The sequence below is a fragment of the Capra hircus genome, chromosome 9 (assembly GCF_001704415.2).
Source record: "Capra hircus breed San Clemente chromosome 9, ASM170441v1, whole genome shotgun sequence".
NCBI lineage: Eukaryota > Metazoa > Chordata > Mammalia > Artiodactyla > Bovidae > Capra > Capra hircus.
In genome coordinates this window covers 57,526,556-57,670,734 of record NC_030816.1, presented here as the reverse complement: position 1 = coordinate 57,670,734, position 144,179 = coordinate 57,526,556, and the positions used below count along the sequence as shown (strand labels likewise).

Below are 144,179 nucleotides of genomic sequence, written 5' to 3'. Positions count from 1 at the left end.
GCAGGAAGGGTTTGACCACTGTATTAGTCATTAAATATTATGGAAATGTTTTAGTTTTGCACAGTGATTAGTGGTAGAGGACTATCTGGTGCCATTCCAACACAGTGCAGCTTGTTTTTAGTAGGCATGGGATCAGCCCTAAAAAATACAGATGTGGACACAGATGGAGCTTGATCTCAGACAGCAAACCATAGAGACAGCCTCTGGAGTCAGGCCCCCTGAGCACACTGGGTGCCCAGCAGTTGTGTTTGTGTTGTCCACTGAGAGCACTGCACCTTGAAGAGGCTGAAATGGGGTCTTCTTCGGTGTCATTACTGCTTTTGTTAAAAAAACAGTAAATTCAAGAGGGAGGGGATTCTGTGTTTACCTATGGCTGATTCACGTTGGATGTTGGTGGAAACCAGCACAATTCTGTAAAGCAATTACATGCTTCAATTAAAAAAATTAAAATTTAAAAAAGTAAAATCTTACACACAAAAAAATTTGAGTACTGATTTAGACAGATTTACAATGAAAAAAGACTTTTATTTTGAAGGCTTCTCGTTCTGCACTTTGTTCTGGTTAGGAAAATGGACTTGTTTACCAATAGAGAAACAGAACTGCTTATTTTTTTTTCCCGCCAGCTCTAACAGAAGAGAAGAAAAATCCAAGGCTTTCTCCTTGACATAGTTGACTCTTTCCATCTGTCAGCGTTTCACCACTTCGCTGGGTTGCGTGTCACCGCAGTATCACCGTCTCCTCTGTATAGTGTCCTTTGCAGTGCAGAGAAGCCAGAAGGTCCGTTTTTCTAGAACCAGAACCCCCTTTGTTTTCTGGTTCTAAGAATGGTCCAGTGAGAGGCATTTCCAGGCAACTGAGGAGGCAGAGAAGGGCAAGTTCACCCTCCCTCAGACACCATCCAGGCAGAAGTGTGTGCAGGCTCTGGACATGGGTGTCACAGCAGCTTTGAGATTTCTCAAGGTCATCTGTTCTGGCGCTGTCAACAGCCAAGACAGTCACTGACAGCTCCTTGAGACTCAGCTGGCATCAGTAGTGCAGGCTGGGGTGATAGGAGTCTCCGGAAGGCTTCCAGATTGACAGGGTCCCAGGGGTGAGCTCCTGAGACCCGACCGGGGCGGAGCCGCAGACACACCTTCCCTATGCTCCCTTCTGATATTTCTAATTCACCACACTGAAACCGTTTGGGCTTACATCATCATGTGATGGTTCTAACTGAACCAAGGTATAGAGGTGGAAATAGCTTAATTCAGCATGAAGGGAAAACAGGTTTTCTACATGTCTTGTCATAGTGAAAGACATGCTGCTTCACTGAGCCTATTGACTTTGTTAAATCCAGCTGAAATGAAGAAAGATGAACCTGCAGGTTTATATGCAGGCAATTTCTTTATTTCTCATGTGATAGTATTTTTAAAAACACAGATTCCTAAAAGTAGAGAAAATGGTTTTGTCTCCACTGATTGTGGGTGCCAATCTTATTAAGTATAATTTCTCGCTGAGAAATAACAAGCTGCTCAAATCTTACGGTGTCACTGAAGAGGTCTGGGAGCCAGAGGACTGAGCAGTTTCTTCCCTCCCTTGCTGTCTCGTTGCTCAATAAATATTTGAGTACTTAATTTGGCATTTATTTTGTGTCAGGCTGCTACATGCCTGAGCACAGAGGCTATTAGAGTGAACCAAAAGAATGTGTCCCCTGCCTTTAAGGAGCTTACATTTAGCACTTGATGGTAGGGGGAAAACAGTGGGTGGGAGAGGGAAGAGGTAAGGGAATGGGAATGGATTTGTCATTCTTTGGACCACCTATACTCGGGGACCACTCTTTCTTGAGGACTGGCTTCCTGTGTTTCGTGTTCCTTCATTACCAAGTATCTGAATTTCATTCATTTTTCTTAGTTAACAGACTACCAGAAAAGTGTCTATAGAGTAACTACTAGTTTGAAAATTGATCTGTATGTATTGTCTCTAGTAAAAGAAGCTTCCATCTTTTGATGGCAGCATCTGAATTTAAAGCTAGTGCATCCTGATAGTCAGGACTGACATTTATAGGAGTTCTGCAAAATTATTGCTCCCAATATTGGAAAGGAAGGAAAATAAAAAGGATTTTGGAATCTATATTTCTTCAGAATACATTCAAAGCCAATGCATTATGCATGCTCCTTGTAAAATTTCCCTTAAAATATTTTTAATTTAACCCTGCCATATCCCTTGACATTTTTGGCTGGGGGGAGGGTGGGAGGGGAATGGGAACAAAGAACAGCCTCAGTGGCTCAAGTTTAACCCATTTTCTTCTAAATTAAGCACAGTTTCAATTTGTCAGTTTTAATCCTTTGTCTTGGCAATCCTTTGGTTAACAGTAAAATCATGAATGTTGGACAAGACTTGGCAACTGAACAACAAAATTATGAAATTTTATTTTTCTCCAAATCTAATTTTAAATGCAGAAATAGAGCTAAATAACTGACACACTAAATAGATTTTTTATAGACCCTGTTGCTTCTGGCAGGTTTTTAAGAGGTTGGTCACTTAATTACTCAGAGTGGGATTCCTGTAGGTTTTGTGTAGTGATGGCATTCCTGCTTAAAATGTGAGTGGTAGAAGGCAAAACCAGATTTCCTGTGCAGTCGTTACATGCACAACACCCTTACTTGTTTTAGAGGGAATCTGCTAGAACTCAACTGAGTCTTTAAATAAACTTGAAAGGGCATTAATTCCCACTTTGGCAAACCCAAAGTACAAATTTTTAAGTGTTTACTGTAAGTACCGTTAGACAGTAGTTACTAACTCCAATATCTCTTAGAATTGGTGGAAACTTAGAAATGCAGTATTTAGCCTCAACAAAGATTTACTGATACTAGTTTCAGTTTCTAGTGCCTTCTGGAAGTTCCATGTCAACGTTGAATGGTACATCTGAAATACTGAAATCAGACCAGGATAAAAGGAACCAAATTTACATCTTCAGAAACTAGAGATTTAGCCCAAGAGTAAGGGTAACTTGCATAGCTGAAGACCTAATCATGAAAAGCTTTCATGAGTAGCTAACTGAAAAGTAAGGCGTAACTGTAGAAAGGACAGACAAGGAGATAGAGAATATGCATGACAGGTGATGAGACCCGAAGGATTAAAGGAGAAGATCTAATATGTGTCTAATCAGAGTCTGAAAGGTAGAGAATAGAAAAACATGAAAGAGATGATTGCTGAGAAATTGCCAGAATTAGTAAAAAACATGACTCCTTAAATACAAGAAAAATGTATATCAAACAGGATAAGTAAAAGGAAACCAATGTAGTTTCCGTACAAGGAAACTTAAGAACAACAAAGACAAAGCGATCTTAAAAGCAGCCAGAATAAATAAACGTCACATACAAAGGAATGATAAATTGACAGCCCACTTTTCAGTGCCAAAAACTGAAGCCAAAAGACAGTAGAATAACATCTTCCAGGTACAAAGTGAAAATAACTGTCAATCTAAATGAATGCCCAATGAAATTATCTTTCAAGAACAAGGGTAAAACAAAGACAGTTTTGTTTTTTTTTTCAAAAAGGAGAATTTATGACCAATAAATATTCATTTAAAGAATAAGGATGAATTTAGAGTAGGGGAAAATGAAGAAAGGTCTGAGATGCAGGAAGGAGTGATGTACTAAGAAGGAAAATATTAAAGAATGTTTCTATGACCTCTAATTAGGGAAATTTTTCTTAGAAACCAATTTTTGCTTCAAACCTCTTTGTAAATAGCACTGTTAACTGTTTCAGAAATCCCCAAGACCAGTCACCTAAACAGTGTCTAGTTAAAAAAATCTCAGTCCTCTACTCAGTGTATGGCATCCCTATCCTAGCATCCCTTCCCTGGGAAAAAGACCATAGTGTCCAATGGAACCAAAAAAATCTTTCCCAACCAATCTAAAGCAGGTTTTCCTTAACTCTTGAGAAAGAATGATTTCTAACACATATGTTATATTTATCAGTTTTTCATTGAGTCATACTGAAAGAAATTACATTGTTGGTATGCCTTAGAGAATCCATGCAACTCTTCCCCATTCTGAATGGTCTCAGACTTTCCTTTGGAGTATTCTTTTTCCTCTGTTGGGTAGCAGCCACATGCTTTGGATGGAATTGACTCCAACCTGACTTCAGAGGTGGTGGGCACTACTTTAGATAAATTGGTCAGCCTGTCCCATTCTTTTTGCCTTGGCAGTTGGTTCAAGGATGAGCAGAAACACAATCCAAACAAGCAGCTCCAGGATTACTCTCCTGCAAACTGTAATCATATTTGGGCAACTTGTGGGCTCTGGTGCACCAGACGTGAAGTTGGACAGCAACACAACATTTTAATACTATGAGGGATGACATAGCTTCAAGAAAAAGACATGAAGTTGGGTAGAATCATTCATTTATTTATTCAGTAAGAATTTGCTAAATGCTTAATAAATACTGGGCTCTAAGAAGAAGCAAAATCTTAATGAGCAAATTCTGGCACTGGGGACAATGAAATGGTTCATAGCTTCCACAGTTCATTAGAAACATCTCTTAAAACTTCATCCTTGTATCTAGGAAGACTTTCGCTTTTCCAATCAGGAATTTTAGTTCCAGAAGGAAAGAAAAAAAAAAATACAATGAAAATGTTGTATGAAAGGTTTCTTTCAAACTTTCCTCAATCAACAGTTTTTACCCCAGTCATGATGCTGAGAGACTTCAGAAACACAAGTGACTCTGTGTTCAGACCAAGTACTTTGGCTTCAGGAAGATGAATGATCGGACCTACTCACCATATGATTATAAGGGTCAGGTAGTTTAAAAAGAAATTACAATCTGAATTGAACCAAGGATGAACAGTGTTGCTATTGAGTTTCAAATCCCAGCTAATAAGCATAACCTTGTAAAGAGAGGTTAGTGTTTGGGAAACTGCATGTTCTTGCAGAAAGGCAAAGCTTTTGCAATATAAATAGTTGTGAGTGTACTAGCTTTCATCTTTGATGCCTTAACCCTCTGTGTTTAGAGTTTTGTTTGTTTGTTTTTTTTAATCCGGGGCCTGGAATGAGAATTTTAGAAGCTCCAGATACTAAAAAGACTGTGATGGCAACCCCAGATGTAATTTTTTTTAAATTTATTTTTTCAAAAGATCATAAAGCTCATCTAAATACTGAAATTAAAATGGCTTTTTCTAGATTTCCTTACTTTGAAATGCTGCCTAAGTTCATCACATTTCAACTTTGCTAGTAATTTCTGGTTCATCTGCTTTTTTGGCATCTTAAGCACTTACTTAGCCTGTTGGGTAATAATTCAGCATCAATTGCATTATAAATGTCATAATTTTTCTGTACTTTAAAAAATATAGACAAAGGGGAAGAGTTATTTCAGGGAGGGATTTGATCACTCACAGCAAACAATATGCTTTGATTTGGGGTACTCTGTTGTTTTAGATGCTAAGTTGTATCTGACTATTTTGCAACTCCATGGACTGCTGCCTGGCTCACCTGTCCATGGGATTCCCCAGGCAAGAATACTAGAGTGCCATTTACTTCTCCAGGGGATCTTCCCCACCCGGGGATTGAACCTGGGTCTCCTGCATTGCAGGCAGATTCTTAACCACTGAGCCATCAGGGAAGCCCTTGGGGGTACTCTAGACTTGACTTTTTTCCTAAATAGTTCTAGTAAGAAACAAACTTTAATCCCCAGTATATCACACACTGACAAAACAAAAATCCTGCTTTTTCTTTTTTCTTAAGATAAAGCAGGTCTTATTTTGGTGCTGTGCAAAGTTTGGTTTAAATTAAACATGGTTGGAGGAGACACTTAGGTGTGTAAGGGTCACTGAGATGAATGGGTCAGGCTTTTTGCTGATTTGCTTTTCTAGAACTTGGTGGTAACGTATCTCAGAGAACTACGGTAAGGTTAGCCAGTAATTTTTAACTAAAGAATGCTCAAAGGTCTACTTTTTCTTAATTCCCCAAAGCTATTTATGATTTGTAAAGTAGTATGTTTTAACCTTTTTTAAAAAAGAACATTGTATTAAGAGAACATGAAGAGACCAAATCTCCCATTTAATAATTTCAATATGACATTTGTATTCTTTTTTCTTTTTTTAATCTAAAAGCCTCCTCAAGCTCTATGAAAGAGAGCAAAGAGATATTGATTCCTTTTTGGGGGGGAGGGGGGTGGATCATTCACTGGAAAACATTCGTCATATCAGGATCTTAAAGCAAGAATAAATATTGCCCTCAAAGCTTACTATAAATGAGTAGTAATCAAGACAATGAGATATTGGCACAAGAAGGAACATATAGATCAGTGGAAGAAACTTGAGAGTCCTCATATAAATGATTACATCTGTGGTTAATTGATTTAATTAAACTGCATCCAAAATTTTAAACACTTCTTTCTTTCGCATCTGTCCCTGTATGGTTAGTCCTTGCTAAGTCACAGCCCAAATGGAAACCAGACTACAGTGTGTGTTGGACAGACTAGTGCCAGGTGGGTGGGCCTTCTTTAAGAACAAGAACACAAATTGTTCTTGTGTATTCATAATTGAACAAATTGCAAATACAAAAATAAGCTATGAAAGTATTTAGAATGAGAAAATGAATCACAGAAATACTATTTTTAAAACACGAATAGTACCAATACCACAAAAATTTTTTAAATGATGATAATATGTCTAACAGTCCTGTAACAATTTTCTTCCTACATTTTTGGGCTGCATACACTGTATCTCTTCATATGAAAGTTTTTTGCAATGTTTTCTCTAGAAAAAATGGAAATTCAGTCTTTCATCTCTCATGATTAATGGAGATTGAGTGATCAGAAAGCTTTCTTGCAATTTCTTCATTCATTATTTGTAATGCCTCATCAGAATTTCTTTCTCAAGCAGTGGTCAGGAAAATGATAAGAAAACGCCAGCCTGTTGATGTCACTGGGTATGGATCCTGATAACCTCCTGCCACAGCAGATGGTCCACTTTGATTAGGTCTTTTCTGCTCCCTCTTCTGAGTGGGTGGTACCCAAGGTGATCAACAGAAGATATTCCTGAATGCTGGTCATAGTTGCCCATAAGAAGGGAGACATCTCCTTAACCCTTCTCACAGATGTGATCTGGAGGCCTGAGGTTATATTTGGAGTCCCAGTACCCCCATCAGGTTGCAGAAGGTGACTACCAAGCTGAGCACTGCTCCCTGCTTCCTGCTCATGGCTAGCTAGGGCGACTCCTCCTCCAGTTAACCAGAGAACACGAGAGACCTTAGAACCAGTCCAATGGGAGGCCCAAACATTAAGATTCATTAACAACTTGGTAAATCTATAAATCTACCTCTGACCACAGCTGACATCTCTCTGGAGGGTGTGTTTGTACATTTCCAAACAGACACTCAAAGCGTCTCTGTCACAGCATGCTAGAAGGCAATTAGCCACATGCTTTCATTAGCATAACATCCCTACCAAAGACCTTGAAATTAGTTCAGAGTTTGAGTTTAGCCGAGTGGAGATATGCCAGTGGACAGACAGCGTCGGGTGAGAGGGACGATGAGTGTGGAAGTGAGGACAGATAGCAGGAAGGCACAAGAGAAGCCTTTGGGGAGGAATACCCAGTAGTAAACTGTCTGTCAGTTAGACTCAGTACTTGAGTGGTTTATTTTACGATTTAAACTTAAAAAAAAAAAATCATCATATTAACAGATTCTACAGGCTGCAGTAGGGACGAAAAAAGAACAGAATGAATTGCCACTGGGGCTATTTTTCAACTGTGAAAACTTGTCTTTGAAAGAGCTGGACACAAGGAGAGAAAGCAGTCAGCATGGGAATCAAAAGGCATGCTGCAGGGAGTGAGGACCTCAGAGAGAAGACAGAAGAAATGGGAGCATGAATGGTGTCTCGGAATAGCAGAGACCAGGTCCTCATCTGCACAGCCGGGGACATCCCTTAGCTGAGGCAGCCAGCACCATTGAAAGTCCACCGCCCAAGAGGCGGAAAGGAAGAGCTCTTGCATCTGGAGGAGAAAGTGTGCCCCCAGGAGCTCACACTGGAATCATTAGCACCTGTGTGTCTCCTAGCATGACTGTGTATATGGGTGGAAGGGGTGGATGGCTTTCCTGAAGGCTGAGTACCTGCAGGTATAAAGTGACTGATGAGTTTGCTCTGACTGCAAGCAACGCACTTTTTCTGCTTCCTGGAAAATTCCAGACAGACACAAGAAGGAAAGACTGTCATTTGGTAAACTGAAGCTCTTAATCCATTTATCAAATTTCAGGTTAAAAATAACCACACATAAGATACCATTGGTAGGTCTTAAGGGAATTATTGTTGTTTTTTAGTTGCTAAGTTGTGTCCAACTCTTTGTGCAAACCCCATGGACTATAGTCCACCAGGCTCCTCTGTCCATTGGATTTAATAGGCAAGAATACTAGAGTGGGTTGCCATTTCCCTGTCCAGGGCATCTTCCTGGCCCAGAGATTGAACCCACACCTCCTGATTAGCAGGAAAATTCTTTACCACTGAGCCACCAAGGAAGCCCCTTTTTAAAGGGTGACAGATTCTGAGTGCTTTCACACTAAGAATTCTTCAAGAAGAACCATCTTTTCTGAGAGTCACCTGACTCCCTCCAGACCGAGAAACTACCAGCCATATGGTCCTGCCTCTGCAACTGAGAGTTTCTAAAGAAGAGGTGCTACTGTTCTGCTCCCCATCAGAGTCTCCTAGAATAGGTGGCCGGGAGGAAGGTTCCTTCATTGGTCCTGTTGACCAGCCAGCAGAGGGAGTAAGAATGACAAAGTTTATACCTTCTGAATAACACTATCAGCTGAATTTTTCACTGTGGTATAACTTTAAACCAATACATAAAAATAATGATTGTGAAAGCATCTTTACTGATTTTCATGTTTATAAAGATGATTCATGTTTATTTTTAAATGATGTTAAAATATAGAAGGTAAAAGACTTAAGGCTTCCAGTTATCCCTCTTTCCAATAAAAAGTGTTTAATCGTTTGGTTTACATCCTTCCAGAAAGTTTTCTGAATAGTTTGAGTCCCCATCCTCAGTAGTGTGGGGAAATCTAGCATTTCCTTCAGCGGTTTCATCAATTCCTGAGAAAGATACTAATATAGTGGCTGTTGATTCCTCTAGCTCTGGATTCTAGGCTAAACTTAATTTCACGTTGCTTTGTTGCCTCCTCTTCATGCCTGCCTATAGCTCCAGCTTTTGTTTTCTTTTCTTGGCTTCAAAACTTCAAAACTGGAGTTTCTTCCATGGACTGTGCTTTCCCCAGTGTGTTCAGCCTAGAAAGGGATTGCTTTCTCTTCTTAGCTTCAGTGAAGGATTTCTCAGGAATTCAACAGATGCTTGTTTCAATGGAAAACTTTAGTGAGTACAATGACTCACCTTTCAGTCCAAAATACTACCTGATGAAGTCAGTTCAACAGCCTATGTGTCATGATGGCCTGCCTTCATTTTTTTTTAATATGCTTTTAAAATTTATTTTTAATTGAAGGATAATTGCTTTATAATATTGTGTTGGTTTCTACAGTACATCAACATGTATCAGCCATAGGTACAGATATGTCCCCTCCCTCTGGAACCTCCCTCCCAAGTCTCACCCCATCCCACCCCTCTAGGTTGTCACAGAGCACTGGTTTGAGCTCCCTGAGTCATACAGCAAGTTCTTGCTGACTGTCTTACATATGGTAGTGTATACGTTTCCAGATACTGCTTTACAGTGTGGTGGTCTCTGCCGTACATCAACGTGGATCAGTCATAATTATATATATCCCCTCCCTCTTGAACCTCTCTCCCCACCATTCCACCCCTGGCCTTCATTTTAAATCCCTTTGAGGTATGCTTTTTGGCTTCTGTAGAGGTATATGTCTGTGGGTACATTTGGGCATGCTTACAGAGATTCATTTAAATCTTTGAGCACTGATAGATTGAAAAACTTGTTTTAAGTTTATAATTTTGAGGATATTTGTTTATATTATTGCTCTTATACATATTTATGTTTAAAAATCAAACTTACATAGGATGAATGGAGTAAGCCTAACACAGAATGAATACATGTTTTAGTTTCAAATAGCATGCTATTCCTCTAAAGCAGAATTTCAAACATTAAATGAAATGCTTGTTTGTTTATCCCTAGGAAAAGTAATACTCAGACTTATATGTCTTTTTTAATTTTGCAGGCCATGTTGTTTAATACCTAATTTGACTCAGTTGATGATACATAAGAGATTTCACAGAAAAAAGTCAATTAACTAGTCCAAGAAATAATAAATCCAAATATTGAAAAGCATACTTTAAACCAATAAATGACAGAGTTAAGAGTTGTTTAAAGAAATAGAAATAATAAGACATTTTCTGTTTGCACCCTTAGATTTTGTTTAAAATAGTATTACATGGTGTTGATTACTACACGATTTGTCTCCATTTGAAGAAAGCACATGATTGAATGAGCAACTTTTGACATTTGAAAATCAACACTGTTTACATTTGAAAAAATTCACTGTAGCTTGTTTTTAATAAATTTAAAGAGATTCACAAACACTCATATAAACTTTATGTTCATATTACTTCCCTTCAATTATATTTTTCCTAAAGTTTAATAACTATAAACCCTCTAATCCATGTGTCCAGAGCAGTCGCCAATTATCGTTATTTTACATTATACTTGAGTTCAAAACATATCCCCAATTAAAACTGGTTTAAAAACTAGGGCTTCCCTGGCTTCCCTGGTGGTGGGGTGGTAAAGAATCCGCCTGCCAGTGCAGGAGACAGATTTAATCCCTGGTCTGAAAAGATCCCACATGCCTTGGAGCAACTAAACCTGGGTGCCACAACTATGAAGCCTGTGCTCTAGCGCCTGAGACCACAACTATTGAGCCCATGCACTGCGACTAATAAAGCCTGCATGCTGCAGAGCCCATGTTCCACAGGAGAAGCCGCCACGATGAGAAGCCTGTGCATCGCATCTGGAGCCTACCCCCCGTTTGCTGCAGCTAGAGAAAAGCCCGTGCAGCAACAAAGACCCAGCACAACCAAGAATAAATAAATAAATAATTGCTGTATTTAAAAATAAGTAAAAATAAAAAGCTAACAAAAGTTGAAAGAGTTGGTAGGTTCATAATTGGGAAGCAAGTTATGAATTAAGAAACTAATTATTGTGACTTTGTGTCCAGAATATACAAAAAAAGAAACATATAAAAATATTTTTAGCCAGTTAATCTATTGGCTTTATAGTACAGAATATGATATTAAATCTTGTACACAACAGAATACATTATGGCTTTAGATGTTTTACCAGTTGACCGTAGAATTAAAAAACAAAATGAAGTTGTTCAGTTAGGAATTGAGTTTTATGTTTGTATTTTTATCCTTTACTCTTTACCCCCAAAACCTTTATTGAGTGACCAATGTGTGTCAGTTGATACGTATTTCTCATTTTCAGTTTGGAGATACCAGTTGAGTGAGTATACTTAATGAAGAAGCATTTCCAACACTCATGTTCCAGGACTCCCAGTTTAGAAGAACAGACAGAGCTAGGAGTAAGACTTATGGGGCACAAGTATGAGTAGGAGTAACAGACTATACCCTTTGGGTCAGTAAATTAATTCCTTTCTCTTGCATTTCAAAAGATAGCCCAAGAAAAAACACGTTGAGCTTCTCTCAGATTTGGAGGCAGGAGCCCAGAGACCTAAATGTTCAGATATCTCAGTGAAGAGGCTTGCAGTCTTATTTTGTCTCTGACCTTGTCTTCAGCCTTTTCCCTTTTCAGTTGCAATATTTCATTCCTTAAAGAACCTTGCTATCTCTAATTATATGCTATATATAGGTACATATATATTAAATGAACAAGTAAAGAGAACCAACTCAAGTTCATCTTCCTCCTTCAAGTTTAGGGATTCTCTAAAGATCAACTTCTATTGAGATGTGAGTCTCTTGTCTTTTCAGTGGCAGTTGACCTTTCGTTGTTGTTTAGTCACCAAGTTGTGTTCAACTCTTTGTGACCCCGTGTACTGTAGCACGACAGGCTTCCCTGTTCTGGAATCTGCCCAAGTTCAGTTCAGTTCAGTCGTTTAGTCGTGTCCGACTCTTTGCAACCCCATGAATTGCAGCACGCCAGGCCTCCCTGTCCATCACCAACCCCTGGAGTTCACTCAGACTCACGTCTGTCGAGTCAGTGATGCCATCCAGCCATCTCATCCTCTGTTGTCCCCTTTTCCTCCTGCCCCCAATCCCTCCCAGCATCAGAGTCTTTTCCAGTGAGTCAACTTTTCGCATGAGGTGGCCAAAGTACTAGAGCTTCAGCTTCAGCATCATACCTTCCAAAGAAATCCCAGGGCTGATCTCCTTCAAAATGGACTGGTTGGATCTCCTTGCAGTCCAAGGGACTCTCAAGAGTCTTCTCCAACACCACAGTTCAAAAGCATCAATTCTTCGGCACTCAGCCTTCTTTGCAGTCCAACTCTCACACCCATACATGACCACAGGAAAAACCATAGCCTTGACTAGATGGACCTTAGTCGGCAAAGTAATGTCTCTGCTTTTGAATATGCTATCTAGGTTGGTCATAACTGTCCTTCCAAGGAGTAAGCGTGTTTTAATTTCATGGCTGCAATCACCATCTCCAGTGATTTGGGAGCCCCCAAAATAAAATCTGACACTGTTTCCACTGCTTCCCCATCTATTTCCCATGAAGTGAAGGGACCGGATGCCATCATCTTCATTTTCTAAATGTTGAGCTTTAAGCCAACTTTTTCACTCTCCACTTTCACTTTTATCAAGAGGCTTTTGAGTTCCTCTTCACTTTCTGCCATAAGGGTGGTATCATCTGCATATCTGAGGTTATTGATATTTCTCCCGGCAATCTTGATTCCAGCTTGTGTTTCTTCCAGTCCAGCATTTCTCATGATGTACTCTGCATAGAAGTTAAATAATCAGGGTGACAATATACAGCCTTGACTTACTCCTTTTCCTATTTGAAACCAGTCTGTTCTGCCGGGAGCCAGCACGAGAGATCCCATCCATGACAAGGTCATGCAGAGGAGACCTGACAGGCAAGGCGGATCAGGACACGAGGGACTCCCTGGACCTGCTCGAGCATCTACCCCAAACCAAAATCTGTCTGTCTACTGTATACTATATTATGCCTTTCACCAACTCTGCTGACATTAACAGGAGGCTATCCCTGACCACCTTTCTCTGGAGAAAATCAACTTAGAGCTCTAGTTGTTAAGTCTCTTGGGCATGAAAGGAGCATTTCAATTCAACCCCCCCCCCCATTAGCATTCTAGCTTGCTTGGCAGGTTTATCCAGACTCTTGCAACTATGCATATGATTGTTCACAAACCATGACACGGGAAGCCTAAATATTCTAAAAATATAGAGCCCTTCGAGGGGTGAAAAAGTTTCATTAAAATAATACTGGTAAAGAGTTTCATTGTTGACCCAATGCTTGCTGCCAAGTTCCCATGTCCTTTATCCGTTGTGTGCCTGGGAGTGCATTAGTTAATATAGTTGGAATGTAAGAAAAACAAGTAGTAGCCTTGGTATTAACCACATCAGACCTTTGAGCTAATAAGTTCTTTTTTGTAACCCACTGCACCTTTGTTCCATGAGAATGTAACTCTGTTTAGTACTGTGTGAGGCTGACACAGATTAGAGGTATAAAGAAAAAACACTTCAAGGGAAAACAAGTTTTCTGGTTGATCAACCTTTATCAAAAAAGGGTCATAAAATGTCTCCAAGGCCAGAAGATAATGTACACAACATAAGACCCTTGTTTATGGGAAGGGTATGCAGAAAACCTGGTTTCGATAAGGGCAAAACTGCTGGAATGTTTGAGCTGACTTTGCGTGACTTTGCGTGACTTTGCATCTTTCATTTTCCTCTATCTACAAGTCAGGGTATAAAAGCTTCTTTTGAAAATAAAGTTATGGGCCTCGCTCACCAAAGCTTGGTCTCCCCATATCATTCTTTTGTTCACCAACACCATTTATCCTGAGGTTATCCCTGGACTCTGCTGAGGCTGGACCCTAGCATTGTTCCATGTCCAGTTCTAACTGTTGCTTCCTGACCTGCATTCAGATTTCTCAAGAGGCAGGTCAGGTGGTCTGGTATTCCCATCTCTTTCAGAATTTTCCACAGTTTATTATGATTCACACAGTCAGAGGCTTTGGCATAGTCAATAAAGCAGAAATAGATATTTTTCTGGAACTCTCTTGCTTTTTCCATGATCCAGCATATGTTGGCAATTTGATCTCTGGTTCCTCTGCCTTTTCTAAAACCAGCTTGAACATCTGGAAATTCACAGTTCACGTATTGCTGAAGCCTGGCTTGGAGAATTTTGAGCATTACTTTACTAGCATGTGAGATGAGTGCAATTGTGCGGTAGTTCGAGCATTCTTTCGCATTGCCTTTCTTTGTGATTGGAATGAAAACTGACCTTTCCCAGTCCTGTAGCCATGGCTGAGTTTTCCAAATTTGCTGGTATATTAAGTGCAGCACTTTCACAGCATCATCTTTTAGGATTTGAAACAGCTCAACTGGAATTCCATCACTTCCACTAGCTTTGTTCATAGTGATGCTTTCTAAGGCCCACTTGACTTCACATTCCAGGATGTCTGGCTCTAGATGAGTGATCACACCATCGTGATTATCTTGGTCGTGAAGATCTTTTTTGTGCAGTTCTTCTGTGTATTCTTGCCGCCTCTTCCTAATATCTTCTGCTTCTGTTAGGTCCAGACCATTTCTGTCCTTTATTGAGCCCATTTTTGCATGAAATGTTCCCTTGGGATCTCTAATTTTCTTGAAGAGATCTCTAGTCTTTCCCATTCTGTTGTTTTCCTCTATTTCTTTGCATTGATCGCTGAAGAAGACTTTCTTATCTCTTCTTGCTATTCTTTGGAACTCTGCATTCAGATGCCTATATCTTTCCTTTTCTCCTTTGTTTTTCCCCTCTCTTCTTTTCACAGCTATTTGTAAGACCTCCCCAGACAACCATTTTGCTTTTTTGCATTTCTTTTCCATGGGGATGGTCTTGATCCCTGTCTTCTGTACAATGTCACTAACCTCATAAGTTCACTTCCATTGAATTGGTGATTCCAACCAACCATCCTTCTTCTGCTTTCAATCTTCCCCAGCATCAGGGTATTTTCTAATGAGTCAGCTGTTTGCATCAGGTGGCCAAAGTACTGGAGCTTCTGTTTCAGCATCAGTCCTTCCAAAGATAATCAAGATTGATATACTTTAAGATTGACTGGTTTGATCTCCTTGCTTTCCAAGGGACTCTCAAGAGTCTTCTCCAGCACCACAGTTTGAAAACATCAATTCTTCGGCGCTCTGCCTTCTTCATGGTCCAACTCTCACATCTGTATGTGACTACTGGAAAGACCATAGCCTTGACTAGATGGGCCTTTGTCAGCAAAGTGATATCTTTCCTTGGAAATAATTGTCTTCTAATTTCATGGCTGAGGTCACTCTCCACAGTGATTTTAGAGCCCAAGAAGGGGAAATCTGACTGCTTCCATCTTTTCCCCTCCTGTTTGCCATGAAGTGATGGGACCGAATCCCATGATCTTAGATTTTTAATATTGAGTTTTAAGCCAGCTTTTTCACTGTCCTCCTTAACCCTCATCAAGAGGCTCTTTAGTTCCTTTTCACTTTCTGCCATTAGAGTGGTATCACTCTGTTGCCAGTTACTCTAGTTTCTGTTTGTCTTGCATTAGCTTATGTAAGATGAATTCAGTTCATATTTCCCACATGACAATAGCCTGAGAACCAACTGGAATGGCATCTGCAGTCACAGGCACAAGAAAGCCTGAGGAGCTTTCTTCCAGGAAAATTACATACACTTAACCTTTATACCAATTTGGTGAAAAGTGCTCTATGTGCTGAAAAGATACCAGCATGCCAGCTTGATCTCAGGGCTGCTGGTAGACAGGTGAATGAGAGGTGTGCTCCTCTACTCTCCCTTTCACCCACCCCACTCCATGTATGTTCACATGTGTGTTTCTGTTTGCCCCTGTGTGCACTTGAAAACCCTCTCTGTGAACTCATAACAGTTTAAACTCATTTCAGAAGGGGTGAGTTGGTTTCAATACAACAACATATGACTATCTCAAAGAAAGGAGAATTTGGGGTGTTTTACATGTAATTTTGAATCTTATTAACTGTTCCACTGGAGGTGACAATAACAATAATAGTATCTTCATCATTAGAATACACTGTGGGCAATTGATCCATATATTCTTTTTAAATTTTCTATATTATCATAAAAACCTTCAGAACTAAAAATATATTGTATTTTGGTAAGCATACTGTTGATTCCAAGTGATTTTTGGTTCTCTGTTGCATCTTTCCACCACACTGACAGCTGAATTAGTCTAACACCAACAAGAATTCCTAGACTAATTGGCTTGATTCATTTGCCATGTGAAGATCTGACTTTAAGCAGCCAAATAACAGTCTCATGACATATTTAAAACATCCGTATGTCCCAGGCACAGAAATAACCCTCTTCTCCATACTCTAGTCAGGTAAATATTTCCCAATATTAAGGCAATCTTGCTTAAGTTGAAAATCAACTGTTGTTTGTATTCTTTTTAATACAAAAAATGGACATGCTTTGGTGTTCTCTGGCATAGCAAAAATCTGTAAGATGAAAGCAAGGAATAAATAAGTCTAATTAGGTCACATTGTTGCTTTTTGAAAATGGGCATTCTTCACTTGAATGCTTGATGTCACAAACAATTTTTTCTGATAAAGAATAACCAAATAAACATAATCCTTTAGTGGAATTTACATTTAAAAAGCATTTTAATTAAATATGCAGGGAGAAACAAAAAATTTTAAAACTATTGTATTCAGTTTTCCTTTTGGAGTTTTCTAAAGTTACTGTGTAGGAACTTGGTTTTTCAAATTTAGCATTACAAGAAACAGAGTTTACAATGCCTAAGTTTAATAATTAGGTGAAATGATGGAGGAAATGCCAAGCCCGAATAAATGGGTGAACTTGTGAAATTTCTACCCCTTTTCTGGTTTCAGAGACCTGAAAAGTGTTAGTTCCGATATGGAGGTCTTGTTAAGTTTTACATAGATAAAAGATATCAAACTTGGGCCAAAACAAACTATTCCTAGGAAAATAGGAAACTCAGGAAATTTCACTAACCAAAAAAAATCGTAATGATTAGAAACTAGATGAGTGGTGTAGATGTTGAAATGAATAGAAACAAATAGGATGGATAGAAACTTGGCACATTACACCTACAAATCTGGGGAAATGGGACTTCATTCTACTGGTAGTTAGTAGAGTAAGCTTTTATCAAGATGATATGGCTGAAGCTCAGGCTAAAATTTCATCTACTCCTTTTCTAATTCTAGAAATATTTATTGTAAGAAGGAGGGGAGTGTAACTCAGTGGTAGAGTGTGTGCTTAGCACGCATGAGGCCCCAGGTTCAATCCCTGCACCTCCACTTGACGATCTCTACTGGGGACGTCAGCAAGCCACCTAGGAGGAGTTTTTCACTTTTTGATAAAAGTAATGGCTCAGATGGTAAAGAATTTGCCTGCAATGTGGGAGACTTGGGTTCGCTTCCTGGGTTGAGAAGAAACATTTATTAGACATTGACTGTTTGCCAGGAACAGTCCTTGGGTCACAAGACACCGCAGTGAACTAGTCAAAACAACATCCTAGCTCTTATTAGAATACATGTTCTAGTTGGAATATAGACAGTTTTTTAAACTGAAGTATAATTGATCTATGTTACTTTCAGGTGTACAACATAGTGATTTAGTATTTATATACATTATAAAATGATCACCACAATAAGCCTAGTTACTGTCACCATAAAAATTTCCTTTTCAATTTTTTTGAATAGTTTGAGAAGAGATGTTAACTCTTTCAAAAATGTTTGGTATAGTTCACTTGTGAATCTGTCTGGTCCTGAAGTTTTGTTTTGGGGGAGTTTTTCAACTTGTTTGCTTTTGTTTTTTATTGTTTAGATCTCATTACTGGTAATCAGTCTGTTCATGTTTTTTTTATTACTTTCTGATTTAGTCTCAGGAAATTGTATGTTTCTTGGAATTTATTTCTTCTATGTTTTCCATTTTATTGGCATATCATTTTAGCTACTTGGAATATGTAGTAGCTATTTTTAAAAAATAAATTAGTACTATGTTTACCAGTGATAAATGCTAAGGAGAGGGGGAAAAGCAAGGAAGGAGCATAGAAAGTGTGCAGGGGTGAGATTTTAGATCAGATGACTGGCAAAGGGATGAGCAAGTGAAAAAGCCTTGAGACGAGAGCATTTTTCTTTTTTCATGATCAATACTCTGTATCTGGGAATATGATGGACTAAAGAATATGAACATCTTTATAAGACATCTTCAAAAGCTGGATATGGTATAATATTGGATTCCTATAACTGTGTAACAAATTACTTAATGGCTTACAGCAACAGTAAACATTCATTATCTCTCACAAGTTTTTTAAATCAAGATTTTAGGAGCAGCCGAGCTGGGAACCACTCCCAAAGTGGTTCCCTCACATAATTGGAAAGCAGATGCTGGTTGTTGGTGGGAGGCCTCAGTTCATCCCCATGGGGGCCTCTCCACAGTGTGCTTGAATGTTCCTACAACGAGACACCAGTTTGCCCAGGAGCAAGCAATCCATGAGAGAAGCCAAGATGGAAGCTGCATTGTTTTTATGGCTTTTTTTAGAAGGCACACATGGTTATTTCCACATTATCCTAATGGGCACACGGGTCAACCATGATTCACTGTGGGAGGGAACTAGCAAGGATATGAACAGCAGAAAGTAAAGATCCTTGAAGGCTGTCTTGGAAACTAGGTAAGCACCACAGCATACACACAGATGTGCACTGAAGAAACAAGGAAAAGCGGGTACAAGGAGCTAAAAACATTTGCACTAAACAGCACTGAGTTAGTAGTTATTCCCAAGGGATTTTCCAGTATCCATCTTCCTGGATCTGAGGCATAATCTTCTAAGCACAGCAGTTATTAATAACTAAGGCTTAGATGCAGGAAGAGGGGAATTTGGAATGAAAACTAACAGTATAACTGTATCCCTGTGAGTGTTACACCCTTAGCAAAGGGAGACGAGAAAAATCTGCCCACCAGGAAAGGAAAACAGGAGTCATCCTACCTGGCCTGAGTTCTGGTGGAAAAATACTGTTTACGAAGAATTTGTAACCACTGTTGGACCCTCACATGGCTTCAGGTTTGGATTTATACTTCTTGGAACCAAGAGTCTCAAACTAAAAAAAATTCACAGAACATGGTCTAGAGTTGGTAGCCTTGAGGTGTCTGGCGGAATTAATTATAAATCCTCTCTGGAGAAAGATGTCTTCAAACCATGATTCCCATGTAATGTATGCTTAATAAATATAAGCATACATTACAAAATTATAAAGCACACAAATAAACCATTATGAGTGAGATTCAAAAAAATGGTAAGCTATAGAACAGAACACCCAGGAGTTTGGATTAAAGGATTATGAAATTAAAAGTCTAATATATTTTAATTACAATGAAATATATTAAAAACATATTTTAAATAGTAAAATAAATAAAAATAAAATAAACATGTAAATAGATCAATCAGATTTAAAACTAAATGAGGAAAACAAAAATCATGAATTATATTAGAATAAATAATATGATACTCAAAATTATAACCTCATTGGGATCTCCTACTTGTAGCCTATCAGAATAAGGCAATAAATAAATCCTCTCCCCAAAAAGCAACCATAAAGCTGAGGAAAACACCATATAGCCATCACAATAGGTACAGAAAAAATATTTGGCAAAATCAATACTGTTTAGGATAAAAATATCTCAACAAATTAGAAACAGAAGGAAACTTTCTCACCTTAATAAAGGGCATTTGTTGAAAAACCTATAGCTAAGATTGTACTTAACGATGAAAGAGTAAAATGTTCCTTCCCTGTCATCAAGAACAAGGCAAAGATAGCCTCTATTTATTGCTTCTATTCAACATTGTGTTTGGGGGTTCTAGCAAGAAATAAAAGGCATCGAGCTTGAAAAGAAGTAAAATTTTATTTATACAGGTGACATGATCCTGTATTCTGAAAACCCAGAGATTCTATTAGAGCTAATAAACATGTTCAGCAAGATTGGGTAGAAGGTCAATATATAAAAATCAATTTTATTTTCCTGAATATTCATTGGAAGGACTGATGCTAAAGCTGAAGCTCCAGTACTTCGACCACCTGAAGCAAAGAGCTGACTCATTGGAATAGACCCTGATACTGGGAAAGACTGAAGGCAAGAGGAGAAGGGGATAACAGAGGATGAGGTGGTTAGGTAGCATCACCGACTCAGTGACCATAAATCTGAGCAAACTCCAGGAGATAATGGAGGACAGAGGAGGCTGGCTTGATGCAGTCTATGGGGTTGCAAAAAATTGGACACGACTTAGTGACTGAACAACAGCTACCAAAGATCTGAAAAAAAATTAAGAACACAATTTCATTCATAATCTCATTAAATAAAATTAAATGTTTAGTAATAAACTTTATAAAAGAAGAGCAAACCAAGTAGAAGAAAAAAAATATAAAACTTGGCTGCTAAAATTTGCAGAAGACATTTTGGTAACATGTAAATTGAGAGGTATTTTATGTTTATGGATTGAGATTCCTAATACTAAGATGGCCATTCTCTCTGAATTCTCCCTAGCAGAAAATTTGAGAAAATTGACAAACTGCTTCTAAAATACATATGGAAATGCAAAAGACCAGGATAGCTAGAACAATTTTGAAAAAGAAAGAAAAAGCCAGAGAATTTAGAATTCTTGATTTCAAAAGATAGTATCAGACTACAGTAATCAAGACCGTTAGTATGGGCATAAGAATAGACCTATAGATCAAATGAAACAAAATTTAAAGTCCTAAACAAAATCTTTACATTTATGGTGAATTGATTTTCAACAAAGGTGTCAAGGCAATTCCATGGGGAGAAAGGATAAGCCTTTCAATAAATAATGTTGGGACAACTGAATATATCTATATGCAAGAAGAGGAATTTAGATCCTTATCTCACATCACATACAAAAATATTCAAATCAATCACAGACCCATATAAAAACTAAAATTCTTAATTTTTGCCTTATGTGTGTTATTTATTTAGTTTTCTATGTGTTTGGCACATATCTATCAATAAACTCTCAGAAGTCTGAATTTTCTCTCAATACCTCAAACATGACAGGTACCCTGTCGATTTCAGAGTTCTGAAAGTTCTCTTGGAGCCTTTTGTTTTGCACCCACACAGACTAAGTCCTTTCCATGGCAGAGTCATTATTTCTAGATCTCTCTCCATCCAGCTCTTGGGGAGTGGAGGGGGACTCTTCCTTTATCTCTCCCATATCTGAGACGTTGACTCGTGGCTCTTGCTATATTTCCTCCAGAATATTTCTGAGAAAGGATGCACAGGAGACAAGATTTTTGAGATTTTTTTCAGGTCTGGAAATTCTTTATTGGTCACCTCATCCCATCTGTTGTTGGGAAAGATTGATGACAGAAGATGAGACGGTTGGATGGCATCAAAAACTCAATGGACGTGGGTTTGAGCAAACTCCAAGAGATGGTGAAGGGCAGGGAAGCCTGGCATGCTGCAGTTCATGTGGTCAGAAAGACTCAGACATGACTTACTGACTGAACAACAAGCAACAGCAACATCTTTAATTGGTCGTTTGACTGAGTCTAAATTTTTAGGTTGGAAATAATTTTCTTTAGGAAACTTGATAGCTTTGCTCTAATGACTTCAGGCTGCCATCGAGTTATTGGGACGTTTGACCCAATCCAATTTTCATTTTTTTTACACAGTTTTTTTCCTCAGGCAATTTTCAGATTGTTTTCATCCCACATTTTAGTGATTTCATGATGATGTTCTTTTGATATAATTTTATTTTCATCCTGAACCCAGTGGTCCCATTTCTACAGTTTTGGGAGATTTTTTTGGAATTATTTGATAAATTTTCCCTCCTCTATAGTCAAGTTACTCTGCTTTTTTTTTTTTTTCCTGGAATTTATGTTATTTGGACAGAAGCTTCCTTACTAATTTGGCGTTATTAAAAATAACTATTTTGCATCTTATATCTCTCCCTCCCCCCTTTTTTAAAATTCTCTATGCCGCCTTTTGAGCTTTTCATTTATGGTATTTTATTCTTAATCTCTGAGATTCCCTTTTATTATCTGATTGTTTCTTTCTTATGGCATCCTGCCAGCATTTCACAGATGCTGTATTATTTGGCTATGAAGAAAGCTGAGCGCCGAAGAATTGATGCTTTTGAACTGTGGTGTTGGAGAAGACTCTTGAGAGTCCCTTGGACTGCAAGGAGATCCAACCAGTCCATTCTGAAGGAGATCAGCCCTGGGATTTCTTTGGAAGGAATGATGCTAAAGCTGAAACTTCGGCCACCTCATGCGAAGAGTTGACTCATTGGAAAAGACTCTGATGCTGGGAGGGATTGGGGGCAGGAGGAGAAGGGGACGACAGAGGATGAGATGGCCGGATGGCATCACCGACTAGATGGACATGAGTTTGGGTAAACTCCGGGTGTTGGTGATGGACAGGGATGCTGGCGTGCTGCGATTCATGGGGTTGCAAAGAGTCGGACACGACTGAGCGACTGAACTGAACTGAACTGATACTATTTCTTACTTCTCTGAGGATATTAAAGCTAGACTTTTTTTGTCCTGTGTTTTCTCAGAATAGTTTCCATTTCCTCAAGTTGCATTTTTTTGATGATTTGTATTCTTCCCCTCCCCCATCCCAACTTTTATTTTAAAAGAGTAGAGCACTTCCTCAGATACCTTGTTATTTTTTACAGTTCACTCATACTGAAAGTTGGAGAGTTGAACAGGAAGTTCTAGGGTCTCGTGGGACATGTATACTCTGGTGTGACTTGACTTAGCAGTTTTATTGGGAGGCACCCAAAATTAAAATCTTTAGGCTGAGTAGATTCTTCAGTGAATGGTCTTCTAGTCTGGTGAGTCTGTCAGCTCTCAGGGTTCTAGAAGCTGGTGGAGACAAAACTGTAATATGACATTCTGCACCTCACATGAGTTTCCCCTCTTCCCTTCCAAGACTCTTGCCTCAGTGCCACCTAGTCCCCTCTCCTCCTTCCTCAATTTGAATTGCTCTGTTACCCTTTTTTGGAGAATAAACCTTCAATTTGGGACTGGAAAAGGCTTCCCGCTGGCTCAGTGGGTAAAGAAGCCACCTGCCAATGCAGGAGACACGGGTTTGATTCCTGGGTCGGAAAGATTCCCTGGAGAAGAAAATGGCAACCCACTTTAATATTCTTGCCCGAAAATCCCATGGACAGAGGACGCTGGCAGACTAAAGTCCACAGGCTTGCAGAGAGTCGGACAGCTGAGCAACTGGGCACACATGCACAGATGAGGGTCATTAACCCAGATAAGGAGACCAGAGGGGATTTGGTTGCCTATGTGAAGGACCTAAATATTTCCTAAATTCTCAAAGTCTTCTATTTTCACTGCCCTCTGCTTCCCATCACCTTCACTTGCAGGGTTATCTGGAATTCACAGTGCATGGTCATTTGGAGATACTGGGCTTGAAGTCACTTTGCTCCTGGACTTTCTCTGTTGCAAGGTTAGGGTTTTGTTCACTCAGATTTGCCAAGTCGGTCACCATAGATCTGTATGCTTTATGATTTCCAAAACTTTGCTGCTCTTTCCTGCCCTAACATTCTCTTTTTCTTTGTTGGTGTAGGACTTTGAAAAACCATGTTAGTCCAGGAGGAAATCAAATGTATGGTTAACCATCTTTACTTAGAAGTGTGTTATATTATTCTTTATGTCTTTTTATGCCAAGAAGTTTTCATAATTTAAATTAATTAATTAGAAAGATTTTGTGCTCTGAAACGGGTACATTCAGAACAAAGCTAGTGATTGATTATAGGTAAGGAGATTTATGGCAAGAAGATCAGGTCCATACTGTTAGCGTAACCCTATGGAGCCAACCTTCTCTACCACACAGAGAAATTACATTTCTATTGACCTCAAAGGAAATTGCAACTCTTTTCTTGATAAATGTTCAGTTCAGTTCAGTCGCTCAGTTGTGTCCAACTCTGCGACCCCATGAATCACAGCACGCCAGGCCTCCTTGTCCATCACCATCTCCCGGAGTTCACTCAGACTCACGTCCATCGAGTCGATGATGCCATTCAGTCATCTCATCCTCGGTCGTCCTCTACTTCTCCTGCCCCTAATCCATCCCAGCATCAGAGTCTTTTCCAATGAGTCAACTCTTTGCATAGGTGGCCAAAGTACTGGAGCTTCAGCTTTAGCATCATTCCTTCCAAAGAAATCCCAGGGCTGATCTCCTTCAGAATGGACTGGTTGGATCTCCTTGCAGTCCAAGGGACTCTCAAGAGTCTTCTCCAACACCACAGTTCAAAAGCATCAATTCTTCGGTGCTCAGCTTTCTTCAGAGTCCAGCTCTCACATCCATACATGACTAGTGGAAAAACCATAGCCTTGACTAGACAGACCTTAGTCGGCAAAGTAATGTCTCTGCTTTTGAATATAGTATCTAGGTTGGTCATAACTTTCCGTCCATGGAGTAAGTGTCTTTTAATTTCATGGCTGCAATCACCATCTGCAGTGATTTTGGACCCCCCCAAAATAAAGTCTGACACTGTTTCTACTGTTTCCCCATCTATTTCCCATGAAGTGATGGGACCACATGCCATGATCTTCGTTTTCTGAATGTTGAGCTTTAAGCCAACTTTTTCACTCTCCTCTTTTACTTTCATCAAGAGGCTTTTTAATTCCTCTTCACTTTCTGCCATAAGGGTGGTGTCATCTGCATATCTGAGGTGACTGATATTTCTCCCGGCAAGCTTGATTCCAGCTTGTGTTTCTTCCAGTCTAGCATTTCTCATGATGTACTCTGCAGAGAAGTTAAATAATCAGGGTGACAATATACAGCCTTGACGTACTCCTTTTCCTATTTGGAATCAGTCTGTTGTTCCATGCCCAGTTCTAACTGTTGCTTCCTGACCTGCATACAGATTTCTCAAGAGGCAGGTTAGGTGGTCTGGTATTCCCATCTCTTTCAGAATTTTCCACAGTTTATTGTGATCCACACAGTAAAAGGCTTTGGCATAGTCAGTAAAGCAGAAATAGATGTTTTCCTGGAACTCTCTTGCTTTTTCCATGATCCAGCAGATGTTGGCAATTTCATCTCTGGTTCCTCTGCCTTTTCTAAAACCAGCTTTATGTTTGGGAATGCATGTAAGAATTAAAGATTTTAAAATTAAAAAAAAAATACTTCTGGCTTATTTCTTGCTACATATTTTACTCCTCCTGGTCTTTTTTGTTTTATATTTATTTTTGCTTGTTTGGCTGAAGTTTTTTTCAGTATAGATTTGAATAGTGATTTAGTAAACTGGGAATTAAAGAGCAATAAAAAATAATCCCAAAATCCATATTTAAAATTTTCAGAATTAATGAGTAGTTCAAAATGATTTCCTAGGTCCCCAGATTGGTATTTTAACTTTCCTACAAATGAATAGCTGTCTCAGAACACTTTCAGAACGAGGTCAGAGGGCAACATGACGCTACTCATGGAAAGCAAGTGCTTGGCAAGTGATGTCAAAAGCCTCAGGGGGAGTCTGCAAGTCTGAGAGGGTCTTTATTCATCCCAGTCAAACTCCAGGGTCCCAAGAAGTCACCACTCAAGAGACAAGGGAATGAAAGGTCTGCCTCTGATTTCTGTGTGCTCCTTGATCTTCAAGAGGAACTGCCTGTAACATCACTTGCAGGCTCATATACCAGGGTTGGTGAAGATTTGCACTTAGGGTCAAAACCGCTTGTTTGGTTAGTCTGCTGGAAAATGATGTCAAACCCAGCCCATCTCGAGAGGTTGGATGGGGCCCCTTCGTACCAGCTCTTTCCCTTTGCCTTTGATGTGATTGCCCTGGAGCTGTTCACCTCTGTATTTACTGTTAAGGCTAGACCACTTCTCTTGTAACTTGTTATTGGAGTCAGCCGAGGTCAACAGGACTCTGTGCATGCTTTTAATTATAGATTTTGAAATGTTTTCTTCTACTTTCCTGTATTTCACTTTTAGTCACTTTTGCTATACTTTTCTCTCTTTCCCCTCTGCTGCTCCAACGTCATCTAATTTCAGAAGGAGTCCTGCCTTACATTAATGATCAATGGAATGGAAACACTAACTTCTGGAATGTTTGTTTACAAATGTGAATTAAATAGACAAGAAGGAATCAATTTCAGTTTCTTGAAATAGAATATATTTGTTGGGCAAGGTTGGTGCAATGTGGAGGGTAAAAAAACTGGGTGGCTTGACTAACTTTCCACAGTTTTGTTTTAGAGAAATAATTTCTAAGTGAAGAACAGTTTTGTTTTCAGGCCTATTTATTTAACATGTGCTTAAAAAGTACCTCCTAGTGCCAGGTTTAAAGGCATTTATGAGTTCATTTGATCCTAACAATCCTATGAGATAACTATTAATTTTATCTGCAATTTATAAGGGATAAAAAATGAGGCACCAAGAAGTTAACTAAGTTCCTGAAGGCTGCACAGCTGGCAAGTGGCAAGGTTGAAATTCAGCTCTGGGTGGTTCTCTGCTCCAAAGTTCATGCTCTTCTTTTTCTAAAATATTGAACTAATATCTTGTAACGTTTAGGTGTGTTCTGCTAGTAGAAATTAAACAAGGAAGGAAGAAGGAGGGAGGGAGACAAAAGGTGGGGAGAAGAAGGAGGAATGGAGAGAAACAAGATCATAAGTGACTGTGATTACTTTCATCACTACTATCACAAGCTGGGTTTATTTAATTCAATACCATACATTAAAAGTATATGCCATTTGAAAATGCTTCCAATGTAATCTTCTCTATGCTGCAAAGCCAAGTGCAGCTGTACTTGAAAACACCAACATAGTGCATTACAGTCTGAACTTGAACCTATTTAAATCAGACATTTCAATTTGATAGACTATGATTGTGAGGAAGTAGAGGTTATTTCATCATATTTTTCAGGATATTCAGAAGATTCTCAATAATTGGCTAAGGAAAATATGGGCTTCAGAAGAAAATTTTTAATTTCTACTGTGGTCCTAAAAATTGTATTTTGTTTTCAAATGTAGACTCAGCAACTGAGTTTTAACTTTTGCAAAAATGGGTAAGGTGGATATTAGGAAGGACTGATGCTGATGCTGAAGCTCCAGTCTTTTGGCCACCTGACGCAAAGAGCCTACTCATTGGAAAAGACCCTCAGCTGGGAAAGACTGAGGGCAGGAGAAGGGGAGACAGAGGATGAGATGGTTGGATGGCATCACTGGCTCAACAGACATGAATCTGAGCAAACTCCAGGGGATGGTAAAGGACAGTGAAGCTGGCGTGCTGCAGTCCATGGATCGCAAAGAACTGGACACAACTTAGCATCTGAACAAGATATTAGAAAGAAGTATGTTTTCTGGGCAAGTATAGCTATTCCCTTACATATAAATGTTCTTAAACATGTGGATAAAAACACCACATATTAATGCATATATATGGCATCTGGAAAAATGGTACTGATGAACCTATTAGCAGGGGAGGAATGGAGATGCAGACACAGAGAACAGACTTGTGGGCACAGTAGGGGAAGGAGAGGGTGGGACGAATTTAGAAAGTAGTATTGACATATATACTCTACCATGTATAAAGTACATAGCCAGTGGGAAGCTATTACCTAACACAGGGAGCCTGGCCTGGTGCTCTGTGATGACCTAGAGGGTAGGATGGGGGGTGGGAAGGAGGCTCAAGAGGGAGGGTATATATATATATATAGTTATGACTGATTTGTGCTGTTGTATGGCAGAAACCAACACAACATTGTAAAGCCGTTACCCTCAAATCAAAAAAAAATTTTTAAGTTAAAAAAGTGTGGTATGAAATATATGATGAAATTGGAGATGTATTTAATCAAGTTTGTTTGCGGGTGTGCATGTGTGTTGCCAAGGCAGTAGTCTAGAGGGTGATGTCAGGACACAAAGGAAATAAGACTTTGGAAGTGAGGTGAAACAGGGGGACCCAAAGAGTGATTGTATGTCAAGTAATTTGAGTAAATATAAGACCAGAGGAGATACAAATATGTACACAGTTAATGATTAAAAATGTCATACCTAAACATTCGTTTGGTTGGTTGAATTTGCTTCCTAGTAAGTTAATTTGATAAGTTTAAACAGCTCTACTTTGGGGTAATCACATAAAGAAACGCACTGGCATTTCATTCTCACTGTCCTCTAATCCTGCTCAGAATGGCACATTTCCATTTGTTTCTTTAGATGCATTATTTCTTTATGGTGGTTTACTTTGTGTCTTGGCTCCACTAAGAGTCTCTTGATGCAGTTCTCTCTTATGTAAATACTCTTCCCCAAAATTTTTGCTTTGTTTTAGTTGCTCTTCATGTTCTGATAATTCTTACCACATGGAGCAAAACATTTCAGCACAATTTATTCAGGAGAGTGGAGGTCCTTATTTTGTTCTTCCTTTTGATGGAACTCAAAATAAGAAAGTGATAATATTTCACAAATGGTTTTATAGTAAAGAAAAATGTGTCTTTTATCCATCTTAAAAATTTGCCTGGTTTTTAACTACCTATAATTTGATTCTTCTTCTAATGCTTCCTGATCTAATCACTAAAATGCAAGCTCCATGAGGGGATAGAAATTTTTTAATGAGTTTTGTTCAGCAGTATCTCCAGCATCTAGAAGTATAGGCACACAATAGGTTCTCAAAAGTATAATGAATAAATGAATAAAACAGCATCCTGGAATGCAGTTTAAATGAAAATTTCACAAATTTCAAATAAAAAATAAAGGGATTAATCCCTTAAGGAATTGAGAAAATATTTTATAGAGTTGTGTAATCATGATGATTTCTTGGAAGGTTTTGCTGTACTATACATGTGAAAATCTTTTCATCCTCTCATGAACATCTACTGTTCTGATAATTTTTATAATTTGATTTATTTTGGCTCTGCTGGGTCTTTGTTGCTTCAGGGTCTACTCTCCAGTTGCAGTGTGAGGGTTTCTCATTGCAGTGACTTCTCTTGTTGCAGAGCATGGACTCCAGGGTGCGGGAGCTTCAGTAGCAGCACATGAGTTCAGCAGTTGCAGCTCCTGGGTTCTAGAGCACAATAGTTGTGCTCAATAGTTGTGGCGCACAAACTTATTGCTCCATGGCACATGGGATCTTTCCAGATCAGGGGTTGGACTCATGACTCCTGCAACGGCAAGGGAATTCTTTATCACTGAGCCACCAGGGAAGACCTGATAATTTTTAATCATTGGTAAAAATCCAGAAGCTTACTGTGAACATTTCTTTCTATTAAATATTTGAATACTGGAAAATGTCCATTTTCGTTCCAATCCCAAAGGAAGGCAATGCCAAGCAACGTTCAAACTACTGTACAACTGTGCTCATTTCACATGCTAGCAAGGTAATACTCAAAATCCTTCAAGTTAGACTTCAATAGTACGTGAACTGAAAACTTCCAGATGTACAAGCTGAATTCAGAAAATGCAGAGGAATCAGAGATCAAGTTGCCAACATTCTTTAAATCAGGGAGAAAGCAAGGACATTTTAGAAAGACATCTACTTCTGCTTCATTGGCTACTCGGAAGACTTTGACTGTGTGGATCACAGCAAACTGTAGAAAGTTCTTAGAGTTGGGAATACCAGACCACCTTACCTTCCCCTGTATGCATGTCAAGAAGCAACATTTAGAACTGAAAATGGAACAACAGACTGATTCAAAATTGACATAGAAGTACATTAAGGCTGTATATTTTCACCCTGCTTATTTAACTTCTATTCAGAGAACATCATGTGAAATTCCAGGCAAGATGAATCACAAGCTGGAATCAAGATTGCCAGGAGAAATATCAGCAATCTCAGATATGTAGATGACACCACCCTTGTGGCAGAAAGTGAAGAGGAATTAAAGAGCTTTTTGATGAAGGTGAAAGGGGAGAGTGTCATGAAATTAAAAGATGCTTGCTCCTTGGAAGAAAAGCTATGACAAACCTAGACAGCATATTACAAAGCAGAGACATTACTTTGCCAACAAAGGCTCATCTAGTCAAAGCTATGATTTTTCCAATAATTAAGTATAGATGTCAGAGTCGGACCATAAAGAAGGCTGAGCACTGAAGAACTGATGCTTTCAAATTGTGGTGCTGGAGAAGATTCTTGAGAGTACCTTGGACATCAAGGAGATCAAACCAGTCAATCCTAAAGGAAATCCACCCTGAATATTCACTGGAAAGACTGATGTTGAAACTCCAGTACTTTGGCTACATGATAAGAAGAGCCGACTGATTGAAAAAGACCCTGATACTGGGAAAGATTGAGGGCAGGAGAAGTAGTGGGTGACAGAGAATGCAATGGTTGGGTGCCATCACTGACTCAATGGACATGAGTTTGAGCAAACTCGGGGAGATAGTGAAGGACAGGGAAGCCTGGAGTGCTGCAATTCATGGGGTCTCAAAGAGTCAGATACAACTTAGCAGCTGAACAACAAATATTTGAGTAGACTTTCTTAATTTTTTTGGTGAACAATTTTTATTTTATTATTATTTTAAAATTTTATCTTTAATTGGAGAATAACTGCTTTACAATATTGTGTTGGCTTCTACAACAACGTGAATCAGCCATAAGTATACATATGCACCCTCCCTCTTGAACCTCTCCCCACCCCCACCCTACCCCACCCCTCTAGGTTGTCACAGAGTACCACGTTGAGCTCCCCATTCTACACAGCACCTTCCCATTAGCTATCTACTATTATTTTACATATGGTAATGTATATGTTTCATTGTTACTCTCTCGATTTGTCCTACCTTCTCCTTCCCCAGCTGTGCCCAAATCTGTTCTCTGTCTGCACTTCTATTCCTGCCCTGCAAATAGATTCATCAGGACCATTTTTTCTAGATTCCATACATATGCATTGAAATATGACATTTATTTTTCTCTTTCTGACTTACTTCACTCTGTATATCAGGCTAAAGGTTCATCTACCTCAGTAGACCTGACTCAAATGGAATTTCTTAATTTTATAATAAAATGTTCCTTCTATAAAAATCACAATTTTGTTAAGCTTTCTGACTTTAGCGTTCTGGTGCTCCTCAACCTAACATTTTTTCCATCAATGGAAATCTTTCTTCTAACCAAAACTTCATAGAGGACTCCTCACAAATTGGACATCACAACTTTATTTTAATCTTAACTTTCCTTTTCAGGCTGGATGTTTAGATAAGATCTACTGCTACAGTCATGTCTGCACCAACTCATCTTCTCTCTCATTAAGATTTATGTTAATTGGGCAAAGCTGTCTTGGATCACCTGTTGGAACATCCCAAGCTCCTGCTTTCCTGATTTAGAAGCTCTATTGTGACAGACCACCAACTAGCCAAGTCAGAGCAATGGCTATCATGGATGGAGAGTTACTTAAAATTGGTGACTAACTAGAGGTGGTGATAATGTGGACTGAGGCCATGGAATTATATTGGCAGGACTTTGGTATTCCCCTTGTCACCCTTGTCCTTTTTTTTTTTTTTTTTTTTGGCTGCATCTCATGTGACATGTAGGATCTTAGTTCCCTGACCAGGGATTGAACCTACGTCCCCTGCATTGGAAGCATGGAGTCTTAACCACTGAACCTTCAGGGAAGTCACACGCTTGTCCTTCTTATTTTTACACATTGCTCACTCTTTTGACTCATTCAGTGGGATTCAATCTGTTGCTTTTTCTAATCTCTCTTCTTGCATTCTCAGCCATCAAAGAAACATACAGAATTCATACTACATTTGACAAATACTTTTCAGGTAATTCTTTCATATAAAAGGAATCACTTACTTTGCTACATTAATTAAGAATTAATTAAGAATCAATTTAATTCAGAATTTAATCTTAATTCTGAATTAAGGTTTGCCAATTCCTAATTTAGAATTGACGATAACTATGCCTTAAGAAATGGGTACCATATAGTTTATCAGTTTGCCTAACTTTACCCCCTCAAATAATAAACATTTTATCACATGGTGTTTGCTCTTGTTCACAGAGAATCAAATAATTAAAATTAATGTTCTTTACTTGGGAGTACTTATGACTTCCTTTTATATATTGATACAGGAATTTCTTCAAGACTGAATTGAAACATCACTGTTAAAAAGGAAGGGACTTAGTGGCCCCAGTGGCACAGTGGATAAGAATCCACCTGCCAACGCAGGAGTCACAGGTTCCATCCCTGATTCCTGAGTCGGACATGACTGAAGTGACTTAGCATGCATGTAAGACATGTAATAGTTCGGGGTAATTAAAAAATATTTAGTACTATAAGAAATTTCTTCCTTTACAGTTGAGAGGAGATCCTGCTGTCTTTGCTTTTACATAAATTGGAAAGTATTTTTCACCCTCTCTTTCCTCCAAATAGGGAGGAAACAGCAATGTTACTGTAACAATTAAATGTGACAATTCATGTAACATTCCTGCAGCACTTAATAAATGTATTGTTACTATTGTGACAATCATTATCATTACTATGATTTTACTGCGAAGGCTAACAATACCTGGCTCTGTCCATATCCTCATCTTAACAGTTACTCTTCTTTTGGTGTCTTAAGATCACTGTTGGAATTAGTTTTATGAAATATTAACTTCCATAAACTCATTGGAAGGCAAAGAGAAGAGATGAAGAGGTCATTGTGAATACACTGAAATTCCCCTAAAGTTTAGGGTTCCTTCTACTCCTGTGTTCTCATTATTATTAACGATTTTACTCCTAAAGCTAATTTTGTAATGGCCTGATAGACTCTGTTTGGGCAAATTCTGCTAAGTGAGGTGGCAGCAATTATTTGGTCAAGTATAGCAGTGACAGTCAACTTGATTATTTTAAAATTTGTAAATTGTTTTAAAATTTACAGTCTTTTGCTTAATTACCTAAAGAAAAAAAGAGATTATTTTGGAAGACCAAATTGTGTTTATGTTTATGTAAAGCTAAGTTACGGAGAAGGCAATGGCACCCCACTCCAGTACTCTTGCTTGGAAAATCCCATGGACAGAGGAGCCTGGTAAGCTGCGGTCCATGGGGTCGCAAAGAGTCGGACACGACTGAGCGACTTCCCTTTCACTTTTCACTTTCATGCATTGGAGAAGGCAATGGCAACCCACTCCAGTGTTCTTGCCTGGAGAATCCCTGGGAAAGGAGAGCCTGGTGGGCTGCCATCTATGGGGTCACACAGAGTCGGACATGACTGAAGTGACTTAGCAGCAGTAGCAGCAAAGCTAAGTTAACTAATCTTTAATTTCTAAGTGTATTAATCTTTAATTTCTTTAACTTCTAATTTGGATCTTTAAATGTGAAAAGTTCCAAAGACTTAAGACTAGAGTGTAGATTTAAAAATGAAAAGAAATAAAATCTTGTAGCATGGGAAATAAACATACACATTTTTCCTTTTTTATTTAAGTATTGGCTAGAGAAGGCCTTTCCAGGGGATGCAGTGGTAAAGAATCCACCTGCTGATGCAGGAGACACAAGACACAGATTGGATCCCTGTGGTGGGAAAATCTCCTGGAAAAGAATGGCAACCCACTCGAGTATTCTTGCCTGGAGAATCCCATGGACAGAGGAGCCTGATGGGCTACATACAGTCCATGGGGTCACAAAGAATCAGGCAGGCAAAACTGAGTGACTAACAATTTCATTTTACAATACTGTAGGCTAAGTGCTGATATGAACCAGTTTCTCCCCTACCATGTTATGGATACACATCATGGTTACGTATAAAGGTAAAGTCTAGAAGATGGTCATTAGTGATAAAAATAATTTTTTTATACTTTTGTATATTTATTTATTTAAGTTTCTGATTGCTCTGGGTCTTTGTTGCCGTGTGGGCTTTTCTTTAGCTGTGGCGAGCGGGGGGCTACTCTTCACTGCAGTGCGCAGGCTTCTCACTGTGGAGCACTGGGCTCTATGGCTCACAGGCGTCAGTGGTTGTGGCCTATGGGCTCAGTACTTGTGAGTCCCGGGTTCTAGAGCACAGCCTCGGTAGTTGTGGCTCATGGGTTTAGTTGCTTCGTGGCATGTGAGATTTTCCCAGACCAGGGAATGGAACCCATGTCTCCTGTATTAGCAAGCAGATTCTCTACCACTGAGCTATCAGGGAAGCCCCAAGTATGATTATTTTTTTCTTCTAAGAATATTGTATTACTTTTCTAGTTGAAACAGTTTTATTTCTGAGAACAATTTATAGATAATACCAAAATGCAGATTTTGCAAAGAGAAAGCAGTTTGCTTGTTGTTATCTTCATATGGAAGAGCCTAAAAGTGATTTTTCAATCCCAACTGGCACTTACTTTCAAAGTAACCTCAAGAACTCAGTGAAACCCATTTCAGTTCTTTAATAATGAAAGTAAAGGCACTATGGCCTCACCTTCACCCATACTACTGTCATCATTGGTATCGTCCATTATTAAGATAAGGAATATAATATTGAGCAGATCATGCCATCTTGCTCGCATGAAAAATAACAGCCCAACTGAAAGTTTTGTGATAATGATGTAGTGGCTTTAAAATTTATTTTTTTGTTGTTTAATATGAGGTGAGAGCTAGGGAAAGTATATGGTTTAAAAAAAAGAAAAAGAAAGAAACCAAAGTTCTATTTTTGGCTTTTCTACCACTGACTCACAGTGTTAACTTGAACCAGTGACCAACTTTTGTGTATTAACCAAGCCTATCCACACAGGAGGCTTAGTGAATAGACAAAAATGAGAAAATGCTTCAGCTTCCCTATTTGAATGCTGGAGAACTGCTGAGATCACTTATATAAATATTTTTCTTTGAGCTCCCTAGAAGACAGGAACTTTATAAATATTTAGTCTTATTGTTGCACCTTAGGCACAAGTAGACAGGAAAATTATGATACTCCCATATTTGACTATGAAATAACCTAGTTCAGACAATCCTGGTTCATACCAAAGACTTTGCACCGGCTTATTAGGGTCTCTTGAGTTTTCATTTTTCCATCCTCCCCCCACCCAACCCCGACAGTTGACAAATGTGGAAATATAAATAAACCTTCCACAGCAGCAAGGGTTCCAAGGTAAGGAAGCCCAGCATGCATTCAGTCACATTGGCTGATGCCATGCTGTGTATCAGAATGGGTGAGGATTCAAAATAAACATCACATTTAAAATTCCTGATTGAAAAGTGTGAGAAAATAACTCATTTTTAAGAATGAGTAATTTGGTTGAATGTACTGAACTAAAGTCAGACCTCACTGAATTTCCAGTTTTATCTCTTTTCTGTTTCTTTTTTAGATATATGTGTAGAGCAGAAACCTAAAAAAAAATGTGACTAGAACTGGCATGCTTAGAGTCATTCTTTATTTCAAGTGGAGTTTTTCAAAATTAATTCACCTGTTTCTTTGCAAATTCCTATTCAACAGGCTCTTCCTTCAAGGTTTTAATGGCTCTAGGTTCTGGAATGATGTTCTTGGAAAGCATACAAGGGTTATTTTTGGATGGTGGAATTTCAGGTGATATTTTTAAATTTACTTTATTACTCATATTTTCCTGCATTTCTTGACCTTTAGCTTTAAACAAGAAAGAAGTATTATTTTTACAAAAACAATACTGAATAAATAAATTTGAAACCCTTTGCTACTGATTTTATTCTCTTCTTGGCCATATATCCTGAGTTTTTTATGGACCAGTGCTTTCTTCCTGCTTTCTTTAAGGATTTGAAACAAGCAGTTGTACAGTAATTAATTTCCAATTGGGAAACTGAGAGTTTATGAAATTGAATGGGGAGATGATTTTGATCCAGGGAACCCACTGAGTGTATAAAGCACACTTAGATAAAATTGACTCTTTTGTCTTTATTTACTGGGGTAATTCAAGCCAAGGCAGAATGGATCTGTTGAAGATGAATTATGCTAATAATGTTCTGTTGATCTAATCTCAAGATGATTCTATTAGTTTTAATAGTTCTTGAGCACTCAGGATGCTTTAGATGCAATACCAGTTGCAGATAAGCAACAGGCAATAACTTCACGTTCAACAATCTTACTTGATGAAAGAATAAAACCATTTGAGACTCTCTTTTGTGTATTCGTGTGTGGTCATCTTTTCTATTTTTGCCTTAATACCAGGGCAGAGCAGAGCATTTGATCACATCTAGGGAGCCAAGCTTTCCCTCCACAGCCCATCTCTGTTAAGAGGATGCTTCTAGGAGGATCTGAAATGCATCTATTTATTCTTCCTACAAGTCTTTATTAAGCACCTATATCATGGTGTTCCATATTCTAGGCAATGGGTTAGACTAAGGAACCAGATCTGTTTCTGATCTAAAAGGCTCCTGAAGAAAACTGTCTATGAACAGTCACTGAAATGTTAGGAGTGAGATCTGAAGAGAACATTCCATGGACATTAGTCCCACTGTGTGAGGGTCAACACAATCTGATGGAAATGTGGGAAGGAGGATTAGAAAATACTTCAAAGAATGGAGGGAAGAAAAGGCAAGCATGGCAGAGCGTGAGCAATCTGAAAAGGCAGAGTGATGGGAGAGAGTGGGGCTCTCTTAGGATTCTAGAGGCAATTTTTATATGTCCTTCTAGCGGGAAATGGGTGAGTGATATGAGAGTTATTGATGGAATGTAAAGCCAGAACAATAAACAGGGATCAGACTCTAGACGTGAATTTGGAATTTCTATAACACCCCTCCCCCCACCAATGAAGTAGATGTAACCACATGTTCCAGGCTTCTCTATGCTAGGAATAAAAAGTAGGGTCACCAAAGCAGAAGTTTGCGTTTGATCATTCTGGAGTGGCATAACTCCCTTGAAATCCCTGTTTCATGTAGCCCCAAGACTGACTCTTCTTGGTCTCTGTGTCCACCATTTTGTTCCTCTCTCCGTATTCCTCTTCTCTTCCTGGCTGGGGCCATAGCAGTAACCACACCCCTGTACTTGTAAAATCTCAGTTCTAAGGATGAAATTCTTAGTTTGCTGAAGTTGATGCTGCTGCCTCTGATGTCTGCCCAGGGAGCTACTGCTGCTGCTCTCAATGGGTTAGCTCCTTTAAGTCTGCACAGGCTCTTTTATTTCTTGCCTTGTCCCAAGGTTTCATCACCTCTTTTCTCTGGTCTGTTGTCATTGGCTAAACCTATAGATTTCTGTCCCCTCTCTCCTTGAGATGAGTCCCTTCTCAAGCAATTCCCTGAACTCCCTGGTAAGCAGATCCACTGGAAGCTTGCCTTCTGGAATTAGTCAAATATGCCTGAATCGTTGGGAGAGCACAGTTCTGATGCATGCTGGTAACTCTGGGAAAGTCACGGGTAAAGGAACGGGAAGAGAAAACAAGAGCAAGAAAAAACAGGCCGAAACACGACTCTAAGAGAGAAAGTAGGCAGCTCGTGTGGAGCTTCCAAATGAAGAGCAGATAGCACCGTTTGTATATTCTCCTTGCTCATGCTGCTTTTCATCTGATATCCGCTCTTATTTTTATATTCTGTATTATTTGTATCTTATGAGCCACCTTAGAACGTTGTCTGAAACATGGCAGAATATAAATAAATGAATGAATAGAGAAGGTAATTTGCAGTTACACTAATTAGCATTCCGAAGACAGGAGTGATGTGGGTAAAAGCAGAGGCAAAAACACTTTTTGACAAACACGACTATGGCCAGAACTTGAAATAGTTAGGAAGACTTCAAATTAAAATTTAACTCCCAAATGATGCTTCAGCCTTGACCTACTCTGCTGGCGGCTGAGTATTTTGGCAGAATTTCTCATAACCAAACCAAATCAAACAAAAACCAGGCATAAAGAGGCAAGCCTCAGGGCACTGACTCCTGGGGTCAGGAACCAAATGCGCTTCAGGAGGTGAACCGTGGGGTTAAGGGCATCGCTGGTTACAATGGTTTCCGATGCAGCGGATATCGAGATGTTAAGCAGTTACCCTGGACGGGACTTTCTCTCACTTGCTGTCCATCAAACCCAGGATTATCCCTCTGGTTACTCAGGTCCTCCCCTCCTCTGCTAAGCTAAACTTGCCCTCCTCAGCAAGCTCTGATTCTTTCCCCTGGGATCCCCACCCCCTGTTCCCCGCGACGTGCCCACGCTGCCCAGGCAAGCACTAGCACTCCCCGCGCTCCTTTTCTGTCGATCCCCTGTCCTCGGCTTCTGCCTCCTCCTCTCCTCTTCCTGGACGCCAGTCACTGCGCTCCCCACTGAATCCGACCTTGGGGACCAAATCGGGGGCGGGGGGCGGCAGGTGGATGGACCGGAAGGGCGGGTCGCGGATGGAGTCGGCGGGACTCAGCCCCGGACCGCCGGGCCTGAAAGGGAGAGGGAGACTCTGCGGCCCCTCCCGGCGGGCGGGCCGCGGGGCGGTCCCAGGCCGCTTGCTCGCGCCGCCGCTCCGCGTGCGCCCTCCGCGCTCCAGTCGGCGGGAGCCCAGGTGCCAGTGGGCTGGACGCGCCTGAGGATGTGCCGCTGGCCGCTGCTCCTGCTGTGGGGGCTGCTCCCCCGCGCCGCGGCGGGGGGCTCGGGCTGGCCCTTCCCGCACCGCACGCTGCTGGACTCCGAGGGCAAGTACTGGCTGAGCTGGGGCCAGCGGGGCGGCCGGCTTGCCTTCCGCCTCGAGGTGCGGACCGCCGGCTACGTGGGCTTCGGCTTCTCGTCCACCGGGGCCATGGCCGCGGCCGACATCGTCGTGGGCGGGGTGGCCCGCGGGCGGCCCTACCTCCAGGTAAGCGCGTATATACCCTCCTGCAGCCGCCCCGCCGAGCCCCCGGCCGGTCGGGATTGCGGGCAGGCAGGCGCGGTTGGGGGGCGCCCCGGGCCACCCGGCTTTCTCTCCGGCGGAGGCTGGCCGCCGTCGCCCCCGTCGCCCCGCAGCCTCAGCCCGGCTTCCGCCACCCTTTGCGATCCGCTCTTGCACCCCGGAGTCCAAGGCCCCTGGGGCTGGACTCCCCAACTCCGCCGCCCAGCCCCCGGAAAGCTGAACACGGTAAACCTAGGCAGCTTTCCGTCTCTGAACACTTTCCTGCCCCTAGCGCCCCACTTAGTACATGCCCCAAGTGCACACCTGCCACGCACCATCAGTCATCCCTGATGGTTAAGGAGAGATCTTTGGGCTTTGGGGATCTACGGGACGGCTCTCAGGGTTGAAGGGACTGGAGAGTTTTGGCATTTGCTGTGTAGCTGTCTAGAATCGTGGATCTCAGAAGGCTTTTCTGTAGCTTCCCATCTCTGGGGCTGGGTCAGCTACCTCATGCCAGCAATGAATGAAAGGTCCCCAAGAATCCTTAGGAACTTGCTGTTGGGAACTGTTTAGGAAGCTGCGAAGCCTACAAAACCTGGTCTTCAGGCAAAACCCCATATTAAGTGATAAAACGTTTCACTTACTTTCAGTTCAGTTCAGTCACTCAGTCGTGTCCGACTCTTTGCGACCCCATCGACTGCAGTATGCCAGGCTTCCCTGACCATCACCAACTCCTGGAGCTTAGTCAAACTCCTGTCCATCGAGTCGGTGATGCCACTTACTTTATTTAATAGCTAACAAAATTAAATTGACAGCTACCGTTTTGCTTTGAAAGAGCCAGAGTAGAGACATTGCCCGTTCACAGATATTTTAATGAATAGGAAAAAAAATTTTAAAAAAGAATTGAAATGATCGGAATGATTAGATGCTTAGGTTTTTGGACATTTTTGTCTGTTTGATTTTGACCAACATTTGAACACTTCTCCACTATGATATAACATTGTAGTGTTATAGTGTTGCTTATCAAATTTCATCCAAAAATACTGCCCTTTGCTAAAAGTGTCTTAATCCATATGAAAGCTAGTTCTTCTGGCTATGTATTAGGCTTTGATGATATTAAAATTGAGGTATCTGATAGATTCCAAAGAGCGTTTCTCAGTAATTTTATTTCTGACATCTAAGTTTGATTGCCACGATGTTCTGCCATTAATTTTTAATGCTAATTCTGGCAATGAGCTGTTAACTGTGGCTAGAAGTTTTAAAAATGGCAGCAATAAAAACTTTAAAACCCTTCCGTTGTCTATTTTTTCATAAATTAGTCCTTTCCTCCCCCAAATAAGCACAACTCCAATAAAGTTTTATGTGAATTACACCGTCGAAGTCATTGATGTATAAATTTAACCCTCCTGCAGCATCTCAGACATTAAATTTGTAAACCAAGAATTTGACTCCAAACACAGGCCTCACTAGCTGAGTAATTCAGCTCTCTTCTGATATGAGGTAGTACCTTATTTAAACAGTGCCTTATTTAAACATCTATTGAGCTGAGCCGCATATTTTTGCTTGTTTGTCAATTTTTTTTTTTTTTAGGATGGGCAGAATCAAATGCCCCTTAACTATCCTTAAAAGTTTTGTTGAAGGGAGCATGGAAAGTCTTACTTTAGTGTGATATCAGAAAACATGTATACTTTAAAGATAACTTGATATTGTTTTTCTCAAAGAGTAGCATTTCTAGAAAGCCCATCAAGTTTGATATCAAATGAAAGACTAAGAGCAGAATTCTATTTCAACATGCTATAAGGGGCACACCACAAACATAGTTTGTTAAACTACAGTATTTCCACACTGCGGGTAGCTCTTTGTAAGGCCCTCTAGATGGGTTTTGAAACATAGAACTTTTCTTAATTTCTAAACACATAATACTGTTCAGTAAGCCTTGGATATGGACCTTTTCCCAATATATTTAATGAGCAAGAAATAGAACTTTTCCTTCTATTTTTATTCCTAAGGAAATGGAATTTTTATTTTCATATATAAAGGATTGTCATTTTCTCAGTTGACTGACATCCTTTCTACTCCATTTTCTTAAGCATTGGTAAAGAATTTGCATGCCAGTGAAGGAAATGCAAGAGACTGGTTCGATCCCTGGGTCAGAAAGATCCCCTGGAGTAGGAAGTGGCAAGCCACTCCAGTATTGTTCCCTAGAAAATCTCATGGACAGAAGAGCCTGGGGCTTCAGTCTGTGGGGTCGCAAAGTGTTGGACACAACTGAACACACACACAGCACAGCACAGCTCACTCATTTTAAGACATATAATATACAATAAAAATTATGCATAGCAGTTAAGTAGAAAGAAAATTTATTTAGAACCTTTTTAATAAAATGAAAGACCCCAGACACTAAAAATAAAAAGAAATGTATCAATTCCAGCTAGATCATCCAGGTTGGGAGATTCCATTTTCCAACACTTGAAATTGTATCTTCTCCCAAAACCTACTAATTTGAGATTCTTTGTACAGTGATTGGCATCTTCAGCAACTCTACCAATGTTTAAGTTCTTAAACATTGTATATGTGATTCCATTAGGAAACTTTGATTTTCATGTAATTTTACTTTCAGCGAGAACAAACTTTGCATGAAACAATACAACAAAAAGCATTGGTTCTGGGGCAATGGCATTAAACTGTATGATGACTGATGACAACCTAAGCTGATGTCCAAGTCACCTTCCCTTGTGGCTACTTTCTATGTATATTATTTCATTCTTTCTTATTTACTTAGAAAACTTGACCTTTAGATATTTTATTTTATTATTATTTGGACTTTTATTTTTTTCTGATGATATTAAGACTCTTCTTTTCAATGGAATTTTAACTTGTGGATAACTATGTAAGACTAACTCCCAACTAGCCTGGCAGAGAATTGCTGGTGGAAAAGACGTCATAAACCCAAATCCATACAGAGGTCAGGAAGCAAATGTAAAAGAGTGACAAGACTCCAGTGGAAACAGCAGTATTGTAATGCAGAAGAGTAGAGAGGATGGAAGAAACCCGTTTTCACATGTGAATTACTGTTATGTGGGAATGCAAATCAAGTATTGCCAGATCTTCTGTTTGTTTGTTTTTTGAGAGAAGACAGATGTGTGTGTGTGTGTGTATGTGTGTGTGTGTGTGTGTATGTGTGTGTGTGTAAGTAAAATCTGATTAGTAAATAGCAGCCACAATTCGTTTGTATAACACACCCTGTTTTGCATATATACACACACAATTTCAGTTGAGATATATCCCATGGACAGCTTGATCTGGGACCAAGAGGGAAAAAGCTAAAGTGAATAAAGAATCAACCCAAATTATGAAAACTGGTGAAAGGCTGAGAGGCAGGTTCCAGTTCTCTTCAGGCCCCATTTCTGTGTTAGGAAATATTCAGTGTCAGAGGGGACCTTGCCCCTCTTTTGGTTATCTATCACTGTGTAATAAACTACCCCCAAACATGGTGGTTTGTTTTTCTCCAAAGCTACTATTTGAGCAGGGCTTGGTGGTGACAGGTCTTTTTTGCTTCACTTGGTGTCCACTCCAAGGTGAGTCACTGAGTCATCTGGAGGCTCTCTCACTGGTTTTTCTGACTGGTGACTGAGGCTGGCTGTTGGCTGGACCTCCCCGGGTACGTGGTGGGAATGTGGACTCTCCATGCAGCTGCCCAGCTTCCTCCCAATAGTGGCTGAGTCCCAACAGTGAACATCTCAAGAGGCCCAAGTAGAAACTGTACGGCCCTTTATCATTTAGCCTTGGAGTCCTGGACTATGTCTTTTGCTGTGGTCGGAGTCCCTCTGGATTCAAGAGAAAATGTAGATACCACCTCAATATCCCATGGTGAGGAGGTCACATGGGAGGGGAAGATATTAGTGTGGCCATCTTTGCGAAATCCATGCAACCACACTCATTCTCACCAACCTGTCAATCCCCCTTCAACCACCGCTTCTGAGTACCTATTACCATGTATCCACTCTTTCTACACTGCTGAGATGGGGAGGCAAGCGTTTACTTATTCACCTCTCTTTTACTCCCTCGTGCTTACACACACACCCCACTCACAAGCAGTTAGTGAGTAGTTAGTCTTCCTAGTGCACACTCTTTCCACCCTCCCTCTGCCCCCCCAAAAAAGAGTTCTAAACCTCAGCAACCCCAGAGTTTTCAGTGGTTACTGCTGCTGCTGCTGCTAAGTCGCTTTAGTCATGTCTGACTCTGTGCGACCCCACAGACGGCAGCCCACCAAGCTCCGCTGTCCCTGGGATTCTCCAGGCAAGAACACCCGAGTGGGTTGCCATTTCAGGGGTTGCCAGTCGCTAATTCAGGGCTGGATGCAATGAGACTACCTCCAGGGGGCAGTGCGACATTTGCTTGTAGATGGAAGTATCAGATTTTGATTCCGTTGCCTCAGAGCAGTATACTGGCTTGGACACTCTTAAAACTACACTCAGAGATGAGGTATTATGGAAATTGGCCCTGCCCGTTTTGTAATCTTCCAACCCTGGAGCAGATGTTTCTTTAAAGGGTGTATAACCGGGTACCATCAAAATGGGAAAGAAGAGAGAAAAGTGGTTGTAGAGTAAAGCCTGTCTCCATGTAACCTATCAGATAAGTTGTTCACTTAGGGACACAGTACTCCTGGGATGGTACTGAGGTTGGCTTCCAGACACTGTGTTTCACAGAGTTGCCAGGGGTGGGAAGCAGTCTTTCCTTTCGCCTTGGCTTTGGAAAGCCTCACTATTCAGTCTCAGTGAATTAACTCAATGCTTACGTCCCTTATGGATTCGTGTCCTCTCCTTGTACTTTGCCCCTTTCTGACACAGAGCAATTCCACCCCCATCCAAGCCACTTAGCAACTGTTGAGTCGCCATTTGGGGTAAGTAATCAGGGTTGATGAATGCCTAGTTTGTGCGAGTTGGAGAAGAGGGCAGCATTGTCAGATGTGCCTGTTGAAATCTGCACAAAAATGAATTCAGTCTTCCTTTCGGGGTGTAAATTGCTGGGGAATGGAGGCAGAAACGGATGTCATCATTTGTTACAACCTCACTGGTTGGCTGTTGCCACCACCGAAACTTTGCTGTGATGAGGAGTCTCTTCAGCAGCGGGGTGATCGCTGCCCGGCTGCTTGCTGAGGAAGTGCTGGGAAACAGTGAGCATTCTTTGTGGTTAATGATGTGCTTCTTTTAAGTGCACCGCAGCCAACGGCAACAAAGAAATGTTTGGAAAGCAAATTGAAAAGCTGTAAGGGGAAGACGAAGAGAGTGTACAACCCCGACACAGATCAGCTGGGGCTTTGTTAAGAGGTATTTATAAATCTTCAGGTTATGCCCTGCCCCCTGCTCCCTCTGCCAATTTCCAGATGACAAGGGACCTCTCCAAGCTTCATGTTTGGTGTATTAGTAGTGAGTCCACGTGCACCAGTAAGCGGGAACCAAGAATCACCAGGATGCTCTTCAGCTGCGTGGTCTCCCTGATGCAGCAAATGATTTCAAGAAGCCAGCCCGAGGAGAGGGACTAAGAGCCAGGAGAACAATGCACCTGAATTGACCGGCAAAGTTCAAGGCTTCAGGCGATCGACGGCCTATTTCTGGATTCTTGGAAAGAAAGCCAAGAGTCCATTCTCTTCAAAGAAAGTGAATGGTGGTTTATTGATTCATCGTTTGTAATAGAGCACTGTTAAAATAGAGTTGCTGGCCAAAAGAATGATTTCATTATATATCATCTTGTTTCTGGAAATGTTTGATCTGTATGTAAAACAAACAACTCTGCCTAAGGATGCCTCATAATGTGGCTTATTGTAACTTTTAAAAGATAATTAGTACAGAACTTTTAAACAGAGAATTATTTCTCTAGAAAACCTCTTCTCCACTTCTGTCTTATTTTAACTTGTTAAATTCTGGAGTAGACCAAAAATAAAGAAAAGCATATTGATATTTTGGGCACTTGTTGCTCTTCAGAGCTCAGAGTTCAGTTGATCTGCCTTAAATTTCCTAACTCTCCCGCCTGAATTTTACAGTTAAGAAACTGGGCCTTAGGTACCTATTAAGTGACCTGTTGGAAGCCGTATAGATCAGTGGTCTGGATTCATTTCCTCTTGGTCCTGGTTTGGTATTCTTTCTTCTGCAAGCAGCTGGTAGTTTATATAAAAACATTCTAATTTTCTTCCTCAATAGTGAAAGAACGTGTTAATAAAAAGCAGTTTTAAAAAGATTGGTAAAATAAAATCATAGTATTTCTCTTACTATTTTTGCTGTACAAATGCCATAGATATATATTTCTATAATGTGATTTTTCATTCATGGAGTTCTTAATATATGCCATACATTATCGTCCTTCAAGTGTGTTATCTCATGTAATTCTCACAATAGCCCTATGAGGTGAATATCTTATTTCTCCCATTTTGTAGACGTATAAATTTGAGGCTCCAGGCCATACAGCATGGGGATCATTTGTGAGTTTCACATGACTGTTTTAGTAAACTCACTGATAATGTTGGAATGTTCATTCATTCATTCAACCAATATCGATTAAAGGTTTATTGAACAGTTCTAGATCCTGGGGACATAGCATTGATTGAGAGGAAATCAGTGGTCTCATGGAGCTCCCATTTTGATGGGGGTAAACAAATAAGCAGGAAAAATATCAAAAAGTGATAAGTGTGTGCAGAGGTTTGAAACAGGGTGATGTGATAAGGGGCAGTGCTGTGGCTATTTCAGATTGGGAGGCTTACAATTAAAACACGAAGGAAAACAAGTGTCCGAAGTTTTAAATGTTGTCTTTCGAGATTAACCATAGCATTTACCATTCAAAGTATTATATACTATGAGGAAGATTATCTGGCATGGGCTTCAAAGGGCTCGGTAGACATTGACTATAGGAGTCTGCCTGCATGGAAGAAATATAATTAAAGTGTCTGAACCACCTGAGCTCTCTTTTCTGTTTCTGTAGCCTTGTTACACACGTTTAGTAAGCTCAACTAGAGTCTTTCAGGCTTTGATCTAGAGATTTGGTGATTTTATAGGAGTTTCTTTCTTAATACTAGGTGTGAATGTTTTTCTCTTATACTCTGTGTTCCTTCTCATCTTCAATAACATGAGAGAGTTAAAGGACTTTGAGAAGCTAGATCAACAAAACTACATGAGTCTGGGGAAGATTTCCATCTTTCAGGCAATTTGTAAACTAAAATTTGAGAACCTCAGTTTCTTAGATACAACTAAATTGCTACTATTTTTTTCTCTCCCCTAAAAGCTTCATGCCCAGAAGCCCATTCATATAGGAAAACTCATGGTAGATGAAACCATGTAGAAACAAGGCCTCCTGGTATTTTGGACCTCCAGATCCCTTCAGACAGGGCCAAGATGGCAATGACAAATTGCACTCCAGTGGTGAGCAGGCAGTGCTAATAGAGGACTGAGAACTGGGAAGATACTTCCCACGTCAGAAATTCCCAAATTTGCACATTGGAATCACCTGCACATCTTTAAAAAATTTTAGCATCCAGGCATCTTTCCTCCCTCCTTTACACCATTAAATCACAGCCTCTAGTAGCTTACACAGGGCTTAATGTATTTTAAAGTTTTTTAATTGATTCTGTTCAGTCACGTTCAGGAACTACTGACCTTGTGTGGTCAGGCTCTTTGATCAGAATCAGGTAACTCCCATGTCCGCCTACAGAAGCTTGGAAGATTCCAGACTCTGGGCATGGAGATGCATAGTAGGGTTCCCAACAAAGCAATTCAGAGTGACTGATGTTTGAAGCAAGGGTTAGCATGTGCTTGGATAGAGATTATTTTGTAAAGGAGAAAAGTCAAGTGGGTTTTTCTAGAATTGAAACACTTCTGAGATGTTTAACAAATGTGTTGATAATTTAAAGTATTTTCTCAAAGTCACATGCTCAAATGAGAATAGCAATGGAAGAACTGTGGGTGGCGGTGTATTTTGAAATACTCTGAGCCAGAAATCTCCCTCCTCCTCGTACCTCCCTTCCATTCCCACACACCTTTTGTCAGTTGGTACTAGCTGCTATATTTCTAAGCAACAGAAATATCTGCCCACACAAAGCCTAAAATTGGTAAGTTATATGTGGTCACAGGGCATCAAATGAATATTAATAAATGAAAGTCTCAGGTTAGTCTCAGCCTGCATGTAAGCCAAGAGATGTGTTCTGCTCTCAAATCTTTTATTAGAATGAACAGTAACAAAATGACTCCCTTTGTATTTGGAAAAATTCTGAAGTGTATTTCTAGTTAGTGTAAAGTGTAAATAGATACTCTTTCCCTTCCCACTTTCATTTTCCAAGATTACTAATAAGCAGTGAAATGCCCTAAAGCTATAGTTGCAGCAGGGAGAAGGAGGAAAAGGAGTTTGCATAGTAGATAATTAGTGTTTCATTAGGGCGTGGATGGAACATCTACAAGCTGATGAGTGTCTCATTTCCTGAGGGAACAGGAAAGAGTCCCTTTGCCTGGTGGGTCCTCAAGGAATACCTGCTGAATAACTGCTGAGCAGTTAAGAGCAGGAAGTCCTGCTATGAGTCCCAACATTGCTTGCTACTTATTTCTTGTGTGGCCCTAGGCCAACTCTTTAACCTTGCTCAAGTGACAGTTCCCTTTATGAAGAAGGAAATTATATCTACCCATGGCATTTTTGAGAGGACCCAATGAACTAGTCACTTAAAGCTCTTAGTAGAGTATGTGGTACATTGAAAGTACTCAGTCAATACAAGGTATTGTTAGAATGAGTCAATCACTTAGTGAAATATCAGAATTGTCAGATGATTGCATGTATGTTCAGTCACTCAGTCGTGTCTGATTCGTTGCAACACCATGGACTGTAGCCCACTGGACTCCTTTGTCCGTGGGATTTCTCAGGCAAGAATACTGGAGTGGGTTGCCATTTCCTGCTCTAGGGGATCTTCCCAACCCAGGGATCGAACCTATGTCTCCTGCATTGATACTGCTGCTAAGTCACTTCAGTCGTCTTCGACTCTGTGCGACCCCATAGACAGCAGCCCACCAGGCTCCCCCGTCCCTGGGATTGTCCAGGCAAGAACACTGGAGTGGGTTGCCATTTCCTTCTCCAATGCATGAAAGTGAAAAGTGAAAGGGAAGTCGCTCAGTCTTATCTGACTCTTAGCGACCCCATGGACGGCAGCCTACTAGGCTCCTTCGTTCACAGAATTTTCCAGGCACGAGTACTGGAGTGGGGTGCCATTGCATTCTCCACCTGCATTGATATGTGAATTCTTTACTGCTGTGCCACCTGGGAAGCCCTTATCAGATGATTACATGGAGACAAATGTCCCAGATTTTCAACTTGGAGAAAAAATATTTACTAAGGGAAGAGTTCGGGGAGGTTGAGAGTCGTTTGTGAAAACTCAAGGACAAACTTTAAGGACAAACTTTAAGCAACAGATTTGTGAATGCTTTGCCTGAAGCAATTGGTTTGTGACTAGAGGTCAACATGCTTTCAATAAACACAAATTATACTGACAAGACTGCATTTTCTTTGGCATTTGATTTGCTGGACTTGTAGTTCGGCTAATAAATGAATGTTGTGTCTGAATGATACTAAGGTAATTGGCAGGTTTCATATGATGTCACTGTAGAAGATGGACTAATAAAGTTAAATTAGTTATTGTAAATATTTAAACATCCATACCCAAATCATGTTGATAACAGATTGCCTATATTAGGCTAAAGAATAAGGACTCCAAAAATAGTGATATATTAAAATAAATAAAGAAAACTAAAAATTAAAAATTCAGTGAGAATACAAATAAACACTATTTAATGTTTAATTCTGTATGTACAAAGTGTATAAAATTGGTCTTAATTGGAATTCATATTAGGTCTAAGTAGTCATTCATCCTAAACTCAAAAGATATGCCTGTTGAATACATGAATGCAATGCTGCTGCTAAGTCACTTCAGTCGTGTCAACTCTGTGTGATCCCATAGACGGCAGCCCACCAGGCTCCCCTGTCCCTGGTATTCTCCAGGCAAGAACACTAGAGTGGGCTGTCATTTCCTTCTCCAATGCATGAAAGTGAAAAATGAAAGTGAAGCTGCTCAGTCATGCCGACTCTTAGTGACCCCATGGACTGCAGCCTACTGGGCTCCTCCATCTATGGGACTTTTCAGGCAAGAGTACTGGAGTGGGGTGCCATTACCTTCTCCGCATGAATGCAATATTAGCCTTTAAATACTACATTGACATCAAGGGAAGTAATATTGACATTGTACTCTATTCTAGGCTAATCATTCCAGAAGATAGCTTCTAGAATAACTTTTTAAAAGATGTATGAGTGACCTCGATTGTTCTAAAGGAGAATTACAAAGATAATTGAAATCTCTGGAAATTGGGCTACTGAGGCAATAGGAAGCATCTGGCAATATTTGGAGAAAGAACAGCTGGAAAAGACATAATCTTTGTCTTGAAATAGTGGACAGCCTTCCTCAAGAAAGATGGATTAGATGTTACCTATTAGGCGCCAGAGGAAGAAAAAAGACCCAATTAGTATACTTTAAAGATAGAAGCTTTCAGGTTAGTATAAGAAATACATTTCTACCATCAGAGTTATTAAAATGAGTTGCAGTATTTCCCTGGCTGTGCAATGGTTAAAACTCCACACTTCCAATGCAGGGAGCATGGGTTCAATTCCTGGTAGGGGAACTAAGATCCCTCATGGAGCAGCATGGTGTGGCAAAAAAATAAACTAAAATAAAATTGAATGAGTTGCCTTGTGAGGTTTTAAATGCATGAGCTTTGTCATTGGAGATATTGAACATTGTGATCCTCTCCTAAAAACATTTTTTAAAGAAACCTTCCTTTGGTGGGAACTATGATTAGGTATCATATCTTTTTGCCTTTTCATACTGTTCATGGGGTTGATGAAGAATTGATACTTTTGAACTATGTGCTGGAGAAGATTCTTGAGATTCCCTTGGACAACAAGAAGATCAAACTAGTCAATCCTAAAGGAAATCAACCCTGAAAATTCATTGGAAGGACTGATGCTGAAGCTGAAACTCTAATACTTTGGCCACTTGATTCATTGGAAAAGACCCTGATGCTGGGAAAGATTGAAGGCAAAAGAAGAGGGCAGTAGAGGATGAGATGGTTAGATAGCATCACCAACTCAGTGGACATGAATTTGAGCAAACTCAGGGAGATGGTGAAGGACAGGGAAGCCTGGCATGCTCCAGTCAATGGGGTCCCAGAGTCGGACATGACTTAGCGACTGAACAACAACACAGCATGGATTAGGTATACTTCAGGCTGTTTTCCAACTTGAGTGTGATGCTGGAAATAACTTTACTCCACAATCATACTTTTAGATTATTTAAGAAATTACTAGAAGAGAAAACATTATCAACTATGTGTGTTTTTTTGCCACTTTATTTTTTTAATTGAAGGGTAATTATTTACAGAATTTTGTGGTTTTCTGTCACACATTAACAAGAATCAGACATAGGTACACCCATGTCCCCTCCCTCCTGAACCTCTCTCCCACCCCCTCCCCATCCCATCCTTCTAGACTGTCACAGAGTCCTTGTTTGAATTCCCTGAGTCATACAGCAAATTCCCATTGGCTATCTATTTTACATATGGTAATATAAATTTGCATGTTACTCTCTCTACACATCTCACCCACTTCTCTCCCACTCTGTGTCCATAGGTCTGTTCTCTATGTCTGTTTCTTTGCTGCCCTGAAAATAAATTCATCAGTACCATCTTTCTAGATTCCATATATATGCATCAGTATATGATATATACATTTCTCTTTCTGACCTACTTCACTTTGTATAATAGACTCTAGGTTCGTCCACCTCATTAGAACTGACTCAAATGTGTTCCTTTTCATGGCTGAGTAGTATTTCATTATATATGTACCATAGCTTCTTTATCCATTCATCTGTTGATGGATATCTAGGTTGCTTCCATCTTCTAACTATTGTAAATAGTGCTGCAACAAACATTGGGGTACATGTGTCTTTTTCAGTTTTGGTCTCCTCAAGGTATATGCCTAGGAGTGGGATTGCTGGGTCATATGGTGGTTTTATTCCTTGTTTTTTTAAGGAATCTCCATACCTTCTTGCATAGTGGCTGTATCAATTTACATTCCCACCAGCAATGCAAGAGGTTTCCCTTTTCTCCACACTCTCTCCAGCATTTATTGTTTGTAGACTTTTTAATGATGGCCATTCTGACTGGTGTGAGGTGGTATCCCACTGTAGTTTTGATTTGCATTTCTCTAATAATGAGCAATGTTGAGCATCTTTTTATGTGTGAAAATATGGAACGCTTCATGAATTTGCATGTCATCCTTGTGCAGGGGCCATGCTAATCTTCTCTGGATCATCCCAATTTCAGTATATGTGCTGCTGAAGTGAGCACATCTATGTTGTTTTTTAATCTGCCTTAAGAAGTTCTGTTTCTGTGGATAGGTGTGCAGCGGATCTTTACAATTATTGTGAGAGTATTTAATTTCTTTCCCTACTATATATTTCAGTATATTTGAATTATATTTGAATATATTTTAATCCTATATAGTGAATATATATTTGTTCTGAAACCTAAAAAATGAAGAAAAAGAAGAAAGAGAATGTTTTGTGACTTGTAAATACTCAAAAGAATTTGGAGGGCTTTAGAGGCCTTTGTATTCTAGGCTAACAATAGAGTCAGTAAATTTCTGAAACTTGATTGATGCATTATTTTGATCTAAGAACAGTCTATATACACTCTGCCTCTAGACTTTCTCACCTGGGTGTCTAGATAGCATCTCAAACCTGCTTCTTCCCTGGCCTTTCCCATCTCAGTAAATGACACCTCCTGGTAGCTTCTGTCAAAAATTAGGGGTCATCCTTTTTTCTTCTCCTTCCTTCATCCCACGTTTAAAACCTGTCTTCAGGTCTATTGGTGCTTCCTCCAAACTAAATCTAAAACCTGCCTACCTCCTCCCTTCAGTTTTATCACCGTCACTCAAGCTTGAACCTGTGGGACCACTGCTTGATTCCTGTCTTCTGACCACGGCTCATCTTTCTTCTCTTCATTTTTACACGGCAACCTCAGTAACACACACACATACTCTCACACACACACACACATATGCACACACAGGCACATATATACATATTTTCACATCAATCAAAATATGGCACTTGCTGATAAAGGCTCAGATGTCTGTATAAGCTTAGTATTAAATTTGAGCTCCCTATATTGATTTGTAAAGCATTGTAACCTTTGGGGCATCAGCTGATCCCTGCTGACCTCATTTTTCTGTTTTGGGCACTAGAGTTCAGTCATACTGGCGATTATTTGCTTCACCAAACTAGATAAACCTTGCCCTGCCTCTTCCCCTTCTAGGTCCTTTCCAACAGCTGCTATCTCTTCCCAGACCTACTTCCTCCACATTTGTCATTGGCTGGCTCCTAAATGTAGTTTATTTCTCAAAATAAGTCTCATTGTCAACTTTTCTGATGCCTCAACTCCAGGCTTTCCAATCCACATCTAGAATCTCTGTTTTACTTTTCTATAAGCACTTATTGTCAAAATATTTTTGGTTATATTATTATTTAAGCTCAAAAATTGTTTATCCTGCAACGACACTATCAGTTTGATGATGACAGGCACTTTGTCTTGTAGTCTATACTGTACAGGCACGTGTTTTCAGCCCTACCGCAGGGACTGAGGAATAGCAACCATGCCATAAAATATGTGTTGGAAAAAAGGAGAAGAAGGAAGGAAGGGAGGGAGGAGGAAAGACAGGAAAGAAGGAGCCTTCTTTTCAAAATTTATTTATTGCATCAGCTAGTCATTGGGGAAGGAAATGACAACCCACTCCAGTATTCTTGTCTAGAAAATCCCATGGACAGAGGAGCCTGGTCAGCTACAGTCCAGGGGGCTGCAAAGAGTCTGACACAACTGTACAAGTTGACAAATTGGTCATAGAGAGTTAAGAGAAGCCATCTAAAATTTGTTTTAAAGTTAATATGATGAAATAGGTTGAAAGTAAAAATATGTCAATGGTAAAATCTGAAATTCTTTTTTTCGTTGAAGTCTATTCTTAGAGATCAAGTCAAAGTTTTAATTTTACACTTTATCTGATAATTCTATAATGATAGCAAAGTATTAAATTTCTCTCCATGAAAACTAAAATGAGATGATTGGCTGTGGGAGAAAAATCAGGATGTGTATTTGCAGAAGGTAGCACTTAAAGAACAACCAAATTGCTCAGGTGGCCCCTCCCTGGAAAGCAAGCTTACTGGGCTCCTGTTTTGATATTCTGGCAGTTACTTAACAGATCACTTCTTAGAACTAGAGAATCTCAGTTTTATCTGAAGTGGTTCCTAGAAGGCAGTCCCCTTCTGTTTTGACATTCCTCTCAAATTTCCAAGATTAGCAAAGAAATAACTTATTAAAATCAGCTTATACTGAAATCTCAAGATTATATTTATATAGTTTGTTTATAGGGTTTTATGGTTTTTTAGGATCAAAGATTCCCTTGAACACAAAATATCTATTGTACTATCAGTATTATTAAAGCACCATAACAGTTATTATAGAAATGGATATTACAAACAGAAATATTTGAAGTAACAAGGCTTTTGTGATTTAGAAAAAGAAGAAAAACTACAAGCACCTGTTGAAGAAAATGATGACAGATGGTCACATTTTTCTCAAGGTTCCCCGTGCAGCTGTGCTTACATTCAGTTCCCCAGGCCGAACTGGGGTTTATTCGTATCTTTTATTACACCCGTAAGAATTTTCACTTCATCCTGTTTAACACAGCCACAGTCAAATCTCTTTGCTGTTAAAGAGATTTTATTCAAGAGAGAAAGACTGACAATGAGTGAGGACCAATTTCACATCTGTGTAATCATGTTTTTAAATAAGAGTTTGTAGCCATCCTGTGGCTTGTCAAGGCTAGCGTTTTGGGTATGTTATCTTAGTTTGGAGGTGGCAGTCATTACTCTGGCTGTCATGCAAAATGATAATGCCAACTTCTGCTGATGTTGGCTTAACTTTACTATTGCCACATAGCATTTTGAAATCTCAGTAATATGCTTCATTTATTTCAGAGCATAACCTGTGCATAAGGAAAAATATCCCATGAGAATATGTTTCAGGAGTAATATTTTATGATACAATTGCAGATTTATTTTATTGCCAAAGTCTAATTATCAAAGCAGATTTTCAAGAGTAAAGCTAATATTTTATGTTTAAAAAGTATAAACAAGGTTAATATATGATTCATATAATAATCTTTGATAAAAACAAAAAATAAAGCCTCAATGATAATTCATATTGAGACATCTTTATGCAGATATTTGAGTTCAAATATGATTGAAATCCACATAAAATTATTTATCCAGGAAAATATTACTTTCACATTTCACTTTACAGAACATTAGAAATGAATAAGTAGAAAGAAGAATGACTTTTGCATAACAGCTTTTATATATTACATAATTAAAACATCTACATATTTTTATTCTTAAACGCTTACAAAATCTGTATTGAATCACGATTCTCTGAATCGTCCTCAACCCTCCTACCCTCATAAAGTCAATTTTTAGTGATTAACCAGAGCCTACTTTTATTTATCAGTATTTTATATTTATAACATAAATATATTTAATACATATATCATGCAATGACTTTTACAATGGCTGTGGTTTTTATAATCAGACCGTGATAATCAGAGTGCACTGTGATCATTATTCCTGCTTTTACCTTAAAAGTCCTGCAATATCAAGCACTATAGCAAGATGGCTAAGGAATGGCCTTCACCGTGGATGTACAGTGAAGCTACACCTGGCCCTATTTGCTAAATGGGATTAGGAGTGAGAGGGAGGAGAGCCATTTGTTTCTAATCCTAAAAGTGAAAATCAAATAGTAAAAATGATCTGGAAAATTTCCTTAAATATCCCGTAAGTACTATACTATCTGATTTTGTGAAGATAAATTTCTAGGTTACTGCTGCTGCTGCTGCTAAGTCACTTCAGTTGTGTCTGACCCTGTGTGACCCCATAGACGGCAGCCCACCAGGCTCCCCCATCTCTGGGATTCTCCAGGCAAGAACACTGGAGTGGGTTGCCATTTCCTTCTCCAATGCATGAAAGTGAAAAGCGAAAGTGAGGTCACTCAGTCGTATCCAACTCTTAGCAACCCCATGCAGTGCAGCCCACCAGGCTCCTCTGTCCATGGGATTTTCCAGGCAAGAGTACTGGAGTGGGCTGCCATTGCCTTCTCCGCTAGGTCATGATATCAGTATTCAAATTCTTATTTGAATGTTATTCTATGTTTTACTGTCATTCTCCATTTTTTCCCCTAGAAGATGATGGTAACAAAGTAAGTATTCTATTTAATTACCCACCTCAAAACATTTATCCCTTTGTCAAACTGTCAGGAAACCTTTGAACTCACTAAATTTTTTTTCTCTGGTTTAGCCAATTCGAAGCATCCATTCTCAGGATTGTTCTCTTAGTGACTCGCTTTCTTTTCCTCCTTCCTTCTCTCTTTTTTCATCTCTCTCTTCTCTTCTTCCTCCCAGCTAGAATAATTAAAGGATAAGAAATTTGAGACCCAGAGGTTTTTTTTTTTTTTGCCCTTTTGTCTCCTCTTGACTCATTTAATTGTGCCTTTAAGGTTTGCCAGTATGCCATTCTTTTATTGTATAATATTGACATCATTGAGCCTGTGTTTAATTATAGTTCATATATTTTCTTAATACAGCCTGAAGGAAGAAGGTAGGCACTACTAGGGAATATTTTGCTCCTACTAAGTCAAATTATTCCTATACCACAAAGATATGAATATTGGAGGTTCACCAGTTCTTTTAGCTTCAAAATTACCCCCTCATTTAGATTTATCAAAAGGAAAGGCAGGATGTTACTTTCAAAATTGCGCATAATGTATTTAATGACTCCCCAATATGCAAGTCACTCCATTAGGCACTGAGGACATAAATTAACATTAGAAAATATTCTAAAATAGGGTTTCTCTTTTTCAAATCTTTTTTTAAAAAATTTCTTTAAAATAGGTAGGGAATACCCCCTAGTGTAAAAGGATTTCAGTGAACTGTTGCATGCATAAACTCTTTTTCTAAATGTCGATGTCAGTTTCACAAGATTCATGTCTGTTTAAGGGCTAAAAGGTCATAACAGCCTTCCCAGATGTGTCTGCATCACAGATCATGCAGACCCAAACTCATTCTAGCATCTGGTTAAATACATTCCACACCAGGTCTTAAACATATGTAAATATAGTTAACAAGTGGGAAAATAATCTATCGCTTCCCTCTTTTTGTTTCATTCACAATGTGAACAACTTTTTTAAAGGTGTAAATTTATAACTGGATTAGCAAGATTAGGTGTCTATTTCTAGGCAATTACCACAGGTTAGAGATACCAAGGGAATATTTCATGCAAAGATGGGGACAATAAAGGACAGAAACAGTATAGACCTAACAGAAGCAGAAGATATCCAGAAGAGGTGGCAAGAATACACAGAATTATACAAAAGAGATTCTAATGACACAGATAACCATGATGGTGTGATCACTCTCCTAGAGCCAGACATTCTGGAATGTGAACTCAAGTGAGCCTTAGGAAGCATCACTACAAAAAAATCTAGTGGAAGTGATAGGATTTCAGCTGAGCTATTTCAAATCCTAAAAGATGATGCTGTCAAAGTGCTATACTCAATATCCCAGCAAATTTGGAAAACTCAACAGTTGCCACAGTATTAAAAAAGGTCAGTTTTCATTCTAATCCCAAAGAAAGGCAATGCCAAAAAATGTTCAAACTACTGCACAATTGCACTCATTTCACATTCTAGCAAAGTAATGCTCAAAATCCTTCAGGCTAAGTTTCAATAGTATGTGAACTGAGAACTTCCAGATGTTCAAGCTGGATTTTGAAAAGACAAAAGAACCAGAGATCAAATTGCCAACATCCACTGTATCATAGGAAGAGCAAGAGAATTCCAGAAAAATATCTAGTGCTTCATTGACTAAGATAAAGGCTTTGATTGTGTGGATCACAACAAACTGGAAAATTCTTCAAGAGATGGGAATACTAGACTACCTTACCTGCCTCCCGAGAAACCTGTATGCAGGCCAAGAAGCAACAGTTAGAACCAGACATGGAACTATGAGCTGGTTCCAAATTGGGAAAGGAGTACATCAAGGCTGTATATTGTCACCCTGCTCATTTAACTTACATGCGGAGTACATCATGCAAAATGGCAGGCTGGATGAAGCACAAGCTGGAATCAAGATTGCCAGGAGAAATTTCAATAACCTCATATATGCAGATGACACCACCCTTACGGCAGAAAGCAAAAAGGAACTAAAGAGCCTCAATGAGAGTGGAAGAGAAGAATGAAAAACTGTTTTAAACTCAACATTCAAAAAACAAAGACCATGGCATCTGATCCCATCACTTCATGGCAAATAGATGGGAACACAATGGAAACAGTGATAGATTTTATTTTCTTGGGCTCCAAAATCACTGCAGATGGTGACTGCAGCCATGAAATTAAAAGACACCTGCTCCTTGAAAGAAAAGCTATGACAAACCTAGACAGCATATTAAGCAGAGATGTTACTTTGCCAACAAAGGTCCATATAGGCAAAGCTATGGTTTTTCCACTGGTCATGTATGGATGTGAGAGTTGGACCATAAAGAAGGCTGACTGCTGAAGAACTGATGCTTTTGAACTGTGGTGTTGGAGAAGACTCTTGAGAGTCCCTCGGACTGCAAGATCAAACCAGTCAATCCTAAAGGAAATTAGTCCTGAATATTCACTGGAAGGACCGATGCTGAAACTGAAGCTCCAATACTTTGGCCACCTAATGCGAAGAGCCTACTCGTTAGAAAAGACCCTGATACTGGGAAAGATTGAAGACAGGAGGAGAAGGGGACAACAGAGGATGAGATGGTTGGATGGCATCACCAACTCAATGGACAGAGTTTTAGCAGGCTCCAGGAATTGGTGAAGGACAGGGAAGTCTGGCATCCTGCAGTCCATGGGCTTGCAAAGAGTCAGACATGACTGAGTAACTGAACAACAGCAAGCACAGTGGTTGAGAAGATAATGCTCTGCCTAGAATATATTGCATGCTACATAGGAACGGGAACAGAGGAAAAAGAATTTGGAGAGGGAATGATCACTTCCAGTTGGAATGATCAGAGAAAACTTTGTAGAAGAATCATGAGTCTTGGAGAAAGGAAGCTTTTCAGTGCAGTCGTTTCAATGGGTGTAGGTAGTGGTGGATATGTCAGTGGGGTGAAGACAGTAGGGGAGACAGGAAGAATATGAACAAAAGCAAAAGTCTGGGCAAAGGCAGAAAATTGTGTGTGTGTGCTCAGTCGCTCCGTCTTGCCCGACTCTTTGTGACCCTATGGACGGTAGCTTGCCAGGTTCCTCTATCCATGGGATTTTCCAGGAAGATGCTAGAGTGGGTTGCCATTTCCTACTCCAGGTAATCTTCCTGACCCAGGGATCTAATCCAAGACTCTTGCATTGGCAGGCAGACTCTTCACCACTGAGCCACCAAGATTTGGATGGAATAATAAATAGATAATAGAGATTATGTGGTGAGATTAATGATAGACACCCTGGAAAAGCAGGCTAAACTTTAGACAATTTGAATCTAAATTATAGAACTTAGTACTCTATACTGTTGAGTAAAATGTAATGGCATGTTGAGAGTGATTTTCAAGGAAGAGCTTGACAAAAATATGGAGTGATAGAATCTGAACTTAGAAATTGAATGGAGCAGAGGTAAAGGTGGATTATTTTTGAAAATGAGGAATTGATAGGACCGGGGATTATCTGTGGAGTTGTGAGTAATGAAGAAGTTAATAATACTGATTTTTGAATTTGGGTGGCTGGGAGAATGATAGTATAAGTAAATAAAAATCCTTATAGATAAAAGGTGAATACAATTTTAATCTTACATTTGAAATGAAAGTAAAGAATTCCGAGTAGTGGTATCCAATGGACTTTTGGACATATGGAACTAAATAAGGGTGATGATTAGAAATTCTTGGAGAAGATGAGATTCCCAAAGGATGAAATATGAAAACAGAGTAGTGTAATGTCAAGGACAGAACTTCAATGACTTAGTTCAGGAATGGGAATAATAGAGACAAACTGTCAGAGGTGGACAATCAATGATGGACCCTCCTGAAAGTGAGGAGGTGGACATCCTTGCCTTATCCCAGGACTTTCTTTTTTCCATACTTAGGGAAGAATTCAGTCTTTCATCATTAAGTGTGATGTTATTCTTAAGTTTGTATGCATGTGTGTTAAGTCAATTCAGTGTTGTCTGACTCTTTGCGACCTTGTGAACTGTAGCCCTTGGGGCTCCACTGTCCATGAGATTCTTCAGGACGGAGTACTGAATTGGGTTGCCCTGCTCTCCTCGAGGGGATCTTTCTGACCCAGGGATGGAACCCACCTCTCTCATGTCTCCTGCTGGTAGGCGGGTTCTTTATCCCTAGCGCGACCTGGGATGCCCTGAGGTTTTGTAGACTCCTACCTCGTAGCTCAGCTGGTAAAGAATCCGCCTGCAATGCAGGAGACCCCGGTTCGATTCGTGCATCAGGAAGATCTGCCAGAGAAGGGATAGGCTACCCACACCAGTATTCTTGGGCTTCCCTGGTGACTCAGCTGGTAAAGAATCCACCTGCAAGATGGGAGACCTGGGTTCGATCCCTGGGTTGTGATGATTCCCTGAAGAAGGGAAGGGCCACCCACTCCAGAATCTGGCCTGGAGAATTCCATGGACTGTATAGTCCTTTGGGTCAAAAAGTGTCAGACACGACTGAGCGACTTTCACTTTTACTTATAAGGTTGAGGAAATACCTTCTATTGCTAGTTTACTGAGAGATTTTACTATGGATAGATGTTTCAAATGGGTTTATGTTTTTATTGAGATCATTGCATGGTTTTTCTTCTTTTAGACTTTGATATATTGAGTTGCATTGATAATTTTCTAATATTGAACCAACTCTGAATGACCATAATACAGTATCCTTTTTTTGAAAAACATCACTGTGTTCTACTTGCTGTTACATATTTTTAAGAAAACTTGCACTTTGGCCTATGAGAGGTCATGATCTTTGTTTTTTTTATAATGTCTTTGATTTTGGTATTAAGGTAAGTGAAGTGAAGTGAAGTCGCTCAGTCGTGTCAGACTCTTTGCGACCCCATGGACTGCAGCCTACTACACTTCTCCATCCATGGGATTTTCCAGGCAAGAGTACTGGAGTGGGTTGCCATTTCCTTCTCCAGAGGATCTTCCTGACCCAGGGATCAAACTCAGGTTTCCCACACTGTAGGCAGTTGCTTTACCATCTGAGCCACCAAAAAGAGATAGGAAGTATTTTCTCCTCTTTTCTCTTCTGAAAGAGTCTGTGAAAGATTGATATTACCTCTGCAACATCCAACCAGTCCATTCTGAAGATCAGCCCTGGGATTTCTTTGGAAGGAATGATGCTAAAGCTGAAACTCCAGTACTTTGGCCACCTCATGCGAGAGTTGACTCATTGGAAAAGACTGTGATGCTGGGAGGGATTGGGGGCAGGAGGAGAAGGGGACGACAGAGGATGAGATGGCTGGATGGCATCACTGACTTGATGGATGTGAGTTTGAGTGAACTCTGGGAGTTGGTGATGGACAGGGAGGCCTGGCGTGCTGCGATTCATGGGGTTGCAAAGAGTCGGACATTACTGAGTGACTGAACTGAACTGAACTTCCTAAAATATTTGGAGAAATTTCCAGTAAAATACATTTTGGCTTAGAATTTTCCTTGTAGGAAAGTTTTTACCCCTAGGTTAGACTATAGGCCATTGAGTATCTTTTAAAAAAAAAAAAAACATTTTAATATGTTTATTTTTAGTTGAAGTGTGGTTGTTTTGTAATATTATGCTGGTTTCTGCCATATATCAACATGAATTAGCCATAAGTATACATATGTCTTCTCCATCTTGAACCTCCCTCCCACCTTCCACCCTATCCCACCACTCTAGGTTGTAACAGAGACTGGGTTTGAGCTCCCTGAGTCATATGGAAAATTTCCACTGGCTATTGGTTTTACGTAAGGTAGTACATATGTTTCCATGCTACTCTGTTCATTGTCCCACCCTGTCCTTCCCCACAAGTCTGTTCTCTATATCTTCATTGCCGCCCTGCAAACAGGTTCATCAGTACTATCTGTCTAGATTCTATATATATGCATCAGTATATGATATTTGTTTTTCTCTTTCTGACTTACTTTGCTCTGTACAATAAGCTCTAGGTTCATCCGCCTCATTGGAACTGACTCAAATGTATTTCTTTTTATGGCTGAGTAATGTTCTATCTGGTCCTATCACTTCATGGGAAATAGATGGGGAAACAGTGGAAACAGTGTCAGACTTTATTTTTCTGGGCTCCAAAATCACTGCAGATGGTGACTGCAGCCATGAAATTAAAAGACGCTTACTCCTTGGAAGAAAAGTTATGACCAACCTAGATAGCATATTCAAAAGCAGAGACATTACTTTGCCGACTAAGGTCCGTCTAGTCAGTCAGTTCAGTTCAGTCCCTCAGTCGTGTCCGACTCTTTGCGACCCCATGAATTGCAGCACGCCAGGCCTTCCTGTTCATCACCATCTCCCGGAGTTCACTCAGACTCACGTCCATTGAGTCTGTGATGCCATCCAGCCATCTCATCCTCTGTCGTCCCCTTCTCCTCCTGCCCCCAATCCCTCCCAGCATCAGAGTCTTTTCCAATGAGTCAACTCTTCGCATGAGGTGGCCAAAGTACTGGAGTTTCAGCTTTAGCATCATTCCCTCCAAAGAAATCCCAGGGTTGATCTCCTTCAGGATGGACTGGTTGGATCTCCTTGCAGTCCAAGGGACTCTCAAGAGTCTTCTCCAACACCACAGTTCAAAAGCATCAATTCTTCGGTGCTCAGCCTTCTTCACAGTCCAACTCTCACATCCATACATGACTAGTGGAAAAACTATAGCCTTGACTAGACGGACCTTAGTCAGCGAAGTAATGTCTCTGCTTTTGAATATACTATCTAGGTTGGTCATAACTTTTCTTCCAAGGAGTAAGCGTCTTTTAATTTCATGGCTGCAGTCTAGTCAAGGCTATGGTTTTTCCACTAGTCATGTACGGATGTGAGAGTTGGACTGTGATGAAGGCTGAGTGCCGAAGAATTGATGCTTTTGAACTGTGGTGTTGGAGAAGACTCTTGAGAGTCCCTTGGACTGCAAGGAGATCCAGCCAGTCCCATTCTGAAGGAGATCAGCCCTGGGATTTCTTTGGAAGGAATGATGCTAAAGCTGAAACTCCAGTATTTTGGCCACCTCATGAGAAGAGTTGACTCATTGGAAAAGACTCTGATGCTGGGAGGGATTGGGGGCAGGAGGAGAAGGGGACGACAGAGGATGAGATGGCTGGATAGCATCACTGACTCCATGGACGTGAGTCTGAGTGAACTCTGGGAGTTGGTGATGGACAGGGAGGCCTGGCGTGCTGCGATTCATGGGGTCGCAAAGAGTCGGACACGACTGAGTGACTGAACTGAACTGAACTGAACTGAATTCTAGTCTCTGTATGTACCACAGCTTCTTTATCCATTCATCTATCAATGGACATCTAGGTTGTTTCCATGTCCTAGGTATTGTAAATAGTGCTGCAACGAACATCAGAGTACACGTGTCTTTTTCACTTATTGTTTTCTCAGGATATATGCTGAGTAGTGGGATACATATGGTAGTCTTTTCCTAGTTTTTTAAAGAATCTCCAATTTGTCCTCCACAGTGGTTATATCATTTTAAATTCCCACCAACAGGGCAAAAGAATTCCCTTTTCTCCACCCTCTCCAGCATTTATTGCTTGTAGATTTTGGATGGTGGTCATTCTGACTGTGTGAGGTGATACTTCAGTGTAGTTTTCACTTGCATTTCCCTAATGATGAGAAACGCTGAGCATCTTTTCTTGTGTTAATTAGCCGTCGTCTTTGGTGAAATATCTGTTTAGGTCTTCTGCCCACTTTTTGATTGTGTTGTTTGTTTTCCTCGTATTGAGTTGCATGAGCTGTTTGTATATTTTGGAAATTAATCCTTTGTCAGTTGTTTCATTTGCTATTATTCCCTCCCATTCTGAGGGTTGTCTTTTCACCTTGTGTAGTTTCCTTTGCTGTGCAAAAGCATCTAAGTTTAATGAGTTCCCATTTGTTTATTTTTGCCTTTATTTCCATTATTCTAGGAGGTGGGTCATAGAGGATCTTGCTGTGATTTATGTCATAGGGTGTTCTGCCTATGTTTTCCTCTAAGAGTTTTATAGTTTCTGGTCATTAAGAGTATCTTTTATTAAATACATTTTTCTGGTTTGTATCCTTCAAGTGCTTTGTCTGTTTCTCACCTAAATTGTTCAAGCTTTTCCTGTCAAGGTGTATATAAAATTATTAACCCTTTAATGTCTGTAGGATCTATTGTAATATTTCTCTTTCATGTCAGTTACTTTTTGTTTTCTGTTTGTCCCATCTCCTCTTTGTTTTTTATTTCTCTTTTCTTGCTTTGAGATTGATTTTTATGATGCCATTAAGTCATATAATATTTAGAATAGACAGAAGGCAAGATGTGAGCTCACATGTATATCATAACTGAAATTCTCTCAGTGAAGGGAAAAGTCTGATCAAAAGCTGAGGATGGGAAAATGTTGGCATCTTGTATAGAGAGGGTTTAGAATATTTGTTCTAGGAGATCTCCCAGGAATAGTAAAAAATTAGTTTGTGGGTTTTCAAGCATTAGTTGTTATGCCTAAGTCGCGAAATCTCCCAATGACCACCAGGGAGCCGATATCCAACGCAAAAGAAGAGAGTTTTTATTACCAAGCTGGAGCTGGGGCTCCCACCAATATCGACAAGGCGGCTATAGGGAGGAGCCCCGGGTTTTGGATTACATTGCTTATATAGGGAGTATACATGGAAAAAAAAGGATTTCTAGGTAGGGGAACATCTGATTGGTCACTTTCTTTTGAAGGGTTGTGTGTTGCTTCTTGATTGGTCCCTATTGTCTAGGTAGACCACAAGTTCTGAGCATTAAGTCAGGAGATTTTGGTCTGGGGTCCGAATGACTTGTGGGCGGTGGGGTGAGGTCAGGGGATTTCCAAAGGCTCTTGGATTTCTAAAGGCTCTTTTCCCAGAACCTTACAAAATGGAGTTTTTCTGTTAACAAAGTGGAGTAGCTTAGATTCTTCATAGTAAGGACCCAGCTAAGTAAACATGTACTGATAACACTATTTGGGTAATTAAGGTGTACTATGATCAAATCTGAAGATATGTCTCCAAACAGACCGGAAAAATTGAAAAAATGAGAAAATAAAAATTGTAATGGAATTACAGTGGTGATTAGGCTATTTCAGATTTCAACCTTTTATAAAGAAAGCTGAATACCGAAGAATTGATGCTTTTGAATTGTGGTGCTGGAGAAGACTCTTGAGAATCCCTTGGACTACAAGGAAATCCAACCAGTCAGTCCTAAAGGAAATCAGTCCTGAATATTCATTGGAAGAACTGATACTGAAGCTGAAACTCCAATACTTTGGCCACCTAATATGAAGAACTGACTCGTTGGAAAAGACCCTGATGCTGGGAAAGATTGAAGGCAGAACTAGACGGGGATGACAGAGGATGAGATGGCTGGATGGCATCACTGATGCAATGGACATGAATTTGAGTAGGCTCTGGGAGTTGGTGATGGACAGGGAAGCCTGGCGTGCTGCAGTCCATGGGGTCGCAGAGAGTCAGACAGGACTGAATGACTGAACTGATTGAACTGAACATTTCAACTTTTGTTTTATTCAAACCCATTTATGTTTTTCCTTAGTGAGGTTGAAGATACCAACTTCTTTTGGACAAGCACACTTTTCCCGAAGTGTAGAACTTTGACATAATTGACAGCCGTCTTTTCTGAATATTGAACACTCAGTGGTTCAACGAGTGCTCACAGTGCAGATGAACTCAAAGGACTTTCAGTAAGACCTGAATGAGCTTTCTCCCATTTTCTCATAGTTCAGTTCTCCTTTGCTTTTCGCTTCTCTTCTTTTCACAGCTATTTCTCATAGTTAAGTTATCTGAAAAACCAGAAAAAGGTGGAATAACTGAAAAGAACTGGTTTTGGTGAGTAGAAATAAAACAAATGGAAAATTGGCAAGCTAGCTGGATATTTTGTGGGACTAAGGCTTTGGAAACATATTTGCAAAACTCGGATAATTATTCTACTCTTTGAACTGATTGCATTTTGTATTGTATTCTGTTTGTTTGCAAAAACCGTGATTGCTTGAATCATGTAATGTAATGTGAGCCTGGTGTAAAGACAGAGTTAGTTTATCTAAATTTCTCATCCACAGGCATTGTTATTTCATTTATATACTGAAAATCTATGTGATCGAAAGTGGGAAAAGCACAGTTATCATTGGAATATTTCATTTGAATTGCTTTCACAATTGCAGCTGGTTCTCAGAATACATTTTTGGACAGACCCTGACTTTAGCAGTAGAAAAAGTAACATTTTATATGAAAAAATACTTGATGTATATAGTTCTGTAGACAGAAAGATGTAAACAAACCCATCCTTTTCCAGCAGTGGCCACTATGGTGTGAAGAAGGAGGCTCAGATCAAACTGCCTGAGTTTCAGTCCTGGCTTTACCACTTACTAGCTCTATGATTCTGGCCTAGATGCTAACTTCTTTGTGCTTCAGTGAAATAGGAAAATCATTTTGTCTCATAGCCTTGATATGAAGATTAAATGAGCTAATACATGTAATATGCTTAATCTGGTGCATAGAATGTACTCAATATGTTGTCATTGTTACCAGAGTGAAATTAGTTAGGGTCTGTGCATCACCAATAATGAGAGATTTGAACAATGTCAAGATGTGGTACCCTGAATGTCAAGCTTACGTACACTAGACAGCTACCTTAGAAAAGTGCTAGGAATAAAAACGTCATATGCCATCCATTTGAGAATGACCATTTCCTGTTCCTTTTTTTTTTTCCACTGTTAAATGTTTAAGTGTATAATTACCAAGAACAAGGACATTCTCTTACATAACCATGATAATTGATGTTAAGTCATTTAACATTGTTATAATACTATTATCCATATCCTGTTGCTGCTGCTGCTAAGTCACTTCAGTCGTGTCCGACTCTGTGCGACCCCATAGATGGCAGTCCACCAGGCTCCGCCATCCCTGGGATTCTCCAGGCAAGAACACTGGAGTGGGTTGCCATTTTTTCTCCAGTGCATGAAAATGAAAAGTGAAAGTGAAGTCGCTCAGTCGTGTCCGACTCTTAGCGATCCCATGGACTGCAGCCTACCAGGCTCCTCCGTCCCTGGGATTTTCCAGGCAAGAGTACTGGAGTGGGTTGCCATTGCCTTCTCTAATCCATATCCTAGAGTATGACAATTATAGACAACTCAAAGTTTTTCTCTTGTACAACTGTATTTTCTCTGTCAAGCATGCAATCATTTCTTCAAATGTAATTTTAGTGTTAGTAAAACTAATTGTAATTTTATTTCAGCATGTATATTCTAAATCAATTCTTTGTGATTTATCAGAAATGAAATACCATTATATGCTAAAAAATCAGTATACTTAAGGCAAATTTTATATCTTCTATAAGTAATAAAAATGAATAACATGATTTTTATAACTCTCAACATAGAAAGCTAATGGTAAAAAGCATAGAGAATATTTTAGAGAAAAACTACTCTAATTGCAAAAGAAGGAAGAAGATTGGCATTGAGTGAGCTCTAACTATGGTTGGCAGTTTTTTCCCTTATATACTATTTCATGTATTTATCTTTCAAAATTCATACAAAAAGTATGTATTATCTCAATTTTATTTTATTTCCTTTTTTAAAGATGTGGACCATTTTTAAAGTCTTTATTGAATTTGTTACAATATTGCTTCTGTTTTATGTTTTATTTTTATTTGGTCACCAGGCATGAGGGATCTTAGCTCCTCCACCAGGGATCGAGCCCATACCCCTTGCACTGGAAGGTGAAGTCTTAACCACTGGACCATCAAGGAAGTCCCTATCTCAGTTTTATTAATGTTAGAACAAAAGTTCACAGTTTGATTTCGATAATTCATCAACATTTTTGGAGGAGAACTTGGGGGGTCAGATCCTAGTTATTTGATTCAAAATCTATGTGCTTTCCATTGCATCTGTGTGCTTCTAAGAAGTGATCTTACACCATTGAACTAGTTTAGTATGAGAATTATAGCTGAACCACCGAAACAAAACATCCCTAGTTTTTCAGTATCTTGTAATTCAACTAGAGTCATTTCTTTCCATATTTTGCCACTGCATTTCATTTTAATAAATGTATGCCATTAAAGCTCATACTAAAAAACCCTATAAGCTTAGTGTGGGTCTCCTTGCTTTTAGAAGTGCAGAAGGTAAGCACCATAAGGTTTAATAGTGGAAAAAGTGCTGACACCGGGCCTGGTCCTGGTTTTGCCGTGAACTAGTTAGTCATTTCACTTTGAAGCAAGTCATTTCCCTGTGTTGAAGTTCTTTTCATCTGTAGAAGGAGGAAAAAGTACTCAGTGATTACTCATTCCATCTCTTTCAATACTCTCTATTATAAATCCACACTGCCTTTTCCTGAAGGGCCAGAAGTTCAAATATGGATTAGTTTCCTAGGGAACTGTCCCTAGGGAGAATACTCCAGCCCCTTGGAAATTCCCAGGACTTAAAAAAATGACTGTAAATACAGGATTTTGTAATAAGCAAACCAGAATTATTTTTCAACAGTATATATATATGCTCTTAATCTAAATTCTTTTCAGTCTAAATTTAGAATAGCTGGATTTTCCTTTTTCATATTTTCCACAGGATTATTTTACAAATGCAAACAGAGAATTGAGAAAAGATGCTCAGCAAGATTACCACCTAGAATATGCCATGGAAAACAGTACACACACAGTAATTGAGTTTGCCAGAGAACTGCATACGTGTGACCTAAATGACAAGAGTATAACGGTAAGAAGTCTATCAGTAAAGGCATGCATGAACAGACTGTACACTTACAGTTGGGACATACTTTGCAGAATAAAAAAGAACAGATATTTAAAAATAACCCTTAGCAACAAAGTCACATAATCTTTTGGGAATATTTTTGAATTCTCCTTAGAAGCCATGGGGGGGCGGGGAACCACCTATGACTACAAACTTCAATAAAGGCAGTTTTTGTGTGAATCTAAAATTTTGAAGAGCTGCTTAAAGTATGTGTGATTTTATCTATAAAAGATTGTAGCTTCTTTATAAAGTTTGAAAATAAGCAATTGATACAGGTTGGAAGAAATCATATTACATAAGAGAGAATTATGATACGAAATACTAGGCTATAATTCATCTGAATTGTAACTGATTCACTTTTGTAAATTTCTAAAGTCAAGATGAATAGTAGAGTGATGAAAATTGCCTGTCAACATGTTATACAAGATGTGGTATTGTCAGGCATCATGCAAAAATTAACATCTTTGTGCATATGCAAATTAAATATTTAGAGGATCTATAATTCATGTGGTACTTGGAAACTTCCCATGAATTTCTTAAACCAATTTCATTTTGTATAGACCAACAAGATTACCTTTTTTTTTTTTTTTTGTAATTCAAAGCTTTAAAAATGGGAATGTAAAAATCTGAGGCAGTTTTGATTAACATTCTGCATAAAGAGTAAAGGAGGAAGAAAAATGTGTACAAAAACATGGACCACTTTTATGTAATATACAGTGCTCTTATACTTTAATTGTAATAATAATTATAGTCATTTGACTTATTAAGAAAAAATGTAACCTTTAAAATGAATAGCTTTTGTTTTGTTATTTTCTTTTTTTAAATATAAATTTATTTATTTTAATTGGAGGCTAATTACTTTACAATATTGTATTGGTTTTGCCATACATCAACATGAATCCACTGCAGGTGTACACCCCCATCCTGAACCCCTCTCCCACCTCCCTCCCTGTGCCATCCCTCTGGGTCATCCCAGTGCACTAGCCCCGAGCATCCTGTATCATGCATCAAACCTGGACTGGCGATTCATTTCACGTATGATAATATACATGTTTCAGTGCCATTCTCCCAAATCATCCCACCCTCGCCCTCTCCCACAGACTCCAGGACTGTTCTATCCATCTGTGTCTCTTTTGCTGTCTTGCATACAGGATTATCATTAGGACTTCCCTGGTGGCTCAGACGGTAAAGCATCTATCTACAATGCGGGAGACCTGGGTTCAATTTCTGGGTTATCATTACTGCGTTATTTATTTTCAATGTTCTTATTATAAAGGTCTGACAAAGGCATCTTTATGTGTGGAGGGACTAAACTATTTTTTTATATCCCAGCACACCCTCCCCACTGCCCCACCACCATTTGGGCAACCAGTTTCCCCTGACAGCACTTTTCCTAGTTGGAATGCCCCATTTCCTTGAAAATTCCCAGAGTTTATGAAATGATTACACCTAGATTCTATGATAATAAACAACCCAGAATCAGAAGTTCCTCTTGCATTTCCACTTTCTCTAAAATCATGCATATGACTGGGCTAGAGTCTAGGAAAAATCTATTGTGAAAATTAAAATCCTGACCTGGGAAGTCATTTTAACTTTCTTTATATTTGTTTGTTTTCTTTAAAATGTTCCATAGCATTGAAACATGTTTTAATTATCCTAAACTCCTGCTACTTAACAAGAGTATTTACCTGGTAACTACTAGTTTGTTTTCAGTAGTTTGGAGTTTTTGCATGACAATGGTTTACTGTTGCTATCAGCATAAAAGGATAACTACTAAGTCACTTGTCCTTCATTCTATTGGGTTGACCACAAAGTCAACCTGGGTTTTTCTGTTAACATCTTACTATGCTGCTGCTGCTGCTTCTAAGCCGCCTCAGTAGTGTCCGATCCTGTGCGACCCCATAGACGGCAGCCCACCAGGCTCCCCCGTCTCTGGGATTCTCCAGCAAGAACACTGGAGTGGGTTGCTATTTCCTTCTCCAGTGCATGAAAATGAAAAGTGAAAGTGAAGTCGCTCAGTTATGTCTGACTTTTAGCGACCCCATGGACTGCAGCCTACCCGGCTCCTCAGTCCACAGGATTTTCCAGGCAAGAGTATTGGAGTGGGGTGCCATTGCCTTCTCCGAACATCTTACTATAAACCCAAACAAATTTTTTGACCAACCCAATGTTTTGGAACATATTATCTTGCATGGGTATCTTGCATGGGAGAGATGATTTCTTTCAAAAAGGAACTCATCTACTTGGATTTTTAAGACTTAATCAAATTTACACAATTATGTGAGAGACCATATTGAGACTCTGAATGTCATTCTCTTTTCTTTGCTTCTGTATCCTGCTTTAAGTAGCATTCATTAAACTCAATTCAGTGGTAAGGAAAGTGCTGTCATGAGACATCACCCTACCCATTTCTGTTCACCAGGAGAGCACGGTAAGGGTGATCTGGGCCTACCACCATGAAGATGTGGGAGAAGCAGGTCCCAAGTACCATGAATCCAATCGTGGTACCAAGAGTCTACGGTTATTGAATCCTGAGAAAACCAATATGTTGTCTACAGATGTACCATACTTTGACCTGGTCAATCAAGACGTAAGTTTTTTTGTTTTGTTTTCAGGTTTTTATGATTCTAGGGATGGATTTATTGAAACCGTATAATAGTTTTGTTTTTTTTTTTTTACTTAAATTATTGTTTTTAATAGAATATCAAGACAATATGACTTTTGTCCCCTTCTCCTGTTTATTTGTTTATTTTTAAGACAGGTTCCCATCCCAAACAAAGGTACGACATACTGGTGCCAAATGTTTAAGATTCCTATGCTCCAGGAAAAGCATCATGTCATAAAGGTATGTGATTCACTCACAAGCTAAACTTAATTTGTATGAATGGAGGAGAAATTGTTGTTCTTAAAATGAAAATAATAAATTTATAGAAATGATTTTCAGTTATTCAAAAGTCACCTAGAGAGCAAGGAATCGGCTTATCTGAATCACCCACTGTCCTAAAAGTTACTGAATTTAACAAGAAACTTGAGTTGTAGCTAGTGTTTTATGTTTTGTCTCCTAATTTTATATGCTTAAAGGTTAAAGTTTTGGGATGCATTTGTACACCTCTGGTTATTTCGTAGGTAACAGTTCAACAATTAGAATTCTTAAAATCGCAATTTAAGATAATGTATTTGTATATCAATAAATTCTATCCAGGAAGTTTACATTTCCTACAAATATTGTTTGATAATATCTGCTTCATTGAAAATACTGCATATTTTCATAAAAGTAATTGTTACAGTATTTTTTTTTGAAAATAGGAAAATGAGAAAATTGTAGTGAATTTCTACAGTATTGAAAAACACAGAATTGAGTAATAAATAATGCCTGATTTGCCTGTGACATATAATTTTTCTCTAATTCTCACTTCCTCCAGGGATAGGTCTCCCAAAACTTTTGTGTCTAGTTAGTGAATGAACAGGTATTTTTTTAAAAACTTAGAGGTCCTTGCCTCTGTGCTAGGAATTGTTGGAAAATTCCATAGAGGTTGAATATATGATTCATGCTCTCAAAGAACCTACAGTGAGATTGTGGGAGATGTGAACAAGACACAAGAAGGAATAACATAGAATTACATAGTGTACACAAACTACTGCAGACAATCAGAGGGCCAGATACTGCTGACTTTTTGTCATCCCCTAGACAGAGAAGGTAATGGCACCCCACTCCAGTACTCTCACCTGGAAAATCCTATGGACAGAGGAGCCTGGTGGGCTGCAGTCCATGTGGTCGCTGAGAGTCAGATACGACTGAGCAACTTCACTTTCGCTTTTCACTTTCATGCATTGGAGAAGGAAATGGCAACCCACTCCAGTGTTCTTGCCTGGAGAATCTCAGGGACGGGGGAGCCTGGTGGGCTGCCGTCTACGGGGTCACACAGAGTCGGACACAACTGAAGCGACTTAGCAGACTGTGTGATAAAGCAGTGTACATATGAGAAAGGGAGAAGCTTCTAGATTCTAGAAGGAAACATGCAAGTTTAAAGAGCTCTTTATATGGTCTCTTTACGTAGTCTCAAGTAAGTCACTCTGGGGTAATGCTGCCTGCCCTGGTTTCCTCATCTGTGAAAAGGCAGTCAGTCAATTCCATTTTTCCTGCCAACCTCAAAGCATTCTGGCAAGAGATGGAAACATTGAGCACATTCGATAAAGTGATTTAAATTTGTTAATTTCTAATATATTTCTCCAGTGGCACAAATCTGCCTTTTGTTTATAGAATGACTCATAACTACTTAGAGAGGCAAAAGGGGTAGGTTGGAGAATGATTATTGAATTAAATAAGTAGTCCTAAATATTTGTAGGATATTTTTACAATCAAATTTACCAACAGTGTGACTGGATGAGTCATCCACCTCCATGCAGTGTTAGTTTCTGTTTTTTGTGTGTCAAAGGAGAATGCAAATTCTAGTCTTCTATGCTTAATAGTGCCTGAGACCTTCCCTTAAACCAATGAGAAGCCTTTCTCAGAAAAGAGAATGTTATGCCTGCTGTGTGTCACTCTAGAAAGTTAAACTGGAACCTGGCTTAAAGGTCAAGTATAAAATTATTGGTTAAGCACATGTTTCACAAAACAGGTCCTTGATGCATTTTTCAGCAAATGTTAATTGATAAGATGTGAAGTTCTTAACCACTTACATAAATGCATTTTTTTCTTGTTTTTATTAACGCTAATAATTAAGTTGAATGAAATAAAAACAACTGTCTACACTTAAGGAATGGCAGTATATGTTCTGACCCTCTGTGTAGGGTATTTGCTTGGTACCTCATCTAAGAATTCTTAGTTTTCCCATTACAAGCATATTATAGTAATGCTCAGATATGTGTGCATCTATTATCTAAGGATATGCTTAGAATTAAGTACTTTGGGGTTCACATTGCTGTTTCAAAGGTATAAAAAGGAATCTCAGTGACTTGAAAGACTTTGGAAGTCTTTTTTTTTTTTTTTTTCATGTTTGAAGATCTGTAAGAGGACAAAAATTCTTTACCCTGAACAAGAGGGGTTTTGAGTGAGGGAGGGTAGCAGATTGGCGAGCAGAGCTTATACAAACTTTTGTGGTTGCAGGGCAGAAGGTTGGTGACTAAAATTTAAACTCAATTACTTCTCATGAATGGGGCCCCCTTGTTGCCTTAGTGGTAAAGAGTCCGCCTGCCAATGCAGCAGATGCAAGTTTGATCCCTGGGTTGGGAAGATCCCCCGCAGGAGGAAATAGCAACTCATTCCAGTATTCTTGCCAGAAAATCTCATGGACAGAGGAAAATCTCATGGACAGAGGAGCCTGGTGGGCTATAGTCCATAGGGTCACAAAGAGTCGGACATGACTTAGCAACTGAACAACACAACAAAAAAATTATTTGCTACTAAAAGTATGAAATAATAAGGTAAGTTATTTGTAAAATTATAAAATAAGAAAGGTAAATAACTTAATTTGCAGGAAAGATTGGGTTATGATATAAATTATTGATGGTTCCAGTTCACTTGTGATTCCATTTTACTGACTTATATTTTGATGATATCAAACAAAGTTGAAAATTATGACTTGAAAATGTTGCTATTGTCTGATGTCATATACAGAGATTGTGAAAAAAAAATTCTTGGTAAATTATATTAAAACCACACTTTCCATAGGAGATCATCTCTGTGATTCCTTCTTGAGATTCACCCTCCAGCCCATCTCTTCATATTTAAGCATGATCCTATTTGAGCTTTGCCAAATAGGTGACATTACCCCCAATTTAAAAATTTTTAGAGGAAGTGATTCTTTCCACTCTCTTTTGATGTTGTTCAGTTGGTCAGTCATGTTCAACTCTGCGACCCCATGGATGCATCATGCCAGGCTTCCCTGCCCTTCACCATCTCCCGCTCCCAGAGCTTGCTCAAACATGTCCATTGAGTCAGTGATGCCATCCAACAATCTCATCCTCTTGTTATTCCCTCCTCATCCTGCCTCCACTCTCTTTAGTCGGTATAATATCATTATCACAATTAATAATTGAATATACTCTGCTAGATGCCGGGGCTATCAATTTTTTTGAGGAGCTTTTCGTGTCTGCAAATTCTCCCCATAAACTAAACTCCTCATTCATCTGTTTAAATCTGATGTCTTAATCAATTTAATAAATAGTTGTTGATGGCTTATTATGTTAAAGAGGAGGAAAAAGAAAAACATCCAGGTTGAATCATCATCCTTAGTCATCTCCCCTTAAAGGAGATGTCTCCCTAGTAGGAAGGCAGTAGGTAGGTTCTGCATTTGAATGGGCCTGGTTTGAATCCTTCTTTCCATTAGCCATTGAACAGCAGGAAAGTTATTCATCATGTATGTAAAACTCAGTTTCACGATTTAAATAGGAACAATGCTTTCCTAATGGTATTGTTTAGAATAAAGATTAAATTAAATAACAGGCTTAAAAAATTTTATTAGCAGTTGTGACAGTATCCAATACAGAGGATTCTTAATAAATTCAATTTCTATTATCAGCCTATATATTTTCAGTTTTGCTCTCCAAACAACTTTTCATTGAAAACTACTATTTTTGTCTGACGGCCCAGAAAAGGAAGAGCATCTTGCTAGAAGGTTGACTATTGCTGAGTTTTAAGAGAGGATTTCTTTTACTAGTTGTGTGATCATGGGAAAATTATTTACTGTCCTGTACCTCAGTTTTCTCATCTGGAGAAATGGACATACTAGTTCTCCTCTAAGAGAGCTGTTATGACCATTAATCAAAGGAGTTTAATATTTGTAATTTAAAACAGTGCCTGGCACATAGCATTTGTTAAATAAAGTAGCTAAATAAAATTATGTTGATAACTAGTGATACACAGTTGCTAATCTGTTGAATATCTTGTTGGGTTTTTGGGTTCCTGTGGGATTCCAAACCAGCTAACCTTTTCTAGACAGAATTCTAAATAAAACCTGGATTGTCACTTGTTTCATTTAGGCAGGCCACTCTGAGAACTTTCTGCTCTGGAAAAATTGAAATTGAGTGAAAAAAACACTCATCTCTCTCTTCTTCAGCAGTAGATACAAGGAGGGAAATCCTATGCTTTCTACTTGCTGCTGGACAGCATATCTTTCTTGCCATTAAATTGGAAGCTGCTGCCCTTTTCTGTTGGTGGCATTCATAAATCTGTGTGGTTTAATTTGGGGGAATGTTTCCCGGGATAAGGAAATCTAAGCACAATTGACATTGAATACCCATGAAATGTCCTTGAAGCCAGAGTACTGTATACCCATGAAATGTCACTCAAAAATCAATTTTCCTGTGCTAGACGCACAGCGTGAAACTGTGACTTTATACACGATATTAAATGAACACTGCTGCCCATTTTCCCTGTCACATTCATTCCTTCTTTCTTAAATGAAAGGACACCATCAAATGGAAAAATTTAGCATTAACACGTTCTGAAACATCAAGTGTGATAGCAGGTCTCTATTTCTGAAAATGTGTAAGACTTCATAGCTAAATTTAGTAAAATGTGGGAATTCTCGGTGTCAAAATACATATATTGACAACTATTAGAGTGATTTCTTCTCAGTCTACTTCCTTTTTCCCCCTGAAATGATATTTCAAAATAGATCTTAACTGGTGTGATTTTTTTTCCCCCTGATGGAAATAGCATGTTGGTTTCTCATCAGGATGCTTTTATATGGACTCCATGCTTTAGTTCTCATTCTTTCACTGTGTGTTTACCTTCTGTTTCACTTTATTCTGTGGCAGACTAGTAGGTATTTATTATTGACCATTGACTGGACAATTGTTTGTATTTTCATCCATTTTCATTCCAACTCCATAGTACTTGTTCAGGTTTCCTGGTGTTTCCCTTTTATCTTTTATTAATTCAACCATATTTCCTAAAGGCAAGCTTTGGCTCTCCAGGTAGATGTATTTAGTATGTTGAAAAAAATTAATTTTAAAAGTATGCTTTGTGTAAAAATACTTTGCATTCCTCTTAAATAGTTTGCAACACTGTATTTGGTTATTTGGCTCAGACGGTAAAGCGTCTGCCTACAATGCAGGAGACCTGGGTTCAATCCCTGGGTCAGGAAGATCTCCTGGAGAAAGAAATGGCACCCCACTCCAGTATCTTGCCTGGAAAATCCATGGACGGAGGAGTCTGGTGGGTTACACTCCATGGGGTCGCAAAGAGTCGAACATGACTGAGCGACTTCACTTTCACTTTCCTTTCCCTTTTCTTAACGTCAGTGTATTACCATTGACATCTGTGAATTTTATCACGATTGACAAGACAGATGATTGTTGACCTTATGGGGGAAAAAAAGATCATGTGATAAAATCATAAGAATCCTCTTCTTTGGGATTTTGTCATCCAAAATTTACAAATACCAAAATAATTTTACCTTTATATCCAAATATATCTGAAATGTTATATATCTTTTATCTACCAGAGAAGAGTTGAAAACACTTGGGTGTTTACTGTAACTGTCTGAAACTGTGGCTTGGAACAGAAGTTGGTAGGAGCACCGCCCCTAACAACAATGAATTGACTCAAATTAGCACATTTTAAGGATTGTTGACTTAGCTTCTCAGTGTTGCCAAGTTCTTTCTAGATCCTCTTGGGTTACATAGACTTTACAAAAACATTGGGGATTGTCTAGCTACATGGGTGTTCTTAATAGCCACTTGAGAGTGGAGGTAATTGAATTCACTTTGAAAGCATGTCTTTTCATGGAAGTGATTTATTGCTAACTCTGTCACTAATTAGCTTTCTGACCTTAGAGAAAGTGCTTAACCTCGCCCTGATCCTCAAATTCCTTGTCTATAAGATAAAGGGATTGGACCAGATGATTTCAATTGGCTCTTTTTTACTTCTAAGTATCTATGGCTTGCTGAAAACTAAAACTGAAATCTGTGTGGGGGTTTGGATGCCCTGTGGTGTGACTTCCTGATATGCCTGATTCTCACCATCCCTGGGCAGGTGCTCCAGGGTGAAAATGCTTAGGACCCCACTGCTTCCTTTGACGTTAAAAGTCCTCCTTCTTAAAGTTAAAAGTCTCCTTCTTTAGTCCCTTGGTCATGGGCTTAGTATATATTCTTTTTTTAAAATTAATTTTTGTTGGAGTACAGTTGCTTTAATGGCAACCCACTCCAGTACTCTTGCCTGGAGAATCCCATGGACGGAGGAGTCTGGTAGGCTACAGTCCACAGGGTCGCAGAGAGTCGAACACGACTGAGCGACTTCACCTCACCTCACCTCACCTCACAGTTGCTTTACTATGTTGTGTTAGTTTCTACTGTATAGCAAAGTTAATCAGCTTTATATATATATATATATATATATATACATATACTCCCTCTATTTAGGATTTCCTTCCTATTTAAATCAGCATAGAGCATTGAGTTCCCTGAGCGATACAGTAGGTTCTCATTGGTTGTCTATTTTCTACATAATATCAGTAGTGTGTGTATGTCAATCCCAACCTCCCAGTTCATCCCACCCCTTTCCCTCCCACCCCTTAGTGTTCATACGTTTGTTCTGTTCATCTGTGTCTCTATTTCTGCTTTGCAAATGAGATCATCTATATCATTTTTCTAGATTCTACATATATACAGTAATATACGATATTTGTTTTTCTCTTTCTGACTTACTTCTCCTCTGTATAACAGTCTCAAAGTCCGTCCACATCTCTAACTCTTAGCATATATTCTGAGGCTTAGGTTTCCATCTATAAAGAGGATAACAATAGTACTTGTCTCAAATGGTAGCTGTCATTATAAAATGAGACATTATGTGTAGAGTTCTTACGTGTTTGGCATATATTAAGTAGCTCAGTAAATACTAGCTATATTCCCAGTTTACTTTGGTTTTCAGATACCTCTAAATCTTGAAAATAATCCAAATAAAATAATCTAAATAAATAAACAATGAAATAAATCTAAATATTGGGAATAATGTCCTTTTAAAAATAATAAGGATTGAAATTAAGAATGGCAGGGTGAGGAAGGCTCATAGGTTGGCACAGCACCCCGGATGCACTCTGGAGATAGGTAAGGGTTGTGTTCTAATTCAGCTTTTCATTAACTGAATGATCCTGGGCAAACTAAACTCTGTGCATCTTCAGTTGTGAGGTAGGAAAAATAATTTCCAGTAAAGATGAAATGATTACAAGTGAAAACACCTGTTCCATAATTGACTCATAATTGCTTGTTTTCTTCTCTTGATGGGGATTATAGAGATGGATGATTATAAATTCATCTAGTATTTTCTCATACTTAAAGTCAGGATTGCCCTGAAATCATGGTAGGCAGTCAGTCTCTATTTTATTTTGACAAAAAGATTCCTTGGGAATTAGATTTCATAGCTTGCTTCCATTATTCTAAACCAAATGAAATCTAAGCTAATTTCCTCCTGTTCTTGTCTTACTAAGGATAAGAACCAGCTGGTGACTAACCTCTGGGAAATATTCTTTTACATTCTTAGATCGCCCATTAACTTTCCACTCTATGGCCTTAAAAAATTTTCCACAGACATAAAAAGATAGTTATTCTTCTTTGTTGCTCTTCTACCACCCAACTCTACACCCAATCTACTCTATCTCTTTTTTTAATAGTCCAAAAGGTTGGACTGCAGAATTGAAAAGCATTAGCTCATTTATTGATAATTATTGGCTATAAAAGTCGGTAAATATTTTGATTAACAGCACTTCTTTTGAAATAGTATTAAGAAGGAATTCCCTGGTGGGTCAGTCATTAGGACTCTGGGCTTTCACTGCAGGGGCACAGGTTCCATCCCTGGTCAGGGGAACTAAGATCCATGCAACCTTAGCAATAAATAAATAGAAATTTTTAAAAAATGGAGTACTAAAATATTTAGGTTGGATTCTAGATGTTGATGGCACAATAAGATTAAGAAATGTGGAAATATTAATATATGAATGACTTTACTTATATACAAAGAAGTATGTAAGTAAAATATTTTTTTGCTACTTGAGACATATTATCTATCTTGTTGGATTTTCACAGCCTCCCTCTAACACAACTTTCCAGATGAACACAGTGAGTCATGGCATGCATAAAGAACTTGCTTAACTTTACACCAGGTCTATGAAACAGAGGCAAGATTGAACACAGGTCTTCATAGCAAAGCTAGTAGATCTTTTTCTCTACAATACTACTAGCCCAGGCCTCTTGATTTTTCTGGGTGATCTGTGCAATGGGAGCCTCCCCAGTGCTCAGCAGTAAAGAATCCCCCTGCAATGCAGGAGACCCAGGTTCAAACCCTGGGTCAGGAAGATTTCCCTGGAGGAGGTCATGGCAACCCACTCCAGTATTCTTGCCTGGAGAATTCCCATGGGCAGAGGAAGCTGATGGACTACAGACCGTGGCATCTCAAGGAGTTGGGCATGATTGAATGACTAAGCACACATGCACGCATATGCCAAGGAAACATAAATACTACTAGCCCAGGCCTTTCTAGGTGGTATATGCCAATGGAACTTAATTTGAATAAGCTCCTCAGTATCCAGGCTGTGGATACTTTTGTATCCTATAAGATCTGTTCCTAGACAGAACCTTCCATAAATATCAGTATAAAAGTCCTGGGAACTGAGTTAGAAAAGATTTGCATTAGGTTGACTAGGTGAAGGATTATGCACATGGGTACAATAAGGCACAGAATGTTAGATCTCTGAGATAATGTTAGGGAGAAAGGAACTGGAAATAATTTCAGTGGGAAGAAATGCTACCTGTCTTGCAGCATAAGGATAATTGGAAACAAGCCCATAGCCTTCTGTATAAGCTGAGTTACAGTCATCTTTGGAATTAAGTGAAAAAATGGTAATGACTTATTTTATTCTCTTTCACTGTATAAAAAGAGACTTGTGAGGAAAAAATACCAACATTTTCATCTGGAAGTTAAATGTATGGCAAAATGCCTAGAGAGCAAGGACCCTAAAAGCAAGAAGAGCCATGTTGTTGGAGAGAGGTCTAGAAATGTTGGTCTCTCTGAATGACCTAAGAATCAGTCTGAGTGTGGGTTCTAATCCTGCAGTAAACATTGGTCAGCAGATCAGTCATGTGTCTGCATCACAGTGCTTCTCATAAGATAGAGTTCACGTAAACAACACAACTCAAAGGCTATAAATCCATATAACTGAGAGGTTGTCCTAAGTGATCTTGAACCCTTAAAATTCTATGGCTAGTTAAATATTGAAATTGAAAAAACTGGAAATGTATCAAATAAATGGATACATTCATAAAGTTTATAAGATAAACTGTAATAAAAAGTTACACTAAAAATTAGAAAGAGCGTGAAGATGATTTGTGTATATTTCCATGGGATATAACACACCAACTTTGCTTTGATGTCTATTTTCAATGTAAGGAAATTGTATACTTATCAAAACAGGATGTTATCCATTAATGACATCCTTTTTAATGCAACATTGAAATTTTTTATAATTTTTATGAATGGAGCTTTTAGTAAAACGGCACTAGTCGTAAAGAATCTGCCTGCCAATGCAGGAGATGAAGGAGACACAGGTTCGGTCCCTGGGTCAGGAAGATCCTCTGGAGAAGGAAATGGCAACCCACTCCCACGGACAGAGGAGCTTGGCGGGCTATAGTCCATGGGATTGCAAAGAGTCAGACATGACTGAGTGACTGAACACATTACAACAGAAAAAATTATGTATGTGCTAGAAATTCAGTTTAAATCAGAGTTATTTACTATTCAAGTTTATAAACTCAAATTAAAGAATAGTTTTATACAATCCTGATCAAGTTATAAAAGATTGCACTGTTGTGGATCTTTATCAGACCTTTCACTACATTTGAAATGAATGTATTTTTATGTCAAAAATTCAGAATATACCTGATTTTAATAATGTATATATATTTTATGAAGAAGAATATTATGCTCATATATCAAAAGAAGTTATGGTTGAGTCTTGCTTCATTGAAGAATTCTGTTTTTCTAGATTCATAACCTGGGGTACACATTAGAACCATCTGGATGGAATCTTCAGGGATAGAATCCAGACTTTTATGTTGCTGTCATTTGCACAAGTTCCCCAGATGATCTTGAAACAAACCCCATGGTTGAGAACCAGTGTTTTATATTTATTTAAAATTTCCCAGGAGACCATATTTAAATTATATTTTATAGCACCTAGTAAAGTGCTCTTCATATTACATAGCATCCATGCATATTTTTATAGTTATACAGTTTTAATTAACAACTATTGTAAAAATTGAACACACATCAAATGTCTCCTGTTGAAATGCACTGTTGTCTGCACATGAAGAAGATTTAAGCAATTTATGGTTTTGAGATAGTTTGTTCCTGATGCATTGCATATTTCTTTGTGGAAGTGGAGAGGCGAAAACACCAGCTGTTTCCTGGAACCACAGCTGACTTTCATTATAAAATTTCAATGAACTAATTCAGATATAAGGGATACTTTCTTCTATGAAGGGAAAAGGTTTATGTTCTAGTGAAACTGATACATCAAGTTAACTCTATACATTAACGTTTATAATGTAATGGATCCATTTTAGAAACTGTATACGGAAGGCCACCTTGCTGACTTTTAAATGCATTCCATTACCAACAAAGAGATATCTTTTCATCAGTGTAATCTCACTGAATTGCTCTGTGTGGAATCATAAATATTAACTAAAGTCCAGACCATGTAAATAATAAGTACATAAATGCTACCAAAAGCCTCTCAGCCTTTCACTTAATGTGAAGAAGTCTTACGAATATAGAAGAGGTACTTTGCTCATGACATATTTCAGAAATCAGGTGTGTACTTAATATACTATATGCTTAATCAGTGGGAAGTAGTCCCTCAAACTATCCTGTAAATCGCAAACAATTATCAGTGAGTGTTTAGTGAGTACCCGCTTCAGACAATGCTATGTCTTTTGTCAAACACAAGGTGATATAAGACATGGCCTTTCACCCCAGTGATCTCCTAGTCTAGATGGGGAGAAGAGACACACACATGAATGAGAGAGAAACCCTAAAGCTGGCAAGCGAACATTGCTGTCAAACGACATAGTACAGGCAGTGAAGGTGAAAAGAAAGGAGTGAAGGTCTGGGCACAGTCCCACGCCATATGGAAAGGATCATCTTGGGAGAGTACAACCAGATGGATCTTAGGTAAGAATCCAGGTGTGGTGAGGATGACCAGGAGACAACCCCTTGTTTATGTGCTTAAGCGCCAATATAAAACTAGACGAAAGACACTTACTGAAAACATCATACATTCTGTGAGTCACCAATCCTCATAAAACAGCCTAGGAAATAAGTAGTATTATTATCCTCATTTTACAGATGAGGAAACTGAAGCCCAGAGAAGTAAGTTGCTCATTGCTGGTACTTTTCCTGTTTGTATACTTTTCCCCCAGGAAGAAAGTGTATTTTAAAAATATACATGGACGAGCACTTTTGCTGACTTAATCTCAAAATATGACTATTTAGGCCCGTGGCAAAAAACAATCATTAGCTGAAAACTAAGATTCTTGCTTCAGCAGTAAAGTTTTGAAGTTGGTCTGTGCAGAAGTTTCCATCTGGTCCCACATGTGGCAAATAATCCTCGATGCTCCAGCCAACATCTGTCTGGGCTCCAGCCTGCCAGCAGCTGCCGGCTGAACTTTAAATCCATAGTCTGGTTATGTTAGATTAGAATGCAGAATCCCAGCAGTTACTTGTTGTCAGGGTAACTGCATTTTTTGATCAGAGAATGCCTTCACCATACCACACCAAAGCCCCTCATGTGAAATATTGAAAGGGACTGTAGACTATGGCTTTCGCTACCTAAATGGGGTCACTGATTTAATCTTGAATGATACCATTGTGTAGCTTTGTCCCCAGTCATGAACTTACAGTTTTACTTATGTTAAAACTCTGGGTAGTTGCGTCATGCCCTCCAAAATAGAAACCAAGGCTACCTCTTAATTGCACACACATGCATATAAGCATTTAGTTCTTTAACGAAAAGCTGCAGACAGTTCCTCAGAGGAGAGTGATGGCCTTTCAGTTCTTGTGGAAATGAGACCCCAAGAGCTCTAGTCACTGTAGGGTGGCTTGACTGCTGAGGTTGCTGGATGTCCATTCCCATTGTCAACGTCAGCCATGTTTCCTCAGTAGTTTACAAGTATGTAATATGTGTGGGCTTCTTTATACAAGAGGTTTGTATCACTTAGTTCCTTATTTTATAGAATCATGGACCTGGTAAGGATCTCAAGAGAGAGTTTATTCATTTATTGCCTGAGATTTGAAAAAATACTGCTTTGAAACCACCCTCCAAAGAAGAATATTTCTCATAGTTATTAAAAATTTCCAAATCTATCTTTATTCATGAACTTGGATATTTTCTCCATGATAGCTGATCTTAACATCATAACTTCAAGGCAAAATTAGTTCTTTTGAATGGAAACAACACAGTTTTTCATCACATCAATAAATACAGTGTTATTTATTATGCTGTTATTGAATATGCTTCTCTTCTGTTTTATGATATTGGTATCAGTGTATGTTGTTATTGTTCAGTTACTAAGCTGTATCCGATTCTTTGTGACCCCATAAACTGCAACATGCCAGGCTTCCCTGTCCTTCACTATTTCCCTGATTTTGCTCAAACTCATCCCACTGAGTCCATGATGTCATCCAACCATCTCATCCTCTGTTGTCCCCTTCTCCACCTGCCTTCAGTCTTTCCCAGCATCAGGTTCTTTTCCAATGAGTCTGCTCTTCTCATCAAGTAGCCAAAATATTAGAGCTTCAGCTTCAGCACCAGTCCTTCCAATGAATATTCAGGGTTCATTTCCTTTAGGATTGAATGGTTTGATCTCCTTGCTGTCCAAGGGACTCTCGAGAGTCTTCTCCAGCAACACAGTTCAAAAGCATCAGTTCTTCGGCACTCAGCTTTCTTTATGATCCAGCTCTGACATCCATACATGACTACTGGAAAAACCACAGCTTTGACTATATGCACCTGCAAAATGTAGATAATGATTCTTGTCTTTTCAATGTTATTCTGAAAGTGCTTTAAAAATACTGATTTTAGAAAACAAATATGCGTTGATTGGTCCTAATGTTCCAGCCACTGTGCTAAGTACTGTTAATACTTATACTGTTTTGCAGAGAAGGAAGCTAAGGTTCAGAAAATTTAGTTGTCTTTCCTAATGTTACAGAGGATTTAGTATTATAAAACATATTCACTTAGCAGTGGGAGCTTACACAATATATTATACATACCAAAGTTTCAAGGACCCTGTCTTTGCAGTCACTTAGAGCTGGTTTCAAATCCTGGCTCTCCCATTGACCATTTGTGTGACCTTTGTCGTTGTTATTGTTGTTCAGTCCCTAAGTCACATCTGACCTTCTGTGATTCCATGGGCTGTAGTATGCCGGACTTCCCCTGTCCTTCACTGTCTCCTGGAGTTTGCTCAGACTCATATCCATTGAATTGGTGATGCCCTCCAACCATCATGTCCTCTGTCATCCCCTTCTGCTCCTTTCAGTCTTTCCCAGCATCAGGGCCTTTTCCAGTGAGTTGGCTCTTTGTATCAGGTGGCCAAAGTATTGGAGCTTCAGCTTCAGCATCAGCCCTTCCAGTGAATAGTCAGGATTGATCTCCTTTAGGATTGACTGGTTAGGTCTTCTTGCTGTCCAAGAGCCTGTCAAGAGTCTTCCCCAGCAGCACAATTTAAAAGCATCAATTCTTCAGTGCTCGGCTTTCTTTATGATCTAACTCTCACATTCATACATGACTACTGGAAAAACCATAGTTTCGACTATATGAACCTTTCTTGGAAAAGTGATATCTCTCCTTTTTAATACTCTGTCTAGGTTTGTTATAGCTTTCCTTCCAAGGAGCAAGTGTCTTTATTTCACGGCTGCCGTCACCGTCTGCAGTGATTTTGGAGTTCAAGAAAATAGTCTCTCACTCTTTCCACTTTTTCCCCATCTATTTGCCATGAAGTGATAGGACCAGATACCATGATCTTAGTTTTTGAATGTTGAGTTTTATGCTAGTTTTAAACTCTCCTCTTTCACTCTCATCCAGCTCTTTAGCTCCTCTTCACTTTCTGTCATTAGGATGGTATCATCTGCATATCTGAAATTGTTGTCTTTTCTCCCAGTACTCTTGATTCCAGCTTGTGATTCATCCAGCCCGACATTTCACATGATGTACTCTGCATAGAAGTTAAATAAGCAAGGTGATAATATACAGCCTTGATGTACTCCTTGCCCAATTTTGAGCCAGTCCATTGTTCCATGTCCGGTTCAAACTGTTGCTCTTGTCCTGCATACAGGTTTCTCAGGAGACAGGTAAGGTGATCTGGTATTCCCATCTCTTTAAGAATTTTCCACAGTGTGACCTTGGGTGAGTTAAACAGAATTCTGAATGTCACCTTCTTCATTGGCAAAATGGAGATACTACATACTCATAAATTAATTTCCTGAAAATGTGTATAAAGCACCTGATATAAGTGCATGGTATGGTTATTTTTTACTCTGACACTCTAAAACTTTTGTTTGCTTTCATCAACATTTATTTTCATGGTTGCAGAAAATGAAGTCTCATAGAAAAAAAACTACCTTTATCATCTAGTTAATTAATTGAAACTGGGGTTCAAACTTAGGTCATAAATTCCAAATTGCTGTTACTTATCTCTTTTTCAACATATGAAATAAAAAACAATTTTACAGTAAAAAAAAATACACCCAGAATACACCCACGGTTTGTAACCATTTCTAACCTGTCATCTTTCAATAATCTCTAATGAAATAATTTATAGAGCTTTTGAAAAAGTTCTAAATTAATGAATAATTACATCCAAGTAATTTAGAGCAGTTGTGAAACTCACTTTGATTTCATTGACTTTTTTGAGACATTAAAAAGAAGAGAACATTGAAATATATTTGTTTATAGCCAAGTGGATTTCATATTATATATTGGTCCTTTATAATTTGCTATTCACTATTTCTGCTATCTTCACTTTTATTTCTGTATTCATTTTTAAGATAAAGCTTGGTTCTTAACAAGAACTAGGCTGCCAAATATATCTTATTTGTTCCTTAAGGTAAACTCCCATTTCTAGAAGTTGTAAGATTCACAAATGAATCAAATTTACAAGGTTAGTAAGTTTTTTTTTTTTTAATGATAAAAGGAAATGTCAGTACTCTGAGTAATATTTTCCACTCATATAGCAAATAAATTTTCCAATGGATTTTTGGATTGGTCACTTTATGTCAAAGGATATTTGTTCCAAGTGCTAAAAGATATTTTATAGAAAACTTTATTCTTCTGCTTGAATTAATAGCATATGATATTTATGTGATAAGATGTCCTCCTGGACTAGCCTTTAATAATCTTGAAAAGAGATCACAACTATTAAAATTTTGTCCCTCATTATTTGAAAGATTAAGGAGTTTGTTCTGTGCACTGTTTCTCAAGAGAATGCTTTAGTTTTTTCTCCTTTCTTGGGGTCTATTTTGAGTAATGTTCACATTTACCTGTGCTGATTGAATATAAAATTTGAAAATGGCATTTATGAGGTGATGAGATGTCCTTATTTTTAATTTAAATGCTGAGAGTTTAAGAAAAAATTTTATAGGTCTTTTAAAAAAGATTTATTTATTATTTTTTGGCAGTGCTGAGTCTTCCTTTCTGCACAGGCATTCTATAGTTGTGATGCAGGGGCTTCTCACTGTGGTGGCTTCTCTCGTGGAACACAGGCTCCAGGCACTTGGGCTTCAGCAGCTGTGGCTTGCAGGCTCTAGGGTGCTGGCTCAGTAGTTGTGGCTCACTAGCTTAGTTGCTCTGTGGCATGTGGGATCTTCCTGGATCAGGGATTGAACCATTGTCTGTTGCATTGCAAGGTGGATTCTTAACCCCTGGACCACTAGGGAAGCCCTAGAGTTTTTTTAAAGTGTTTTCTAATTTGTGTACAAGTTTCTTTTTCAATGTAATAAAAACTTGTTACAACAAGAAAAAAGAGTGAACTGTATAAAAGAAACAGTGGGGTTCCCCTTCTTCCAAATTCCACTTCCCTGAGATAACCAATGTTAATAGACTTATTTGTTAATTTCTATAACTTTATATTCAGGAAAAAAAATACAGAATTAGATGGGGTTTTATTGGGTTAATATCCTTTCTTTTTTGAAACAGAAGTAGGATCACTATATATATTACTTTGAAATTTGCTTTTTCAAATTACCACCCTTATCATTGCAGGTCAAAATGTAATAACACATGCATTTTTAATATTTAAATAATTAAGTCCCCTGTTACATATAAACTGCAGCTTTTGTAACAATCCACATTTGATGTATATTCAAGGTGATTTAATTCTTTTGCTGCTATGAACAGTGCTTCAATAAATATTCTAGTAATTATATCCTTACATATTAATGATTTCATTTCTGTAGGATAGATTCATAAATGCATTGGGTAAAGATTATCTGCATTCCAAATTTTAGTATAGTCATTAGATTACTTTCTAAATTTCACATACTAGCAGTGTGCAATATTTACTTGTTCCCTCTCGAGTACTGAATATTTCAGTCTTTTAAATATACTGCCTACTGGTGGGTGAAAACTAGTACTTATGAGTGCTTTGACATGCTTTGCTCAGACTACCAGTGGGAGACTGATGTTCTTTTTATTTATGTCACCTCTTTGGTGAATTTGCTGTTCAATTCCTTATCAATTCCTTTTAAGAAATCCTTTTATTGAATTATATAAAAGTATACAAACACTAATATATGACCCATGGATTTTCACAAGATGAACTGGCTCATGGAATCAGAGTCAAGCTCAAGAAATTAGAACACGGCCACTCCTCCAGATGTGGCACTTGAGGCCCCCTCCAGGTACCGTTTCTCTCCGGACATAACCTCTATCCAGTCGCTTTACTAACTTAGCTTGTTTTGAACATTGTGCAGAGAGAATCAGACAGTGGTACTCTTTTGTGTTTGTCTTCTTTACCTTGACATATTGTGAGTCAGCCATGCTTTTGCATGTATAAAATCATGTGTTCATTTTCATCTTTGCGTGATACAGTGTTTAGTAGTCTGTATATACCAGATTTTTTACTTGTTTCAGTTAGCTATTTCTGTGTCCCAAATCATCCCAAAATTCAAAGGCTTTAAATAAATACACATTTATTACAGTTTACAGATTAGCCGGCAGGTGTTCTGTTTGTTGCTTTGCTTACTCAGTTCTGTAACCAGCTTGGGTTGTGTAGGGGGTTCTTTAATGGTGGCTGGGCTCTCTCATATGGTTGGAAGTTAGCTTTTTGTAGGCTGGTCTAGGAGTCCTCAGCTGGAAAGTGAGCTCTACTTTATAGTATCTTGTTCTCCAGAAGTCTAGATTGAGCTCATTCAAAGGTGGTGGCAAGGTTACAAACACGTTTCTGTAAGGCCATTTGATGCCTGATCTTGAGATTGACACATCTTTACTCTTACCCCTAGAAAATAGTTTCAACCTAGATAGAAGACAGTTTTCAATGGTTTATAATGTTCTAATTTATAATAGTTCTAATTTATAAATGTTCTAGTTTATAATGGTTCTAATTGCTCTGTATCCTTGTAAATCTTGATATTACCAGTGATTCCCATTCTTACGCATTTGAGTCAGGAATCCCTGGGTCAGGAAGATCCCCTGGAGGAGGGCCTGGCAACCCACTCCAGCATTCTTGCCTGGAGAATCCATGGACAGAGGAGCTTGGTGGGCTACAGTCCATTGGATTACAAAGCATGACTGCTGCAACTTAGCACACACACAGATGGAGCATGGTGATATTGCATGGTGTGATTTTTAACAGGTTTGCTAAAGTGTAACTGATGTCCAATATCTGGAGAGACACTGTTCAACATCACTACTCATTGGGCACACATGCTTAGTTATGTCTGAGTCTTTGTGACCCCGTGGACTGTATGTAGCCTACCAGGCTCCTCTGCCCATGGGATTTTCTAGGCAAGAATACTGGAGTGGGTTGCCATTTTCTCCTGCAGGACTCATTAAGTGAAGTCACTCAGTCGTGTCCCACTCTTTGCGACCCCATGGACTGTAGTCTACCAGGTTCCTCCATCCATGGGGTTTTCCAGGCAAGAGTACTGGAGTGGGTTGCCATGTCCTTCTCCATTAAGCAAGTGCAAGTTAAAGTCACACTGGGATTAGCTATCACATATAAAGCTGCTTTGAACACTCTTTTACAGGTCTTTTTTTTGGACAGATGCTTTTATTACTCTTGGATATATATCTAATAATAGAATAGCAATAGCTGGCCTCTATGGTGTGCATGTTTAAGAAACTGTCAAATAGTTTTTCAAAGTAGTGTTGCCATTTTATATTTACATCAGCAGTGTGTTAGAATTCCAATTGCTTCATATCTTTCCATCCCTTTGTGTGTGTTCACAGTCACTCAGTCATGTCCAACTCTTTGTGGCCCCATGGCCTATAGCCTGCCAGGCTCCTCTTTCCATGGAATTTCCCATGCAAGAATACTGGGGCAGATTGCCATTTCCTACTTCAGGGGATCTTCCAGACCCAGGGATCGATCCCACGGCTCTTGCATCTCCTGCATTGGAAGGCGGGTTCTTTCCCACTAGCACCATCTGGGAAGCCCCTTTAATTTTAGCTATTCATATAGGTGTGTGGTGGACAACTGGTAAATGACATAAATTTATTTCTCATAGTTCCAGAGGCCAGGAAATCCAAGATCAAGGCACCAGCAATGTAGGTTTCATCCTGAGGCCTCTTCTTTTGGCTTATAGCCACCTCTCTTTGGGTGCCCATATGACCTCTTTATAGGAAGAAAGAGAGGAGAAAGCAAACTCTCTGGTTTTTCTTCTTAAAAATCTTTCATTCCAACATGAGGGTCCTACACCTGTGACTTTATTTAACTCTAATTACCTCCCAAAGGCCCCATCTTCAAATATCATCACATTGGAGTTTAAGACTTCAAGATATGAATTGAGGGGGAGGACTTATTAACCCAGATTTGTGGCAGAAGCAAGTTTGTTCATTGGCCGTCTTTGCCAGCAGTTAGATTTTTCTAGTTTACCATTTTACTGGAGTTGTATCAAACTGAGGGGTCCAGGTTCTATGTCTAAATGGAGTTGGGGAAGAGGAGTGTGTCAAGTTCAGTCCCCCTCGCAGCATTCTGTTAGCTACCCTGTTACTGATATTCCCTGAGTCTCTGCGATCATAGTAGAGACACATATTCTCATAGGAGCCTCAGCTTCGGTTTTTGTCTGTCACTTTGATTTCAAATATATGTATAAGTTTACCTTTGAGAAATTTCCCTTTATTTCTTACTGAGCTTATCAATATGCTTGAAGGTGTATTTAAGTTTTGAGGATCCAGATGTTTTCCAGCTGAGGGGTGTTTAAAACAGCTAACAGAACTTGAATTCTGGTGGATACATTTCAGTTTTGCCAGATTCAGGCTTGAGAAGACTGGAATGCCGTGACCATAAGTGCCCAGAACAGATCTTCCTGGTATGGCTTGAGGGTCTTGTGACACTATCATATGGAGCATGGATAGGAGGCTGAAAAGTGAATTTCTCTTGAAGCAAAGTGGAGCTGTTGGGTTCTGCCTAGAGGAATGGCGTGATTTGCTGTTGAGGTTTTAAAATACAAAAGATTAGAGGAAGGAGTTTAGCCCCGACAGGTTAGAATAGTGTATGTGAGAGGAAAAGAGAGCGTCCACTAGCAGAGTGGCTTGGGAATGAGAGAATACATGTGTTGTTGTCGAGGGAGAAGTTGAAATGCTTGGCAGCTCACTCGATGTTAGAGGTTAAGACCTTAATAAAAATTTGAAAGAAGAGATGGTTCATGGGGGAGAGAAGATAATGAGTTCTCTCTCTGAACCATTATCATAGCTTGATTTGTCAAATAATTTTTAGATATCTCCTTTCAACTGCCAAGAAAAGAGACTTGGCCACATTATTTAAACTGCACATTTCTCTTAGAATATGAATACCTATGAAGGTTGTGAATTATGAAGTTTAGATTGCATGTGTCTTTTATCTGATTGAGAAGAATGTGAAATAATCACCCATGCTTGGGACTTCCCTGGTGATCCAGTGGTTATGACTTGGTATTCTCAGTGCAGAGGGCCCAGGTTCAATCCTTGGTCAGGGAACTAAGATTCCATAAGCCACAGGATCCATGGCATGACTGAAAAAAATAAAAGCAAAATAAGTCACCCATGCTTTTTATAAGTTGCTCTATAAGTCGATCCATACAGCAGACCTAAGAATATTTAAATTCTGATAAAAAATATTGATTGCCAAAGTTATTTGAGGTTTAATTTACAGGAGGTGGTAGCCATGTTTAGGAAAAAAAGATCAGACTTGTTGAAACTGATGATGCCTGAGTTTTTCCTTGAGACTCTGAATACCTGAGTTTGTCCTTCAGGTCATCCTTGAGTACCTAGTGAGAGCAGAGCCATGTGCTGTGTTTAGTGGGGTCAAAGAAGAACAACAATGTAACAATGACAATATGCTATTTAATTCTGCATGGTTGTTATATAAATTGTTATATTATTTTCTCTGTATATAAACTCAAAATCAAAAGCAAGCAAATAACTTCAAAGATAAGTGTTAACTCAGCCATAGCCTGAGTGAGACACTCTTCAGCTTATTGGTTTCCCCTTTTATTGGAATTGCTCTGTAAATGAGGACTTCTTTTTATGGAAGTCTCATATTTAAATATGTAGAGAATAAGAAAGAAACAAAGAGAGGAGACATAATTACAAAAGCCATCCACTGCTGCTGCTGCTGCTAAATCGCTTCAGTCGTGTCCGACTCCGTGCGATCCCATAGACGGCAGCCCACCAGGCTCCCCCGTCTCTGGGATTCTCCAGGCAAGAATACTGGAGTGGGTTGCTATTTCCTTCTCCTGGTATTCATTTATTTAATTTTCCTGAAATGTAAAGATGATTCATGTGTATTTCTTTTATTTAAAAAATTTTTTTGGTTTGGTTGGCACATGGGATCTTAGTTCTCTGACCAGGAATCGAAACTGCATCCCCTGTAGTGGAAGTGTAGAGTCCTAATCACTGGACCTCCAGGGAAGACTCTGTCAGTTCAGTTCAGTTCAGTTCAGTGGCTCAGTCGTGTCCAACTTTTGGTGACCCCATGAATCGCAGCACGCCAGGCCTCCCCGTCCATCACCAACTCCCAGAGTTCACCCAAACTCATGTACGTCAAGTCTGTGATTAGTATTTTTTAATTGATATCAATAATAATGGCTAGGGATTCCCAGGTAGCTCAGTGGTAAAGAATCTGCCTGCCTGTGCAGGAGACATGGGTTCGATCCCTGGTTTGGGAAGATCCTACATGACTCGGAGCAATGAAGCCCATGCACGACAACTACTGAGGCTGAGCTCTAGAGTCCAGGAATCGCAACTACTGCAGCCTGAGTGCTAGAGCTTGTGCCCCACAAGCAGAGAAGCCACTGCAATGAGAGGCCCATGAACTGCAGTAAAGAATAGCCCTCCCTGTCTGCAACTAGAGAAGGGCCCATGCAGGGATGAAGACCCAGCACAGCCACCACTGCCCCACCTCCCCCCACCCCCCAACACAAAAAATGGCTAGCAACAAATTCTGTGAGGTCACCATCTTTTTTATTATTTATAATGATCTCTTTTCCAGCCAGAAGGCAAAACTTCATAAATAAAATCAAATGACTCTTTGAAACAGTGCTGTAGTGTTAAAGTACAAAATTATTTTTGAGCCTTATTCTAACTTCCTTTCTAACCATAGCTTCCCCATTCAGACCCCCTCTGCAACCTGTGTGAATAAGAAAGGGAGATAAGAACAGTCCCCCAGAATGGGACTTAAGCCAGTCAGCCCTGTTGACTTAAGCCAATTCAAGCCTGCTACTCAGCAGCTGTGTGAGTTCATTCCATTGATTTAATTGCTTGCTCTATTGACTCAGTTCCATTGTCTGTAAAATAAGGACATGATACCTGTCTCTGGAAGGTATGAAGGTGAAGTGAAATTAAGCATCATTGTGTGTGTAACATAGAAACGATGGTTGTTACTGAATGCTATAGTACCTATATATTTCCTATAGGACTCATCATTTTTTTTTTTTTAATTGAAGGATAGTTGCTTTACAGAATTTTGTGGTTTTCTGTCATACACCAGCAAGACTGACTTTAGAACCTAAGCCCCGGGAACATTGTGCCGTTATCATCCTTAGACCCTCAGTTCTGGGCAGTGGTGCTTGGTGAATGTTTGTTGGATGAATGGCTCAAATCTAAATTCAAGTCAGTGATGGTGAGTTATAAACAATGTTCAGAAAAATCTCTCTTATCTGGGAAACAAATGAACTTTGAATGTGTGGCACTGTGGATTATGTTTCGAATTAAAGGACTGAACTGAACTGTTCTGCTGTGCTACTTGCAGACACTTCATAGAAAGGGCCAAAATCAAGGAAATTAATTATTTTTGTGAAACCTGCATTTATTACCAGCTCTAAAGCGATGTTACTTTGTATCTTAGAGAAAAACACTTAGTATCAGTTTCCCCTACTTTCATTACAAGATAAAGTAGACTATGCTTTAAACGTAAATTTAATTTAAAGAGCAACGAATTCTAGACCTTTGGATAAAAGCCAACATAGAATTCTGCATCAGGCAAGTGTTATTCATTTGTATTGTTTCCAGTTATAGCTAATCTTTAGACTATGCCTGAAGGAATAAAAAATACCATGCAATGACTATTTTCCTCTTCCTAGAAGAAAAATAAGATGGCCCGTTTATTAAATTTTTGCAGGAAACAAAGTCTTTAAATTATGATGAATCAATGCTAAAATAATATACTTTATTTAAATAAGCCAAAAATATTATGATAAATTATATATAAACATACGTACTAGAAGTTTCAGGATGTGGAAATAAGTCTTGAAGTGAATGTGAAAGTCACTCAGTCGTGTCCAACTCCTTGTGACCCCATGGACTGTAGCCTGCCAGGCTCCTCTGTCCATGGAATTCTCCAGGCCAGAATACTGGAGTGGGTAGCCATTCCCTTCTCCAGGGAATCTTCCCAACACAGCGATCAAACCCAGGTTTCCAGCGTTGTAGGTGGATTCCTTACCATCTGAGCCACCAGGGAAGCCAGCAGTTCAGTTCAGTTCAGTAACTGTCACGTCTGACTATTTGTGACCCCATGGACGGCAGCACGCCAGGCTTCCTTGTCCATCGTCAAGTCCTGGAGCTTGCTCAAACTCATGTCCGTGGAGTTGGTGATGCCATCCAATCATCTCATCCTCTGTCGTCCCCTTCTCCTCCTTCCTTCAATCTTCCCTAGCATCAGGGTCTTTTTCAATGAGTCAGTTCTTCGCATCAGGTGGCCAAAGTATTGGAGCTTCAGCGTCAGTATCAGTCCTTCCAACGAATATTCAGGGAAACCCTAGTTAATATTAAAATATGCATAATTAAATCAGTTATATTTACATGTAAGTTGTATTGAGCTAAGTGAAAAACTAAACTTTTTTTCCCCTTAATTTAGGGCTATGGCATTTTATCGTGAAGATCATCTGTTAGTCATTGAGTTGTTCTTTCATGAATGGAATTATTAGGCCTTTAAACTATAAAAAAACAAACACACATATACACATAACAGCAATAACAACAACAAGAAGCAGACTATCTACTGTAACTTCAAAGGAGATCAGAAAGCAGAAACAATCCAGGGAGACAGAAAATGTTTGGTGCAGAACCAAGGGAAGGTCTGGGTGTCTTTGCTGAGACTCTCCCAGAAGGAGCTGTGTCTGTTCAGAGGTGAAACCAGCTCCGTGACATCTGCCAGTGGGCTGCAAAGTCTTGACAGCAGGCTTGGGGAGAAAACTCTTTCATTCTAAGGACCTAAAAATTAGGAGGCTATATTGGGTTTGCAGAGGAACAGTATGTTGCTTCATCTTGATCAGTTATTACTCTAACTAATTTTGAATTAAAAATTCGTGAGAAGAAAAAAACTATGTTCCCCTAATTCAAGATTAGGGAAATAAACACTTTCAAAGATTTTGGAGGACTGCATATAATATATTTAAGTATAATAGTATAGTATAAATGCAATATATATGTAATAGTCAAGGAAGTATTATAGGTAGATCATGAATCAGAAATGTGAGAACTAACATTTGATGAATGGTTGTATATACTATGCACTATGTAGAAGTTGGGCTTCCCAGGTGGCTCAGTGGGTAAAGAATCTGCTTGCAGTGCAAGAGACACAGGAGATGTGGGTTCAGTCCCCGAGTCAGGAAGATCCCCTGGAGGAGGGCATGAAAACTCACTTCAGTATTTTTGCCTGGAGAATCTTATGGACAGAGGAGCCTGGCAGGCTACAGTTCATGGGGTCACAAAGAGTTGGACACTACTGTGTCCGAGCATACTTCCATAAAGGCTCTGTCGCCAAACACAGTCACTCTGGGGGTTGAGACTTCAATAGATGAATTTTGAGAGTTACAGCATTCAGTCCATAATACTCTCAGTCCATTCAGTCCATAATACTGCCTTTTAACAAACTTCTAAAGGAGATCAGTCCTGGGTGTTCATTGGAAGGACTGATGCTAAACCTGAAACTCCAATACTTTGGCCACCTCATGCGAAAAGTTGACTCGTTGGAAAAGACTCTGATGCTGGGAGGGATTGGGGGCAGGAGGAGAAGGGGACGACAGAGGAAGAGATGGCTGGATAGCATCACTGACTCGATGGACGTGAGTCTGAGTGAACTCCGGGAGTTGGTGATGGACAGGGAGGCCTGGTGTGCTGCGATTCATGGGGTTGCAGGGAGTCAGACACTACTGAGCAACTGAACTGAACTGAACTGAACATGTTGCCAATCTGATAGGTGAAAGTATGTTGTTTTCATTTCCATTTATTTAATTATGAATGACTTGTAACAACTTTTTCTCTGTTTGTAACCAGTTGTATTTCTTTGCTATGAACTTTTCATTCATGTAACTTTGGCTGTCTTTACTGGGGTTATTTGTTTGTTTATCAGAGCTTTTTTTATATTAAGGGAATAGGTCCTTTTCTTGACATAAATGTTGCAAATACTTTCCTCATTATTTTGGTGATTTAATGTTTGCTTATCTTTGCTCAGCTGAGTGTTGCTTCCAATTCTTTCCTCTATTAATCTTTAGTCCACTTCTCCACTGTAGGAAGATGGGTCACTTTAGATAAAATTGGAGTATTCATGCATTTTTATTGTACTGTTCTGCCTCCCCTGTCATTCTGTGATGTGGAGCTATGTTCCTATCAGATATCCCCCATTTCTGCACTTTTGATTTTCCAGAAAACATGTTGGTCCTTGTGTATCTTTCTACCCTGCAGAAATCCAGATATACTCATACCTTTGATTTATGTATTGCTGCACGGACTAACAGCACTGTTGGATAAGTTCTCTGAACCGTTTTTCTGTACTAGGAAGCAGTAAATCATCTCTATTTTATATAAAGAGTATGTACTTTCAATTCCATGAATTTCCAGAATCTGAGATGCAAGTTAGCCTAAAATATTCAATTCATTGTTTAGAAACAGCTTATGCTTACAAGTAAGTTAGAAGTTGCTCGTCAAAGAGTAACTGGCAATATCTAGTCTTGATATTCTACTCTCTTAATTACAATACACAGAAATAATAAAGGCTTTGAAGAAGTCCACTCTCTGGAATGAATTGTCAACAAATGGTAAAACAGTGAGTTGCAACTCCAAATAAGCAGAAAAAACTCATATATGAAATTATTGCATCCAGTAAAAAATGATAGATTTACTAAGTTGCACAGAACTGAGTAGAGTTTTCAGCGTCTTACTAAGAGTTATTAGCTAGACATATTTTCCTTTACTTTTTATAATGGGTTAGAAGTTGATTTGTATTTACATTTTATACATAAAAACCCTAAGTTTCAGTAAGGTTAAGCAGTCTGCCTCAGGTCACACAGCTGGTAAGTGCCAGGCATTGGAATCTAAACCAGGTCTTTGGTTTTAGTCTACCGCATAGTGTTGCCTCCTAAAAGAAGTTCAGAGAAACAAGACGAATATGAGCCAAAATAATCGGAGAAGGCATCTGGGGAAAACAAAACCTGGGCTTTCAAGAGTGAGTAAGACTTTAATAAGCAGAGTTGAGTAAGGGGGATGTATTGGATGGAGAAAACAGTACTAATGAAATCAGGAGGGAAGAATGAACATGGTGCATAAAGAGATGCGATTCCTATGGCTGGAAATTCATGCGTACTGAGACTGTGTAAGTAACACGCAGCCAATGAAAGAGAGCCCTTGATGTCAGAAACGGAAGTGTGGAGTTGATCGGCTATAAGACAGGTGGGGTGGAGCCATCAAATGTTATTCTGATTAACAAGGTCAAAAGTGCTGATTTCTGAAGGTGATTCGCCTGGGATAGGGTGGTGGTTGTTGTTGTTGTTGTTGTTCAGTCACTAAATTGTGTCCAACTCTGTGACCTCATGAACTGTAGCACCCCAGGCTCTTCTTTCCTTCACTGTCTCCCAGAGTTTGCTCAAATACATGTCCATTGAGTCAGTGATGCTGTCTAACCATCGCATATTCTGCCATCCCTTCTCTCCCTGCTCTCAGTCTTTCCCAGCGTCAGGGTCTTTTTCAGCTCTTAGAGTCAGGTGACCGAAGTATTGGATATGGAGTGTGGTTCAGAAAGCAAACTCCTGTACATTCAAGAAGTGTGTGGCTATTGCTATAATTCAGGTAGGCTGCGTAGGAGGTGTGGACTAGGATAAATACTATGACAGGAAAGTTGCTTGAAGGGTATTTTATAGGTGAGAAATACAAAATTAGATGAGCCACATTGCTTTGAAAGTGAAAGTTAGTTGCTCAGTCATGTCCGACTCTTTGCTACACCGTGGACTGTCCATAGAATTCTCCGGGGAAGAATACTGTAGTGGGTGGCCATTCACTTCTCCAGGGGATCTTCCTGACCTAGGGATCTAACCTAGATCTCCTGCATTGCAGGCAGATTCTTTATTGTCTGAGCCACCTGAGAAGCTATATTGTTTTGGGATATTCTAAATATTTAGTGTTCTCATTTAAAAAAAAAATTGGTTTTCAGATATGTTATAGAACCCATAACTCACATGTTAGCTATTTTGGGAACTCGTTTTTGTGTTTTTTTTGTTTTGTTTTGTTTTGTTTTGTTTTTCAGAAGTCTTAATTAACAGAGCTTCTAACTTAATCCAGATTTGAGTGCTCATCTCAGTTTGCATTGTTTGTCTAAAGAGAGGAAAGAAATGAAGGGTGATGGAAGAAAATTATTGTCATTGACAATTACTATCAGTACCAAACCGATTTTCATTTCAACTGAGCATTGCTTTGTGTTGATTTCAGGCAAATCTGTTAGTCTGGAGATTTATGATGTTTCAAGAACTTCAGCTTCATTGAGTTTGGCCCTTACTATTCTGTTATTTTCATCCTTGGCCTGTTTTCCCTCAAGTTAGGAAAATGGTGGCCTCAACTCCCAACATAACAGTTTTCCTTTCACATCTTGGGGAAAGGAGAGGACATCTCTTCCATCAGCCACCATGGAAAAGTCCCTGTGACTTGACCAATTTAAGTTCAAAGGATGGGGTCACATAAATGAATTTAGGCCACTCAAGGGAAGTAGGAATCGTTCTTAGCCCAGTGGATGGAGAAGGCAATGGCACTCCACTTCAGTACTCTTGCCTAGAAAATCCCATGGACGGAGGAGCCTGGTGGGCTACAGTCCATGGGGTCGCTAAGAGTCGGAGACGGCTGAGCGACATAAGCAATTAAGGATTCTGGTAGGAAAATCTTCTAGGGAAATCAAGGCTGGGAGGCAACCAGAAATTATCATTCTCTGGTCTACACTTCTCCACCATTCTAGAATATGAACCATATTGTTGCAGAAAGTGGGTCCCCTTCCAGGGCCTGAAACAGGGCTCTTGTCTAACACTTGGAAATGAATTGTCCGAGGAGACATATGTGCTGACAAAGCAAGAGATTTTGTTGGGAAAGGGAACCCTTGGAGAGCAGTAGGGTAAGGGAACCCAGGAGAACAGCTCTGCCACATGGCTCGCTGTCTTGGGTTTTATGGTGATGGGATTAGTTTCCGGGTAGTCTTTAGCCAATCATTCTGACTCAGAGTCCTTCCTGGTGGTGCACACCTTGTTCAGTGAAGATGGATGCCAGTGAGAAGGATTCTGGGAGGTCGTCGGACATGTGATGTCTTCTTTTGACCTTTCCTGAACTCTTCCAGTTGGTGGTGGCAGCTTATTAGTTCTGTGTTCCTTAGCAGGACCTCCTCTTGTAAAACAACTCATGCAATTGGTTCCGTGGTGCCTGGCCAGGGTGGGCGCTTTCAGTCAGTGTGCTTCCCCTAACAATATGACTGTCAGAGTCATGTCTGATGCCTCTTTGCTTTCTCCTTTGACACCTAACACAGAGCACACAGTAGACTAGATATAGGTGTGTGGATTTTTGTGTTTTTTCTTAGTTGATTAGTCGAGTGCATGACTAAATGGAGAGCATCTCTTTGAGAGAAAAGATTTTCAGAGCAAAATGATAAGGAATGTTTATATTCAAAACTGTACATAAACACCCTTAAGTGTCAATGTAGCTAAGTTTCTTTTGGAGAAAAGAGGGAGGCTGTAATTCAGAAAAAGATCTCTGTAGAGAAAACACATCTCAGTCTTACATATACGGATTTAAAACTCAAATCAAGTCTCTTAGCATGTTGTACACCTTAAATTTGCACAGTGTTATGTGTCAAATATATTTCAAGAAACATAAATAAGGTAGTAATGGAGAAAGATTCAAATCCAAGAAAATGTGGTCCAAAAATGCTCTTCCCATTACACTACTTGTCTTAGGTTGGGTTTCCAGAAGCAGTCCTTGGAGACAAGAATTTATGTAGGAAGGATTGATTAAGAAAGTACCAGGAGAAAACAATAGGGGGCAGAGTAAGGCTAGGGAAAGAACCAAGCAAGGATATGATGGCTTTGTAGTTCCAGGTTTAACTTATTCTCAGTGTATTAGCCTGTTTGATCTCGTCTAACAGAATACAATAGACTGGATGGCTTATAAACAAGAGAAATTTATTTCTCATAGTTCCGGAGGCCAGGAAGTCCAAGACCAAGGCAGTGGCAGCTCTGGTGTCTGGTGAGAACCTCTTCCTCAGAGGTTCTTTTCACTGCGATCTCACATGGAGGAAGGGACAAAGGACAAAGCTCCCTGGGGTTACTTACAAGCACAGTAATCCCATTCATGAGGATCTGCCTTCATGACCTAAACACCTCTCAAAGGCCTAGTTTGTGGTAAGCTTGAGGGTTGGGATCTTAATATATGAATTTCAGGGTGAGGCACAAGTATTCAATCCATAGCATATGAAGTATGTTTAGAGCTGTCCCACTTGACCTAAGATTGCTAGACATTCATCCTCCCTTTTCACCTTCCCTGGAAGAATGTACATTATCTTGCACTTCTTGTTGTTTGCAAAGTGAGTGCAAGATTATGCCTCCGAGGAGTCTCAGGGGAAGTAATTAGAAATTAGACAACAGAATCTGGATGATGGGTATACAGTAAAGGCTATGGAGACCTGACGTGATCTTGGTGGAGCAGACACTGCCACCTACTGCCCTGCCGATAGAGGCCAGTACATCAGTCAGTGTGGTTGTGAGGAGCACCGACTCATACTGCAGGCCATCAGAAGTTAAACAGGGCTTTGACACTTGGGCAAGTTTCTTAATTTATATGTGTTTTACTTTCCATTTATAGCAAACGTGATAATTCTATTACCTAAGCTCATTACGTTGTTTTGAGGATTAAATGAATATAATGTTTATATGTCTAGTCCAACCTAGACAGCATATTAAAAAACAGACATTACTTTGCCAACAAAGGTGCATCTAGTCAAAGCCATGGTTTTTCCAGTAGTCATGTCTGGATGTGAGAGTTGGACCATAAAGAAGGCTGAGCACTGAACTGATGCTTTTTAACCATGGTATTGGAGAAGACTCTTGAGAGTCCCTTGGACTGCAAGGAGATCATACCAGTCAATCGTAAAGGAAATCAGTCCTGAATATTCATTGGAAGGACTAATGCTGAAACTGAAACTCCAATATTTTGGCTACCTGATGCAAAGAACTGACTCCTTAGAAAAGATCCTAATGCTGGGAAAGATTGAAGGCAGGAGGAGAAAGGGATGACAGAGGATGAGATGGTTGGATGGCATCACTGACTCAATGGACATGAGTTGAGCAAGCTCCAGGAGTTAGTGATGGACAGGGAAGCCTGGTGTGCTGCAGTCCATGGGGTTGCAAAGAGTGGGACACGACTGAGCGACTTAACTGAGTCTCTATATAAACATGAGTCTTAGAGCCTGATAAAAAGTAAGCACTAGTGTGATGTGACCTGCTCAAAGTCCTGTCACACAGCAGGACACAGTTAATGGCACAGCCAGGAAATAAACTTGGTCTCCAAACCTCCAGGTCATTCCACTACTCTTTACTGGCCATATAGCAAATTTATAAATTAAATAAAAATTTAAATAAACTAAATTTAAATTTATAAAATTAATTTTATAGTTAATTTAAATTTTCTTAGAGTAGCTTGGTGGTCTCTAGTTTATTAAAAATCTCAGTTAACCAAATATTAATATATAACTATGACTCTTGCCTGGAAAATCCCGTGGACGGAGGAGCCTGGTAGGCTGCAGTCCATTGGGTTGCTAAGAGTCGGACACAACTGAGTGGCTTCACTTTCACTTTTCCCTTTCATGCATTGGAGAAGGAAATGGCAACCCACTCCAGTGTTCTTGCCTGGAGAATCCCAGGGATGGGGGAGCCTGGTGGGCTGCCGTCTATGGGGTTGCACAGAATTGGACACGACTGAAGTGACTTAGCAGCATAGATCATGAATAGTCTGTTAAGAATTCAAAGAACAAATATATACACTGTGTTGCATTATAAACGCTCTTAAAGGTAATTTTATATCTTTTTTTTTTAACATTATTGAACTGTTTGGCAAAGGTACCTAGTTAATTCACATGCAGAAGTAAATGATTATGAATCACAATGTTTAATGTTTCTCAAGTGTACTTGCATATTCACCAAGTAAAACAGGCTTAATGTTTAATATTAAGTGCCTTGGAATTTCAGGAATCAATAAGCAAGGGATAGAGACACTTATGTGTGTTAAAGGGGTAGATTTCTCTCTCCATATTATCTTTCAAGGGTATTTTATTGAAGTAACTTTGTTATTACCTTACACAGATACAATTATGAGTAATAATTAAAATAAAAGAGTAAAACAAAAGCAAAGTAGTTTTATGTGGCAAGTTTTCTGAGAGAGAAAGAGATGTTTTCAGACAGTATTACATAAATGCACACGCATATTGATAAGTTGATGATATATGGTTAACGGTGTGATTGTTAATTGGTGGCTTCCCCAGTGGCTCAGCAATAAAGAATCCACACAGGAGCCACAGGAGTCGTGGGTTTGATCCCCGAGTTGAGACGATCACCTGGAGGAGGGCATAGCAACACACTTCAGTATTCTTGCCTGGAGAATCCCATGGACAGAGGAGCCTGGTGGGCTATAGTTCCTAGGGTCACACATGATTATTAGTCAGGACTCTTGGTTGCAAGTAACAGAAACCCAACCTGCACGAAAGGAATGTGCTGACTCGTGAATTAAGAGGAAAGGTTGAATAAATAAGCCACAGGAAGGTAGAGACAAGCTGGTTTCAGGAACAGCTTGAGTTAAGTGTTCAAACCCTACCAAGACTGTCTTGTCTTTGGGACTTTTCTGTGTGCTTTCATTGTATCTCACCACATGCTGGCCTCTTCCGCAGTCTCCACCTTCTAGTGGACAATGCATTCTTGTTTCATAGTTTGAAAATCCAAAAAAAGGATTGATGTGTTGGGCACCGGCCCCTGAACTAGTCAGTTGTGGCTGGCAGGGCATGGTCCCACCTGAAGATGGTAGTTCTTTGAGAATTCAAGATTGCAGTAGGGGATGAATTATTTCCCAGTGGTCTCCTCTCCCTTAATTTTCCCCTTTTCTTCATTTCTTCTATTCATCCTCATCTGATTTGAACATGATTTCCAGGGCTTTAGTTGCCAAGTCCATTCAAGCTGTGGCCCCTTGAATACATATCAACAAGTTGGGTTTTGCTTTGAACCCTGAACTATTTCAGGGTGGATTACCTGTGAGACAATGATATCATTCTCTTGCTCAATTTGGTTGCCTCTTAAAAGTCAGTTATATTGTCATTCTCAAGGAGCTCTGCCCAGCAGGGATGGAGGTAAGAAGGGAGAAAAGGAGGCAAATAGTCATATGACCTTATAAGCATCTATCTGCACTGCTAGTTCTGGCTGAAATGTTCTCATAGGCTGCATCACTTTATCAACCAGATGCCCTTTGGCTAACCTTTGTCAGAGACAGTTTACCTGTTTTACATGGACAGCAATCTATGCCTCGGGTGGGTACATAGAATGGGATGCCAGGGACAAGAACAGGCAAGAAGAACAGTGATGGGGATTTACAAAATTTCCAGCTCATTACAGATTCCGCCCATCACCTCTTTCCTTTTGTTTTAATTTTTAATTTATTGAACTGCAAGTTGGCTTTGGAGAGCTGTATTCCACACGTGTTTTAACAAGTCACATCTTAAATGGGTAGACATAGAAGAATAAATAAAGGAAAATTGCTCATAAGAGCTCTAATAACCTCCTGTTTTTCTCACTGATCTCAGTATTCCTAGACCAGTCAAGAAGGGCCTTTTATCTCCCCTCTTTTTTAACCCTCCTAAAATAAAATCAGAAGCAAGATGCACATATATTTGGTTATAGATAATGAATCTTTTTTTTTATTTTTTACATTTTTTATTTTGAAATCATTTTAGACTTACCAAAAAATAGTTGTAAAAATAGTAGATTTTCCTAAATGGTAACATCTTATCTTCCTTAGTTTGATTATCAAAACCAGGAAATTACCCTTGAGACAATACTATTAACTCACCTATGTGCATGCTAAGTTGCTTCACTCATGTCCAGCTCTTTGCAATCCTATGGACTGTGACCTGCCGGCCTCCTCTGTTCATGGGATTCTCCAGTCAAGAATACTGAAGTGGGCTTCCATGCCCTCCTCCAGGGGATCTTCCTGACCCAGGGATTGACACCACATCTCTTGCATCTTCTGCATTGGCAGGCGGGTTCTTTACCATTGATGCCACCTGGGAAGCCCCCAGCTAACCTACAGACCTATTCAGATAAGAGGAAATGATGTGTATTTGTGATAAGTTCATGTCACAAACAAGTGCAGAGACAACCATGACCTAGCTACAAATGCGCACATCTGAAAATTGTTAGTTTTTTATTTAAAAATTGAGATGGGGACTGTACTAGATTCCTAGAGCTTCCATAATAAATGACCACAAGCTGGGTAACTTGAAACAGCAGAAAGGTACTCTCTCAGAGCTCTGAAAGTCAGAAGTCCAAAATCAAGGTGTTGGCAGGGCCATGCTTTCTCAGAAGGCTCTAGCAGAGAATCCTTCCTTGGTCCTTCCAGTTTTTTATGCTTTCTGGGGTTACTTGGTTTCTGGCAACTTGACTCCCATCTCTGTCTCTGTCTTCAGATGGCCATCTTCTCTTTGTGTACCTGACTGAATCTTCTCCTCTCTCTTCTATAAAGATACTAGTCATTGGATTTAGGATCCATCCTCAGCCAGTGTAAACTCATCTTAACTAATTACAGGTGCAAAGACCATATTTTCAAATAAGGTTACATTCTGAGGTTCTAGGTGGATATGAATTTTGCAGGAATGCTGCCTAACCCAGTACAGGGGAATTAAGCAAAAAATAATTTTATTTTACAAGTGTTAGTATTGAGGTCATTGGTATTTGAAAGCTAAGAAAACATGGTTACACTCAGGTTACCTTTTTAAAAATTCATTATTCATTTATTTTTGGCTGTTCTGGGTCCTCACTGCCGCACGTGGGCTTTCTCTAGTTGTGGTGTGTGGGCTTCTCACTGTGGTGGCTTCTCTTGTTCCCGAGCATGGATCAGGGATTGAACCTGTGTCCCCTGCATTGGCAGGCAGATTCTTAATCACTGGACCACCAGGGAAGTTCCTAGGTTACCTTTTAAAGGGAGACTTGGTGATTGCATCTCTGGGAGATGGTGAAGGAAGTGGGATGTAGCCTAGGTCACTGGAGTTGAGAAAATCAGGAAATTACGAGGCAGTGCATTTGATGACTCAGCCTCCTTAATGTTGGCTTGATGGAAAAGGGAGTAGTAACTTCATTTCCATTCAGTGAGTAGCTATTAAGCAGTCAGTGTGTTACAAGGACTTTGCTTTGACCTGGCTAAAGAGAATAAGAGAGATGAGTTCATGAGGAACAGTATAAATATTTGGGGCTTTTTGATGCTCAGGAACATCAAAAACAGCAATCAAAAACAACACTGCTTTATGGTCAGTGTTAATTTTCATCTTGATCTTAGCTATGCTTAGCAGCTCTCGTTTTTTCACCTTTTTATTGCTAAGTCTTCTCAAGAATACCCCTAAGTTCCATTTTCTCGAACTAACTGAAGGGACTGTTTTAATCTTTAAAATCCTTCAAGTTAAAGACTTCCCTTTCTTTTTATCTGTGTTTTGGTTCCTGGGCTGTTTTTTAGTTTGCACATAGGCTAACAGATAACCCACAGCTGCTAGACCATCCTTGCTTGGCTTGTTGCATATGAAGGTGGATGTACAGGCCTACCATCTGTTCTAGGTCTGTAAATTTCACTTATGTACAAGAACACAGTGATCAATGACATAGTTTAATATTCGGTGTCATTGCCACCTACTTCCATGGGCACTTTTAAATAATATTTTTAAAAATTTATTTCTTCTGCCAAACTCATAATCAGCTCAAAAGCAAAATTCACTTACATGTTCATTGCAGTCTCAGAAATACCGATTTATTTATATTTGTGTGCTTTATCTTGCCATGACCTTCTGTGACAATTTCGATCACTGCAGTATTCTTTTGAATAGAGGAAACTTTTGGGATTCCCATTTTGATTGTGATGATAGTGTGACATCTGTGAAGGAGGAATCGGAATAGGAGATCCTTTCTAAGTGCTCCCCCTTACAGTAGTGATAGACAAATAAGCATTGCAGCCTTGTTTGTCTCCAAAAGTTTTAAGTACAGAAGTGTAGAACTCCACCATTGATCCAAATCGGGCGGTGATGCTGAAGGAAAACTCTTTCCCATGGACTGTTACCAGGAGCACAAGAAAGAGCAGTGCTGGATGCCTGCCTTCAGCCGCCAAGCAGCGTGAGTCATGGAGCTCTGCGTGCTTCGGTCTCCTTCCTCAGATGGTGCTCGCCTGTCTCTGCCTCACTCTTACCTGGTGTAAAGTAGGCTATCACAGCAGGGGATAAAACACAAGTGCTGTGACTGCTTCAGATGTTTGTGGAATGGCCATGGCAGCAGAAGATAATATGCAGTGGTCATTTGGTGAGTGGTTGGTAGCCATGCGCTGGCAGCACTAGGCTTTGTAAGCATGACAGGAAGCTTTGTGGGAAATTCTACCCCATACCGGGTGCCATGAGCCAATGGCCCTGTCCTGCTCTCATCAAGGTGTTCACATTCCCTGGAACTTGGACTCTGCACTAAGTGGGTTATTCCTGTCCAGAGGGATATTCTTGGTGTCTCACTTAATTATCCCCCATGCTGTTGCTGCTGCTAAGTTACTTCAGTCGTGTCCAACTCCATAGATGGCAGCCCACCAGGCTCCCCCATCCCTGGGATATTCCAGGCAAGAACACTGGAGTGGGTTGCTGTTTGCTTCTCCAATGCATGAAAGTGAAAAGTGAAAGTGAAGATGCACAGTCGTGTCCGACCCTTAGCGACCCCATGGACTGCAGCCCATCAGGCTCCTGCATCCATGGGATTCTCCAGGCAAGAGTACTAGAGTGGGTTGCCATTTCCTTCTCCAATTATCCCTCATGGTCAACTGAAAATTCTCCATCAAGAAGTTCTCCTCTTTTTGAGAGTTTGATAGCTCATATTTTTTCTGGCGGCCTCTTGGCTCACATGGTAAAGAAACTCTCTGCCATGCAGGAGACCTGGGTTCTATCATTGGATTGGGAAGGCCTCCTGGAGATAGAAATGGCAACCCACTCCAGTATTCTTGCCTGGGAAATCCCATGGACAGAAAAGCCTGGCGAGCCACAGACCATGGGGTCACAAAGAGTTGGACACGACTGTGCGACCAACATTTCAACACTTTATTCAGCAGTTATCCTTACATATTGTTCTCAGGCACTTCTCTTTCTTTGTCTCTCAATCTCACAACAGGAAACAAAAACAAAACATCTTTTTTCTAAGGACTTTGCCTCTTCCAAGGCTTCTTATGTTTCCCAGTGAACAGTACATGGGTTTGCATGCAGTAAGTTTCCTTGTTGCTTTGTGGGTGTATTTTTCCTAGGAAATCCTCATTTTCTAGGCTGTACTATCACTTTGTAACCTGGGGGTTAGATTGCAATTTAGTTCTGCTTGAAGCCTTCACTGGGTTTCCAGGTGAGACCTTGTTATTTGCCCTCCTTAGGAAAAAGCACAAAGGCCACAGTCTGTCTCCTCTCCCTAGAGACCAGGGCATGTGGACAGGGTGGCAAAAGAAGGCAGGAGACTCCCCAGGCATGAGGCTCCCTCCCAGTGGGGCGCTGCTCCCTTGATGGCAGCATTGTGTGGGGATTTTCAGTAGTAGCTCCTGAAGCACTTCCTGGGGCCGGCTCCCTGGTGTCATCACCCTCTTGCTGACAGCTGTCGGCAACTTGCCTATGTGAAACCTTTCATCCGCCCACTCACTGGCAGCAACTTCCAAGGTTGTTGGTGATCTCCAACATATCTTCCTTCAATAAATTGTTGCAGTCTGAAGAGTACCAACTTAAGGGGTCAGACCAGCCTAGTTTCAAATCCCCATCTACCACTTCCTAGCCATGGTTGGATTTGCTTCAGAATCCTCCAAGTCTCAGTTTTCTCATCTGTCAAATGGAAACAACAATATTTACCTTATAGATTTGTTATAAATAGTAAGTGAAATATGTGAAATGACTCAATAGTGGCTGGTAGGTAGGAGGTGCTAAATAAAAGACAGATGTTACTGTTGTTGTTCCTAGAGTGCTTTGTGAGCTTGGCAACTTGGTGTTGGTTTCAGCACTCGCTTTATATATAAAAGAGCACTTATTCTTTTAAAATTAATTTTACTGGAGTATAGTTGCTTTACAATATTGTGTTGGTTTCTGCTGTACAGCAAAGTGAATCAGCCATGTGTGTACATATATTCCCTCTTTTTTGGATTTCCTTCCCATTTTGTTCACCACAGAGCACTGAGTACAGTTTCTTGAGGTATAGAGTGGATTTTCATTAGTTATCTATTTTATGCATAAAAGTCACTTACTCTTAAAAGTTTTTTATTTTTTATTTTAAGAATTTTTAAAGTTATTTGAAGCTCCCTTAAACACCATCCAGCTTCACATACTCTGCCCCCTTGCTCTCTAGTGCCCTCTTGTGGTGCCTCAGTGAAAGCCACTAGTTTCTGCGGCAGCCTTGCTGTGTGCTGTGCTTAGTCACTCAGGCACGCCCCACTCTGCGACCCCAAGGACTATAGCCTGCCAGGCTCCTCTGTCCATTGGATTCTCCAGGCAAGAATACTGGGGAGGATTGCCATGCCCTCCTCCAGGGAATTTTCTCAATCAAGGGATCAAACCCAGGTCTTCCACATTGCAAATAGATTATTTATCTTCTGAAACACTAGGGAAGCTCAGGGTAGCTGCCTTGGGAGCAGCCAATCCTCATTTGCCCTTAGGGGCTCCTATCCAGACCCTAGCTAGTAGAGCTCAGTACAGCCTACAGGGTTCGGCTTGAACTTAGAAAGAAAAGAAAGTGAAGTCGCTCAGTCCACATGCCCTGGTCTCTAGGGAGAGGAGACAGACTGTGGCCTTTGTGCTTTTTCCTAAGGAGGGCAAATAACAAGGTCTCACCTGGAAACCCAGTGAAGGCTTCAAGCAGAACTAAATTGCAATCCAACCCCCAGGTTACAAAGTGATAGTACAGCCTAGAAAATGAGGATTTCCTAGGAAAAATACACCCACAAAGCAACAAGGAAACTTACTGCATGCAAACCCACGTTCTGTTCACTGGGAAGCATAAGAAGCCTTGGAAGAGGCAAAGTCCTTAGAAAAAAGATGTTTTGTTTTTTTTGTTTCCTGTTGTGAGATTGAGAGACAAAGAAAGAGAAGTGCCTGAGAATAATATGTAAGGATAACTACTGAATAAAGTGTTGAAATGTTGGTCGCTCAGTCGTGTCCAACTCTTTGTGACCCCATGGTCTGTGGCTCACCAGGCTTTTCTGTCCATGGGATTTCCCAGGCAAGAATACTGGAGTGGGTTGCCATTTCCTTCTCCAGGGGATTTCCCTAACCCAGGTATCAAACCTGGGTCTCCCAAATTGCAGACAGACACTTTACCATCTGAGCCACCAGGGAAGCCCCTAGGCACACAGCAAAATCCTCACACGTGCCTGAATATTTAACTGAAGACATACTAGCAGTTCCCTGTCCCCCTTGGAGTACTGATGCACCCAAATGAGTATCAGTTCAGTTCAGTTCAGTCGCTCAGTCATGTCTGACTCTTTGCGACCCCATGAATCGCAGCACGCCAGGTCTCCCTGTCCATCGCCAACTCCCAGAGTTCACTCAAACCCACGTCCATCGAGTCAGTGATGCCATCCAGCCATCTCATCCTCTATTGTCCCCTTCTCCTCCTGCCCCCACTCCCTCCCAGCATCAGGGTCTTTTCCAAAGAGCCAACTCTTTGCATGAGGTGGCCAAAAAAGCGCCTTCCCTGGTGGCTCAGTGGTAAAGAATCTGCCTGCCAAATTCAGGAGCTGCTGGAGACATGGGTTTGATCATTAGGTTGGGAAGAAGACCTGGAAGAGGAAATGACAACTCTCCCCAGCATTCTTGCCTGGAGAATCCCAAGGACAGAGGAGCCTGGCGGGCTACAGTCTATGGGGTCACAAAGACTCAGACACGACTGAGCACACACATGCACGCACACACACACACACACACACATATCAAATTTGACATGGAAACTATAATCTCAGAAAATCCTGGTCTGCCCTTCTGTGTAATTGTTATATATTATGCAACCATGTTTGAACAGTAACTGTCATTTTGAAGCAAAATAGAAAAAAGTTTCTGTCTTCAGGGTATACAGTCCTCTAGAGATGAGTGCAAACACAGCCATGTGCAAGGTCATTTTCTGTGAATGTGATGTTAAAAATGTACTTGTGGGTTAGGCATAGCAGGGCTCACTATTCCACACAAAACAAAAGCTGGATTTAAAAATTCAGACCCCCTGGCTGCCCATTCAGATTTCTACCTAATGCCTACTGCTTCTCTCTTTGGCTACCTTGACCTTTCCTATTTAAAAAAGTAAGAATGAATGAAAAACTATATAGAAAATCAAAATGGCAAGACTTAGGAGGAAGTAGCTGGAAACACTTCATCTTTTTATGCCCGTCTAAAGCAAGGTTTTTAAATGAATTGTTGGCATTTGAGTAGTTAGGGCTAAAAGCACAAGCATGGACGAGCTCTAAGACAGCAAACTCTTGAAAACACAAAGGATCACTTTGTCAGATTAATAAAAGGCTCTAAGAACCCTGTAACTAGTGGCCACCTCTATAGTCCAGCTAAGCTAAGTACAGGACTTGTCTACCTTCTCTGGCAGTAAGGCTTTTTGAGATGTTAGGATGTGCTTAGCTCATTCTGGTTTCCTGGACAGTGTTCTGAAGGGAACTTACAGATGGGATGGTCAAATGAACATAGTCACCTTAATCATGCTTTCAGGACCAACATCATCACTCATTCTATTTTCACAGTTTCCAGTTTCCTTCTAATTTGAATCACTACACAGTGATTCAGTACAGCACACCACTACAATGACTTTTTCTCTCCTAAATTCTAATGGTAAAATTCTTATTAGAATTTGATTTTAATCACTAAAATAAAAGTGTCCTTTATTGAGCCTTCCTTTGTGCCTAGTACTGTGCTCTGCACCATATAGAAGATAGACAGGAAGAAAGGTATTACTACCCTAGTGCATGTGTGCTAAGTTGCTTCAGTTGCATCTGACTCTTTGCGACCCTATGGACTCTACCCCGGCCAGGCTTCTCTGTCCATGGGATTCTCCAGGCAAGAATACTGGAGTGGGTTGCCATGCCCTCCTCCAGGAGATCTTCCCAACTCAGGGATCGAACCCACATCTCCTAAGTCTCCTGCATTGGCAGGCAGGTTCTGTACCACTTGCACCACCTGGGAAGCCTCAATACCTCCAGTAGGGATGGGCAAAGATAACATTTTAAGGGAGACTGAAGGAGTTTATGCCTGTGTGAATTTTTTTTTTTTCCTCTGTGAGAGGGAGACAGAGAGAGATAGAGACAGAAAAATGGAGAGAGAGAGAGTGCCAGGCAAAGTAAAGCCTGGAAGAGAGCAAGTAGGTTTTGAAACAGCTGCTACACAGAATGTTAAGGGAAACAACGAGTTTAAAAAGCAAACAACACATTAGTAAAGTCCTTCCGAGGTGGTAAAGAATCCAAGTGCAGTGGAGGAGATGTGGGTTCGATCCCTAGGTCAGGAAGATCCCTGGAGAAGGAAATGACAACCCATTCCAGTATTCTTGCCTGGAAAATCCCATGGACAAAGGAACCTGGAGGGCTACAGTTCACGGAGTCACAAAAGAGTTGGATATGACTCAGTGACTCAACGACAGCAACGATTCTTAGAGAAGCGAATGGTTAGTGCATCTTTGCTCTTGCCATTGTGCTTGCCGTCATCATCATCATCACAGTCATCGTCTCCAGAACAAATTATGCTCCAGCCGCACAACAGTTACACAATGGAGAAAACTATTCCTTTGAAAATCCGATGACCATTTATGCTAGTTTCATGCCTCTCAGAGGGTGTTGAAGGGTGTTTATTTGATTGCATCGTCCCTCTCACCTGTGCTTATTTAGGTTGAGCCTGTGATTCAGAAAGGCCACGAGAGTCTGGTCCATCACATCCTGCTCTATCAGTGCAGCAGCAACTTCAGTGACAGTGTCCTGGACGACGGGCACGAGTGTTACCACCCTAACATGCCCGATGCCTTCCTCACCTGTGAGACCGTCATTTTCGCCTGGGCCATTGGTGGAGAGGTGGGACCACTCATTACTGAGATGTAACAAAGTTAATTGATCCCTTTTCCCCCTATGATTCTAACACTTCTAAGTAAAACTCTATGCACTCGTTTTGATATGAGGGTGGGTTATTTTTCTTTCCACAGGAAATCATTCTTTCCTTAAGCCATTTTATTTGATCAACTATAGATTAATACAGTTGTAGAATGTTGAGATATCATTGAGAATGTTTGGGTTTTGAATGGAGTAGAGCTCTGAGGGACTTTCACAGAACACTGTGTCATGGAATTTTGCTCTTTTAGGGTTTCTCCTATCCACCTCATGTTGGATTATCCCTTGGCACTCCGTTAGATCCTCATTATGTGCTCCTGGAAGTCCATTATGACAATCCAACATATAAGGAAGGTGAGTATTTTTTTATACATTCTACCTATGATTTTTAAAAGTTTTATAACTTTTCCCTTTATTTTAACAGAGTTAAACAGACTTCAAATAAAATAGCATTTAATGTTGTAAAAAAAATTAACCTATACATTTGTCATCCAAATTGGGATACCTTTTAGAGTAGAAAAGGCCACTATAAACAGTTTCACTGGGACAGCAGTCACTGGCCAGCAATGAGCTAGGCAAATGGGCACATGTAGTCACTAATCTTAAAAAGCCATTTGGACATTACTTACCAGAAAGTAGAAAAATAGACTTTTCCCTTTATGGTGTAACTTAGTCTGAAATACATGGTGCTTATGAAACATTTTCTTTCTAAAAGCACACATGAAAAATTACCATTCATCACACTAGAAAATATCAAACATCTTGCTGTGTTGACACTGCAGTTGACACTGGTGTAATATGATGTTGAAATGAAGAGGGGCAAGTATTTACACCTGAATTTACTATGTAATATCCCAACGCCAAAAACTTAAAGGATTCAATATGAAATTATCAATAGAAGAAACTCAAGGTTATGATTTTACACTGATCTGTGCAATTTTTCATCAAATACTGAGCACCAAGGATATGCTGGATCTGTGCTTAATGACATAATGTCCCCACCTTCAGGGATATTATAGTGTAGTGGGAAAGGCAAACAGTAAAATAATCACAACAATTAATACAAGATTATTTATATGCTAATTGATCCAGCAGGTCACAGGTAGGTAAGTCACTGTTGCAGAAAGAAGTCAATTAATTTCCAAGTGGAATGGATTTATGAAGTGTTTGGGGCCCATATTCTCCCTCCTTATGATAACTATGTCACAGCAAGAGATGTATCTTATCTTTCCTCCCCACCATGCCTGTTGTTATGTTGTTCACATCATAGATTCTTAATAATTGTTTGTTGATTATATGACTATGAATTATTAAAAGACTGGTGATAAACTATAAAGAAAGTTAATTATTAATATTTTTCTCTATCATCACATGGTTTCTAGACCAGGTGGTCTTCACCTCTATGTAAATGTTACTGAGCTTCACCTCAAAACAGTATCAAATAATACTTCTGTTGAGTTACTGTATATTCTAATGAATGACTTAGAATTTTTATTTCTGTCTTCATGCTAGATAATTGTGGAATATATTATTAGATAATACAAACGTGTCTCCCATGGTATGCTGTATGTTTTCTTTGTGAATCTGAATGTTGCCTTTCATTAATCTTTGCTTGTATTCCTTTCCCTTGTAAGAGTTTAAGGAAAATCGGTAAACCTATTCCAGCTGAATATGGAAAACTTTTTTAAGTACTCAAGCTCACTTTTAATTTTTCTTGTCTAAATGCTCTTGTTCCAGGCTTAATAGATAATTCTGGATTGAGATTATTTTATACGGCAGATATAAGGAAATACGATGCTGGGGTTATTGAGGCTGGCCTCTGGGTAAGCCTCTTTCACACCATCCCTCCAGGCCTGCCTGACTTCCGGTCTGAGGGTCACTGCACCCTGGAATGCCTGGAAGAGGTATGGTGTGTCTGGGTCTGTGAGCTGCTCTTCCTAGATTAATCTATGCTTGTAGAAACTATGTTTGGAAAATTCCAAGTTTATTACTAATCTTTTTCTTATTGTCATGCTATGAAATGATTGTTTACAATTTTAGCGAGACCTTTATTGCTTTTTAAACTCCTGAAGGCTGCAGGAGTAGAATTTTGGTGTTTTCCTTCCTTTTCCTTTCTTTGTTTGTTTCATATTGGACAGTTCATTTTATCTTTTATGGTTCAACCTTTCATAGTCCCCTTTTGCTTTCTCAACTTTATTTTTTATTCATATTTGTTTTTTCCATGATTTATTTTCATTTTTTCTCATTTTCTCTGATTCATAGCTACTGACCCTTCTTTAACCAAATAGCAAAAATAACTAATATAAAATACATATTGGATAAGAGAAAACTATACATAAGTATTTTATAATGGCTGCTTCATTCATAGTTCTTTTTTTCTTGAATGAAAGTATTTCAACATGGATCATATTCTTTATAAATTATAGGATATTGTGGTTGTAGACAGTATGGAAGACTGGTAGAATGGAAAGGTTATGCTCTTCTGAATTATTTAGACCATGAATTAAATTGCCATGACATCATTCTCTAGCTGTAGGACTGTGAGCAATTCATTTAATTTAATTCTCGCAGTTCAATTTTCTTATCTGGAAAAGTGGGAGTAGATTCTCCCTTTAAGAGTTTCACTTTTCAAGCTACCAAAATACTGGATTCTTTTTGCCAGAAGCTATAACTGTTTGCTCACCTCCTAAAAGAAGAAAAAAAAAAGGTAATATGTAGAAGTGATCAGTTGGTCCTCAGCAAGCATTAGTTCCTCTTCTTTCCTCACAGCCAGTATTGCTTCACAAAGATAGGAATAAGTCAGGAAAAATCTGAGTTATAAATGTCTGGCAGGTCATGTGTTGGCTTAAATTGTGTTAGCTTTTCTTCTCAGTTGTCCCTCCAAGTCTGTTTTAAGGTGAACTGTCTGCGCTTGTTTGGAGACCTAATCAGGTTTTCCCCTGTATCTCCCGTAGGCTTTGGAAGCTGAAAAGCCAAGTGGCATCCATGTTTTCGCTGTTCTGCTCCACGCTCACCTGGCAGGCAGAGGCATCAGGCTGCGTCATTTTCGCAAAGGGGAGGAAATGAGATTACTCGCTTACGATGACGATTTTGACTTCAATTTCCAGGAGTTTCAGTACTTAAAAGAAGAACAGACAATCTTACCAGTATGGATGTTTTTATTCTTTATCACTGAATGTCATCAAAATCCTGAGACATATACCTGCCAGGAATTAGCCAGGTTTCTCCTGGTGTAATGAATCGCTCATCCTATCCGCAGCTTCAAAGCCACCCACTATGGCTGTTGCATAACCCTCACGGAATGTGTTTGATCTGTTTTCCAACATTGAAACTTGTTTTCTTACTATTCCCAGGGGCAACTCAAGTTGTTGATTTCAAAGGAAATAAAACTTAGGTTTTGTGCTCTAAGCACTAGACTCCCCAGTTAGTAATCCCTTGGCTTGCAGTTCTGGTAATGGTAAGATCAGAAGTTTTGAAAGTTTCATTTCAATAAAAGTGAATATAAGATCATTTTTTCTTTTGACTAAGGTATTAAGACATAGCTAATTATATTACTGTGTGTAATCCGGCTGGCAACCATACTTGAGGTTCTGATGAAACAACACAGAAAGGAATCTTATGCCTTCCAATGATAAACAATTTAAAAATTTTATGATGCTTCATTTTGTCAAATTTTTTATTTTGACATTGAGCTCAATAGTTATACAAGTTCCTACCCTAGTTTTCCTCTTAAAAGTCAGATATTTATACTCTTTATGAAATGAGAGTAGTAGCAATATCTTTTCTACATGCGGTAATTCCCTGGTATACCCTGGGAGGAGAAAGATGAAGTTTGAGTGATCTCAAGGTTCTTAAGGACTACACTCCATTTTATGGTGTTGTCTGGTGTTGGGGCTCTCTAACCAGCTTTTTTGGGGGGTTGTCTCAGTGTCCCTCAACTGATACGTCATGAGAGGATGTAAGTGTTGAAATATTGATTCCTCCCTCTGAATATCCAGGCATCGAGGACAAATCTGAGGGCCATTACCCAGAGCTTGCTGCTTCTGGTCTGTGAATAGCCTGTCCACTTACCTGACTGGGAGCCATAAAAAATTAGTTTCTCTCTGTGCAGTACTGTTCAAAAGGTTGAAAAATATTGGAAAAAATAAGTTACTAGTAATTTGCCTCACAAGTCTGTTTTATGAAAATAAATACCTGATTAAGGACCTTTAAAGTAAATAAGGTAAATAAGATAATCACAGTAACTAGTATCTGTGGCCAACACTTAAGAAGTGTTTAATCTGTACTAAGAACTAAATGTGTGTTCTGTCATTTAATTTCCTCACAACAGCTGTGTGAGATAAGTGCTATTTTTATCATTATTTTTTAGATGAACAAATTGTGCCCAGATGATTCATTTCCTTACCTAAGGTCATGTAGCTAGAACATTGTGGAGTCTGGCCTGAACAAAGAGAGCCTTATTTGTTTGTTTGCTTGCTTATTATGCTAGCAAACCTAGAATTTAATAGATCAAAAGTCTACTCTTGAGTCAAATTACTTAATGCATGCATTCATATAGCAGATTAAACTGTTGGCCTACAGATGTGTTAGATAAATAAAACAGCATGAAACTCCAATCTGAAAGCTTCCACTTTTATGTTTTAGGGAGATAATCTAATTACTGAGTGTCGCTACAACACAAAAGATAGAGCCCGGATGACTTGGGTAAGAAGAATTTTCTTATTAAAATTTATTTGTGGAGGGGGAGGCATAAACTTTGATTTTAGAACAGAAAAAAATAAAAAGCATTCCTATTTGGAAGCAAAATTCCTGACTGTCTTGAACATGAAACATTGTAAAAGTGAAGTCAGAGCTGTTTTAAGATTTTATCAGATTAACTAATGATATTATGGTAATATTTGCAGTGCAGTTTATTGACTCTTTCATGAAAAGCTATCCTTAATCTTTTAGTTTTTCGTCACCAAATAGCATTAATAAAAGACCTGTGGTTACTAATGACCATGCACATGAGTCTGGACTTAGATGAATCAAAACTTCAAAAAGAAACGAATTCCATGACCTTAGGGCTTCTGACCCAGAGAGAAATCCAGTTCCAGCAGATTTACTGGGGAGTTCTGCCAAACATTCAAGAAATAAATCTCTCATGTCTTCCTCAATCTCTTCCAGGGAACACACAAACAAGGGGGAAACACTTTCTACCAACTCATTTTATGAAGTTAGCATAATCTTAGTACTGAAGCTGACATGGGCAGTACAGGAAAGGCCAACAACACTCACCAGATGGAAGTCACTTTGCCAGTGTACTGACAAACCAAATCTCTCATTATATAAAAATGTAAGTTAGGACTGATTTGGGTATAACTAAGTCATGTAGAATTGGTTTGAATTAGAAAATACATTAATGCCATTATACATTAAGAGATTGAAGGAAAAAGACTAATGATTAGAAAAAAAAGCACTCATAGAATTTGTCAGTCATGGGGGGTAAAAAAGGACATTTATCAAACTAAGAATAAGAGAGAATTTCCTTAACCAGCTAAAGATTAGCTGTGAAAAATCTGTAGAAAATAGCAAGCTAAATGAAATGCTAGAAGTATTTCTTTAAAATCAAGAAGAAAACAAGGATATTTATTATCACTGGTTTTATTCACTATTATAGTAGAAAAGAAATAAAATGAAATATAAAGATCAGAAAGGAAGAAGCAAAGAAGTAAAATATTATTCACAGATATTGTCATTTTCCACATCAAAAACCTCCCGCAAATTGATATACCTAAAGTTAATTATATTTTAGTATGGAGTAAACTATCTCAAGAAAATGTAATTTAAGATGTTAAATTCTATAGAAATAAAATAACATTAGATGTGTTTGATCTCTGTGAAGAAAATTATTAGTTTTTAAGACATTAAAGATCATCTGAGAGGTTGAGAGACTATGTTCATGGATAGAAGGCTCAGGGTAAAAAAAACCACAAAGATAATCCTTCTTAATAAATTGGTTTATAAATTTGATATAATTCATAAAGATTTTATTGTTTAGGGTTTTGCTGTCTAACCAAGAAATCTTCCCTTAGCCAAAGGTTTTCTCCTATTTTAAAAAAATTTTTCTAAAAATTTTGCAGCTTTTTTTACATGGAGCAAGTTAATTATAAAATCAACATAGAAGAGCAAAGGGTTAATAATTGGCAAGACACTACTAAAAGAATAAGATGAGAAACAGATTACTAGGTATGAAAACTTACTTCCAGGCTATGGTGATTAATAGTGTGGTTTGAGTCCAGAGTTAGAACAGTGGAGTGGAATAGAGATTCTGGAAACAGACCTACAAACCCCCTGTATGGAAACTTGGTTTAGGATAGAAATTGGCATTCAGGTAACTGAGAGAGGATGGACTTTTCACTAAAGAATTGTTGGTACAATTGCCAGGTGGCAAAAATAAAATTACATCTTTATCTACCACAATTCACACATAAAAATAATTTCCAGGTAAATTAAATATTAAAACATGAAGAATAAAATTTTAAAAACCTTAGAAGAAATAAATTTATATAAATAAATGTATGTTATATATATAACTTTATGACTTTGGAGTAGGTAGGAACGTCTTAAAATATGAAAAGTACAAATTAGATTGATGAGTTTGTCTAACATTTTTGGTCACTTAAAAAACACTATTAGGTGAAAAGATAAGTTTTAAACTGAAAAAAAAATTACAATACATAAAGCATTAGTATCCAACATTTAAAATAAATTCTATAGATCCATAAGACAAGCATAAGAAAAACATAGAATAGAAAAAGAGCAAAGTGTGTCCTTCACTGAACGTTGCTGTTGATGTCAGGGAATGATTCACTTAAAGTCATACTCTCTTCAGTGGGGCAGCCAGCAACCAATGACTGGTTGATGCGAGAATACAAAGCTTGATTCCCTTCCTACAATTTGATGTAATTCTGAGTAACCATCCAAGCTCAAAGGTAGATTAAATATATTTGCTGAGATGTCAGTTGCAGCCTCATCTGTAGATCAGCTTCTCCTTTTACCCAACCTTTTATCAAGTGCAAGGCATGATGCTTTGCAGTTTGTAAAATCATTGCATATTAGCCACTATACTACATTAATGTATAGCTATGAACACTTCTTGGAGAAGGAAATAGCAACCCACTCCAGTAGTCTTGCCTGGAAAATCCCATGGATGGAGAAGCGTGGTGGGCTATAGCCCATGAGGTCACAAAGAGTCAGACACGACTGAGCGACTTCACTTTATTTCTTTTATTTTTTATGAACACTACTACTGTGTGTTTCATCTTCACTTTTGAAGGATAGAGGATTTGCCGAATACAGAGTTCTTGAATAATTTCTTTTTTCTGGAGCACTTGAATATGTAATTCCAATATCTTTTTGTTACTTCCATCATTTATGATAAAATGTCAGTTGTCCATTGCATTATTGTTCCCTGTATGCAATATATCATTTTGCTTTGCTGCTTTCAAGATTTTCTTTTTGTCTTTGGCTTTCAGCAATATGACTATAAGGTATGACTTGCTTCATAATTGTCTTTGGCATTTGTTGAACTTCTTGGGTCTGTAAGTTAATGTTTTTCACTAAATTTGGGAAGATTCTCACCATTTTTTCAAATAGTTTTTCCTACCCTTTTTTCTTCTTCCTTCTCATTCAAGGCCTTCGGTTGCATGAAGTGAAAGTGAAAGTCGCTCAGTCATGTCCCACTCTTTGTGACCCATGGACCATACAGTCCATGGAATTCTCCAGGCCAGAATGCTGGAGTGGGTAGCCTTTCCCTTCTCCGGGGGATCTTCCCAACCCAAGGATCAAACCCAGGTCTCCCGCATTGCAGGCGGATTCTTTACCATCTGAGCCACAAAGGAAGCCCAAGAATACTGGTTAGGGTTAGGGTTAGGAGTGGGTAGCCTATCCCTTCTCCAGCATATCTTACCATCCCAGAAATCAAACCAGGGTTTCCTGCATTGCAGGTGGAGTCTTTACCAACCGAGCTATCAGGGAAGCCCATTTTGGTTGCATACATGGAATATTTAATATTGTCTTCCAGGTCTCTTGGGTTGTTTTTAACTTACTTTAGTCTTTCTCTCTTTGTTCTTTGAGTTGGGAGATTTCTAGAGATCAGTCTTCAAGTTCATTGCTTCCTTCTTCTGCCATCTAAAGTTGATGTTGAGCTCATCCTGTGAACTTTTAATTTAGTTTATAGTATCTTTCAAATCTACACTTTCTACTTGGTTCTTTTTTTGTGTTTACCTTTCTCTGATGTTATTCCTTATTTGTTCACTCATTTTTAGCTTATTTATCTTTAATTGAACATCTTTCTTTAGCTCTTTAACATGTGTATGTCTGTTTTTAAGTCTTTGCTAAATCCAGCATCTATATCCTTCACAATAAATTTCTACTTCTGAATACAGGTCACAGTTTCCTGTTTCTTTTCATGTTTAATAACTTTTGGTTGAAAATTGGACATTGTAGATAATATATGGTAAGCAACTCCAGATTCTGTTTTTCGGAGGATCTTTGATCTTTTTTCAATTAGTCCACTATTTACATTTAGATTCAAAGTGTGTAATCTGTTTCCCCTGTTGTATGCAGATGCTGATATTTATGACAACAAGATTATAGAAAATTCAGTGCAATCAGGCAAAGATTTTAGCACACTGACTGATTGATATCATGTTGCTAAACATCCTCAGAAACGTTCACTAGAGTGAGAAGTTTACACCATAGAAACAGAACTTTGAGGCGATTATTAGGTTATTTAAGAAAGATAACTTTTAAAGAGTTGGACATAATTAATTTTAAACGTGCTACTATCTTTTTGAAAACCAAATTGTCATTTAGGTGATTATTTTTCAGCTTTAAGATGGGTTACATTTCAATATTGGAAGAAACTGTGTAACATTTGTGGTTTGTGTGCTTTAAGTATCAGAGTTGGTGGAACATATGCTTTTCTAAAATCTCTCCATTTTCAGGGAGGATTAAGCACCAGAAATGAAATGTGTCTCTCATACCTTCTTTATTACCCAAGAATCAATCTTACTCGATGTGCAAGTATCCCAGACATCATGGAGCAACTTCAGTTCATTGGTGTTAAGGAGATCTACAGGCCAGTCACGTAAGTAATAAATGGGTTTCATGATAGGGGTAACTGCTGCTGCTGCTGCTAAGTCGCTTCAGTCGTGTCCGGCTCCATGCGACCCCATAGACGGCAGCCCACCAGGCTCCCCCGTCCCTGGCATTCTCCAGGCAAGAACACTGGAGTGGGTTGCCATTTCCTTCTCCAGTGCATGAACGTGAAAAGTGAAAGGGAAGTCGTTCAGTCGTGTCCGACTCTTAGCGACCCCATGGACTGCAGCCCACCAGGCTCCTCCATCCCTGGGATTTTCCAGGCAAGAGTACCGGAGTGGGGTGCCACAGCCTTCTCCGGATAGGAGTAAGGGTGAGCTTTATTTTCATTTTGGATTCATCATGTTATGGGATTCCTTTATGTGCTGTTCTATTTGATTATTTTCAGCTGAGGCGTCCAGGTGACCATCTTGTTTGCTGTGTCCAAGGTCTTTCCAACTACTCTTAGGTTCACTTGTTTTCTAGGAAGACCTGAAGGATTCAGCATGTAATTATATCCATGGCTAACACATATTATAGTGAAAGACTATAAAAAATGAACCAAAGGAAAAAGTACATGAGGCAAAATCCGCAGGAAACCAGGTACAAGTTTCCAAGGCAAGCTTTCAAGAAACGCCTCCCAGTGGAGTCTCACAGAATGTGCTTAATTCCACCAGCAGCAAATTATGACAACACAGATGAAGTGTTGTCAACTGGAGAAGTTCATTAGAGACTCAGAATTGAGAGTTTTTATTGGAGCTAGTCACACAGGTGCTTTCTGCTTGGCAAATACCAAAATTCCAGACTCCCAGAAGAAAAGCAAGTATTCAACGTAAGCAGCATCGTTTGTACAGACAGTCTAGGTATGGTAAATTACGCTTATCATTTAGAGAAAGTTTTATGTTAATAGAGAAAATTGTTTGCTATTGAAGTTCCCTGATGCCAGCCAAAGGTCAGCCTTCCAAGCAGGATGTCAGTGTCAGGCTTGCTGTATTAATTCTTTCTGCACAGTTGTGTATGATAGGAATGACTTATGGCAAAATAATAAACAAGATAAATATTATTCTTGCTCCCTTGAGATTGTATATTAGAGAGGGTAAGAAGTAATAAGCAAATATACGTATAAAATTTCAGATATTGAAAAATGTTATGAAAATAATTGAGACAATGAAGGAAGTGTGTTGTTGTTTTCAGCTGGGTGGTGAGAGCTTATCTAGGGAGCTGTCTTAGTCCCTTCTGTTTTAACTACCACAGACAGGGTAGCTTATAAACAATAGAAATTTGTCTCTCACTGTTCTGGAGGTTGAGAAGTCCAAGATCAAGGTTCTGGCATATTCAGTGCCTGCTGAGGACCCAGACAGCCATCTTCTCACAGTGATTTCCCTTGGCAGAAAGCTCATGGGAGCTTTCTCAAGCTGCTTCTATAAGGACACTAATCCCATTTATGAGGACAGACTGTTCCAAAAGCCCCACCTCCTAATAACATCACCTTGGGTGTTAGCATTTCAACATGTGAGTTTGTGGGGCGGGGCGGGGACACAGATATTCAGTCTATATCAGAAGGTGATGTTTGAACAGAGACCTAAGTGTTGAGGAGCCAGTCATGGAAAGATCTGCAAGTATCTCTGCAGAGAGAATGAGGCCAGCATGTTCAAAGAACAGCAAGAAGGTGAGTTTGGCTGAAGCAGAGGGAGATATGGTGGGCAATAAGTGGGAGGTATAAGAGCAAGTGGGACCAGACAGTGTAGGACTTTATAGGCAACATAAGGACTTTGGGTTTTAAATGCAAAGAGAAGCTATTATAGGGTATGATTCATGTGTGCTAGTTGTTTGGTTGTGTCCAGCTCTTTGCAACCTCATGGACTGTAGCCCACCAGGCTTTTCTATCCATGGAATTTTCCAGACAAGAGTACTAGAGTGGGTTGCCATTTCCTACTCCAGGGAATCTCCCCAACCCAGCAACTGAACCTGAATCTCTTTTGTCTCCTACATTGGCAGGCAGATTCTTTACCTTTGTACCACCTGGGAAGCCTTCCTATAGGATCAGTTCAGCTGCTCAGTTGTGTCCAACTCTTTGCGAACCCATGCACTGCAGCACACCAGGCTTCCCTGTTCATCACCAACTCCTGGAGCTTGCTCAAACTCATGTCCATCAAGTCAGTGATACCATCCAACCATCTCATCCTCTGTCGTCCCCTTCTCCTCCTGCCTTCAATCTTTCCCAGCATCAGGGTCTTTTCCAATGAGTCAGTTCTTTGCATCAAGTGGCCAAAGTATCGGAACTTCAGCTTCAGTCCTTCCAATGAATATTCAGGACTGATTTCCTTTTGTATTGACTGGTTTGATCTCTTTTCAGTGCAAGGGACTCTCAAGAGTCCTATTATAGGAAATAGGTATTCAAAATGTTAATTTAGCCACTATGTTGAGAAAAGACTCTAGGAGGGCAAGAGTAGAAATAATATAATCAACCAGGAGATTTGTGATTGTCTAGTTGAAAGGTGAGGGTGACTTAGACCAGGATGGTGCCAGTAAAATCGGTGAGAAATGGTTCCAATCAGATTACCTTTTGAAGGTAAGCCCTCACTGGACTTGTTGATTAACTACATCTCTGGGAGATGGTGAGGGAAAGAGAAGAGGAAAGGAAAAATAATCATGTCCTAATGGTGCAGGGAAACATGTTTGAAAAAGAAATTGAGAATTATTATTAATATTAAGCTTGATATAGAAAAAAAAGGATTTTATCCATTCTTAGCAGTACCACGAAGAAGAATTAGGATGGCTGGTAGAAAGTTTGAAGTGTAGATTTTATTTTTATACAAGGAAGAATTTTCTAATGATTAGGATTTTTTAAAATTAATCAGTCAATTACAAAAGGACTGATGTAATTAGGCAAAAGTGACACATAGATTTTTGAGGGGGTGTATTTAAGGAAAGATTAAATAAACACTTAATGAGGATGTGGTAAAGATATAGATCTGAAGGAGAATCTAATTATGGCCTACTTTTTGTTCCAAAATTTTATAGGGATTATAAATTAGAAACTGCAACACTCTTCTTTTTAAATTAAACCCACTATTCATAGATATGTTCTACTGAGTTCCTATTCAGTCAACCCAATGACCACCACATCAGAGATCTGTATCTGCTAAAATACAAATAACAAAATGCTGGTATAAATTAGGTTGTAGCTTCTGAAGTGTTTCCACATATGTAATTTCAGTTAATTTATTTTCACACAGTTTTATTAGGTAGAGCAGTATTTGCAGTCCTCATTCAGAGAAGGAAAAATGGAAACTGAAGATTAAGAATCTGTTCAACTTCATAGATTACATAATCAATGGGGGAGGTGGGATTTGTATTGTCGTTGCTATATACGTGCCTTTTTGTTCACAGTAACTACATTACGAACAAGTAAAATGTCAATAAAAATCACAACGACACATAAAATGTCACTCTAGAAGCACTAGGATATAGTCTTGCTTTTAAAATATCGAGATTGTATGTTTCTTGCGTGGATGTTTAGTCACTTCAGTCACATCCGACTCTTTGGTACCCTATGGACCATAGGCCACCAAGCTCATTTGTCCATTGGATTTTCCAGGCAATAATACTGGAGTGGGGAGCCATTTATTTCTCCAAGGAATCTTCGGGACCCAGGGATCGAACCCAGGTCTCCTGCATTGCAGGCATTCTTTACCATCTGAGCCACCAGGGAAGCCCATATTGCTTCTTACTAAGACTTAAACGGGCTTCCCTGATGGCTCTGACTGTTCAGGAGTCTGGCTGCAATGTGGGAGACCTGGGTTCGATCCCTGGGTTGGGAAAATCCCCTGGAGGAGGGCATGGCAACCCACTTCAGTATTCTTGCCTGGAGAATCCCATGGACAGAGGAGTTTGGCAGGCTGCAGTCTATGGGGTCGCAAAGAGTTGGACATGACTGAGGACAGCACAGCAAGACCTTAATAGCTTTGTTTTTTTCCCTTTAGAATATTTTTAATGTATTGACTAGAAACTTCCTAATCAACAGAACACTGGAGGGAATGCTAGATGAACATTCAAAGCTGTGTATTTACAAGATAAACAAACTGCATGCTATGATCCAGTTATTTTCTTTTCTGCTCGACTTGTATGAAGCCTCTGAAAATGCTTACCTCCTGTGTCCCAACAAGCTTTGTCAGTGTCCACTAGTTTGAGCTCCTCCAGGAAATACTGAAGTTGGGATTTTCGTCACTTAGACAGGGAGAATTGCTTCACAGAACAAGATTAGTTTTGAGATGTCATTGCCCACATAAAACATTGAACTACATGTTTAAATATATTTATTCTACAAAAAATATGAATGAAAAAGAACCTCTGTTATAAGTACATGTTTCGACTTTAAATCAGACTTTTAAGTTTAGTTCATCATCAGTTCAGTTCAGTCAGTTCAGTTCATTCGCTCAGTCATGTCCGACTCTTTGCGACCCCATGAATCGCAGCACACCAGGCCTCCCTGTTCATCACCAACTCCTGGAGTTCACCCAAACTTATGTCCATTGAGTCGGTGATGCCGTTCAGCCATCTCATCCTCTGTTGTCCCTTCTTCTCCTGCCCCCAATCCCTCCCAGCATCAGGGTCTTTTCCAATGAGTCAACTCTTCGCATGAAGTGGCCAAAGTATTGGAGTTTCAGTTTCAGCATCAGTCCTTCAAATGAACACCCAGGACTGATCTCCTTTAGGATGGACTGGTTGGATCTCCTTGCAGTCCAAGGGACTCTCAAGAGTCTTCTCCAACACCACAGTTCAAAAGCATCAATTCTTCAGTGCTCAGCTTTCCTCACAGTCCAACTCTCACATCCATACATGACCGCTGGAAAAACCATAGCCTTGACTAGACGGACCTTTGTTGGCAAAGTAATGTCTCTGCTTTTGAATATGCTATCTAGGTTGGTCATAGCTTTCCTTCCAAGGAGTAAGTGTCTTTTAATTTCATGGCTGCAATCACCATTTGCAGTGATTTTGAAGCCCCCAGAATAAAGTCTGACACTGTTTCCACTGTTTCCCCATCTATTTCCCATGAAGTGATGGGACCAGATGCTATGATCTTAGTTTTCTGAATGTTGAGATTTAAGCCAAATTTTTCTCTCTCCTCTTTCACTTTCATCACACTGACATAAATATTATTAAAGGCCAAACCAACAAGGTACTGGGAAAAAGATAGAGAAAGGGTTTGCGGTGCTTTTTTTTGTTTTGCTTATGAAAATATTGCTAATTTGGTTTTAGGATACAGTATTAAACAGGAATATCATATAACATATAACCTAGAATCTTCTAGTTTTGCTTTTAATGTAAGGACTATTTAGGTGCCCCATTTTATTTTAAAGATTCTGTAGCAATTCTAGGATTAGAGGATACATTGGGAGAAAAATAGAGACACGTACATCCTGTCTCAAAATTTGTGTGTTGTGGAGGGTGCAGTTTTCCTCTGCCTTCTACAGATCTGGCAAGGCTTAAGGAAAAACAAAACCTCCCAAAGATCAGCTAACAGAATAGATAATGAGTTTAGATAAATTTGCATCCCCTGCTAGACGATACATCAACACTCTCCATGTGGTTCCAGTGAGGTTTATGTGATGGAAAGTTCCTGCTTCATTTGTTCTCTTTCTTAAAAAAAATCAGGAGAGGTGTTTATTCTATTCTCTTCAGGAAGAAAAAAAAGATCACTTTATGTTGATAAGGTGTTAAAATCACATAGGCTTATTATAGAGCATTTAGGTAATGCATAAAAAAGTTTAAAAAAGAGGACACAAACTATCACTCAAATTCTGTTAGAAATAAATAACACTGACATTAATTGAACGTCATTGGAGACATCTTTCTGTATAGGTATTGACGCAAAGATGAATAGATCAGGGTCGTGAAAGTCAGTTGTGTCCAACTCTTTGCAACCCCAAGGAATTCTCCAGGCCAGAATACTGGAGTGGGTAGCTGTTCCCTTCTCCAGGGGATCTTCCCAACCCAAGGATCGAACCCACATCTCCTGAATTGCAGGTGGATTCTTTACCAGCTGAACCACCAGGGAAACCCAGATCAGTGTTAGAAAGATTATAATTTGTTTACTGCTTTAAACAAAAATATTGAAGTTTAATTTTGTTTAAATTTATCAGAAGACTAAATTAAAATTGAATAATCGTTGGATAAATAAATGTTTTTAATGATGAAATAATATTATATAAAGGAGCTCTCAGATGCTGAGAAAATAGGTCATAAAAGATATTAGCATTTTTTTAAACACTGTATTTTAGTTTTAGATCATAAAAATGAGAACATTTACACTTTCACATTTTCTCCCAACCTCCCTTTTTGTACCTCCAAATATTTATTATTTATATTAGAATTTTCGTATTCTCAAGATTTTTAATTTTTCACCTTTAATTCTGAACCATAATTTCCACAATATTTATTGCAGCTTTTATAGATTCCATGATGATCCCTAATCTTCATATGATTGCTGCATTTCTAGGGGCTTCTCTGGTGGCTCAGATGATAAAGCGTCTGCCTGCAATGCAGGAGACCCAGGTTCGATCCCCGGGTCAGGAAGATCCTCTGGAGAAGGAAATGGCAACCCACTCCAGCATTCTTGCCTGGACAACCTCATGGATGGAGCCTGGTAGGCTACAGTCCGTGGGGTCGCAAAGAGTCGGACACAACTGAGCGAATTCACTTCATACTTCATTAGGTGCTTTAATTTGACTCTCCAATATTTTGTCCTCAGTTACTTAATCAAGAAGGGCTTCCACATGCTTTAGTCCTTTATGTTTGAAAATTATATTTGTGCAGCATTTGGTTAGATATAGTACTTGGGAATCATATTCCCCCCTCCCCCCACCTTTGGAGATGTCTTTGGATAAATGGGCTCATTCTTCCTCTACCTGTAGAATTTGTAAGTTCAGTTGAACATATTTCAGTGTTGAGTATATGAATCAAAATTTTTGGAAATACAAAGTGTTTTATATATTTACACACATGAATATTTACATATTTTCTGGAAATATATGTATTCACTTCTTTTTTTTTCATCACAAGGAAATTTTCTTATGTCTACAAACTTTTTTCTAATCTTTTTGGGATTTTTCTGAAGAGTTTCCCTATAATTTTTCACAAGTGCTCTTCTGCCTCTTGCTTTTTTTTTTTTTTTAAATCATACTTGGTGCTAAATTTGTTTTGTCTAAAATTTATTTCCTTTGGTCCATCTCCTTTTTCATCTCATTCTGTTGTTTTATCATCCTGTATTTGAGCTCTTGTTTAATCGCATTCATGTTCTTATTAAATAAACATAGCATGAAACACTTGTGGAAATTCTCTCCAGTATAATTGCTTTATATCATCATCTAGAATAGATTTTTTGTCTCTCCCTCTCTGTCTCTCTCTCTCTCTCTCTCTCTTTTGTTTTCACTGGATATTGAATTAGTTGAAATGTGATATTATTTCCTTTCACCCTAAGTTTCATGGTTGTTTGGCCATTCTTTCTTTTTGCTGAGCCAGTGCTGTTTAAAACTTCTCTTTGGTAAACATAGGTGAGGTTTTGACTACTTTCTAAGCAAATCTCTCCACACCACAGTTTGAGGTTTGGGTGATATATGTTTTTTTTTTTTTTTGGAGGGGTGATGTATTTTATGTGGGTTTCCCTTGTGGGTCAGCTGGTAAAGAGTCCGCCTGCAATGCAGGAGATCTGGGTTCCATCCCTGGGTTGGGAAGATGCCCTGGAGAAGGAAAAGGCTACTCACTCCAGTATTCTGGCTTGGAGAAGTCCATGGACTATATAGGCTAAAGGATTGCAAAGAGTCAGACATGACTGAGCAACTTTCACTTGTCCACTTGTTCATATTTTATGTACTTTCTCTTCTGTATTTTGAGGGTAAACGGCTGTGTGTGCAGAGGCGTGACTGTTCTCTATATCACAATACAGGGGTTATTCCTTCCTCAGATTTTATTAAAAATCTATTAGAGGATGTTTTCTAACTGGTTGAAGCTGACTGCCTTTCAGTAGAGGGATGTCCCAGGCCTTATTATATTAGTCTGCCAAATCTGTTACAGTTCACAAACCTCTGCTTCTGTCAGGGAGAGTCAACTGTGCTCGAGCCTTCCCAACTTCATTTACTCAAGAGAGCGTGGAGAGGGTTAGGAGTTGTGCCTCGTTAAGTCAGATTTCCTGGTTTCCTTCTTTGACATGATTGGTAAAGTATAGGTTGTATCTTTTTTGTCTGTTTGTTGATAGGTTTTTATTTCTTGTTTGTTATTTATTTATTTAAGTCAAATTGCTTGAGATAGAGCTTACATCCAATTAAATGCCCCTTTGTTTAAGTATGGGCTTCCCAGGTGGCTCAGAGGTAAAGAACTCACCTGCCATCACAGGAGATGTAGGAGACGTGGGTTCGATCCCCGGGTCGGAAAGATCCTCTAGAGGAGGAAATGGCAGCCCACTCCAGTATGCTTGCCTAGGAAATCCCATGGACAGAGGAGCCTGGCGGGACCCAGTTCCTAGAGTCGCAAAGGAGTCGGACAAGACTGAGCAAGTGAGCCCACACGTGTGCTAACTATGCTGTTAGAAAGTTCTCTCCGCTGTGTCCCCTGTTTAACCACATCACGGATGGCATTTTCATCACCACGGAGACTTCTGCCACACCTCCGGAGACACCCACCTCCACACAAAGCCCCAGGAAAGCACGAACCTGCTTTATGTCACTATTAGTTTGATCTTTTCTAGATGTTATGCACGTAGGATCATATGGTATATAGTCTTTTGTGCCTGGCTTCTTTAACTGAGAATGTTTTTGAGATTCGTCTATACTGAAAGTAATCTGTACATATATATATGTGTACATGTGTGTATCACCAATCCATTCCTTTTTATTGCTGAGTAGTATTCCCCAGTGTGTATATACCTAAAATTTCATTTATCTGTTCATCAGTTGAAAAACATTTGGATTGTTTCCAGTTTGTGGCAATTATGAGGCAAGCTGCTATAAACATTATTGTATTCATCTTTGTATGGACACGCTTTCAATTTCTGCTTTAATACTTAGGGGTGGAATCCTTGGATTGTACACTGAGTCTGTGTTTACCGCACTGAGACTCTCAAATGTTCTCCCAAATAACGTTCCTTGCTACATTCTCACTGGTAATCTGTAAGATTTCCCACTGTTTAACAATCTTACCAGTGTTCTCTGTATTTTCTGCATTTTGAATTTCATCTATTTTAATGTGTATGCAGTGGTATCTTACTGTAGTTTTATATTCCATTTCCCCTGTGACAAATGATATTGAGCCTCTTTTCACATGCTGATTAGTCATTTATATATGTTCCTTTTTAACTGTTCAAATTTTTGTCCATTTAACTGAGTTATTTTTTTTATTATTGAGTTGTAAGAGTTCTTTATAATTTTAAAGAGTTCTTTATACTTTAGATATAAATTCTTTGTCAGGTGTATGTTTGTAAATAATTTTTTTCTGGTCTATGGCTTGATTTTAATTTTTTAGCTGTATTTTTCTGAAGTCCATTTTATTATTTTTGGTTTGTTTTGTGCTTTTGATATTCCGTGTAAGAAACTGTTGCCTGCCCAAGATTGTGAAGATTTTCTCTTTTTCTCTTTTTCCCTAAAAGCTTTATAGTTTTAGCATTAGGTTGAAGATCCATTTTGAATAATTTTCTATTTGTTGAATTTTCTGAGGTTCATTGTATTTCATATAGACATCAAGTTGTACAAGAACTGTTTGATGAAAAAAGCTACTTTTTTCCTATATAATTACTCTGAATTGTTTGTTGCAAATTATTTCACCATATATTGACAATTTCTGGACTCTGAGTTCTGTTCATTGTGGTACATATTTAGCTTTACTATAATACCACACAATTACTATTATAGTTTTATATTAAATCTTGAAATGAATGTGTAAATCCCCAAACTTTGCCATTTTTTTTCTTTTGCCAAAGTTATTTTGGATAGTCTAAGTTTATTACATTTCTGTACATTTTTAAATCGACTAGCCAATTAAATTATGCTTATAAAGAAAAATCACTGGATTCCCTGGTGGCTCAGACGGTAAAGCGTCTGTCTACAGTGCGGGAGAACTGGGTTCGAGCCCTGGGTTGGGAAGATCCCCTGGAGAAGGAAATGGCAATCCGCTTCAGTACTATTGCCTGGAAAATCCCATGGACAGAGAAGCTTGGTAGGCTACAGTCTATGGGGTCGCAAAGAGTCGGACACAACTGAGCGACTTCACTTTCACTTTATAAAGAAAAATTACTCATCAGCATTAAATCCTTTATTTTTATCAACTAAAGTGATATGTAAGTAATCCCCTTCAATTTATATGTGGATCTGGGTAGTTATTTAGACACTGCCCAGATGTACAGAATTGTAATGGTTTTACTTTCTAGAACATTCCTAAATTTCTAATAACTAAGTCCCAGTCCCAGTGAGAGCAGAACTTGAACATATCTGTTCAAGTTATAGCCCTGGTGGGCAACAGTCCATGGGGCCGCAAAGAGACAGACAAGACTGAAGTGACTCAGCACACACGCGTTCACTCTTGCTGCTGCTGCTGCTACTAAGTCACTTTTACTAGCAAACTGCAGAAAACTTAGGGAGTTAGCAGAGATTCCAGTGCCCCCTTGTGGTAGTTTAGGAGATTACAGGCTGATGATCTCCCCCCGCCCCCCTCCCCCCAGCATTTTCCTGGTTATAAAGATTTTTCCTTTTTTCAAGACAAATACCTTATCTCCTTGAAAAGTAAATTTGCTTTTTAATATTTGATTTAAAGTTACTTTATATTTAATGAAACTTAGCTACTTTGGAGAGGCTGTAGTTGCTTCAGTTGTGCCTGACTCTTTGTGACCCCATGAACTGTAGCCCACCAGGCTCCTCTGTCCATGGAATTTCCCAGGCAAGAATGCTGGAGTGGGTTGTCATTTCCTTCTCCAGGGAGTCTTTCTGATTCAGGGATGGAGCTCACATCTCCTGCATTGGCTGGCAAGTTCTTTACCACTTGGACCTAGCTTTTAGTATATTTTAAATAACATGGTATGTAAATATAATGGGCCTCTTTCAAGTTAAATTTTCACTTTATACAAGTTTTTACATGTACAAATTTTATTGTGTACTAATTCTGGATTGTACCTCTATAAGTCTCCACAGAGTATTTAATTTACAATGTTATCGACTTTAGGTCATTGCTAGATCTGTTTGCTGCAGTGTGATGGCGCTTGCTCATTTTTTATGGTATTTTAAGGTCTCTGTGCAAAACAGTGCATTTAAAACTCAGCAAAGATATATTGACTTTAATTAAAGAAAAAAGGTTAGGAATAAAGAATATAAAGATCCTTGTATATAACCTATTGTATTATTCACTATCTCACATTAAAGTACAGAGGAAATGTTTTCATTTTAAACATAAAAAATTTATCTTCATAACTCTAAAAGATTATAATAAAGAATGTTTAATTTAATTAAAAAGATAATATTAAACATACCTGATTAGGTTATGTGTGTAAGAGAGAGAGCTGATACGACATAATTAAATGAAGAAATTATGAAGATCAAGTATTAAAAATGTAGATTCCTCAGCTGGAGGTTAATTCGTTGCTAATTATTAAAATTGCTAGAACTTCCTCTTGGGGTGTTAAGGGAGCCGAACACCTACCAGTTACCCATGATAATCTCCTGGATGGCCCATGGAACAGAACATGCAAATTTTTGAACTACAGTTTTCCTTTTTTTGAGAATCAATAATATAAAATTTATATTTCTTGGACATTTAACATATATTTTTCTTCAGCAGCAAGTAAAAGCAGAGTGTATCATCTTTAAAATATTTTTTTCTCTAAAATTTAAAAACACTGGTTCAATTTTTTAAAAAGAAAGTTGCCACTTAGGCAAGCAAAAACAGGACAACCAGCAGTGGTCAGGCTTTTCAGCAGTGTGGAATTGAAATTTCCATTGTTGTTCAGTATCTTTTGATATTCTGTACATTTCTTCATTACACCATTAGCATTGTAGTCTTCAGAACTGAACGCTTATCAGTTATATTGTTAACCAAAGCCAAAACAGTTATGTGAGGAATTGTGGGACTCCGGGGAAGCTTTCTAAGTCAAAACTATTTGTCTAAAAGTAACACTCATCTGCTACTAAACTGAGAAATTTTCTTTTTAAAAAAGACTTCTTATTTTATATGTGTTTCTTCTAGTAACTGCTTAAGAGTTCATTAGTACTTTCAATTAAGTTATCTATGTGTGTGTAAAAATGAACTAGTATGAAGTCTGTTTTAGAATACAGTAAGTCCCCTACATACAAATGCATTTCCTTCTGAGAGAGTATTCATAAGTCCAATTTGTTAAGTCCAGCAAAGTTAGCCTAGATACCCAGCTAACATAATTGTCTATATAGTATTGTACTGTAATAGGTTTATAATACTTTTCACACAAAAGTATGCAGATAAAAAACAAACATAGAAAGTAAAGAAAGCATTTTTAATCTTACAGTACCATACCTTGAAAAGTGCAGGAGTACAGTACAGCAGCTGGCATACAGGGGTCTGTTTGCATCTTTTTGCATCTTTAAAAGCTCATGTGTAGGGGACTTATGGTATTGAAAAGTAATGGAAACACAAAATGCTTTTGTTCTGAATATAACTCATTCTGGTTATTTATTTTATATTCAGGACCTGGCCTTTCATTATCAAAAGCCCTAAGCAGTATAAAAACCTTTCTTTCATGGATGCAATGAACAAGTTTAAATGGACTAAAAAGGAAGGTCTTGCCTTCAATAAGCTTGTCCTTAGCCTGCCGGTCAACGTGAGATGTTCCAAGACAGACAACGCAGAGTGGTCGGTAAGTCCCACTTTGTTTTAATCTTCAGGGAAAACAGATACTGCATCTTACCTGAATCCACAACAGATAACATGAAAGGAACAGACAGATATCCATAAATTCAGTTGTCTTTTGATAAGTCTGAGAATTTTTCAGTGATTACATAGATGCCCCAAAACTCCTGATTCTACTTCCTTCAAAGAAGGACGTTTATTCTAAAACTAAAGTTGGGACAAAAAAGGAATAAGGTGGGATGAAAGCTTCAGAAAGAAACTCAACAGAGCATGTTTTATATCTCTTCTTTCCCAAAGGTGTGTCTGACCCTTTCTCCACCTTCCTGGGAATCCCTAGGATTCTGACTGCCTGATGGACAACTTCAGCATCCGTTCCTTCTCTCCCACCCTTTTACCCCCTGCAGAAGCACAGGGGCTGAGCAAGCTTGGCCACAGTCCTGCTCTTCAGTCACACACTCAGTGGCTTTGTTTCTGCTCTTTCATTTTCAGATTCAAGGCATGACAGCATTACCTCCAGATATAGAAAGACCGTATCAAGCAGAGCCCTTGGTGTGCGGAGCTTCTTCCACTTCCCTGCGTGGAAATGTCTGTCTCGAGCTGCTCCTGAGCTTCGTGGTCCTGGGCAGCACACTCAGCACCAGGAGCTTCTGCCCGTAATTCTGTCCTGCTCGGTGACCATGGCTTTCCGTGATCTGAGCCTGACATTTCACGTGCAGGTTAAGGACATTATGAGGTGTGAAGGATGAGGGTGAAGACCTTGGAGACTTCTTTCACAGGTTCCCTTCCTTCTGTCCCCTCTTCCTTCCCAGGCTTCCTGAGAGATGTCCGTCAGGTTCTCATCTTTTCCTCAGAAATATCTGGTAAAATGTATGAATCGTTCAGTAAAGCAAAATTGACCTTACATAACCTCTTAAAAAAATTGGACAAAGTCAAGTGGAAGTAAAAGACTTCTTTATCTCCTGTATTTCATTTTATTGAAATACTTGTTGCTATTTTACTTTTTAAAATTATTGATTTGATTTCTATATTCCTCTTTTTAAATGTTTTTATCTTAAAGGTGTAAATGGAAGTACTCTCCATTCCAGAGTTCTTCCTCTTCACTGCTCTTTGGGGTGATTTCCGCAATGGAACAGTGGTTCCTCCTACGTTCTTGTAATATCTGGTTCTGTCCTTCTGTGAATTACCCATGGGCCCCTGACCTCAACGCTTTCTGATGGTGTCTAGTCGGCTCGTTCACCTGAGTCTGAGTCCCAAACTACCCTGAACGCATCTGTTTTTCCCCCTTCCTTGCTCAGCACTGGCCAGGTGAGTTTTTTCCTTGAGCTTGTCACTATCCAAAAAGAAAGAAGCTATAGAAAACACAGCCATGGTACATCACTGATTGTAGGCTGAGGAGAAAATGTAGCTGGCTGCAAACTCAGTGCTGTGAGGGGTCTTTTGTGAAGGTCCAGGACAAAGGCCAGAGGGTGTGACCCAGCTGAGGAGGATGTGAGGTCCTCTCTGACCATGTTGGGTATCACACGTGTTGCATACTGGCTCAGTTTGAGTCACAGTTGCTATTGTAGATTTATTTTTATATTAGTTAAGAAACTACCTTTCCAAAATAAAATTGTCACCAATCTTGTCCCCTTTTTTGTTCTTTTGGTATAGATCAGCCAAATCTTGTCTTGTGTCTTTTGCTCATTGTCTTAAGCTAAGTTTGTTTGGATCATATTAATAAACTAAATGAAATTAACTTTTTGTGTGATATCTTGTATACTCCTTGAGAGAAGCAAGCGGTTCAGTACTGCCAGATTTGCCAGTCACATCAATTAAGAACGTTGTATTTTTCTATTTCATTTTTAAGCCGTTTCTCCCCAGCAAACACTGTCTTAAACACAAACCAGGCATACATGTGTGTTTAGCTGTGCAGTGTGTGTGCCTCTTTGCACCCTATGGACTTAGCCTGTCAGGCTTCTTTGTCCATGGGATTTTCCAGGCAAGAATACTGGAGTGGGTTGCTCTTTCCTCCAGCGGATCTTCCCTATGCAGGGAGCAAACCCATGTCTCCTGCATTGCAGGTGGGATCTTTACCACTGAGCCACCTGGGAAGTCCCAACACAGTCTTTATTGTTTTTTAAATAAATATTGTCTTTTGGAGTTTTTCCTTCTTGATTCTTTGAATTTGTCCACTTAATGGAATGTTTGTAATACTTATGAGGAGTATTTTACTGTTAAGTTTAATCCTTTTTCATAAGTGCTATATATCAGATTCTATGATTTTCCATCCAAATATTTGTATAATATGACCATCCCAAACACTCTGTATTTGAAATATCATGTTTATTTTTAGTTCAGAATTTCTGAATCTGAGATATCAAAGAAAAATGATTTCCTTTGGAAATTGTGTAATATTATATTTGTTTTCATTGTTCTTGGTAAGGAAGCTGAACGTACTGGCTAGAAAAGGATACACAACTTTTGGAAACTCAAATTTTTGGAGCCAGGGAAAGCTATTTTTCCAGTTGATGTTGCTAGGAATAAAGCAGGTATTCCTCTCATAGGAATCCTCATGAATATATATATATATATAATTTTGAAGCACTGACTCTTTGAAATTAGAATAGGTTATCTGTTGTATTCAAATCCAGCATAGTAAGCTGGTATCTTATGAGCAGAAAATGGTCAATTGAATAGACTCATGGCAGCACCCCTTACCCCCTGGGCCAGTGGAGTGTTCCATGGAAAATATGAAGAGCCATGGAAAATTGCTACAAATTTTAAAAGGCTTACTGTTGCACTTCTCAGAGTCTTGAATATATGATTGTGTATTGGAAAGGTCAAGTTATGTAGTGTGAAACATTTCTCAAACTCATTGACCACTTGACCATGTTGTATTGGACCAACGTTCCTCAAGGAACAAGCTTTGGGACACGTAATATGGGACAAGTACTTTTCCCAGCAGAGCATGTCCAGGTTTATGTAACAATTTTTCTAAAAATTTCAAGCTGTTCGTGGTGAACTGCAAAGCATAGCCCAACAAACATGGGCCTTCCACTTATGTTCACTAGTCTGTTCCTAATTTGCTGTTCTATTTTGCCAAGCCACTATTTTTTATTAACCTAGAGTTAGTACAATTTACAGAGAACATAGAAAAGAAAATTTACATTTTTAAAGGTAAAATATTCTGAATTATGTGGCACGAATAAAACATTTGAGAAGTGTTGACAAATAAGGCTATATATTTTTGAAAAATTTTAGACCTATGCTGCTGTTGCTGCTAAGTCGCTTCAGTCGTGTCCAACTCTTTGCAACCCCATGGGCTACAGCCTACCAGGCTCCTCGGCCCATGGATTTTCCAGGCAAGAGTACTGGAGTGGTTTGCCATTGCCTTCAACACAGACTAATGGTATGGGATTGATGTAATTCAAAAAATGTTTTTTTTGAAAATTGGGAGGAGTCATTCCATATTGCAAATATAGAATGCAAGTCTGATTTGAACCAATTTCTCTCTTAGTATTTTAAAATAAGCCCATTAAATATTGACAACCAAAATAATTCCATATATTTGTACAGTGCTTTGAAATTTGCAAAGTGCTTTCACGATATTTCTCACTTAGTGTTTAAAACTGCTTTTCAAGTTGAGTACTTGTATGCAGAAAAGCTAACCAGATAGCATACTGTACTGCAGTAATCATTGGAGACCTAAGTTTCAATCACTTTAAAAACTACACATGTATAAATTAAATCTAAATTACTTGCACTTACTAAGCTTTGTTTTCCTATTGGTAAAGTAGGAATAATAGATTCTAACCTTATGAAGTTGCTTGTGGGTTAAATGTGACAATCAAGGAATAGCATCCGGCATAATGAACTGTCAATATTAGTTTTCTTCCTCCCTTTGCAAAATCTCCAGTTTAAGGTAAACAGTATCTGATAACAAATGCAGATTTTTCTCTCCTCCTTACAGACATAATCAGCTGAAATTTGACTTTAATTGAACCACTTTTACTGAGTGAATGATGCGTGTCAAATGAATATTGGGTCTGAGTGAATTTGGCAATCTTGAGTTCGTGCTCAGTTACTAAGCAGTGTCAGACTTTTTACATGGACTGTACCATAGACTCTACCCACCAGACTCCTCTGTCCATGGAATTTCCCAGGCAAGAATACTGGAGTACGTTGCTATTTCCTTCTCCAGGGGAACTTCCTGACCCAGGGATCAAACCCATGTCTCTTGCATTAGCAGATAGATGGGTTCTTTACTACTGAACCACCAAGGAAGCCTGAATTTTGTAATCACTCCCTCAAAAAAAATTTTTTTATTGACTGCCTGCTTGTTATGTTTTATGTTTCTGAAGAGCAAAAATACCATGTTTAGCTCTTTTATTTCTGAAAATAATGTGTTCTTATTGAAACTAACGATATTTCAGAGTTCAGATGAACTGTATCTTGTCTTATATGTGGTTAGTTTTTAAGATGAATAGCTTTAAAATTCTACGCTATTTTTTATTGCTTCATGAAAATGTTTCTTCCATATTTGATTACAGCAACTTCATCTTGAGAAATTACTTTATAAGTTGTCTTCTCTTATTAAGGTATTTCAGGAAAAATATGTTCTTCCAAATAATTATACTAAATATAATATTCTGTTAACCAAAATTAAGGAAAAGACAGGGGAAATAAAAAAGAATGGGAAGGGAGAGGTATCCATAGTAACAAGAAAAGTGTTTCTATTCACCACTAGAGGGCGCGCTGTGCATCTGTTTGTCAATCCTGTCCGCTCTGCTTCTGCTGCTGCTGCTGCTGCTAAGTCGCTTCAGCGTGTCCGGCTCCGTGCGACCCCATAGACGGCAGCCCACCAGGCTCCCCGGTCCCTGGGATTCTCCAGGCAAGAACACTGGAGTGGGTTGCCATTTCCTTCTCCAATGCATGAAAGTGAAAAGTGAAAGTGAAGTCGCTCAGTCGTGTCCGACTCCGCGACCCCATGGACTGCAGCCTACCAGGCTCCTCCGTCCATGGGGATTTTCCAGGCAAGAGTACTGGAGTGGGTGCCATTGCCTTCTCCGTTAAATGTGCTCGATTCCTCCAACAACCTGATCTGAGCCTTCACATCTTGCATTCTACCTCCTTCCGTACTACTTCTGTTTTTGTTCATTCTAAACTCAGTTACCTGAAAGTTAAACTTTCTTTTTGAGAGTTTAGCTCTAGGATCAATCTTAAATTTTTTAGCCATTTACTGTGATGATTCTAAGCCTCTTTCTAAAACTTCCAAATTGTCATTTTACTGTAGCTTGTGTTATTTTATACTTCGCCTTCTATTTGGGGTTTACTTTGATCTTAAATTTCTGTTCTCTCACTCTTTTGTTTTCAGTTTTTCAAACTGAATTGTTGTTCAGTCAGTAAGTTGTGTCCAACTCTTTGTGATCCCATGGACTGTAGCACACCAGGCTTCCCTGTCCTTTCCTCTGTCCTGGAGTTTAGTCAAACTCATGTCCATTGAGTCAATGATGCCCTCCAACAATCTCATCCTTTGTTGCCTCTTTCTCCACCTGCCTTCAGTCTTTCCCAGCATCACGGTCTTTTCCAATGAGTAAGCTCTTTGCATCAGGTGGCCAAAGTACTCAAGCTTCAGCTTTAGCCTCAGTTCTTCCAATGAATATTCAGGATTGATTTCCTTTAGGATTGACTGGTTTGATCTCCTTGCAGTCCAAGGGACTCTCAAGAGTCTTCTCCAGCACCACAGTTCAGAAGCATCAGTTCTTAACAGTGCTCAGCCTTGTTTATGGTCCAACTCTCACATTCGTACACAACTACTGGAAAAACCATGGCTTTGACTATATGGACCTTTGTCAGCAAAGTGATGTCTCTGCTTTTTAATATGTTGTCTAGGCTTGTCATTGTTTTTCTTCCAAGTAGCAACTGTATTTTAATTTCATGGCTGCACTTACCATCCCCAGTGATTTTGAAGCCCAAGAAAATTAAGTTAAATACTCAGTTTCAATTCTGATCTAACCATTCCAATCACTGCTGCTCAATTTCTTAATTAAAGGTTAGTTTTCATTCCAATCCCAAAGAAAGGCAATGCCAAAGAATGCTCAAAGTACCACACAATTGCACTCATCTCACATGGTAGTAAAGTAATGTTTAAAATTCTCCAAGCCAGGCTTCAGCAATGTGTGAACCGTGAACTTCCAGATGTTCAAGCTGGTTTTAGAAAAGGCAGAGGAACCAGAGATGAAATTGCCAACATCCACTGGATCATCGAAAAAGCAAGAGAGTTCCAGAAAAACATCTATTTCTGCTTTATTGACTATGCCAAAGCCTTTGACTGTGTGGATCACAATAAACTGTGGCAAACTGTGAAAGAGATGGGAATACTAGACCACCTGACCTGCCTCTTGAGAAACCTCTATGCAGGTCAGGAAGCAACAGTTAGAACTGGACATGGAACAACAGGCTGGTTCCAAATCGGAAAAGGAGTAAGTCAGGCTGTATATTGTCATCCTGCTTATTTAACTTCTCTGCAAAGTACATCATGAGAAACGCTGGGCTGAAGGAAGCACAAGCTGGAATCCAGATTGCCGGGAGAAATATCAATAACCTCAGATATGCAGATGACACCACCCTTATGGCAGAAAGTGAAGAGGAACTAAAGAGCCTCTTGATGAAAGTAAAAGAGGAGACTGAAAAAGTTGGCTTAAAACTCAACATTCAGAAAATGAAGATCATGGCATCTGGTCCCATCACTTCATGGGAAATAGATGGGGAAACAGTGGAAACAGTGTCAGACTTTATTTTTGTGGGCTCCAAAATCACTGTAGATGGTGACTGCAGCCATGAAATTAAAAGATGCTTACTCTTTGGAGGGAAAGTTATGACCAACCTAGACAGCATATTAAACATCAGAGACATTAGTTTGCCAACAAAGGTCCATCTAGTCAAGGCTATGGTTTTTCCAGTGGTCATGTATGGATGTGAGAGTTGGACTGTGAAGAAAGCGGAACACCGAAGAATTGATGCTTTTGAACTGTGATGTTGGAGAAGACTCTTGAGAGTCCCTTGGACTGCAAGGAGATCCAACCAATACATTCTAAAGGAGATCAGTCCTGTGTATTCTTTGGAAGGAATGATGCTAAAGCTGAAACTCCAGTACTTTGGCCACCTCATGCGAAGAGTTGACTCATAGGAAAAGACTCTGATGCTGGGAGGGATTGAGGGCAGGAGGAGAAGGGGACGACAGAGGATGAGATGGCTGGATGGCATCACTGACTCGATGGACATGAGTTTGAGTGAACTCCGGGAGTTGGTGATGGACAGGGAGGCCTGGCGTGCTGCAATTCACGGGGTCACAAAGAGTCAGACACAACTGAGCCACTGAACTGAACTGAACTGAACTGAAGTCCATTAGTCCTCTATTAATATATATATGTGTGTGTGTGTGTGTGTGTGTGTGTGTGTGTGTGTATCTACTTCTTTAATAACAGTGTGATGTCTTTAAGTGGGATTGTGAGCAGTAATGAGAAAACTCTTTGTAAACAAGGGAAGTGGAGAATTTCTGCCCCAAAACTCTTGCCTCTACATCCCTGGCTTTTTGTAAAGGATTTCCCAAGGCAGATGAGGATAAGTCTTTGGTGCTTGAAGTCATTTGTTAATCTCTCTAGGGTCATAAACCCTATTGCTCAGACAGTATACTGAATATGCAAGAATGATGGTGCTTTTCACAGACCATTTAGTGCTCGTATGAAATACTCTGTTCTTTAAAATTCCGTAGTCCCCAAATTATAAAAGCACAGGATTTGGAGTAAACTATGACAAGTTCATTCCCCTAGCCAGGAGCTGTATATGGGCAGTGCACTTGGAGGAGTGAGCAAATATGCTAACTAATCCTACTCATGGGGTTGCCCATTTTCTTTAGTCACTTTTGCGACTGCTAATGAGCTGGAAAATTTTTCTGTTTTTTTCTTCTAAAATTTTCCATTTTATGACTAATATAGATTCCTATAGTCTGTCCTTTGCATTATTGAGATGTGGTTGTACGTATGAACTCTGTAAGAAATCCGAGTGCAGGCTTTCAATTCAGTTCACTCGCTCAGTCATGTCTAACTCTTTGCCATCCTATGAGCTGCAGCATGCCAGGCCTCCCTGTCCAATACCAACTCCCGGAGCCTACCCAAACTCATGTCCATTGAGTCGGTGATGCCATCCAGCCATCTCATCCTCTGTCGTCCCCTTTTCCTCCTGCCCTCAATCTTTCCCAGCATCAGGGTCTTTTCCAATGAGTCAGCTCTTTGCATCAGGTGGCCAAAGTATTGGGAGTTTCAGTTTCAACATCAGACCTTCCAATGAACATCCAGGACCGATCTCCTTTAGGATGGACTGGTTGGATCTCCTTGTAGTCCAAGGGACTCTCAAGAGTCTTCTCCAAAACCACAGTTTCAAAGCATAAATTATGTGCTCAGCTTTCTTTATAGTCCAACTCTCACATCCAGACATGACTACTGAAAAAACCATAGCCTTGACTAGATGGACCTTTGTTGGCAAAGTAATGTCTCTGATGTTTAATATGCTGTCTAGGTTGGTCATAACTTTCCTTCCAAGGAGTAAGTGTCTTAATTTTATGGCTGCAGTCACCATCTACAGTGATTTTGGAGCCCACAAAAATAAAGTCTGACACTGTTTCCACTGTTTCCCCATCTATTTCCCATGAAGTGATGGGACCAGATGCCATGATCTTTGTTTTCTGAAAGTTGAGTTTTAAGCCAGCTTTTTCAGTCTCTTCTTTCACTTTCATCAAGAGGCTCTTTAGTTCCTCTTCACTTTCTGCCATAAGGGTTGTGTCATCTGCATATCTGAGGTTATTGATATTTCTCCCGGCAATCTGGATTCCAGCTTGTGCTTCTTCCAACCCAGTGTTTCTCATGATGTACTCTGCATATAAGTTAAATAACCAAGGTGACAATATACAGCCTTGACGTACTCCTTTTCCTATTTGAAACCAGCCTGTTGTTCCATGTCCAGTTCTAACTGTTGCTTTCTGACCTGCATAGAGGTTTCTCAAGAGGCAGGTCAGGTGGTCTAGTATTCCCATCTCTTTCACAGTTTGCCACAGTTTATTGTGATCCACACAGTCAAAGGCTTTGGCATAGTCAATAAAGCAGAAATAGATGTTTTTCTGGAACTCTCTTGCTTTTTCGATGATCCAGTGGATGTTGGCAATTTCATCTCTGGTTCCTCTGCCTTTTCTAAAACCAGCTTGAACATCTGGAAGTTCACGGTTCACACATTGCTGAAGCCTGGCTTGGAGAATTTTAAACATTACTTTACTACCATGTGAGATGAGTGCAATTGTGTGGTACTTTGAGCATTCTTTGGCATTGCCTTTCTTTGGGATTGGAATGAAAACTGACCTTTCCTAGTCCTGTGGCCACTGCTGAGTTTTCCAAATTTGCTGACATATTGCGTGTGGCACTTTCACAGCATCAACTTTTAGGATTTGAAATAGCTCACCTGGAATTCCATCACAGTGACTAGCTTTGTTTGTAGTGATGCTTCCTAAAGCCCCCTTGACTTCACATTCCAGGATGTCTGGCTCTAGGTGAGTGATCACACCATCGTGATTATCTTGGTCTTAAAGCTCTTTTTTGTACAGTTCTTCTGTGTATTCTTGCCACCTCTTCTTAATATCTTCTGCTTCTGTCAGGTCCATACCATTTCTGTCCTTTATTGAGCCCATCTTTGCATGAAATGTTCCTTTGGTATCTCTAATTTTCTTGAAGAGATATCTAGTCTTCCATTCTGTTGTTTTCCTCTATTTCTTTGCATTGATTGGTGAGAAAGGCTTTCTTATCTCTCCTTGACTTTGAACAATTTTAATTGTTCGTCCATCTTTCACTCTTGAGCCAGACACACTGCTACAGATGTGAACTACACTGGCGAACAAGAAAGCTCAAGTTCAAATCTCAG

The 144,179-nt window shown here is 39.3% G+C and overlaps 1 protein-coding gene across 1 annotated transcript; it reads left to right on the top strand.

Annotated features, from left to right (window-relative positions):
- MOXD1 (monooxygenase DBH like 1) lies at positions 38,434–135,969 on the top strand. The gene is made up of 12 exons (XM_018053226.1): positions 38,434–38,796; positions 67,762–67,908; positions 70,367–70,534; positions 70,706–70,789; positions 112,038–112,217; positions 112,502–112,604; positions 113,988–114,154; positions 115,205–115,396; positions 116,895–116,954; positions 121,241–121,383; positions 134,073–134,241; positions 134,724–135,969. The coding sequence occupies exons 1-12, from the start codon at positions 38,533–38,535 to the stop codon at positions 134,889–134,891; spliced, it is 1,845 nt and encodes a 614-aa protein (XP_017908715.1). The 5' UTR covers positions 38,434–38,532; the 3' UTR covers positions 134,892–135,969.

Coding starts and splice junctions, on each gene's coding strand:
- MOXD1 (XM_018053226.1), top strand. CDS start 38,533: ATGTGCCGCTGGCCGCTGCTCCTGCTGTGGGGGCTGCTCCCCCGCGCC. Junction 67,909..70,366: donor TAAATGACAAGAGTATAACG/GTAAGAAGTCTA, acceptor TCTGTTCACCAG/GAGAGCACGGTAAGGGTGAT. Junction 112,218..112,501: donor CCTGGGCCATTGGTGGAGAG/GTGGGACCACTC, acceptor TTGCTCTTTTAG/GGTTTCTCCTATCCACCTCA.